We start from the raw sequence: 144,179 nt of genomic DNA on the forward strand, positions 1-144,179 counted from the left end.
ATGTTCAAATTCAAACAAAAAAATGTCCAGCAAATTTTTTTTTCAAGTATTTTTATTCAAAAGTTACACAATACAATATGATTAAACATTTTACATTTTTTTTTTAATACATTTATCCCCACCCCCCCACCCAACCCCAAACATTTCCTGCAGGGCCCTAAAGTTACATTGGCATAGTAATAACATTAAAAAAGGAAAAAGAAAATAGATTAAAATAAATGTTCACACTGGACAATAATAATGTTGTTGTATCACAGCTGCAACCAGGTAACTACCAAGACAGTACATATAGGATCTACAGAGACATAGACAGGTCATCGCAACATTACATGGACCAACACTAGAGAGGTGACATGTCAGAAGCCTGCATCCCTCAGGTTGGAACTTCAGGGAGAGTCTTAAGACCATCAAAATATGCCAACACAGAGCCCCATGTAGAATAAAATTTGCTTGTGGAACCTCTAATTGTGTATTTAATTTTTTCTAATTTAAGATATAGCATTAGGTCTCTCAGCCATGCTGAGACTGTGGGCGGTTTCGGTGATTTCCAATCAAGCAGTATTCTCCTCCGAGCCAATAGGGAAGCAAAAGACACGCTATTCTTTTGGATGTTAGTCAGTCTGTCGCTCTCTGAAACCCCGAAGATGGCAGTCAAGGCATTTGGTCGTACATCAATACCCAGTGCCTCGGACATAATTTTAAAGAAATTTGACCAATATCCAGTCAGTTGAGGACAGGTCCAAAACATATGGGTAAGGTCTGCTGGGGCATTGTGACACCGATCACAAATATCGTTAAGCTCAGGGAATATTTTGGATAGTCTGTGTTTACTGAAATGGACACGATGAAGAACTTTAAATTGTATAAGTCCAAGTCGGGCACAAGAGGTGCTCCTATTCACTCTGTCTAATGCATTGTTCCATGTTTCATCTGCTATTTGTTGACCAAGTTCTTCCTCCCAGCTTGTTCTAATCTTATGAATTGACTCTCCTTTAAGGGACATTATGATGTCGTAGAGTCTCGATATATGACCTTTTTGACTGGTGGGAGTATCGAGGATTGTGTCAAGTACAGATAATGGAGGCATGTTAGGGAAGGACGGGCATTGACTTTGGATGAAATGACGGATCTGGAAATAGCGAAAGAGGTTCGAGTTAGGTAGATGGAATTTATTTGAGAGGTCACGAAAGTTTGCAAATATGCCATCTATGTATAGGTCTCCAAATTTTACAAGGCCCACCTGTCGCCAAAGAGAAAAAGTTACATCTTGCTTTGCTGGAATAAAGAGGTGGTTGTGACATATTGGACTCTGGATTGAAAAGCTTTGAAGTTTGAAATGTGCTCTAAACTGGGACCATATTCGGAGAGTAGAGACAACAACTGCACTGTTGGTGTATTTAGAGGGAGATAATGGCATCTTAGATGTGACCAGGGCGTGAAGAGAGGACGAGGAACAAGACTTTGCCTCCATCAGGCACCAGCCTGCATTTGAAGAGTGAGTCCAGTGGACGACTTTCTGTATGTTAGCGGCCCAATAATAGAAAAGAAGGTTTGGAAGGGCTAGGCCCCCCACCTGTCTATGCCTTTGAAGTATTTCTCTGCGGACCCTCTGAGATTTACCACCTCAAATAAAAGATGATATAAGCCTGTCTATAGAATTAAAGAAGGATTTTGGAAGAAACACGGGTAGACATTGGAATAAATATAAGAATCTGGGTAGGGCATTCATTTTGACCGAATTTACTCTGCCTGCCAAGGACAAGTGGAGAGCATCCCATCTCTGAAGGTCAGATTTAAGTTTGTTTACGAGAGGTTCGAAATTATGTTTGTAGAGGCCTGTGAAGTCACGGGTAATATTAACTCCTAAGTATTTAAAACCAACTTTGGATGTTTGAAAGGGCAAGCTACTCTGGGGGATCTGAAGCGCCAAGGCGTTTAACAGGAAGCATTCGCTTTTAGAGAAGTTCAGCTTATATCCAGAGAAGAGGCCAAAACTGGAGAGTAGCTTCGTGATGTCAGGCATACATGACACAGGGTCGGATATATATAATAACAGGTCATCCGCATATAAAGATAGCTTGTGTTCCGAGCCCCATCTCTGTATCCCATGCATAAAGGCTGCAGATTTGAGTGCTATTGAGAGGGGTTCAAGTGCCAAGACAAACAACAAAGGGCTCAACGGACAACCTTGCCGTGTTCCCCTTGACAAGGGAAAGTACTGAGAGCGGGTCCCATTTGTGACCACCGATGCCCTAGGGGAGGAGTAAAGCAACTTAATCCAGGAGATATATTTGGGCCCAAAACCAAATCTTTGTAAAACTTCAAACAGATATGTCCACTCGACCCTGTCGAATGCCTTCTCAGCATCCAGTGAGACAACTACTTCTGGTATAGTATCAGACGCAGGGGAGTGTATCACGCCTAAGAGACGACGAATATTCGAATAGGAGTGGCGGCCTTTGATAAAACCAGATTGGTCTGTCGATATTATATCAGGTAGGATGGGGTCTAATCGGGTAGCCAGAGCCTTCGCTAGTATCTTGGCATCCACATTCAAAAGTGAGATAGGCCTGTAGGAACCACAGTTAGAAGCAACCTTTCCTGGTTTAAGCAGAAGTGTAATAGATGCCTCTGTAAGTGTTTGTGGTAAGGTTCCTCTGTCCATGGAGTCCTTAAACATGTCTAGAAGCAAAGGGGCCAATTTAGTGGTGAATTTTTTGTAGAATTCGATTGGATAGCCATCCGGGCCTGGAGCTTTCCCACTCTGCATTCCCCTAATTGATTCAATTATTTCCTGCATTTCCACGGGTCTATCTGAAATTTCTTTTTGAGAGCGATTCATTTGGGGAATATTTAATTTATCAAAAAACTTTAGCATAGGTGAACTGTCAGAAGGTGTTTCAGAGGTATATAACTTTGAGTAAAAAGTTTTGAAAGTGTCATTAATTGCAGTTGGATTAACTATGTGTTCGTTTGAAGTATTTATAATCTCTGATATATATTGAGTGGCAGACCTGCATTTGAGTTGATGGGCCAGAAGTCGTCCTGCCTTTTCTCCATGTTCGAATACTAAACCTCGTGAACGAAGTAATAGTCTCTCAGCCTGATCAGTAGAAGACAAATTATACTGTGTTTGAAGACCCAATCTTTCTTTGTATATCTCTGGTGAAGGGGATATAGAATATTGTCTGTCCAGTTCAGATATGGAGTTCAGGAGGTTAATCTGTTCATTTTGTTTTGCCTTCTTTAACTGGGCCGAGTATGCTATGATCTCACCTCTAATGACAGCTTTTAGTGTTTCCCATAATAAAGATGGGGATGTTGAATCATTTTTGTTTGTTTCAAGAAAATTGTCAATTGTCACAGACATTGTCGAACAGAAATATTTGTCTGCAAGTAAGGCTGTATTTAATCTCCATGGTGGGCGTTCTCTTCGGTTAAGAGAGAAGGAGAGATCCATCAAGACAGGAGAGTGATCGGATTCAACTATGGTTGAATATTTAATTTTCCTTATTGAGGGGAGAAGTGATTTGTCTATAAAAAAATAATCGATCCTGGAGTATGTGTGGTGTACATGAGAGAAAAATGAAAACTCTTTGCTTTGAGGAAAGCTGTATCGCCAGGGGTCCACACATCCTATCTGGGATATAAAAGTGTTCAAAGCTGCAGCCATTTTTGAAGGGGACCTAGATTTAGGGTGAGACCTGTCTAAGCTTGGGTTGATGGCACAGTCACCTCCCAGGATTAATGTTTGTGACTGCACAGGCATGGATGAAATAAGCCTTTTGATAAAATGTTCATCATCCCAATTTGGAGCATATACATTCGCAAGCAAAACTCGTGTGTGAAAGAGGGAGCCAGAAACCATAATAAATCGACTTTGTGGATCAGAAATGATATCTGTTGGAGTGAATTGTATTTTTTTGTTAATTAAGATTGCTACTCCTCTCGCCTTAGAACTAAAATTAGAATGGAATACTTGCCCCACCCAATATTTCCTAAGTCTATTGTGATCCTTGACTACCAGGTGTGTTTCTTGCAAAAAAGCTATATCAATTTTATGATGCTTAAGATGGTTGAAAATTCTAGTTCTTTTAACTGGTCCATTAAGGCCTTTTACGTTCCAGGAAGCAAAGCTCACTGGTGATCCAATATCTGTCTCTGTGCTATTTGGTATATTAGCCATTTAGAATACTTGGTACCGTATACAGGACTTGGAAGGATATAGGCTGTATACCGCATTGAAGGTAAAAGTGCAAAAAATTATGAGAAATAATAAACGTTAACCAATGATAACCCCATAGGACCCTGCACCCACTGAACTAAATCCCGATGACCCCCCTCCCACCCCCACCCCTCCCATCCCGAAAAACACCCATGTTCCTATGCTCGCCTTCTGAACACTGACGAGCTGCAGGACCTTAAACTCTTCTTGCCTCTCCCGGTAGGACATCCTACCTACAAAAACCTCCCTCTTCTAAGAGGTTCCCGACATAAGTATATCAATTAAAACATGTAGGCTAGTAACTTATATGAAGTGTAACAATACACAGCAATTAAACACACAGTTTAACCTAAACAAAGCATAAACATATTTGTATTATTAACATGACCAACTTGGCAAAGGGCATTGTTAACTATGGTAAACATAAGACCGTGGGCAATAAAACAAAAAACAAATCGAATCACATCACCGTACTCCTCCGTGTGTGCTTTGCTGCCCTCTGGTGTTGAGCAGCTGATCGTCAGTACACAGTCTGTAGTTCGCCTCCTCCGTGTCTGCTATGCTGCCCTCTGGTGTTGAGCAGCTGAACGTCAGTACAAAGTCTGTAATTCGACTCCTCCGTGTCTGCTATGCTGCCCTCTGGTGTTGAGCAGCTGAACGTCAGTACAAAGTCTGTAATTCGACTCCTCCGTGTATGCTATGCTGCCCTCTGGTGTTGAGCAGCAGCTTGTAACAACAGTTCTTGACATTAAACTTTAAACTAGTCTTCTCCAGCTGTTGCAGTGTTGATGCGACGATCATAGAACTCTTTAGCCTCTTCGGGTGTCTGGAACTCGAATGTCTTGTTCTGAAAGGTGACGCGGAGTCTGGCCGGGTGGAGCAGACTGAACTGGATCTTCTTGTGATAAAGAGCTGATTTGATGTCGTTAAATGCTGCTCGTTTCTTGGAAAGGGCCGCGCTCAAGTCAGGGTAACATCTGATGGTTCTGTCGTGGTAGCGCAATTCGTGCTGCCTGGCCCAACGCAGCGCGCGCTCCTTCTCCTGATAGCGAAGGAAACACACCACGAACGGCCGTGGCGGAGCACCCTCCCTGGGCTTGGGACGGAGGGAGCGGTGCGCCCTCTCCAGCTCCGGTGGTTTCTCAAATACTTCCTTTCCCATAACTTCCACCAACATCTCAGATATGAATTGGATCGGGTCCTGGCCGTGTTCGCTGCCCTCAGGTATGTTAACAATGCGTAGATTAACCCGGCGAGATCTATTCTCAAGGTCTTCAATTTTATCCATAAGGGACGCGTTGGCTGTTTGTAGTGTCTCCACTGTTTTCTCCGTGGCATTGACCCGTTCGAAGTTTTCACCTGTTATGGTTTCCATCGAGACCAAGCGGCTTTGGAATGAGTTAACAGTGGTTCGCAAGGAATCGACAGAGTCTTGTAATGGTTTCACAGAGTCTCTGATCAGAGTGGACATATCTTCATAAAGGCTGGCACGTTGTTTTGCCAATTCCGAAATTAACTTCGTCATAGAGAGCGTGTCTTCATTGTCCTCCTCCGCCTGGCTAGCATTGGTGGTAGATGCAGCGGCCATTGTTGCTGCTAGTTTGCTGCTCAGAGATCTAGTTTTTGTCGCTGTATCTGGTTGTTTTCCTTTATAAATCGGCATTTCTTGTTTGAAACTGAACTATATCTTTATGCCCACAATTTGGGAGTGCTTCGTAAGAGATTAGCTACATGTACAAGTTAGAATATAAGTGAATTGTCGGGAGCTCCTCTTTCAACCGTCTTCCTTCTACATATCCAAACCGGAAGCCCCAGTGACACTTTCTTTTGTAATTCGCACTCCTGATATTCTTGATATTCGTAATAATTAAGTATAATAATTAAGTAAATAAGATACAGGCTACGTTCATCACGACTCAAGACGGGTGAATCTGTGCAAATTTTTTAATTGATTTTTCTTCAGGGAATGGTACAAGGGAGTGGTAACATGTAAAAGAACAAAAGAGAAATAGAATAACAAAAATCCAGTAGAAACCTCCCCCCCCCCCCCTCTCCCAATCTCCCTTTACCCCAGCAGTCCCCTACCTCCCCCTCCTCCCACACGTCCCTCCCGCCACAAACCTCCAACCCACCCGCCCAATCACAGCAATTCTTGACGTTCTTCTTCGTCTTCAGTCAGTTTCAATTTAGCCTCTATTTCCTCTCTCTGTATTTTGTCCAATTGAAGAAAAGCAGGCTCCTGGACCTTCCCTTCCAGCCGGTGGGCGTTCTTCTTCATCCACTCCGCTCCGCTCCCAGGAGGGTGGACTTGCCACGGTCTACAAGACAAAAACAGTTTAAAGTCCTCTTACAGTGGTCCATAGAAACAGTTCTACAGCCAGTGGTGTAGTGGCACCGTTTTCATATAAGGTTATAGTAACATACAGTACTGGTGAAGAGAAACATACCCAAGTTGTCGTCTTCTGTCCTCTTTTTTTTGGCGTCTTCCTCTCGCATTGTTGCGGCATAGCTGTGGTCATTTCTTATGGCATTGCTGCCCACCACACTGTCAGACCGCTCACACTGAAGGAATAAAATGCATGGTGCAATCACAACTATTGAACTAACAAAAAACACTATTATTTACCATTCAGCATCATACTCACCTCCTGTTCCCTCTTCCGCTTGTTTGCCCATAGGACCTCATCCCCAACTTTGAAGTCAAAGGATTTGACCCCCTTTTTGTTCCGGGCCTGGTGGTAGGCTGACGTGATGCAGTGTTTGACACCCAGAGCCTCAAAAACACCACGGTTGACTTGCAGATGCACTAGTGCAGCGTTTCCCAAACTGTGGGTCGCGACCCCCTAGTGGGGCGCGGGGGTACTGCAGGGGGGGCGCAGAAATAATATGGGAGGGGAAAAAAATGCACACACAAGAGCTGTAAACAAACACTGCTTGCTTAAGGTTACCATCAGGGGTGTTGTGGGCGTTGGATGATAAAAATGAGAACCTGAATGGAGCGCAGGCCATAAACTGTAACAAAGAGGCAGCGAGGGGGCTCCATTCACGTCATTGACGCGCGCTCCATTCACGTCATTGACGCGCGCACTCCCTCCTCCAGCTATCTAGCAGCAACAACAACAATGGATAAGTTTATGAAAGAGCCAGAAGCTAAACGAAAAGCGAAGGAGCCCATGACAAACGTCCCAAAGCCAAAGTCAAGAAAGTATGACGATACATACCTCTCCCTGGGCTTCACGTCTAATGTGGTCGGTGCGGAGGAACGACCACTGTGTGTCCTCTGTCTCAAAACTTTAGCGGCAGAAAGCATGAAGCCTAGCAAGTTGAAACGTCACTTGGAGACCACACACCCGACTGATGTGAAGAAGCCCCTCGATTTCTTCAAGAGAAAACTCCAAGAATACCGTGGTCAGCAGAGCCGTTTCGTTAAAACAGCATCTGTTACGTCTAATGCTCAACTTGCCTCCTACAAAGTGGCATATCGTATCGCCCAGTCTAAAAAACCACACACCATCGCTGAGGAGTTAATACTCCCTGCTGCAATAGATATGGTTTCACATATGATAGACGAGGCAACAGCCCAAAAACTCAAAGCTATCCCCCTGTCAAACAACACTATTGCGAGACGCATCAATGACATCTCAGAAGACATGAAAGAGCAGCTTGTTGAGAAAATAAAAGACCAACGCTTTGCGCTCCAGGTAGACGAGGCCACAGATAGTAACAAGGACTGTCTGTTAATAGCGTATGTCAGATACATTGATGCGGAGGGTTTGAGCGAGGATTTGCTATTTTGCAACTATGTCCCAAACAGAGCAACAGCTGATGAACTGTTCAAAATCATAGACAAATACCTGAGTGAAGCCGATCTGAAATGGGAGGACTGTGTGGGGATATGCACCGACGGTGCCCAGGCCATGGCAGGAAAACGGGGAGGGCTCCAGACGCTCATCAAGCGCGTTGCACCGAAAGCAGTGTGGACTCACTGCATAATACACAGGGAGGCACTCGCGTCAAAGCAGCTGAGTCCAGAGTTGAATGACGTTTTGTCTCATGTTATCACCACCGTCAATTACATAAAAACAAGACCACTGAAAGCTCGCATTTTTCCCGCTTTGTGCGAGGAGATGGGCTCCGAGCACACAGCCGTGCTATTTCACAGCGAGTCGCGTTGGCTCTCTCGCGGAAAGGTGTTGTCCAGGGTGCTATCGCTGAAAGATGAGATCCGAATCTACTTGGAGGAGGAAGGGAACGAACTTGCCAGCAAGTTTAATGATGAAGACTTCCTCATGAAATTGGCCTACCTAAGCGACATGTTTGAGAAGCTCAATGAATTGAATCTACAGTTGCAGGGCAACAACACACACCTTCCACATCTGGCAGACAGGATACAATCTTTCACACGGAAACTGGACATGTGGGGCAGGAGACTTGAACAGGGGGACATCGACTCATTTGGGAATCTGAAGGCATTCATCGAGACCAATGAGCTGCAGAGCACAGTGGTTCCATGTATGAGAGTGCACATCTCAGCCCTGAAACAAAGCTTCCAGAAATACTTCTCTGTGGATGACAGTGCCAAATACGACTGGATTAGAGATCCATTTGTTGCACCACCACCTGCCATGTTCAGCACTGCGGAAGAGGAACAGTACATCGACATGACTTCAGAGTCAACCATGAGGCTGCAGTTCACATCCACGACTTTGGCTGGGTTTTGGATTGGAGTGGAGAAGGACTACCCTCTCATTGGACAGAAAGCTGTGGGAATACTGCTGCCTTTTGCAACATCGTACCTGTGTGAGATAGGCTTTTCTGCTGTTGCTGCTATCAAAAGCAAATACAGGTCGAAGTTGAACATTGAGAATGAACTGAGAGTGGCAGTCTCAAAACAACAACCCCGCTTTGAGAAGATTTGCAAGGCAAAGCAAGCACACACAAGTCATTGATCGTAATTGTGATAGAAATGTGAGGAGTAAGAATAGTGATGCAGTAGAAATTAGTTAATGTTGATATGTTGAATATTTCAGTGGCACAGGATCATTTGCCAAGCACTTATGTTCCTTTTCAAACCATAATAAAATATAAAACTATAGTTGGATATACTGTATGTGTCTTGTTATTATTAGAAGAGAAAATGTAATGTTTTTACAACTTTATACAATTAATTATATCAATCTAGGTGGGAACCGGGTTAGGGGGGGCTCGAAAATATTTCCAATTACCCAAGGGGGGCCTGATTGAAAAAGTTTGGGAACCACTGCACTAGTGTATGCAATTAAATTAGATTAAATTACAATTATCAAATGTCACACATCACATACACTGTGTCTTATATACATAACTGTACCTCATTCACAAATTCCCGTCCTTGGTCGTTAATGATCCTCTCTACCAGTCCAAAGTCAAGAAGAATGTTGACTATCTTCCTGGACACCTCATTGGCTGTTTTGGTGTAGAGGGTTTTTGCCACAACCCACTTGGTGAAGAGGTTGGTTGCAGTCAGAATGTATCTGCAATGAAAAATGCAGATTGTTCTCCATTAGCTACAGCATTGCAGCAGCTATTCCTCATGGGGTCCACCAAAAACTTGCTTCATAACTTTTATTGACTTATCCAATACATGATGTCAGCCTATCTCACTAGCTTTAACCAAAAGGGGTTACACATACTTCTGCCCAACATTCAGTAGCTACCTTTTGCCCTTTGCAGTGGTGGGAAGTGGACCAATGAGATCAATCCCCAGGACACTCCATGCCTCTTTCACTTGGATGGGATGGAGTACAGGTGCAACTGTCTTTATTTTCTCATGATGTTGACAGCGGGGGCACTCATCAACCTTTAAAACAGTGACATTTCAGAGGAAATTATCTAGAGTCAGAGAATTCTTGATGTGGTTGAGGCGTCATGTTGGTGGTGGTGGTCAGCTGCTGGGCTCAGTGCCTTAGGTGCAGAACCGCTGTGGTTGAGGGGCTGCGGCCTGTATGATGGTCTGGGTGTTCCAGTGCAGAATCAGATTGTGGTCAGTATGAGAATTACACAAGAGTTGGAGATCTTTGAGTAAAAGATCATTGCTAACGGGCAGTGTATAAATTACAATGTTCACACACACCATGCACTAATAACATCAAAAACTCACCCATTTTGTGACATCCTCCCGCAAAGTGGACCAGTGGTAGGACGCCATCACCTTCTCCAGCGTTTGGCGTCTCCCTGGATGACCCCCAGTCCCATGGTTGTCGTGGCACTCCTTCAGATCAAATCAAACTTCATTTGTATAGCCCATTTCTCACAAAAATGTGACACAATGTGCTTCACAGAGAGCAAAGAAGATAAAACAACAATAGAACAGATGAAACAACAATAAAGACAGACATTTAAAAGGCGAGATTGAATAAGTAGGTTTTGAGGTCTCCAACAATGATACTCTTGTCATAATTGGGAAAGATGATGGACAAGAACTCAAGTCAGATAAGAAAGTTACCATCAGGACATCACAAACTCCATCTTTGTTGCACACCACCAAGCGAAGTTTGTCCTTGCACTTATAGTACAACTCCTCACCTGATGCAGCAGAAAAATACAGCATTCATTTAGAAGTGCAAATATAAAGCCACTGGAAACAGGTTTTATGCACACAATAGTTAGCAGATGCTTAATGAGACACTCAATTTTGATATAGGCCTATGAATTTTCGCCATTTCAAGCAGTGGCTTCAAGAGTGGATATGACATAGTTATTCACACTGACTTACCTTTCATCAAGTAATTCTTGGACGCCTTTCGAATCCTGTCTCTCTCTGTCGCCCATGTATCTTAAGGTAGCTACAGAGATTTGATCTATAAACAGCCAAAATTACTGATGGGTAAAAATGGCGGTCATCATGTGATCGTAAGTCATCGTTGCACTGGGCCTGGTCTTCAAGATACGCTACACCACAAAGACACCCAAGTACCTGTCAACATACTTCCAAAAAGTGAACAACGTCCACACATACAACACCAGAGGAAGCTCCACGAACCACGTTCAACCGCGGTGCACCACAAACAAGGGGTTAAACTCGTTTGCAAACTATGCAGTAAAAATGTGGAACGCCCTTCCTATAATCTTAAAGGAGTGCAAAACACTGCCCACCTTCAAAACCACTCTCAAAAAACATTTACAGGAGGCTGCAATCCGTAACTGGACCCTCTAAAACAACAAAAACAAAAACAAAAATCAGATTAAAAGACCCGAACTACCCACTGTACATACTTTGTGTTTTGTCCCCCGCCCCCACCTGTGGTGTATGTCCCCACCTGTCCTACCCGATACCTTATGTTTTGTTGTATTGTTCTTCCCATGATGGATGTACGTTTATCTTGTAGATAGTAATAGTTATTTGTCTGTATTATCTTGTAGATAGTACTAGTTTTTTTCTTATGTCTGTCTTACATGTAACGATGAATTGAAAATCAAGGACCCCAATTGAAATAAGCCAGTGGCTTTCTTGGGTTTTTATCCTTTTAGTTGACCTTGTATGTAATATGTACTTTCATGTACCTACTTCTGCAAACATTCTAATAAAGTTTTCAATCAATCAATCAATCGTCAGCGAATCATAGCGCTACCGATGGCCGGAAAGGGCAGAACCTATGACCGGATCTGGTAGGGTCGGAAAAACCTCCAGGGTCGGAAAATCCGGTACTTACACCGCCACCTCCTCTGGGCTCTAGGCAAGGATTGAGCGGCCATTTTGGACCCTGCTAAATGCAGAGGGTGGGGGTGGTGGACTGTGCCATCTCCCGGGAGACTACAGGGGGAGGGATTGGTTTAGTTTAACTGTTTATATTATTTTGTCTAACATTGGCATTATGTATGCAAGTCATTCAAATGGCATAAATGTGTGTTGCATAACTTGATTGCTTGTGTTGAATTGTTTGAGTATAGTTGTTCATTTATGTATTAGTTTAATTAATTGATTCCCTGCATGATTTAAATGTACCTGACCAGGTCTATATATACCTTGAGGTCATCAGTGTCAGGAGGCTCGTGTTCTGTTCTTGTTCTGTTTAGTTATTAGTTAATTTGGGCCCGTCCATTACGTTATTCATTTTCCTTTGTAACCCACTGTTGGTTTTTGTTAACCCTGTATTATTTTTGGGTAAATAAAAACCCTTAATTTTCACATTTTCCCTGTGTCCTCGTGCCTATACTTGTAATGAACCTTTATTTTACCAGGGAATTCCTTTGAGACGAGTCTCATTTTCGAAGGTCTCTTCCCATAACTCAGGACCACTATAAGTTCGGAATGTGGAATGGACAAGACTGGCGGAGCAAATGATCAGCTCAGCCAGATAAATACAACAAACCATTAATACTTTACTGTTTGTTTGTTTGTTTGTTGGTACCTGTTGGTGTGCTTCCATATAACTATAGATATATATACTATATATGTGTGTATAGCACAAAATGTCCTTTTGTAGAAGACTTTTTGACTATTTGTCAATTGACTCAAATCAAAGTTCAATGTTCGTGTTGAAGTCACAGCCTCAGGCACAACCACACTCCTCCACAATCATATTGGGTACATCTCGTTTGACAATGTTGTATTCGTCATCAAAGTAGAGCATAGACATGGTGCTGAGCTTGGTGGGGATGCAGCAGGAGTTGACAGACCCAGGGCTCATGCCTCTCATACGGTACTGGTTCACCACGGCTGTGTGGAAGGACGAAGCCGAGCCTGGAACCCCCGCCATGTACGCTGGGCAGCTGCCCTCACAGTAGTTACCGTAGTAACCCGCGGGGGCGATGATCCAGTCGTTCCATCCAATGAGGCGGAAGTCTATGTAGAACTGCTGTCGGCAGCACAGGCCTCCGCTGCTGCCATCACACTCCAGCCCCCGCTTACGGATTCGGTGCTTCCCCTCCACCTGCCGCGCCCGCACCACCAGGAAGGGCCTGTGGGAGGGGTCCGCCGGGTCCACCAGGATGGGCACCACACCAGATGCCTCACAGCCATCACACCGTACCTCCAGATCCTGCCGCCGGCTGCCCTTACCGAACACTGCCCTCACCACCTCCGACATGGGGAAGGTGTGCCAGCCACTGCGTTTAAGGTCCACACGCTTCTCAATCAGGGACCAGCGACCTCCCCCCGCCCCGCCTGCAGACCCTGCCTCCTGGTAGTGCACCTTCACCGTCACTTTCCTCCGGGGGCCTTTCTCTGGGCCGCCTGGCAGCAGCCTGAAGTACAGCCACAGGTTGGCCTGAGACACATACAGGTTTTGGTTCCCTTCGTTGGAGATGAGGAAGTATAGTCTTGTCTTGGAGGTCGCCAGCTCATCTGTTAGGAACAAGGAAGAGAGGGAAAAGAAGGTTTAGTGATAAAGAAAATACTTTGAAGGTGAAAACTGAGATTTTTAAGGGCCTCTTCTAAAAGGATGAAAGGCAGGGTTTTCCAACAAGCTGTAGTTGTCACACATCTTGAGTGTTATTTATAAGAGTGAGAAAAGGATACACATCCTCCAATTCCAAATCCACACAAACACACACACACACACACACACACACACACAAACAGACACACACACATTCACACAAACAAACACACACACAGCAAACAAAGGGTGCCCCAAGCAGGGACAAGTTCTGTCTTAAAGAGCTGTGTGTCTCTGTCACATGGCCTACGAGGGCTGCCCTCTGATAGGCTGGCTGTGACAGGCCAGTTCTGGGATCAGGCCCAGTTGGCCTGAGGTCTGGTTGTGAAACGACAGGCCAGGGGAGGGGGGTGGACAAGGCCTGGGCCCCGGGGGGTTCATTGAGTTCGCTTTGAGGGCTGTGAAAACCCTGAGCTCCTGGAGCCTCTAAGACTGACAGCACAAAGCCTCCTGTGAGGTATTAGGAGACAGCCGTGGTGCAGCCTGGCATTGAGCGCGTGGCCTTGCACGAAAAGCGTGATGAGGCAAAAATAAAAGCCATTTACATGACACTGGCCACTTTATAAACAGCACAATAAAGAGATTCCGAATCTCTAAAGCGTGATAGTTTGAGGTCGGCTGTATCTTTTTTTTTGTATGTCTAATGAATGATGTCCTCCAAATTACTCTGAAAACTTAAAAGGGTTCTGTATGAGATTTAGTCCGATCTGCTTTGGCTTAGCGCACGTTAAAATGTCTAAATTACTTTGTTTGCAAACTGATTAGTCTGAGTCTGTGTCAACAGCTGGCCACCAAAGATGGGCCTTTATAAGCGACCCTACGCCTTCTCCTTCTGTAATAGTGGCTTTACATTCAAACAGACCTGTTCAGACTAGTTCTCCTCTCCCTACAGTATGTCAGCTGGGAGCCAAACTACCTCACACACACACACACACACACACACACACACACACACACACACACACACAGACACACACACACACACACACACACACACACACACACACACTCACACACACACACACACACACACACACACACACACACACTCACACACACACACACACACACACACACACACACACACACACACACACACACACATCCATGTGGCTACAAATGCACAGCATATAAGAAAAACTACTAGTCTATCCAAGCCCTCAGGAAACAATATCAAGTGTGTCAAAAGTATGGATTGGAGTGAAGATATAAAGGCAATGATCCAATAACAGTTTTTACCTGATTGAACTGCTGTCATGGCCCGAGGGCACGAGTATGTAACCTCGCCTCATTTAACATCATGCCTTCTTGCTTGCCTCAACAGCTCCCTGTGAACAGAGGGGGATCAGGAGCCAGCGTGCTCTTCTTTTCCTGATTTTTTTTTTTAAATAGCACCTGAAATAGCATATTTAATGTCAAATATATACACGTTTTGGATCACAAAATTGTCGGTCGCTGACCTAGTAAAGTGTAAATGTGTAAATAACAGTATATACACAGTTATATTTACAGTAGATTTATAGCATTTTGTAATTAAACTCTTCAAAATACTCAACATACACAGATGTGAACTTTCCTCGGCTTTCCCAAAACAAAAAGGATTAACATCAGGTAGAGAGTCTAGCCACCCCTCAACACAGTGTAAACATGACATTGTCAGAATAGTGAAATGTACAATGTGGGATAACAAAAGCACATACAACAAACACGAAAAAGTTGTACATTTTACTATAAGCCAAAATTCTACAAGAGCAGTGTGTGGTGAAATGCTAACAAATATTTGATCTCTCTAGTACAAAACCTGCATCTTAATGTGAAACAATTCCACCTAGGACTTGAATTGGATAGGTACACCAAATATCACGCTGTCTTGGCCAAGGCATAAAGAAGCACCGCCAACCTTATGTTACAACCTACCCCTTCCTCTTCTCAACACAACCAAAACACAGATCCAAAATGTTACACACACTCCTCTTATTTATTTTTTACAAATCTTTTTATTGTAAACAATCAATTGACAAAAAGAAGAAGGTAATAGCAGTGCACACTGTTTACATTTTTTTTCTTTTTTTTTTCTAACCCCCCCTCCCCCACCCACAGGTATGTTTGGGCCACAAATAATAATAATGGAAAAATAAATAAAAATACATAAATAAAGGGGACTAGTACTACTAATGAAGGCAATCTGTAAGAATATGGTATACATTAAGAAAATGAAAGTAAACATTGTCGTTATGATGAATAAGGGAAGGTTTCATTAAGAAGGAAAAAGGAAATGCAGTGGAGTAATCTAGGGCATCTCAGGGAGCTACCTGTGGCACAACACCAGTGTCCGAAGTGATTGTTCGTTTTTTGATAAGGTCTAATAGGGGGTCCCAGGTAGAGCGGAAGGATTTGAGAGATCCTTTTAAAGAGAATCTTAACTTCTCCATCTGAAGGCATTGAAGGACATCTCGTATCCATTGGTCGTGTGTTGGTGGGGAAGCCAAGACTGAATGTTGGTGCTTATCAACCAAACATTCTAACTCCAACATTCTAGAATCAATGCCAATTATTTTGAATCAAAACTAGGGGTGGGCATCAATGTTGTAGAATTTGACACTCACCTTTTGATGGTGGCAAAGGAAGATGCTGTCTTCTTTGGAAGATACACTTATTTAGGTGTATAAGACTGAACAGAGAGGAGGGGGGGGTGTATAAGACTGAACAGAGAGGGGGGGGTGTATAAGACTGAACAGAGAGGAGGGGGGGTGTATAAGACTGAACAGAGAGGGGGGGGTGTATAAGACTGAACAGAGAGGAGGGGGGGGTGTATAAGACTGAACAGAGAGGAGGGGGGGTGTATAAGACTGAACAGAGAGGAGGGGGGGGTGTATAAGACTGAACAGAGAGGAGGGGGGGGTATAAGACTGAACAGAGAGGAGGGGGGGTGTATAAGACTGAACAGAGAGGAGGGGGGGTGTATAAGACTGAACAGAGAGGAGGGGGGGGTGTATAAGACTGAACAGAGAGGAGGGGGGGTGTATAAGACTGAACAGAGAGGAGGGGGGGGTGTATAAGACTGAACAGAGAGGAGGGGGGGTGTATAAGACTGAACAGAGAGGAGGGGGGGGTGTATAAGACTGAACAGAGAGGAGGGGGGGGTGTATAAGACTGAACAGAGAGGAGGGGGGGGTGTATAAGACTGAACAGAGAGGGGGGGGGTGTATAAGACTGAACAGAGAGGAGGGGGGGTGTATAAGACTGAACAGAGAGGAGGGGGGGTGTATAAGACTGAACAGAGAGGGGGGGGGTGTATAAGACTGAACAGAGAGGAGGGGGGGGTGTATAAGACTGAACAGAGAGGAGGGGGGGGTGTATAAGACTGAACAGAGAGGAGGGGGGGGGGGTGTATAAGACTGAACAGAGAGGAGGGGGGGGTGTATAAGACTGAACAGAGAGGAGGGGGGGTGTATAAGACTGAACAGAGAGGAGGGGGGGGTGTATAAGACTGAACAGAGAGGAGGGGGGGGTGTATAAGACTGAACAGAGAGGAGGGGGGGTGTATAAGACTGAACAGAGAGGAGGGGGGGGTGTATAAGACTGAACAGAGAGGAGGGGGGGTGTATAAGACTGAACAGAGAGGAGGGGGGGGTGTATAAGACTGAACAGAGAGGAGGGGGGGTGTATAAGACTGAACAGAGAGGAGGGGGGGTGTATAAGACTGAACAGAGAGGAGGGGGGGGTGTATAAGACTGAACAGAGAGGAGGGGGGGTGTATAAGACTGAACAGAGAGGAGGGGGGGTGTATAAGACTGAACAGAGAGGAGGGGGGGGGTGTATAAGACTGAACAGAGAGGAGGGGGGGTGTATAAGACTGAACAGAGAGGAGGGGGGGTGTATAAGACTGAACAGAGAGGAGGGGGGTGTATAAGACTGAACAGAGAGGAGGGGGGGTGTATAAGACTGAACAGAGAGGAGGGGGGGTGTATAAGACTGAACAGAGAGGAGGGGGGTGTATAAGACTGAACAGAGAGGAGGGGGTGCAAGCTGATGATGTTGCTGGACGTAAAAGCTCATTTCTGAAGATTTATGGAATATAGATTGGAGCAATAAGTTTCAGGTCTAGTCTTAGGGTTGTTACCACCAAGACTGAATGTTGGATTAACCAGACGCGTCTATGCGACCCAGAATGACTTGTTGTTGTTACAGGGTGACTCAGAATGACTTGTTGTTGTTACAGGGTGACCCAGAATGACTTGTTGTTGTTACAGGGTGACTCAGAAGGACTTGTTGTTGTTACAGGGTGACTCAGAATGACTTGTTGTTACAGGGTGACCCAGAATGACTTGTTGTTGTTACAGGGTGACCCAGAATGACTTGTTGTTGTTACGGGGTGACCCAGAATGACTTGTCGTTGCTACAGGGTGACCCAGAATGACTTGTTGTTGTTACAGGGTGACTCAGAATGACTTGTTGTTGTTACAGGGTGACCCAGAATGACTTGTTGTTGTTACAGGGTGACCCAGAATGACTTGTTGTTGTTACAGGGTGACCCAGAATGACTTGTTGTTACGGGGTGACTCAGAATGACTTGTTGTTGTTACGGGGTGTTACCCCGTTGTTACGATGTTGCTGGACTCTTGGAGACTCTTGGAGAAAGAGGTCTATGTGCTGCACAAGACCAGGCACTAGAATACACATTCAATATTGGTTAACAAGTTACATTGACTTTACTCAAATTGATAAAACAATGTTGTTCTTTTTTTATTAAAATGTGAACAAATCAGTGAAATAAGACATGAAACTATTCCTACTTTCAAAATCAATGTTGTAGAATTTGACACTCACCATTTGATGGTGGCAAAGGAAGATGCTGTCTTCTTTGGAAGATACACTTATTTAGGTGTATAAGACTGAACAGAGAGGAGGGGGGGGTGTATAAGACTGAACAGAGAGGAGGGGGGGTGTATAAGACTGAACAGAGAGGAGGGGGGGTGTATAAGACTGAACAGAGAGGGGGGGGGTGTATAAGACTGAACAGAGAGGAGGGGGGGGTGTATAAGACTGAACAGAGAGGAGGGGGGGTGTATAAGACTGAACAGAGAGGAGGGGGGGGTGTATAAGACTGAACAGGGAGGAGGGGGGGGTGTATAAGACTGAACAGAGAGGAGGGGGGGTGTATAAGACTGAACAGAGAGGGGGGGGGTGTATAAGACTGAACAGAGAGGGGGGGGGTGTATAAGACTGAACAGAGAGGAGGGGGGGGTGTATAAGACTGAACAGAGAGGAGGGGGGGTGTATAAGACTGAACAGAGAGGAGGGGGGGTGTATAAGACTGAACAGAGAGGAGGGGGGGTGTATAAGACTGAACAGAGAGGAGGGGGGGTGTATAAGACTGAACAGAGAGGAGGGGGGGTGTATAAGACTGAACAGAGAGGAGGGGGGGTGTATAAGACTGAACAGAGAGGAGGGGGGGGTGTATAAGACTGAACAGAGAGGGGGGGGGTGTATAAGACTGAACAGAGAGGAGGGGGGGGTGTATAAGACTGAACAGAGAGGAGGAGGGGTGTATAAGACTGAACAGAGAGGAGGGGGGGGTGTATAAGACTGAACAGAGAGGAGGAGGGGTGTATAAGACTGAACAGAGAGGAGGGGGGGGTGTATAAGACTGAACAGAGAGGAGGGGGGGTGTATAAGACTGAACAGAGAGGAGGGGGGTGTATAAGACTGAACAGAGAGGAGGGGGGGTGTATAAGACTGAACAGAGAGGAGGGGGGTGTATAAGACTGAACAGAGAGGAGGGGGGGTGTATAAGACTGAACAGAGAGGAGGGGGGGTGTATAAGACTGAACAGAGAGGAGGGGGGGTGTATAAGACTGAACAGAGAGGAGGGGGGGTGTATAAGACTGAACAGAGAGGAGGGGGGGTGTATAAGACTGAACAGAGAGGAGGGGGGGGTGTATAAGACTGAACAGAGAGGAGGGGGGGTGTATAAGACTGAACAGAGAGGAGGGGGGGTGTATAAGACTGAACAGAGAGGAGGGGGGGTGTATAAGACTGAACAGGGAGGAGGGGGGGGTGTATAAGACTGAACAGAGAGGAGGGGGGGTGTATAAGACTGAACAGAGAGGAGGGGGGGTGTATAAGACTGAACAGAGAGGAGGGGGGGTGTATAAGACTGAACAGAGAGGAGGGGGGGTGTATAAGACTGAACAGAGAGGGGGGGGGGTGTATAAGACTGAACAGAGAGGAGGGGGGGGGTGTATAAGACTGAACAGAGAGGAGGGGGGGTGTATAAGACTGAACAGAGAGGAGGGGGGGTGTATAAGACTGAACAGAGAGGAGGGGGGGGTGTATAAGACTGAACAGAGAGGAGGGGGGGTGTATAAGACTGAACAGAGAGGAGGAGGGGGGGTGTATAAGACTGAACAGAGAGGAGGGGGGGTGTATAAGACTGAACAGAGAGGAGGGGGGGTGTATAAGACTGAACAGAGAGGAGGAGGGGGGGTGTATAAGACTGAACAGAGAGGAGGGGGGGGTGTATAAGACTGAACAGAGAGGAGGGGGGGTGTATAAGACTGAACAGAGAGGGGGGGGGTGTATAAGACTGAACAGAGAGGAGGGGGGGGTGTATAAGACTGAACAGAGAGGAGGGGGGGGTGTATAAGACTGAACAGAGAGGAGGGGGGGGTGTATAAGACTGAACAGAGAGGAGGGGGGGGTGTATAAGACTGAACAGAGAGGAGGGGGGGTGTATAAGACTGAACAGAGAGGAGGGGGGGGTGTATAAGACTGAACAGAGAGGGGGGGTGTATAAGACTGAACAGAGAGGAGGGGGGGTGTATAAGACTGAACAGAGAGGAGGGGGGTGTATAAGACTGAACAGAGAGGAGGGGGGTGTATAAGACTGAACAGAGAGGAGGGGGTGCAAGCTGATGATGTTGCTGGACGTCAAAGCTCATTTCTGAAGATTTATGGAATATAGATTGGAGCAATAAGTTTCAGGTCTAGTCTTAGGGTTGTTACCACCAAGACTGAATGTTGGTGCTTATCAACCAAACATTCTAACTCCAACATTCTAGAATTAATGCCAATTATTTTTAATCAAAACTAGGGGTGGGCATCAATGATCGACGATCGATAATTGATCGATAAGGATCTATCACAAAATATTTTGAATGATAATCATTAACTTTTTTTTAATTTAAGTGCTCTCGTAGTTCATTATTGTGGATGTTACAGCGTACATTTTTGGTTAGTGCCATTCTGAAGTTCACGCGAGAGAGAGAGAAAGAAAGTTTCAGCCTCAAATGGACACAGGTTTAACTAAAGAAAAACGCATCACAACTTGAATAAGTGAAATTATTCTTTATTTATGTTTTATTTGTATTTTATTTATAAACCTGATATAAATATATCTTATAACTAACATATTTTTACTAACTACTAAATTAATACATTTTAATTATTCAAAGACAGAACAAATTATTCATTCAGATAGGAAGCCCATCTCCAAAGCCAGGTCCAGAATCCCTGGAATGACCTCCAGTTTCTCCATCTCTTCCTCAGTGAAAAGCAGCTGCTGGTTTGAGCTCACACACTGTTTCTTCTGAGGAGGCACCATCCATTCCTCCTGGGCCTTTCTCTTCCTCAGCTGTGTTACTGTGCTCTTGTTGACCTCTCTCTCCATGGAGTGTAACCGCATAGCTCTGTCCCTCTGCTCTAAGAAGAAGCTGAACATACACCCCCTTGTCTCCTCAGGCAGGTAGTGGAGAACCATTGGGTCGTGCTGTAACAGCCAGAGGTAGTACTCTTGCTCAGAGATGTAGCGGTGGAACTGGTTCTGCTGGCACTGCTCGATGTAGTCCCACTCTTGGAGAAAGAGGTCTATGTGCTGCATAGGACCAGGCACTAGAATACACATTCAATATTGGTTAACAAGTTACATTGACTTTACTCAAATTGGTAAAACAATGTTTTTTTTTATTTATTAAAATGTGAACAAATCAGTGAAATAAGACATGAAACTATTCCTACTTTCAAAATCAATGTTGTAGAATTTGACACTCACCATTTGATGGTGGCAAAGGAAGATGCTGTCTTCTTTGTGCCATGCGTGGTGCAAGCTGATGATGTTGCTGGACTCTTGGAGAAAGAGGTCTATGTGCTGCACAGGACCAGGCACTAGAATACACATTCAATATTGGTTAACAAGTTACATTGACTTTACTCAAATTGGTAAAACAATGTTGTTGTTTTTTTATTAAAATGTGAACAAATCAGTGAAATAAGACATGAATACTTCCTCAGCAGCGTTTTCATTCTATATTATCAATGATTGATTAGATTCTCCTTATACAACCTATGCAGTTCGATACTCCCAGAGGTTGAATAAACGAAGCATCGCATTGCAGTGCTTCCAGTCACCAACATCGCTTCCAGTCACCTAACCCCTCCAAACCCCTGACTAAACCACCGAGCTCGCTGGAGAACAGTTTGCATGCAAAACAACACAACCTGTTTAGGCATGTCATCACTCACCCTTGAGGAAGCTGAGCTGTCCGGCCTGAGATCCGAACTTCACAACATTGAGGGTCTCCTCCATGATGCCATCCAGCGCCAGTTCCTGCTTTCCTCCCTGCTAGCAGAGATGCAGCTATCGCCCTCCCCCAACGACAAGCTTCCATCAACAAGTGACACAATCCTCCCTGGTCCATCCACTCACCTTCCTGATGATGACTGGGTGTCTGTTGTCAAGCGACAAGGGCGTTCTTCTCTCCCTGCCAAGGGAGGAAGGCGTCTTTCTCTCCCTCTAAAGTCCCCAGAAAGCTGGGAAGAGGACGAACTCCATCTCACAAACTTTTTCGGCCCACTGGAGACACTAGCTGAGCCGGTGACCAATTGTCCCCCTCAGACGGCCAAATGTCAGAATCGTTTGCTTTTTATCATTTGGTTAAGTGTTTTGAATTGATTTACCCATGGCTGCATCCGGTGTGTAGTGCCCCTAGTGGTGGTTGGACTGGCCGCATTTAATCTTATGACGAAGGCCACCGTAGATCAGCCCTTTTGTCTTTGTGTGCGGTTGAGATGGTAGGTTAAATGTTGTGCTCCTGTCCCGTTTTATATTTCCTTTGATAAAGAGGAATCGCCACTGATATAAACTGAATGTATTATTTGAGATGAATGTTTACCATTGGTTTTTATGCCATTACTTTTGAGTTATGTTTTGTTTATTTGTATTTTATGGATGGATAAAGTTGTGAGCTAACTAGCTAACAGCTAGCTAACAGCTGGCGGCAATGTAGCGTGTTCTGAATGTATTGTTTTGCTGACATGCAGGGGCGAGAGCTGTTTTGTGCTGGAGCCTACCATTAAATAACCACCATTTTGTTTGCACATTCAGGTATGTTGTATGTATGTTGTATCCATGGGTATGGTTTAGTCTTGTGTGTTATAATGATATGAATGGTATGATAACTAATAATTATTTGATGTTATGACAAAGGCAGAAGCCTTTTGTCTTTGTGTGCGGTTGAGATGGGGCGAGAGCTGTTTTGTGCTGGAGCCTACCATTAAATAACCACCATTTTGTTTGCACATTCAGATAAATAAACAGCTTGAAAGTGAACCTGTGTGCCTGCCTGGTCTGTCCGGATTGTGAGGGGTTACAACAGGCAAATAAACAGAAGTATCTGGAGTCGTGCGGTGTATGGGGCCCAGATATTATTTGTGAACTTGTTTCCTTGCCATCTTCAGTTGTCAAGCGAACTTGACTAGGTGACTATCTGCTACGGAGACTTACACCCAGGACGTCCGTCGGCACGGAAGGACACATCACTAGCTACTGCTGCTATTCTCTGACTACTGAGGTGGATAAATAAACAGCTTGAAAGTGAACCTGGCCCCGCGGTGGCGTAGCGGTCTAAGCACTAGCCACTAGTGCAAGCTGCCCACCGGGGACTGGGATCGAATCCCGGTCTCGCCAGACCCGGATATGGCCGAGGCACACAGGGAGCGGCATATTGAGCGGCCGCTCCAGAGGGCGGTATAGGACTATTTCCGGACAAGGATCCGTCGCGCAACAGCGCCCCCGGGGTGCCGGAATAACGGTGCTGGGCTCGAGGAGCCAGTCAGCTAGTCTGCCTGGCGATCTCCTCTGGGGCTGCCGGCGGATCCTACGCAATAGGCAGGGGATAATTGGATACTAGGTTGGGTGCAATTGGATACTAAATTGGGTGAAAAAAGGGATAAAATCGGAAAAACAAATGTAATTTAAAAAAAAGACTGCGAAGAGGGAGTCACGTGACCTGCAGAAGAGATGGCTGCGTAGCGCGCTCGCTCCTGCCCTATTTCCCTTATTTCTTTTGAAACTACTCATAGTAAACTTTTATTTAATAATTCTGATACAGTAAATATTATTTAACAACTCATAGCTCAAAATGCCGCACACAAGAAAGTCCAAGCCATCCTCTCCTGACCCAGAATCTTCTCAAGACGAAGTGGAGACAAACGAGCTAGCGAACATGCTGAGTAAGGCTATGGCGGACCAACGTCTTTTCATTGAAAACCAATTCTCTGGTATGAACGGCAAACTTGATGCAATCAAGACCGACCTAGCTAACTGTACAAAAGACGTGCAGAAACTCTGCGGTGAATGCACTGAACTTCGCAAAAAGATGGAGAAAGCTGAGGAAACTACATTTGATAACAAGGCTAACCTCGAAACTAAGCTAGCTGATTTAGATGACCGTAGCCGACGTGACAACATACGCATTATGGGAATACCTGAGGGAAACGAGGGTTCCAACGCGGTCCAATACATCTCCTCCAATCTTCCCAAATGGTTCCCCAACTTGAGCGGAGAGGCGTTAGAAGTCATGAGGGCACATCGTCTCCCTCTTCCCCGTAATGCCAATGCCAATGGCTCACGGACCCTCATTTGCAAGATGTTACGATTCACAGACCGCGACAGAATCCTCAAAGCTGCCCGGCTGACACCGCTCAACCTCGGCGAGAGGAGCATCCGCTTCTCCGCTGACTACAGCCAACACACCATCGCTCGGCGCCGACTCTTCTCTACTGCCATGGACATCGCGAAGAGGCGAGGGTTCCAATCTTTCCTCCTTTATCCGGCCAGGCTTAAAGTGATCCACGGTTCCCATCAGCGTGTCTTCGACTCGCATGCCGAAGCAGAGGACTTCCTCAACGCACAGAAGCCATTGGAGGCTGGGGACTGAACGCAATTTGGTGATCGTTCTCGCACACGCAGGAGTACAGGTTGGATGGTTGGTGTTAAACCACTGAGCGGACCGAAAATACAGCAATTATTAAGTCTATCATAGAAAATTATGCATCAGAATAATATCGTTTTTTCTTTTTATGGGATAGTTACCCAATACTGCCTATGTAGGCAACTGTTTTGGTTAAGGGAACGGGCTAGGTGACTGTGTTTATAGCCCCCGTTCTCAGCGTCAGGTGTCTAATGTTTTTTGGGGATATGGGGAATATGTTTGTTTATTTTTATTATTATTTTTCTTGTCACACGTTATTTGGTGGCATTTCTGGGTGTTTTGGCGATATGGGTGGGGGGTGTTATAGTTCTTCTTGTTCTCACTATATTGATGTTCATTACAATGTACTGTCTTTGTTTACCAGACCCACAGGTCTACTCCTGTTGTTCATTTCTAGGGAGTGGGTAATTCCTACTGTTGCCCCTCTTTCTACACAGCCCAACTCTCATCTAGTATGACAACTCTTCAAATAGCCAGCTGGAATGTGAATGGTTTAAATGGCCCGATCAAACGTGCGGCATGTCTAGATTACCTCTATAGGAAGAAGGTTGATATAGCATTTGTACAGGAGTCACATCTTAAAGCAGCTGATGTACGTCGTTTTGCTAACAGACACTACTGTATAGCAGCGTCGGCTTCATATAATTCCAAATCCCGTGGTTCTCTTATTGTAACAAAACGCTCCCTATCTATAAATGTTCTGGAGAAGTCTGGCAGTGCTGATGGGCGGGTCTCACTGATCAAAACCATTATTGCTGGGCGAAAGCTGGCGTTCTTGTCTGTTTATGCCCCCAACCCTTTTGACAAAGAGTTTTTCCAACAACTGTCAGTGATAATGTCAGAGTTACAGGACTATGCTTTGATCATGGGTGGGGACATGAATGCGACCCTGGACCCTGCCTTAGATCGCTCACATCCTCAGGACCAACATTCTCACTCCCAAAATTCAGCATCGGCCTTTCTGTCACGTTTTATATCAGACTTTAACCTCCTGGACACATTCAGAGTTATTAACCCCTCGGTTAAACAATACAGCTTCTTTTCCAACAGACATAAAACATACTCGCGTATAGATTACATTTTCATTTCTCCATCCATTTCTGAATTACATGATGCATTAATGTTTCCTTGTCCACTTTCTGATCACTGTGTCATTATGGTCAAATTGACTTTAGCTAATACACCAACTAAAGCATCACGCTGGCGCTTCAATACAACCCTTCTGAAAAATATTGATTATTGTACTTATTTTAGGAGCGAGCTTGATAAATTTGTATCTGAGAATGTTGGTAGTGTTGATGACCCTCGTATCTTTTGGTATGCGTTGAAAGGGTGTATCAGGAACGTTTCAATATCTTTTTCATCCCACCTTAACAAGACTCGGTTGGGCAGAATTGATGAGATGGAATCCGATCTTGCAACACTGGAAAACAGCAGCAGATATCTTTCTCTGAAACTAGGGACCGGAATATCCGTATTACCAAATTAGGACTTAACTCTCTTCTTAGACGACGAGCTGAATTCTTAATCCATAAGACTAGACGAAATTATTATTTTAACGGCCCCAGACCTAGCCACCTCCTAGCCCTTAGACTGAAACACGACGAAAAGTTCTCAACCATATCAACTATCAAGCCTAGTGATTCTCATGATACCATCTCCGACCCCAAAGCAATTAACTCTGAATTCCGTAACTTCTATTGTAAGCTATATTCTTCCGAGGTCATTCTAGACAGGGACAATTGTAAAACTTTTTTGCAGAGCCTAGATCTTCCCTCCCTGAATAAGGACGAATCTCACCAGCTGCAGACTCCAATATCCCTGGAGGAACTGATAAACGCTATTCAAAAGATGAAGAAGGGTAAATCGCCGGGTTGGGATGGCATCCTTCCTGAATTCTACCTTACCTTCTGGGATGTGTTAGGCCAATTCATGTTAGACATGATTACTACTTCTGTTGAGAAAGGGTGTTTCAATAGGGACACCAACTCTGCCATTCTATCTCTCCTTCTAAAACCTAACAAGGACCCCACCCTCTGTAGCAGCTACAGAGCATTATCAATATTGAATGCCGATGTAAAGATGTATGCCACGGTGCTGGCCTCTAGACTTGACGTGCATATGACCAAACTCGTTCATCATGACCAAACAGGCTTCATAAAAACTCGCCAAGCTGCGGACAATATTCGTAGATTGCTCCATGTACTCCACTTCTCTCAGGATATTAAGTCTCCATGTGCAGTCCTATCATTAGACGCTGAAAAAGCTTTTGACAGGCTGGAATGGGACTATCTGTGGCTGGTACTAGACACATTTGGCTTAGGTTCAGACTTCACTAAATTGATCAAAGTTTTGTATTCAAACCCCTCAGCTATGGTCTCTACAGGAAATATAATTTCACCTTCTTTTAAAATTTCAAGGGGCTCTAGGCAGGGATGTCCGCTCTCGCCAATCCTATTCTGTCTCTCACTCGAGCCATTAGCTCAAAAGATTCGGCAACACCCTCTTATCTCCTCTATCAAGTTTTGTAATACATCACACCACATTTCATTATTCGCCGACGATATTCTGTTATATATGGATAAGGCTCCAGCATCCATTCCCAGAGTGTTGGACACTTTTGAAGAGTTTGGCACTCTGTCAGGCTACAAGATCAATTGGTCCAAGTCTTCATTAATGCCTCTCAGTACTTCTCTTGATCCATCTACCCTACCATCTCACATTCCAGTCGTTAAGTCTTTTAAATACCTCGGGGTAGATATCTTTCCCTCTCTGTATTCAGTTGTAACCAAAAACGTCCAAGGCATCTTAAGCAGAGTGGAGGCAGACATGAATAGATGGTCACTTCATCCACACTCCCTACAAGCACGTGTCTCCATTGTCAAAATGGATGTGCTTCCCAGGGTAAATTTTTATTCCAATATGTTGCCAATCTCACCTCCCAAGGGTTACTGGGACAAGATCCATAGTCTTATATCAAAATTTATTTGGAAAGGCAAGCGCCCTCGCTAAAAACTATCCACTCTACAGCGCAGCAGACAGGATGGAGGTCTAGCTGTCCCCAATTTTAAAATGTATTTTTGGGCGTATGTGCTGTGCCCTTTATCAACCTGGTTAGATTGTAATGCATCGGTTTCATGGCGAGCGATAGAGGAAAATTTGGCTTCCCCTCACCGCTTACAGGACTTAGTGTACTACTAAACATAGTCTAGTCCCATAGTCTACTATGTTACTAGTATTATACTATGTTAGTAGTATACTATAACTATATACTTTAGACTATATAGTCTTTCTTTCTTTCTTCGTTTGTTTGTTTTGGAAACGGTCCAGCTACTTCTCTCTACGTCACTAAATACACCTTTAAAAAAAAAAACTGCAGATAAAGGATTCCTATTTTTCTGCGGCGGTTACCAACGACAGAACCACTGTAGATAATAACACTGTAGTAATAATAAAGGCCGCGTTCGTGAATGAGCTCTGAGAGTGCCCGGAGCGTCCACGTGACTGCCTCTAGAGTCTAGACCAATCAAATGACTTGGTTCCTTTATGACGTTGAACCCAGTGTGCGCTCCGGCGAATTTACGAACGCGGCCAATAACAATACTGAAAACCAGGAGAAATGGCGTGATTGAAGACACCGAAGCTGAGATGCTGGTGATAGATTATACTGTTGGTTCAGCTGCTGGGTAAACTGGTGGTGGTGGTGGTGGTAGGGGACAGTGCAGACCGTTAAAGCCGCAGCCAAAATACTCTCACTACGACAGCAAGCATCACAGAGGCCGTGGGCCGTAGTAGCTAACATAGTATACTACTAACATAGTATACATAGTATACTACTACTATAACATAGTATACTACTAACATAGTCTAGTCCATAGTCTAAATATAGTCTATCTACTAAACAATCCAAATCTAAGCTGGGCCCTATAATGTCCTCTCTTTTATCAGTATGGCTGGCTGTCGAGAAGGCAACTCACTCTCAGTTAAAGTGGCACACCCATACTCCTATCTTCCACAATTTCGCTCTTCTAACCGGAAAAGTTCCCTTTTCATATCCCCAATGGAGTGATAAAGGTATACATGTTCTTTCTGACATTTCTAATGATGAGGGTCTTAGAATGTTTAATGATCTGCGTACGACCTACAATTTACCAGGGTTCTCATTTTTTCTTTACCTGCAACTTAGATCTTCCATGCGTGCATATGGTGTTCCCTGGGGACAATCTCTATATACCCATGAGCTTCACACGATGTTAGATGTGGGAGTACAGACAAGGGGTTTAGTCTCTAAATTATACACTAATTTACTAGAAGCTTCCTGTAAACCTCTTGCTGTTCACCAGGTATGGGAGAGAGACCTTGATTTTTCTGATGGGGATATTGATTGGATGACTGTTTGGGACAATCTGGATATCACATCTAAAAATCCTAATCATAAGCTTATTCACTTTAACTTCTTACACAGGTTATACCTCACTCCGAGAAGACGCCACCTCATGAAAATCATACCCTCCTCAATTTGTGATCTGTGTTCACTCGGTCATGTGGGCTCCTTTTTACACATGTACTGGGAATGTCCTGGGGTGGCGGCATTTTGGAAACTAATATCTTCCACTTTATCTAATCTATTGGGGATCCATATACCTTGTTGTCCGAGATTATTGATCTTGAATGATACTTCATCGTTAGATCTGTCAGCTTCCATGTTTCGTGTTTTATTTGCTGGTCTTACCGCAGCCAAAAAGATGTTAGCATTACGATGGAATCCTCCACATACTCTTACGCGTAAACAATGGCTGCTGTCTTTCCTGGACATACTATACATGGAACAATCTATAGCCAGAATACATGGAGCTAAAGAAAGGACAATTCAAACATGGACCTCTGCAATACATAGGATAAAAGAGTTGATGGAGTGACTGTGTTGTAGGCTGTGTTGTATGTGAAGTTAACCTGTAATTGTTGTATTATTATGATTGTATGATATACCAAATATAGTGTAATGAAGAACTATGGGGGGGGGGGTGGAAGGGATGTTATCGCCATGGGGGGGGGGGGGGGGGTTACTCATGTGTTTATAGTGTGGGAGGGGGGGGGGGTTAAGATAAGGGGGGGGGAAATCAGGGCAGACACTTATTTTGTTTGGTGTATTAATGTGAGTTTTTCATGTGTACTGTTTTGCAATAAATAATTGATTACAAAAAAAAAGAAAAAAGACTGCGGTGCTAGACCACTGGATCTGGACCACCCCTGGCCACGCATTGAAAAGTTGTGTTGAATGCATTCTTAAACTGAAATACATTTTCATAAACATTTGTGTGCCTGATGAATTATGAATTGCTATAATTACATCTAAGGTATGTTCTGTCAGCCTCCAGTCTTGTCATGTTATAGCCATATTAAAATATATATAAACCTGAAAAAAAATAAAAAAATAAAATAAAAAGTGAACCTGTGTGCCTGCCTGGTCTGTCCGGATTGTGAGGGGTTACAACTTATAACCCTGTTACAGAAGCACCGGATTACCTCTGCCTACCATCCCCAGACCAACGGACTGGACGAGCAGACCAATCAAACACTCAAGAGGGCTATCGGGAAATCTCTGGATGGGCACCAGGAACGGTGGGAGGACAACCTTAAGTTAATCCTTTTCGCACATAACACCAGCGTCCAGGCCTCCACCAAGTACTCGCCCTACCGCCTGATGTACGGTCGGGAGCCACGGCTGTCCTCTGAGGTATGTCAACTCTTGATATTATTGTTCTTATAATATATAATTTGTTTTGCAAATTGATTCTCAATATAACCAAAAAAAAAAACACTAACTCTATGCAAATGTATGTATTGCGTATCTCTATTTGCCTCTCATTTCAGATCACAGGCGACCGTCCTTTTGTGGAGGTGGACGAGATTGATGAAGACACCGCTGCAGACTATCTCCACGCCAGGGCTGAGAAGGATGAGGAGGTCTTTGACAAGGTGAAAGATATTACACAACTATATACTGAACAACCACCTGAGTGATGCTAAGTAACTGCTAAAGCAATAACAATGCCTCAGCAATATACAGAGCTATACTGCACAACAGAGAATTACAATCTCTGCTGCTTCGCTTTTTCTTCAACGATCAAGGTACGACTCAACGTGGAGAAGGCCCAGGAGAAACAGCGGGAAAGCTACCGGAGGAGGATCAAGAAGGGAACCAAGCGGTTTGAGATCCTCCCGGGCATGGAGGTCCTGAAGAAGAATGAGAGGAAACGTGGGAGACCTGGTGGCACAATGGACCCAGACTGGCCAATATTCAGAATGAGAGGGTGATGTGTGATGTCCAATTTTGCCATTATTAATACATATTTTCTTCAGGGTGACTGAGGTTGGGGACAACAATTTGGTGCAGTTGGAGACCTTGGATGGCCAACGACTGGGAACCAAAAACCCCTATGCCTCAGTGAAGCCTCTGCGGAAAAGTAAGTGTAACATACAGTTCACATTTTAAAGTTAATGTAATGTGAAACTGTATTGATGTCATTCTAAAATGGTTTTGTTGATTGACTTAAGGATTCCGAGCCTGCCCGCCCACTCAGAAAGCTGTGTCCCATCCACCGGAGCCAGTGTGTTCTGATGACCCTGAACCGCTAAACTCTGAGCCGGAGTGGGACTCACTTCAGGTACACTTAAAAATCCTAGCTTCATTCATTTTAAATAATCAAAATTCCAATGGCTGAGTACTGTAACATGACAGTCCCTTTAACCCAACATCATTATGTTTTTTAGGCACCATCTCAGCTGCTAGATGTCATCATCACAGATGTTCAGCTGGGGCGGGCCTGTCCAGCTTTACCTAGCAGGTTGGAGGTGCTTAGGCCTTTCGTTCTGAATCCCAATTGTTGGCTGAATGATCTCTCCATTGACCATGCTCAGGCTCTTTTACAGGCTCAACATCCCCATGTAGGAGGCCTCTTTGATCAGTCTGCTATGCGTCAGCACCTCTTTTCCTGCTTTCAGGCTGGGCACCTGACACCATTCCCCAGCTCCATACGGTGTCCACGCACGGCCCAGTCAGTGTACACTATGGACGTTACTGCACTGCAGAGCAGCATTTTCATTCTATATGATCAAAGGTTGATTCCATTCTCCTTATGCAGGACAGCGTATGCAGCTCGATGCTCCCGGAGTGTGATTAAATAAAGCATTGCGTTGCAGGTAAGGACAACATGTCATCACTCACCCTTGAGGAAGCTGAGCTGTCCGGCCTGAGATCCGAACTTCACAACATTGAGGGTCTCCTCCTCCATGATGCCATCCATGCGGAACTAAACGTGGGAGACCTGGTGGCACAATGGACCCAGACTGGCCAATATTCAGAATGAGAGGGTGATGTGTGATGTCCAATTTTGCCATTATTAATACATATTTTCTTCAGGGTGACTGAGGTTGGGGACAACAATTTGGTGCAGTTGGAGACCTTGGATGGCCAACAACTGGGAACCAAAACCCCCTATGCCTCAGTGAAGCCTCTGCGGAAGAGTAAGTGTAACATACTTCCTCAGCAGCGTTTTCATTCTATATTATCAATGATTGATTAGATTCTCCTTATACAACCTATGCAGTTCGATACTCCCAGAGGTTGAATAAACGAAGCATCGCATTGCAGTGCTTCCAGTCACCAACACCGCTTCCAGTCACCTAACCCCTCCAAACCCCTGACTAAACCACAGAGCTCGCTGGAGAACAGTTTGCATGCAAAACAACACAACCTGTTTAGGCATGTCATCACTCACCCTTGAGGAAGCTGAGCTGTCCGGCCTGAGATCCGAACTTCACAACATTGAGGGTCTCCTCCATGATGCCATCCAGCGCCAGTTCCTGCTTTCCTCCCAGCTAGCAGAGATGCAGCTATCGCCCTCCCCCAACGACAAGCTTCCATCAACAAGTGACACAATCCTCCCTGGTCCATCCACTCACCATTCTGATGATGACTGGGTGTCTGTTGTCAAGCGACGAGGGCGTTCTTCTCTCCCTGCCAAGGGAGGAAGGCGTCTTTCTCTCCCTCTAAAGTCCCCAGAAAGCTGGGAAGAGGACGAACTCCATCTCACAAACTTTTTCGGCCCACTGGAGACACTAGCTGAGCCGGTGACCAATTGTCCCCCTCAGACGGCCAAATGTCAGAATCAACCATCCCTGTCTCAATCAAAACACTCCCAAAAGCGTCCAAAAACAAAGACTTCCACTAGTACCGACTCCCGTAGACATCACCAAAGCTGCATAGCGTTTAATTCCACCTCTGTGCCCCCTGTATGCCTTCCCCCATCCTTCCCATCTAAGCTTGCCATCTATAACGGAGGTCCTGAAAACTCCCATCCACAATTGCTTATCATTGGCGATTCTATAGTTAGATCCATTCAACTTCCCGGCGCAATTACCTACTGCCTCCCTGGTGCCAAGACCGCTGATTTGATCAACTTTGTACCTAGTTTCTCCAAACACCACCCCTCCGCCCATACACTAATAATTCATATTGGTACAAATGATCACCATTCTCTGCGACTCTATAATAGCCTAGAATCCCTAGCTCTCCAAATCCAGGCCCTTGGTAAAAATTGCATCTTTTCTGGCCCCATTCCAAGGCCATCTGCAAGCGCTGGAAACTTCAGCCGCTTATTTATTTATTATTCTCAAATAATGTTGTGTTCAACTACTGATCTTCTCATCCACACAAACTTTTCAACCTCTCAAGGTGCAAATGTGATGGCTGCCAACATGTATGCTGATGATGAGACGGCACTACATCACGCAGCTAGTGAAAAATGTTGACCTGATTGATCTGCTGGTGGAGTTTGGAGGGAATGTGTATGCCAAGGATGACCTCGGCAAAAAGCCTATCCACTACACCAGTCAAGGGTCCCCCTCAAATCTCTGCCTAGATTTCTATGAAAGTGAGTTTATTCATACAACATATTCATGGGTAGAAAAAATGGGATTAGCCCATCTATAGAAAAATGCAGTTGTTTACATACACAGACTATTTTTGATATCCAGCTCATCAGTCAGTTTTCTTTCTTTCTCAGGTACACCCCTCAGTCTACAACACATAAGCAGGCTGGCTCTGAGAAAGGCGTTAGGCAGAAGATCTCTGGAGGTTCTGTCCAAACTGGAGTTACCCAATCGCATCATCAGCTACCTCTCCTACTCCAGCGGTGGAGCTGTCTAAGAAGTAGCTACTTCTAACAAGCCCTCCACTTCACATTTGAGGATCACTTGAAGATAATAATGATACATTTGAGGAAGAGAGTGAAAAGCCACGGGGCTTTGCCAGGAACCTTGACCCAGAGAGGATCATCGGCGCAATAGACAGCAGTGGTGGACTGATGTGGTTCTTGATGAAATGGAAGGGCTCAGACGAGGCTGATCTGGTACCGGCCCGTGAGGCAAAGACTCGCTGTCCTCAGGTGGTCTTATCCTTCTATGAGGAGACCGGGCACTCCTATGAGGATGAGTCACAGTAAGTGGCTGGTGGGTGGCACGGTGGCAGAGTGGTTAAGATCACAGTCTCAAGGTACTGGGTTCGAATCCCGGTCTCGGAAGGTGCTGGGTTCGATTCCTGGTAATCACTGTGGGAGTTTGCATGTTCTCCCCGTGCCGTGTGGGTTTCCTCCCACATGAATGTGAAGGCAGTCACCCGTGAGCCCCAGCAGAATGGAACCAACCGTGGGAACAAGCCAGGGGGAGTAAGAGGGAAAGACGTCAACTCCAGCGAGGCATGGTTTGATGCTGAGGAGGACCTGGGACCTGCAGAAGCAGCTGTGAAGACTGAGAGTCTGGCCATGGTAGTGGAGAAGACAGAAGAAGGTGAGGAAGAGGAAGGCAAAGGGAGACCTGAAGTGGGCGCTGGTGTGCAGCCGTCTTGCTAATCAGACTAACGTGGTTGCTGTTACTGTGACATGCCTGCTGCTGGTCATTGGCTTCATAATTTTTCTTCTTGTGTTCGGATTTCACGATGAGACTCCATCCTTTGAGTTTGAGTTTCCTGATCTTCCTGAGTTTGAGTTTCCTGATTTTCCTGAGTCTGAAAAGAAGAAGAAATCTGAAAAGAAGCGCCCACCAGTTAACAAGTACCGACCACCAGTTAACATGTACCACCCACCAGTTAACATGTACCACCCTCCAGCTAATGTGTACCACCCTCCAGTTAACATGTACCACCCTCCAGTTAACATGTACCACCCTCCAGCTAATGTGTACCGCCCACCTAAGGTCCGTTTCAGAGGATTTCGTTTCGTTCCACATGAAGAAGAACGTCAAGAATTGCTGGACATTTTTTTGTTTGAATTTGAACATTCAATTGATTATGATTTATTTCTGTTAGAGGTCAAGGACAATCTTGGCATCCCTGTGTGCGCAAGTTTCAAGGCTCCCAGTTCGGAAGAGTGATTGATTAATTAGTGTGGTTGCAGTCGCAAATATAAAACTGAATCTGAACAGTAGTGTGAACTACATGTTGGTCACATTACCCCAAATGATAACGGTGGATGACCGATGGCCTTATTCACTTATTCCTTCCAGCTAGAGTCTGGATCTAGCTAGAGTTATAGTCATGTCAGAGGGAGGGGCTTTTGACACGTGCATGCTGTCTGAGTCAGTCCATCCTCTCCATGGGCGTGGGTTAGATGTGGCTACAGGCCCCAAACATTTCCCAAATAAGATATATATGTATATGTACACATGCTATATTTCGGTTAACCTACACAATGTTTTTACTTGATTCCAGCTAATTTGTGAATGAATACGTTTTTGTTTGTGTATGGTCAATCCATTTTTATGTAAATATGGTTTCATGCTGTATTGATTTACAATAAATTCATTGCATTTCATTAAATTGTGTTGCTTTACTACAAAAAACACATCTGATTGAGGAAGACTACAAAACATTGAGAAAGGATTTGGTAAACCAAGTATTTCATGCGTCATATGGTAAGAAGAGGCCAGGGGTGTGGCCATAGTAATTAATACATCTCTACCATTCTCTGAAGAGAAAGTGATAAAAGATAATAGGAGAAGATATGTAATGGTTGACTCTATTACATTAACCATAGCTAAAGGTAATGAATCTTTTTTTCATTTCATACCATTTTTCATTTCATACCATTTGTTAGTTCAATAGTTGTGATTGCACCATGCATTGTATTCCTTCAGTGTGAGCGGTCTGACAGTGTGGTGGGCAGCAATGCCATAAGAAATGTTGTTGCTGTTGCTGTTTGTTGCTGTGCCTGACGCCGCCCTGGCATATGTTTGATGCTTGGTCTCCAGTCCGGTTATCACCAAATCTTCCATTCGGGAATATTGTTCAATGTCGTCGATTCTTTTCTCCAGATCATCAATCTTTTTATCCTTTTCCTTGATAAGCGTTTTCAGTTGTTTCACCTCATCCATTAGTTCCATAAGTTTGGTTTGTTGTTTGGCAACTTTGCTTATCTCCTCTGACATAAAGTTCAGTGATTTTCTGATTTCCTCCTCCATCGCATTTTGTTTACTCAGCTTTGGTGGCATTTTTTCCTTTGTTTTAAGTACTTTTAAGAGTTCTATTTCAGAGAGCTCCAAACAATTCCACCATCTTGGAAAGGGGCGGGGTCAAAAAAGAGCAAAAATGACCACAGCTATGCCGCAACAATGCGAGAGGAAGACCCCAAGAAAAAGAGGACAGAAGACGCCAACTTGGGTATGTTTCTCTTCACCAGTACTGTATATTACTATAACCTTATATGAAAACGGTGCCACTACACCACTGGCTGTAGAACTGTTTCTATGGACCACTGTAAGAGGACTTTAATCTAGACGATGAAGATTTCCAAAAGCATAAGTGCCTAATTGTCAATATGTTGTATTTAAACCCAATGTTAATAAAGCTGCTGGAACCTCAATTTGCTGTCCCAATTCTGGGGTTTGTCATAACATTAATATTTAACACCTATGCTCTGTGCTGCAGTCCTGGAATTGGAATAGTTCAATCTAATCAGACTGGTGGAGAAGAGTTTATGGGGTGCCCTGGTGGCTATTATTATTTATAAGATAATACAATGAAATATATGCAGTGGGTGTATAAAGTTGTTTTAAATTATTAATACAAATACAATACAATATACAGAATTTTTACAACATCATTAGTCTTATGTTAGGCTTAAACATTATGTTAGGCTTAAAGTATGAGTAGTAGTGGAGATAAAAAAAATGGGCATAAAAAGCACAAAGTGTGTACAAATTCACCAGAATGCAGGAAATTAAGTGTTAAATCCTCTTTTTTTCTGGGGGAGGACCCCCAGACCCCCGCTTGGACTTTATTGTTTCCACATGCATCGTTGCTCTGTAGCATTGCCTATTCATGTAAAATTATAAACCTGTCATACCTGCATTGGCTCTGAAAACTAGCATTTTTTTTCTGTATGAGTATGTAACTGGCAATACTGTTTTTATAAAATAAAGATCTTTTCTCAGACCAGATTGTTGATGGTTGGCTCGTCAACCTGAACAGTTCTAAGAATTACTTTTAATACCACTTACAGTACACTGACACTAATGTTGAGAGGCACATGCCAGTTGTTACACTTGAGTATTCTTGCTTGAATGTGTATACATTGGTCAAAATAAGGTCAACATAAATGAAACAGCAATTGTCCCCGTTTCTGTATTTCATCATGATAAAATGTATACATTTTTCCTAAAAAGTTGGAAATGTCCCCAGATTGCATCTGAGAAATCTGGTCACCTTACCTTAGGTGAATACAAGATAATTAAATAACATGCATACAGGCCTACTTGGGGATGATAGTCAATTGTCTACAGTGGGCCTGTTCATGTTCTTCACTGTATGGATATTGCAATCATTGGACTTATCGGGAATGTTACCCTTATGAAGACGTACATTACTGTGAAGTCAATGCGGACGGTGGTCAACCTCACGCTATACGTGCAATGAATATGAATGTAAAAAGTAAATATATTTGCATGAATATCAATATGATATGAACAGTAAATATATATGTATATAGTGTGATGCGTACAGGACATGGACGAATACGATATGTGCAGTGTGCACGTATCCTTTGTGTGCACTCCTTCATAATAGCCTACGTGAGAGGCAATATTTCTTATGTCGGTGGAAATGGTATCCATTTCAAAGCGTTTCTCCTCTTTCACCCTTCTGCCAGCGGAGTCGCAGTTGATCATTTCTGTCTGATGATGCATCGGTAACGTTAGCTACCTTAGCTAGCTAACACCTGGTGGTAACATTAGCTACCTTAGCTAGCTAGCACCTGGTGGTAACGTTAGCTACCGTAGCTGGCTAGCACCTGGTGGTAACGTTAGCTACCGTAGCTAGCTAGCACCTGGTGGTAACGTTAGTTAGCTACCTTAGTTAGCTAGCACCTGGTGGTAACGTTAGCTACCGTAGCTAGCTAGCACCTGGTGGTAACATTAGCTACATTAGCTAGCTAGCACCTGGTGGTAACGTTAGCTACCGTAGCTAGCTGGCACCTGGTGGTAACATTAGCTACCGTAGCTGGCTAGCACCTGGTGGTAACGTTAGCTACCGTAGCTAGCTAGCACCTGGTGGTAATGTTAGCTACCGTAGCTAGCTAGCACCTGGTGGTAACGTTAGCTACCGTAGCTGGCTAGCACCTGGTGGTAACGTTAGCTACCGTAGCTGGCTAGCACCTGGTGGTAACGTTAGTGTAAGTCTCTAGGCACAGAGGGAGGTCGACACAAAGGAACGGCTGTACAAACGTGTTTGTTAACGTACAGCACGGCTCAGCACCGTCACTGACGGGCTAACACACACACACTGCTCCGTCACTGACGGGCTAACACACACACACACACACACACACACACACTGCACCGTCACTGACGGGCTGAGCGAGACGTTCAAAATAATCAAAATCAAAATAAAGTGCAGCGCGCGGCCGTCACTGCCGCTCAAACTTTCCATACAGTGTGGTGTGTGTGTTGTGGTCGCTCGTATCTGTGGACTGTTTAGCTCTAGCCACCCGCACAGTTGTTGTCAGTTCCAGTGAGAAGAGAGCAAAGGCTTTTGAATGACGACAGATGCCGTTATATAGGCGGAGGGTCCCGTCCCTCGTGACACAAGCGTCGCCTGGGCCAGCCAATGGGCTGGCGCAGTGTAATTCAGTTTCTGATGAGGTCACGCAGGGGGCGTTCCCATAGTTGCCCCATAACTTGAAACCAGTTGGTCACTGAGTAGTGAGTAACAGACTCAGTGAGTACTGTTTTTGTTGCTTGAATAAAGGCTGGCAGTCTTTAATAGCCAAATGTTGTGGACTATACTGGGGAAGTATTTGTTATTATTCAGGAGTAAAACAATAAATACAAATATCGGATTGATATCGGTATCACAGATACCTGAAGCCCAGGTATCGGTAGTGAAAAAATGGGATCGGGACATCCCTACCTAATTTCATCCAATACAGGCTTTTCAATATCTTATTGATAATCACAACCTAGAGAAACAAGATTTCTACAGGTATTTACAACTGAGGCATTACTACTTCTATAAGAATATAAAGAATAATGAGGTTTCTGAAATGAGTCTCGTCAACATTTGTATTGATGCGTATAAGGGCAACACCCACAAGAAACTGGTGTCAAGAATTATACAGAAGAGTATACAGTCCACCAAGAATCACTCCACCTTATATGTTAGGGATAAGTGGGAGAAGGAAGCAAACATAGTCCTAACTGAGGAAGAATGGTTGAACATATGTAAAATACAATCCACCACCTCTAGCTCTAGACAATGGAGAGAATTTTCATGGAAGAACATTATTAGGTTTTTTATTACCCCAAGAAGAAAATACTTACAGAATGGTACACCGGGAACTGGGAATTGCTGGAGAGAGTGCAACAATTCAATGGCTCATTTCTATCACATTTTTTGGGAATGCAGGGTGCTGGCCCAAAAAGGTGACAAAATTATTTTCACTGAAAACAACGAAATTATCATTGCGCGGCTCCCAGGCACCTTCCTATGATGCATGCTATAATTTTTCTATACAAGCTCTGTTCAAGGGACACATATAAAGCCTGTCAGTGTTATTCAGACCTATGAAGCAGCGGTAACAATAATGAAAACGCATCTATTAGAATTAGAAGAAAGATGTATTTATTTTGTAAATATATTTTGTTTGTTTTTGTTTTTGTTTTTTTGGTTTGTCACTTAAAACATTTATTCCCACATACATGAAACCACACATCAATCCCAAAAAAGAAAAGTCGCTTTGGATAAAGGCATCTGTTAAATGCCCAAACATTTAAATGTATCATGAGACTTGTTAACCAAGGGCAGTGTGGTGAGTGGGAATGTAACGATGGACATATGTGCTGAGAGAACATTCCACAACAAACAGTATCAAAACTAAACTTCAAAATGGGAATTTCTTAACAAGGTTCCCATACGTAGGGACGTCTACAGCTCCATGAGGGCTTTTATTTCATTAATGTGTGACGCCTTCTTGTCGGTGGGGTTCTTGGAGCCGAAAGCCTTGTCCACCAGATCCTGCTTCTGCCTCTGAATCTTCACCATGTTCTCCTCCACAGAGTCCTTCACGATGAACTTGGTGACGAAGACGTCTCTCTTCTGGCCCAGGCGGTGACAGCGATCCACACACTGGTCCTCTGCTGCAGGGTTCCACGCTGGATCCGTGAGGAAAACACGGGAGGCGGCTGTCAGGTTGAGTCCCGCCCTGCCAGCTTTGAGTGACAGCAGCATGATCGTGGGGCCGTCAGGAGCGGGGCTCTGGAACTCCTGGATGACCTGGGGCCGCCTCTTCTTTATTTTTTTTTCCAAAGATTCAAACATTTTTACAATATAATTGAACACATTTTTTCTTGTTTCCCCGCCCCCTTGTATCCACCCCCCCCCCCCCACCCACCATTGTGCGGCAACGCCCAACGACAACACAACAAAAATATTAGAATAATAAGACAAAACACACATGCCTACATACACACACACACACACACACACACACACACAATAATACATTCATTAGGGATGCGCTATGATATTAACAACAATTCACATCACCGTGCATCCCTACAAGAAACACTGTCCATCAAACAATAGTACCTGAAGCTGCCCTTCTTGCCATAAAATATATATGTGGTTGCCATATTTTTATAAAGTCCTGACTCTTATGTCTTATATTATAGTATATTTTATCTAATGGAATGTAGCTAGAGATTTCATTTAACCAATGTGATATTGTAGGAGAGTAATCGGATTTCCAAAACTTTATTAGAAGATTTGCAGAAGTAGGTACATGAAAGTACATATTACATACAAGGTCAACTAACAGGATAAAAACCCAAGAAAGCCACTGGCTTATTTCAATTGGGGTCCTTGATTCTCAATTCATCGTTACATGTAAGACAGACAAAAAAACTAGTACTATCTACAAGATAATACAGACAAATAACTCGTACTATCTACAAGATAAACATACATCCAACATGGGAAGAACAATACAACAAAACATAAGGTATGTACAGTGGGTAGGACAGGTGGGGACATACACCACAGGTGGGGGCGGGGGACAAAACACAAAGTATGTACAGTGGGTAGTTCGGGCGGGGGGACAAAACAACAAGTATGTAAAGTGTGTGGTCATGGTGGGGGGGGGGTACAAAAACACCAGTAGATTTAGGCGGGGGGGAGGGGGGGCGACATAATAACATTGCGACAATTGCATTGTCATTTCATTCTCATTTGTCACTTCCATTTTCCAATTCAAGATTTAAAGGGAACTGATGTTTATGATTGTATTTCAGTCTTCCTTTATATATCATTAGGCTATTGGTGTAATCATTCTAAAATGAGGCGTGATAAAGGCAGTCGGGTATATCCCAGCCCTCCTTCAGCCGCATCCTGCCTGATGTGATTGGGGGAATTCGGGGGCGTGCGTTTGCGACCGCGCGTCTATTTCTGATAAGACAGTCGATCTCCTCCTCAGTAAAGTTTCTCTTCTTTAGTTTGTCTACCATCGTGTGAACTTGTGGTAACCTAACTTAGAAATAATGGGAATGCCATCCAGGATTCAAGTTAACCTTGTGGAACGGGTAGTCACAACGTGGTACTCTGGGCACTTCCTAGCTTACTCTGGGACCCCGGCTATATAACAGATAACTCAAGCCCAACACCTCTTGGGTTCCCCTACTGGCGTGGGGTGGTACTACAGGTAGTCTAACCAGGATATCACATCCCTCCCCCCTTAAGCGGAACCTACCACGGGACCTGAGACGCAACATAAACAATAAACAATAAAATTATTCTTCACTAGCAAACTAGGAAGGTGGGTAGACTGTCACCTTCCCAGCAAGCTCCCAGAGCGCATTCTGGCTCTTTCTTGAGGGAGCTCACTATTATTATTCTACAAAGTCTTTCAGATGAGCAGGAGTCTGTTTTGTCCTCATGGAGCGACGTAGTGCCAATGGAGGCTCTGCTCTCCCGTCCAGCGTAGTGTCAGCAGGAGGCTGTTCAGGAACACCTGTAGGGGCTGTTACTCTCTCACTGACTGGAGTGGTAAGGACAGTATCCTCCGGCAAGGCCTCTGATGAATGTCCTGGATCTGGTAGGTTGATAGGCTCTGTAGTCTGCTCAGATGTAGTCGAGTCGCTGGTCGTTGTTGTGTAGCGCTTCCTGATTTGGTCGACATGTCTCCTTGTGGAATGTCCACTACCTGTCTGTACTGTATACGATACAGGTCCTGTGCTTTCCTCAATGATGGCTGGTATCCACCTTGGTCCATGGCTGTAGTTCCGGACATACACCTCATCCCCAGGAGAAAAGCTCCTCCACTTGCTGTGTGCGTCATGTTGTTTCTTCTGTTTCAACTGATTCTGCCAGACTTTTGTCTTCACATCTGGCTGCAGCAGATCCAGTGTGGAATGTAATCTTCTGGACATGAGCATTTCAGCTGGTGCCAAGCCAGTTGTTGTTTGTGGTGTGATTCAGTAGTTAAACAGAAATCTGGCTATTCTTGTCTCCAAGGTCTCTCCCTTCACCTTCTTTATCCCTTCTTTGAATGTCTGTACTGCTCTTTCTGCCAGGCCATTCGATGCAGGGTGGAATGGTGCGGATGTCACATGCTGTATGCCATTCTGCTTCATGAACGCCTCGAACTCAGCACTTGTGAAGCATGTTCCGTTATCTGATACCAGCATCTGTGGCAAGCCGTGTGTGCTGAAGCACTGTCTGAGCTTTTCGATGGTTGTTTGACTGGTCGCTGTGTTGGTTGGATACACATCTATCCATTTTGAGTGCGAGTCCACGATGACCAGGAACATCTTTCCTAGGAAGGGATCTGCATAGTCGATGTGGAGTCTGCTCCACGGCGTCTCAGGCCACTCCCATGGGTGTAGTGGGGCACAAGCTGGAGACTTCCTGCTTTCTTGACATGCCTGACAGGACCGCACTTCCTGTTCAATCTCCATGTCCATTCCTGGCCACCATACATATGAGCGTGCTAGGCCCTTCATCCTGGATATTCCCGGGTGTGTGTGGTGTAGCTGCTTTAATATGGCCGTCCTTCCTCTCTTGAATGACCACTCTCGCCCCCCAAAGCACACATCCATCCTTCACACTCAATTCCAGCCTCATCTGACTGTATGGGCTGACTGATGGGTCCACCTCTCTTGGCCATCCTTTCAGGCACCACTCATGCACCTGGGAGAGTGTTTTGTCCTTGGCCGTCCACTGCTTCACCTGAGCTGTTGTGATCGGTGGGTCATCCATGACCTCTATCATGAGCACTTTGTCTGCATCCTCCTCTTCTTCGGCCTGGGGTAGGGGCAACCTGCTCAACGCGTCTGCGTTCGCGTGATCTTTACCTGGCTTGTACACTATTTTGTACTCGTATGATCTCAGCAGGACTGCCCACCTTTGCACTCGGGGCGACCCCATCTGTGGCACTGGTTTCTTCTCATGAAACAATGATATCAATGGCTTGTGGTCAGTGCTGATTGTGAACGTCCTTCCATAGAGGTACTTATGGAACCGCTTAATCCCGAATATTATTGCTAACCCTTCTTTGTCGAGTTGTGAATAACCTTTCTCTGCAGGTGTCAGCGTGCGTGACATGAACCCCACTGGTCTCTCACTTCCGTCTTCCATCAGATGTGAGAGCACGGCGCCAACTCCGTAGGGTGAGGCGTCACACGCCAGCACCAACTCTTTGTCAGTTGTGTAGTGCACTAACACTTTGGCTGATTGGAGTAACTGTTTCGATTTCTGGAAAGCTTCTTCCTGTTCTCTGTTCCAGGCCCATGACACACCTTTTCTCAGCAGATGATGTAACGGGGCTAGGTGTGTGGCCAGGTTAGACATGAATTTATTATAATAATTTAACAAGCCCAAATATGCTTTCAGCTCGGTCACTGTGTTTGGGGGTGGGGCTTCCTCTATGGCTCTCACCTTGCTCTCCACCGGATGTAAGCCTTCAGCATCGACCTTGTGTCCTAAGTACTCGACTTCATCCTGCAGGAACGCACACTTCCGTCTGTGTAGTCGCAGACCAGCTTCTTTAAGCCGTTGGAGTACGTTGTCCAGCGTGCTCAGGTGCTCTTCCTCATCTCTCCCGGTGAGTATGATGTCATCCAAGTACACTGCTACTTGGGGCAGGCCCTGCAGTAGGCTCTCCATCATTCTCTGGAATATTGCTGGTGCTGATGATACTCCAAATGGTAGCCTATTGTAGGTGAACAGGCCTCTCTGTGTGTTCACTGTTAGGTACTTCTTTGATTCCTCCTCCATCTCAATTTGTTGGTAGGCGTGGCTTAAGTCAAGCTTGGAGAACTGTTTTCCTCCCGCCAGGGCATTGAAGAGGTCCTCGACACAGGGAATCGGGTATTGTTCTAGAGAGGATGCGTTGTTTACTGTGGGTTTGTAGTCCCCACATATCCGGACCGCACCATCTGGCTTCAACACAGGGACTATGGGTGCTGCCCACTCAGCATACTTAACTGGTGATATTATGCCCTCCTTCAACAGTCTGTCCAGCTCTTCTTCCACCTTGGACCTCATGGCATATGGAACAGAGCGAGGGCGATAGAATTTTGGACAGGCTTCGGCAGACACCCGAATTGTTGCTTTCATGCCTTTTAACATGCCTAGCTCTTTTTTGAAAACGTCCTCATTTTTAATGAGTACTTCCTGTAGTGTTTGTGCCTCTGTACTCACATTCTTTATTTCATCCCACTTCACAGCTTTATGGCTTCCAGCCACCCTCTTCCTAATAAGCTAGGTCCCGCACCTTTCACCACTACTAGAGGCAATGACTTCACCTGCTGTGCATGTCTCACCTCCACTTCTGCCACACCTACTACACTGATTTTGTTCACCAGTGTATGACTTCAGTTTGAGTTTGGTTTGTCTTATTTGTGGGCGTTGTTTTTCTCCCCACGTCTCATTGAACTTGCTCTCATTCATAATGCTCACACTGCATCCTGTATCAATTTCAACATTTACTGTCTTCTTGTTTACTCCAACATTTACAACAAAAGGTTTCACTTTCTGAATCGTTGTATCCGTTTTCAAGCAGTTTAACGTGAATGCCTCCTCTGAATCAGAACTCTCATCCCCGTCCTCTGCTCTCTCGCGTACATTGTGGGAGCGGTGTGGACGTGCGCCCCTGTGCTCTGCTCTGGGTGCGTTGTTTACACTGGCGCGTGCGTCATCTCTGCCTCTATTACAGCAAGCTTTAACTATATGGCCTAATTTCCCACAACCGTGACACTTGGCATCTTTAAACTTGCACTCACCGGCACTGTGCTTTGTCCCGTGACATCGGTAACATTCTCTCTGTCTCCGGTTACCATCTTCGTAACGTCTCTCGTCCTTCTTCCCTGGTGCGCCCTCGGTCCTCACCTGGTTACAAGCCGCTTTAGCCTGTAGGTCGTGAACGTTTCTGCTAGCGGTTTCTGCAGCTACAGCAAGTTTGTACGCTTTCTCAAATGTTAAGTCCGTTTCAGCTAGCAAACGTCGTTGAATCCAATCTTCATTTATCCCGCACACCAACCTGTCCCTCAGCATCTGTTCTAGGGTAGCACCGTAGTTACAATCCTGGGCCAACTCTCTTAGCTCGGCTACGAATGCACTGACGGTCTCATTAGGCTGGCGAGAGCGGGAGTCAAATTTATACCTCTGGACAATTTCACTGGGTTTCGGACTGTAGTGATTTTTCATTAACGTCGCTAGTTCCTGGTACGTTTTCGAGCTAGGCTTCTCTGGACTCAGTAGGTTCCTCATGAGTTTGTACGTGGCTGGCCCCACTACACTGATGAGAATCGCTCTCTGTTTATCCCCATCATCTATGTCATTTGCCTCAAAAAACTGGTCCAGTATCTCGCAGTATTCCTCCCATGTCTGGTCCTTAGCTTCGTAGGCTGACAGGGTCCCTAGCAACGCACTCATGTTCCCGGTACCTTAAATCCTCAGTCGAATCTTTCTTGGTCCACCGTAGCTCGTTATGGCTAGCTAGCAACTGTCCGATTCAGTCCTACCGCCACCTTGCACTTGATCTCCCGTCCAGCATACTCGTCCACTCGGGCCCTTGACTCCGTGTCCTTATGTCCCTCCAGTATCCTCGTCGCCAATATGTGGTAACCTAACTTATAAGGAATAATGGGAATGCCATCCAGGATTCAAGTTAACCATTTATTGTGGAACGGGTAGTCACAACGTGGTACTCTGGGCACTTCCTAGCTTACTCTGGGACCCCGGCTATATAACAGGTAACTCAAGTCCAACCCCTCTTGGGTTCCCCTACTGGCGTGGGGTGGTACTACAGGTAGTCTAACCAGGATATCACAGAACTCGTCAAAGGTGCTGCTCAACACCTCAATCAAGCCTATTTATAGCACTTGGCTTAATTCAGCCTCTATAATTGAGCCGCTATCACAGGGCGTAAATACAAAGCTCATTCACCTGCGTTCAATTTCAAGTATATTTGTTATTTATAGACGGAAGTACGTACGACAGACGTACGCAATTTTAAACAAGCACAGCCCGTTTTATAAATAATGCTTACGTCCATTTAGAAAAATGTGCTTACGTGCAAGTTAAAGATGACGTTCAAGTACATTTTTATAAATGAGCCCCCAGGCATTTCTGAACTTTACCCAGTCTTGGCAAGTCAGCTTCGAGACGCGAGAAGCATTCTGGTGGCCTAAATTACATACAAACTTAAGTTCAAGATATTACAGAAAAGGTCATTCCTAATCCTACTAACATGACAGTTTCAAATACACCAGAGAAAGATATAGCCTACTGCATGTTACCTATAGTATTTTACCTTTCTTTTTTCCTGGCAAGATAGTCGGCTCTTGCTGCAGGGTCTGCGTTGACCCGCTGCCTGTATCGAGCAGTCTTCTGTTTGCTTGTTTGTGGTGCCATCTAGAAAATAGGTTAAACTAGTTAAACATAACTAATACATCTACAATTACCTAAATGGAATGTCATGCTATACAATTTTTACATTTCTTTCATAAGATTGCACAATAATCAAAAAGAAACGTTTATTCCTAAATAGGAATGGAAAATGACTGAAATTTAGACAACTATGTGTTAAAGTATACAAAGAGTTATGCTAAAACAAAGAACTGTATGTATATAAATCATTAATAAAATATAAATATACAGAAACTACAAATACAGGACGTATATCTATCATGTAAGACACTCAGCAGTGGTCGCCCCACATGATACTAGGTCACCCCAGATGATGTTTTCAAGTTCAGTCAAATATTACAGGCTACAGAAACCAAACTAGCTACTTCTTACCACATGTCACTATCAAATTTATCATCAAAATATAGATTTGCAGATAAAACTTATTATTCACAGTTTTGGGGGGGGTCGTCCCACATGATATCCAAAAGTGGCAAGTACATGACAGCAGTTAAAAAAGAGATTTATTTGCAAATATGAGAGAGACTTACTAACCTGCCAGTTGTTTCTCTGGGTCCCTCACATGTGGCTGGCGGATGCAACATCTGTCCTTGAGGTGGTTTCAAAATAAAAGTCCCACAATTGTGTTTTCTTGATAGTCGCCCAAGATGATATTTCATAAAATGAACATATTCGGACAACATTCGTTTGTATATGATGATGGAAATATATGTGCAAATGCTTCATAGTTTTGTCAATAAATGTAAAACATGTTTGAAATTATGCCACATAGGGCGAGGAATTTTTTAAAATTGATTTTAAGTGATTTTAAACCGGTTGTCCAAATATAAGTCAAGGCTGGACGGTCGCCCCAGATGATGTTTTGACACTTCAAAATTACCAATAACTAAAATGTTTGGAGAAGTTAGAGTGGGTATGTATATGGGGAAGGTATTAGACATACATGTTATCTTTTCATGTATTTTGATGTTTTTTTTAAGGTAAAAAATTCAGTTGGACAGAAAAAGTAGGCGTCACGTCATTGACCCAATAATAGATAGCTCAGTAATAAAGTGTCTGTGCGCTTAAAATGTTCGTAGTCCCTATAGATGGGGTGTGCTTGGGGATGATAGTCAATTGTCTAGTGGGCTTGTTCATGTTCTTCAATGTATGGATATTGCGATCATTGGACTTATCGGGACGTTACCCACTGAGCACTCGGGAACAGTGAATCAGGAACGGTGCTCAACTTGTCCAGCCTTGCGCTATGTGCAATGAATATGAATATAAAAAGTTAATATATTTGCATGAATATCTATATACGAACAAAGATATATGTAGGTTACATTGTGATGGGTACAGGACAAGGGAGAATAAAATATGTGCAGTGTGCACGTATATTCTTTGTGTGCACTCACATAATATGTGAGGTAATATTTCGATTTATGTTGGTGGAAATTGTATCCATTTCAAAGTGTTTCTCCTGTTTCATCCTTCTGCCAGCGGAGTCGCAGTTGACATTTCTCCAGTTTCTATGCGTACGCATGGATCACAGTGTGCGTAGCCTAGAGGTGCGCACAGTTTTTATAAATCCCAAAATTGCGGGAAAATTTGCTTACGCACCTTAGGGTTAGTACGCAAGCTTTATAAATGAGGCCCCTGGTCTCTTCCAGAATAAATCTAAATTATTAATGAAGAGGATCCCTTTTGACATACATAGGCTAGCTCTCTCAGCCATTTGTTGAGAGAACAAAGACGACTCCACTTACCATCACCTCTCCCATAACATGGAAGAGGGCCGGATATGACAATGTTCTTCTGAGTCGCCTGGAGGTTCTTTAAGAGAATGTTATAATGGTTTTTCAGGACTTCAGACTGTTGCAGTGAGGTGTCATTTGTGCCAACATGTGTGATGATGGTACTCACGTTTGAAGAGTTTGACAGTACCGATGGCAGTTTCATGTCAATATCCAAGACACGGGCTCCGGGGAAACAGTGCACTGCAGTGTGTCCGAGTGAGGGGTGGGAGAATGATAAATCTTTCACTATAGAATCCCCAATCACTATAGTGGTGGTGGTTGTAACTGGAGATGGGGCAGGGGAGGGGCAAGACAGTGGATGTGGTCCCTGAGATGATGAGGGACTTAGGGCTGTGAAGCGGTTGGAAAGGCTGAGCTCTGGTGGTGAGGTGGGTGGTAGGTGGTCGCGTTTTCCTGCCCGTCTGCCACTGACCTGCTTCCACTGTGTCACAGGCATAGATGGTGGCTTTGGACAGGAAGCCTCATCGGTACCAGTCAGCCGCTGCTTCACTTGGGATGGTAGGGTGAACTTACCTGGAGTGGAACTCTGTCAGGCAGCTCTCTGGGCCTTGTATCAACACCGTGCCATTATGATAGATGTTGATGGAGAATTTCCTCTCATCATGCAAGTCAATATATCTAGTCAGATAATCAGATAGATAGATAGATAGATAGATAGATAGATTGTCCAGTGCCTGGGGTAGTTCAGTGGAGTGAGGAGAGTTGGTTGGTTAAGTGGTTGAGAATGTTGGAGAATGTTGGCCTACATGTTAATCAGATGAGAGTTTTTGGGGTTACAGATATCTTAAAAAATAGTTTACAAAGTTGAATAGGTATCAGAAAGCTTTCATCAGGGTTGATAACGTTGTAGGAGGAGTAGCACTGTAAATAATTGGAATAATAATAATAATAAGTATGTTGAATAACAATAGTTTGGATGTTGCTGAAGCAAACTCACTAATAATAAGGTAGTTGTGAGACAGGTTCACAGGAGCGCCATCTTTGATCTTCATCTTTGATGTTTATTATCTGTATGTTGGTCATGCTGCTCTGAACTTCAATTAAACATATCAAGTGAGAAACACTTTACCTTTCTCCAGTGTATAATAATGCAGACATGCATGAAAACTATTGCACACATGTTTTAGGGTCTATTTAGCGCATATGCACCTTTTATTAATGAGACCCCTGGAGATGATGAAGAAATACAGGAAACATTTACATAGGTCTACATTTGGTGATAGGTAACAATTTATCTTCAACAAGACAGCGACATTCCAGTGTTATAATCTGATTGGCTACTCCATCATATCAAAACTACTCATGAATGTTTTTAGGAAACACTGTAATGGGTAACATTTCCCACCAGGAGGTGCTGTTTCACTCTTTTCCACTGTAAGCCCCACCCCCACCCCCCTTCTCCCCTCTTCTAGTTTACTCAATAAATATACTGAGTTTGTGAGGACAGAACAGTTTATTTTGTATTCTTTACATTCTTTATTTAACTTCTCTATTAAAAAGAGTGACTAAAATAACCCTGGCTATACACATATAATGTTTCAAGACTCTGTGTACCTGTAGGCCTACAGTCTGGCATAAAGTATTGAAAGGAAAACACATTGTCCTCAGACCTGCAAAGGAAACTGAAGTAAACTATCAATGGTACACTTGTACATTGACACATCTGTGACTGTTGACATAAGCAAAAGTATCCTAAAGGAAGATGTAAAATGACTAAAGTGAGAGGTTCTAGTTCTGTTGATCCATTTTATCCATGGGATCGGTCTCCATCACAGTCAACAGACAATGGACCTATCGCTAAGCCACGCCCCCTTTGAAGACTCGGACAAACAAACAACGCTTCACTGACAGTGACTGACTGACCGACCGTGACTAAATGACATTCAATGACTTACAATGGCGGGAGTTGGCAAATTTCTGATTTCTGATTTACCACCAGTAGCATAGCCACGTTAGGGCCCAGGCCCGCCCACTTTACTCATGGGCCCACCCTGAGAAAGCTTCGGTGTAATGTATTTTCTTGTTAAAAAAAAAATATAAAAAATCACCCATTGAGAATATCCGAGCATTCAAACCAAAACATATTTAAGCAATATCACATGAGAGGGAGTGCTGTTATACTGAATATCAGCACGGCTGTGATTCAGTCGTAGGTACGAGGCCGCAGGCCTGGGGGGGGGGGGGGGGGGGGTGGGCGGGTATCACTCATGTGCTCCCCTACAGTGTCCACTAGGCTCCAGAGAATGTTTGAATAATATTTCTTAGTAATGGTAAGTTTTTATAAGATAATTGAAGGGTGAAGAAACTTACAGGTATAACAGCCGTTCATAAAATGATGAACTTTATTATTTGGTCACACCAGTCTTGCACATGACACAGATGCTGCAGACCCTGCAGAGAACAGATTAAACTGCATGTACAAAAGCCCGGCTTCAGTATAAAATACTACAAAAATATCAGAAGTCAATCCATCTGAAATATCAACCAGAGTGTTTTTACATTATAAGATGATACTACCAGGAGCCAAAAATAGAAGAAGACATTGTGTTATTTTCTGTTATATAAGAAAAACAAACATTGGTGCATTTCCAAATAAGTCAGTATTGCTGTTTTCCATATACTCTCTTATTACAATCTGTAATGATAATGAACAATTTACATAATAAATCAAAGGATTACAAGTACAGTTCCGGACGAGAGAAGTTAGTAAAATTGTATTTTCTGAAATGGAAGGCTGAATAATATGTAACTAGCTTGACTTATTTAGGTGTGTGTGTGCTTTAGCCAGCATCTATGACTATAATAGTCATGCCATACAGTCTAACCTCACCTCACTCTAAACCAGATCTGGGTTCAAATAGTATTTGAAATAATTTCAAATATTCAGCTGTGCTTGATTGTGTTTGCCTGGTTCAATTGAACCAATGAAATAGTCCTAAACGTGCAAACCCCACCCACCCGGCACACCTGACAGGCTTAAGCAAACGCTGAAAGTATTTGAAAGGATTTAAAATAAAACAATTTGGCACGCTCTGATTCAATAATTCCCAAAAGCTGTATTAATCTGGAGCCAGGCTAGAAGAAAAGGTTACCAGGTTAAAAACAACGCAGTTTGGCATAATCTATCACCAAAACGTTCATAACGTTTCATAACTCACTGTTGTCTGGTCCAATGTGATTGATAAAGTTGACTCTAATCTAATGACCTGAAAGCTTAAAGGTCAACACAGGCTCCTTTACTTTCAATCTCACTTCTGTTCACTTATGGAGCCTTCCTCCTCATCCTCTTCCTCCTTCTCTTTCTTCACCTCCTCCTCCTCCTCCTCTTCCTTCTCCTCCTCCTCTTCACGGAATGTTATCTCTCCCTGTGTCTTCAGAAGCCTTGCCCCTGGGAGTGGAGGACAGAGTACAGGGTCATGTGTGGAATGTGGCAGACTCTGTGTCTACAATCATGCTAAGGAGGGCAATATAAAACACCCGCAGTACACTGTGTTCTACTAGCACGCGCACATGCACACACACACACACACACACACACACACACACACACACACACACACACACACACACAATCTAACACAGTGCCCTGCATAAGTAATGGAGCAGTGAAGCATTAGTGCTCTCTACATACCAAAAGTTTGAGATTCTCAGCTTTTATTTGATGGTATTTGTGTACATATTAGTTTCAGCATTCAGAAATTACACTACTTTTTAGGCATAGACCCCCTGCTTCAGGGTAACCAAAAGTAATAGACAGATTTATCAAATGTCCAAAGTAAGCAGCCATGTTTATTATGTGGTGGACAATCCTGTGCATGCAATAATTGCCTGAAGTCTGCAACCCTTTGACCCCACCAGCAGCTAGGTTTCTACTCTGGCCATGCTCTGCCAGGCCTGTACTGCAGCCATCATCCGCTGTTGTTAGTTTCTCAGTATTGTTTTTTTTGAGTTAAGTCTTAATAAGACTATTTAAGTGACTGCTCCTGGTGTTTCTGGACACCTCTCGGAAATGAGAAAGACGTCAAATTCGTCTTTAAAGTTTTTTTTTTTTTTTTCAGATTTTCGTTTTTTTAGCTAACATTCAACTCGAAGATGTGAAGTACCCACTCGTTATTTTCCCGAACAGTTTTACGTTCATTAAATAAGTGTAATCTATAACACAATGACTTCGTTTCTTGTTGTTTGATGGGGATTCATTATCTTTGATGGGGATTTTCTGTGCTTAGTGATTTCCGGTATAGCAACTTTCAAATACTCATGTCGTCTTCAATTTGTTTCCGATTTCAATGTATGATGCATCATTTGAAAGCTTACAATCTGTAGTTTAAGCACATGTAAAAAACAGAAAAATGATTTCGCCTACAGGTAGCCCTTTTCATTGGGCTGTGTCACTAATATGATCAGGAAATAAAATGCATTTCCACCTGTGCTGTCTCCGGGTGAAAATTCTACCCTTAAGGGGTAGAGTGAATCCCCTTTGCTGTTGAAGCAAATGGTTGATGTTGTTGATTGTGATTGTTTTTTTAAGTAATTTTTTTCTGAGTGGGGCAGTCCCACTCATATTTGTTATATTGACAGATACAGTGAAGTTTAGACAGGAAGGATGGATGACATGCAGGATATGTCCCCGGCCGGAATCGAAACGGGGACCCTGCGGTTACGTGGTCAGCGCCTAATCCGCTACGCCACCTAAGCGCCCCTTTTGATTGTGATTGTGGATTGTGATTGTGATTGTGATATTCTGACAATCAATTCAGATTCAGATTTCGAGTTTGCCATGTTGGACGTATTCTTTGACACACCGTAGCTTTCTAGCTGTGTCTAGCCGTCTGGGAGCATGCGTCAACATTTTCAGCATTAAAATGTATGGTAGCGACTTGGCTACATTACATTTGAATGCAGCACAACACAGTTACCACACAAAAATATAATAATGTTTAGTAACAGACACAGGGTCTATAGAGCCAAAAGAAGAAAAAATGCTTCACTATCCCATTATTTACGCAGGGCACCGTATGCCAACATTCTCACTGCATCGGTCTTATTATAGGGGTCTATTGTGTGTACGCATGAGGCTGTTGTGTCAGCAGTAACACAGTCATCATACAAGTAACAACATAGTAGTAACATGTTGCATTGTGCTTTTCATTATGGCTTTATAAGTACATAGTAACAGTTTTTAGACTGCATTTTACACTTGTGTGATAACCTAAACTGCACACATTACAAAGATAACAAACAACACCCATTGCGATGTAATGGCAGTGTTATTACACAGGTACAGAGTTGAAGAGGGCCTACCTGGGGTGAAGGGAGGCTGGTGCTGGTAGGGGGTGTCTTTACGTCTGGGAAGGACACCTGATGACTCCTCTGAGGCTGTGTCTGAGTGGGAGAGCTGGGAGAGTCTGTCTTTGTCCTCACGTCCTCGACAGGAGTCTGCTGAGGGCTCCCTGCCTGTGGAGGGGACACAGTACACACTTAGTACATCATACACAGCAAAACAGACCTGTTCAACTTTGTAACATTTTAAAAACATTTTGGTTTCTGTCTGCTCTTGAGAAGTCTCCTCCTGCGAGAAGTGACCAGGAAGAGAATCTCTTCATCAGACAAACAACTGGTGTCAAAGAAGTACGTGGTGCTACCACACTACCACAGACCTGGGCTGAAAACTAGTTAAAATATTTTCAAACACTTTGGCTGGTTGCTTAAGCTTGCCTGAAGTTTCAGATGGGAGGGGTTTGCACTTTTGGTTCAATTCCATTAGTTCCACTGTTCCAGTCAAGCTTAATTTACCACTTCTATGCAGTATTTGAAATTATTTAAAATATTGTTTAAACCCAGGTCTCCATGACCTGCCACTCTGCAGTCAACACAAGAGACAAGTCAGTTGTTTTTATTTATTGAGTTATCGATCATTTCACAAAATTCAACTACAAACAAGCATCGCTTCTCATACAATAATGCGCACTAACGCACAGTATAATAGAGCAGACAATATTCGCATACTGTACTGTACATGCACTTCATATTGAAAATGAATTTCAATGTCATGAGAGATACAGATGAAGGTAGAAAACAACTTACAGTGCAAAGCTTAAAAGTACACAGTTGGTAAGAGCTCACGTGAAGGCTTGCAAGCAGGAGAATTGACAATACTAAATGTGTGGATAAAGCATATCATTCGTGTTTTTTTTGCAGTTGTCTTTTTATTTTCTACATTGTATTTATTTCCTCTGTCTGTTTTTACATTTGTATGCCAGTGTGCGGAAGAAAAATCAATACATTTGATGAACATTTCATGGGCAAGTTTTCTTGTCTTATCTTAGAACAGTGCTTGTGGAATACAATGGTGTTATCGTGATATAGACGATGGACTCGACAAGCTTTTCTGATCACACTCTGGTGTCTCAGGCGACTCTCCTGTATGATACATAACATAATATAACATAGGCACATAACAAAAGGGAACAAGGACACAAACAAAAGTGGGTTCAATACACAACTCATATATGATACAAGTACCATGGTCACATATATATGTATATGTTATATATCATATATATATTGTATCATATATCATCAAGCCTATGTTGATTTACCTGATGATTTTTCACATTCAAAACCAGCCTCTGTCTGTTGTGAACTGGGTAGAGTAATAGTGTGTATGGGGTGGTACGGCAGATCAACTTGAGATCTATGCCATTAGTAGCCTACTACTGCTACTTTTGTGTATTTGATCTATTTTATTGCCACTAGTGCAAGTGTTTTCTTTCATTGCCCCCTGAAGTTCATCTAGACTCAAACACCTTCAGCTACGTTTGGAGGACGTGTGTTTGTTTTGGAATTCGTTTGGAATTGTCTCTTGATACACAGAATGTTTTCTGTTTTATTTTCTGTTCCATAATTACTGATAATTAGAAGCATTGTGCTTTCCAGCATGAACGAGACCGGAGAGATAGTGTTACTGTAGGGATAGTCAACAAGCAGCTGAAGTACTGACCATTTAACCTGAGGCAACTGGCAATAATGAAAACTCCAATATTGGCATATTTACAAGCGACATCTGCAATGAAAACTGAACTGAATCTGCTCTTTTTCTGTACTAATTACTCTGGCATGAATCAGGCTATTCACACTACGGTGCACAGATTACTGTAAGTAGTTTGTTCTGAGTCCGAGGATGTTGATTCTTAAAGCCATCGCTTCAACTTTTGTGACCGATGGCTGTATAGTCTAATGATTGACAACATTAGATTGAGGACATGGTTCTTTGTTGAGCCCTGAGGGATAGCTGTGTGACTGGGATGATTTAGCTCTTGTGGTCGATCAATAGTTGAAGCTAATGTAGATTTAGAGTAGCCTTGTCTTTCCAGGAAATATTTCTATATCTATGAGTCAGCAATGGTCTTAAACTCCTAGTCATGCTCATCAGTCACAGTATGCTGTTTTCTAAATGAATCTTGAGCATAAAGCTCATAATTATTTGTGTAGCTAATTACTTTTTTACTGAACAGCAAATAACCATTAAACACATGACTGTATTGCACTTTCACCTCACGATGTAGTCGACAGTATGTATGAGTTTGTTTGTATCCTGTATGCTTTTATAAAGTAGCCTTGAGAACCGATGGTTCTCTCGAACCTAATGGCCCATAGGGCAGGTGCCTATCTCCTGTTTCCATAGCGTGAGGCGGCTTGATGTACAAGTACACGCCCTGGACATGGGGGCACACCCTGCTGGTATGTCGCAGGTTCTTACCTCCCAATCCAACTCTTTATGTATGCTGCTTTTATGGACAGCTGCTATTAGTTTTGTTTTTAGTTGTTGTTTTTGCATTTAACCTGTATCTGTTGCTCTATACCTAGGTAGTACCAACATTACTGGAGTGTTGTTGACCAGTGTTGTATTACTACACAGGTCTAAAGCAATTCAAAGTAGAGTGTGTACTGAGGAATCCTATGTACCTACATCACTGACATGTATGGAGGCAACCAATACCACCAAATGAGTCTATGCAGGATGCTTACATCTTTCATAGTTTGCATTCAACCACACACAAATATTCAAATGAAAACACATTGCGGAAAAAAAAAAAACATAATGTGTACTAAAAATAAATGCATTCTAAAATAACAACGGCTAACAGGAAGCCATGCACCAAAGGGACATGCTCTAATGATTTGCTTCTGAAATTCCCTTCTAAACTACAGACTGCAGACAGCTCAGATACATCACTGAAACATTCGTTAACAGCAAACACACAAGGGCAAAATAAGTTGAAGTGGTTGCAGAATGTGTATGTGTGTGTGCATGTGGGGGGGGGGGTACGCCTACCTTTCATGTTGGGCTGAGTGTAGACACTGTGCTTCCTCTGGGCGGGACAGGGCTCAGCATTATGGGCCTGGTGAGAGATGGGGTGGGATGGAAAACAACAGCATGAGAGTCACAGATCAGATTTCACTGACGCTATTTCAGGAGCCAGGTAATCAATGTTAACTGCATCAGACATGCCTCCAGAAAGCATGATAGAGGCCATAGCCTGCTAGGGAGGATCCTCAGGGATGTTAACACAGGCCTATCTGGCTGTCATACTACGCTTATCCACATTATTATCGACCTGTCAATCTATTCATCGCTCTCTCTTTCCCACCATTTCTCATACACACGCCAGTCAGACCTCGTCAATCATTTCCCTCTTGGCAGCTAGAGTGAACCTAAACAACCGGGCATAAAGATGTATGCATCAGGAAACTGCAACCAACGGGAAGCTACAATAAGAAAGAATGCTTTGCTAGGAGGTAGGTTTGGCGGTCGAGGAGAGCGTATAACTAAGACTTGCTTCCCGAAAGTCACAGGTCCGAGTTGGCTTTTGAGGGAAAAAAAAGGGCTTTTAGTTGTTTGCTGATGCTACTGTTTCTCCTGACAACTTACCCTTATTCTAACCACTCATAGTTAATTCCTAACCATAACCCTTACCTTAGCTAATGCCTAAAACTAAAGCTGTTGCCACCACTGTACTTCATGGAAACTTTAAGATTACACATGGAAGTCCCACATAAACATCTTTGCATTTTCTGCAATTATTTATTGCAACTGTACATAGTGTATGTCCTGTGTTTTTCATGAACATAATTATCTGTTGGTCCTACCTCTCCTTGATGACTCATCGTCTGCCTGTCATCTGTGGAGAGAAACATAAGCATTAGTCAGTTGACTGTGTGTGTGTGTGTGTGTGTGTGTGTGTGTGTGTGTGTGTGTGTGTGTGTATGTGTGTGCGTGCGTGCGTGCGTGCGTGCGTGTGTGTGTGTGTTGATTTTAGAATACAGGAGGAGGGGTCATCATGTGTTAATGGGTCAGGGTTCATGGTTCATGGTTCAGGTCACGGCTGACCCCAGGCTCTCATAGATAACTCACCATCTCTTCCCCATTGACCTTCTCTGAACTGACATTGATCTCTGACTAGCAGTTCTGATTCATTGGGATCATTGCATGGCTGGTGTGATGAGTTTTTACCCAATGAACTGTAGTAGACAACTGTAGTAATTAAGGCTGGCACTGGACCACATGAATGGCACTGGACCACAAACCAGCCTGAGGTATTTTTCAGAAAACATGCGCGGCACTAAGATAACATTTCGTCCACTGACTGTCTACAATGGGCTTAAATCCACGATCAGTGAAACATTTCTCAATGAAAACAAACTTGGGTCCCTTCTGGTTATTTTTTCTAAAGTGCAACACCATGTTTTCTGTATTGTAAGGTTAGTTCCAGCAAAAAGAAACCTGTGTCACCCAACTCCGTCGTCAAATTTAAGCATTTTAAAAATCAATGTCACAGACACAACTTTTTGCTTTAGGAGACAGTTGGAGATTTGGAACTTGAAGATTCAAAATGATACATTCACAAAAATTTGAACAAAAAATATTTAGAACTAAAATGGCATATGGATAAGGAAATAAAGGCATAGTTTTTTCAGCTTGAAGAGGGGACAATTCACTGAAGTGGGCTTTTTATGTGATCTTAGCGCTTAAGATGCTTTTGGGAAACTCACTCTTGTATGATGTTGGTACATGTATCAACATACATTTCCCAGGCACTAAAGGCAGCAAAACATATGGGGCACATTACCAGTCAGGAAATGTATAAACTGTTACCACACAACAATAGCTGAATGAAGTCAGTGTATCCAGAAGGAAAAAGCCTACAGCCATGGGAGTGCTATGATGTCACACACTCTGCAGTAGTGGGCAGGAGAGAGTGCATTAGCATTCCCAAGAGTCATCTAAGGCCTTTATAACACTCCTAAGCGCTGCCTCTGTTGTCGCACCAGTCATCCTCACTGGTCCAAAAGAAATGGCCAGCTGTGGTTTAATACATGTTTTTATGCCTGAACAGAGACCTGAAAACATTAAGGCACATCAACACTTACCTTTATAAAGCTTGTAGCTGGAAATACTTTTTTTTTTTTTTTACTAAGCCATGCCAACAGTTTCCACAAAATCACTGAGTCAGCATTGAAACTACAGTCAATTTAGCGCAACAATGTTCACAGTTTCCACATACTGTATTCTCTTCTACATAGTCAGCAGATTGTGGCCTCAAAGCTACAGTCACTGCAGCTCAACTCTGATAACACAACTGGTTCTCGAGGCTAGAACTGGATGCACGATACACAATCGTCATGCGACACCATAGGACATCATCGACCTTCGTAAGTGGCCTCTCATGGAGATAGAATTGAGATCAGAGGGGAATACCATTGAGACAAAGACCTGCTTGTACTGTAGCTGGAATAATGGGCCATGGCTGAACAGAGTCCTACGCCAACCACCTACAGGCAGAACAGCATACAGTACACAGACGGAAAAGCTGAGCAGCTGAGAAAGTGTCACTCTCTCTACACAAGCTTCAGTCTAAACTCTCCAATGACATCTAGCCAACAACTCTCGCTTGGGATTTCCCAGAAACTTTCATGGTAAAATGCCAGTAAACGTAAACCGAAAACAGAAGACTCCTGTTGGCATTGGTTATCTAAAGGCTGCTATAAAAACAAATGCTCTGGCATTGAAAAGCAAGTTCTACATGCAGCCTGCCAAGAGAAAAGAGTCAATGGACAACCAGACATCTTGGAACCATGGCTGCACATTAACGCCATCGAACTGGAAGCCAAGCTGTAAGCTGGTGGATGGACGCGGGCTCTGGCTACTGTCAGACTGGCTGCTAGATGGAAGGTCTGGCCTCCAGCAGACATTTTAATTGCCACCCAGCAGATTTGCATGTGTGATGGTCTGTCACGAAGACAAGTACATTCTCTGCCAGCCTTGAGAGGAGAAGGCCCGGCACGTACTGCATCAATTAACAATCAGTCACAAATAACTGCAAAGTCTAAGTAAGTGAATCAGCTATAGAACAGTGAATCAGATATAGTCATTGTAAGTAAAACCGCTGATGAGAACATGAACATAGCAAGGTCTGCTAATGTAGGGTGTTAGGGGGTGCAGAGGTCTGAGGAGGAAGACCCCAGTTGTAAAGAGATGATCTTTTTAGTCTTCGGTGGAAGGTAGGTAGTGATTCTGACTCCGCTTATTCCACCACTGGGGCACCAAGACACAGAAGAGCCTTGACTGAGCAGAGCGGCCACTACATCCTAAATGGACTGACTTATATAGCCTCTTATTCCAAAGCACTTTACAATGGCCTCTCATTCACCCATTCACACACACATGACCTTGCGATCATTAGACACCGGCTCTACCTCCTGCGCCATCCTCTTAGAGATGGTGGTGCCAAGTGGCCAGCAGAGGTGGAAGAACAGAGTTATAGGGCCGGGGTTCGGGGGGCTCTGTAGGCAAGCACCAGAGTCTTGAATCTGATGCCAGTTGCTATTAGGAAGAAGGGTGAAGGGTGCGGCGAAGGGGCGTGACATGGGAGAATTTGGGGGAGATTGAAGACAAGATTGGTTGCAGCTTTCTGGATGAGCTGCAGAGGTCTGATGGTGAAAGCAGGGAGCCCCGGCCAGCAGTGAGTTGCAGTAGTGTAGGCGGGAATGGGCCTATCCTTTGAATGTTCTTTGAATCCTTTGAATGCTGTCCAGGATCACAACTAAATTATTTGCTGTCTGGGAGGGGGACAGTGGACTTCTCCGCCGTGTTGGAAAAGTCATGGAGTGGCTTTCCCAGGAAGGAAGAGGAGCTCCGTGTTGTCAAGACTGAGGTTGAGGTGGTGAGCAGACATACAGGCACAGATGTCTGCGAGACACATAGATACACGTTTCACCACCTGTACTACATACTGATGATGATCCAAAACGTCAATGTACAAACTGATGACCAATCATAATCGTGACCTAATCAACACCAGGTTCTCCCATTTAATGTCTAATGTTCATGTTAATGACGTTTATAATAATAATAATAATAATAATAATAATACATTGGACTTATATAGCACTTTTCTAGACACTCAAAGACGCTTTACAAACTGAAAAGATTGAGTAGTAGGCTAATAATAAAAATAAACAAAAAATAAATAAAAGAAAGTATAGGGGTCTAATTCATTTTTAGATTACTAAATCTAAGTCTAAGTGTCTTTGGAGGACAATCTACTCTGTATACTGCAATTACACCTAGATTTCGGACAGAGAAGCGGCGAACAAGCAACGCCACCATCCTCTCTCAACCAGCATTTTTTGAAAAGGTGATTTGCTTAAGGATATGCATCCTTAACGACATGTAGAGGAGTCATCAGCTTAAGATATTGGCCTGAGCGTAAAATCCGATTTATTGAGGGCATGGTACTTGAAGGCATGGTAAAATAGCATTTACAGTATTCTTAATGATTCTAGGATCCAATATGATCGATTGTCTGTCACACAGGGATGAGAAAAGTATTGTCAATCATTATTAACCATGAAACATCTTTTGGAGTCAGATATAATCTAATGTTAACTTGTGTTGATTGGTCATGTGACCACTCATGTTGAATACGATGTATCATGTCCATAATCGTTTTGAAGTCATTATTGGGAATAAATGTAGGTCTTCTTCTTAACCCGTTCTCTATTCTTCAGCATTTTATTTCAAATTCTTCACTGATGACCAATCAAACATCTCTATGTACATACTGATAACCAATTAAAAGTCTACCAGCACACACAAATGACCTATCAAATGTTTATGCCGATGACGACTCAAAGATCTTCATATATACATGACGACCGATTAAACGTCTCTACAAGGCACACACTGATAACCAGTCAGTCATCTCTATCCTCCACTTGTAAGATATTTGGCCAGGCTGAACGCCAAATGATGAGGAACAGGTGCCAAAAACAGCAACAATGTCTAAAGAGGTAATATTGTACCCTTTTCTCTGTGACATTGTGTATTACTGTAGTGACAGGGGTGCTGCTGTCATGCTGTGTTCCTTGTTTGAACAGAAGGCCGTGCTGAGGTGCACAGCTGGAAGGATGTGTGTTTGGTCATTGTCACAGTCAGTCAGTCACATGGTCAGGGTCACTGTGTCTCTCCAGTTTGTCTAATGAACCCAGCTGTTCCTTGGGTTGAAATGGTAACCTAGCATCTCACTGCTTTCAACACATAAGGGATTATAAATGTGACCATCTTGAACCAGGGTAATCTGAAGCATGGGCATTAGCATAGGGAGCTAACACAAGTCTTCACATCTTAGGCAAGGTTGTTCGACATGTTACCATGGTTCACAGTGTGATGTCTCCATAACTGATGACAAGTTCCTATTATTTCTCAGACTTCTCCTTAGTTCAATTTATGCTGTTCTGTTGTCAAAGTCCCTGGTTGCAAGGAGTCTTTCCTCTATTCCTTGCCTCCTCTCTCCTCTCTCATCCTCCTTTAGTTCCCAAAAAAGCATTGAAGGATAAAGTCTTAGGGAAGGAACTTTAGCTCTTCTCCTCCAATGTATTTTGAGAAGGAAATTAGGAAGTAGGGCACGAGGAATAGAGGAAAGACTATGAGGACAAAACACCTGTGTCATCTGTAGTCCTGGGGTCCTTGGGTTGTTATTGGCACAGATCCTGTACAGTCTGTACTGGCCATTCCAAACAGCAGTGGGGGAGAGGACTCCCGACCGGCTTCAGCTGCACTGGAGTCTGTGCTATGCTACTAGCTCCATATGCTGACGCCACAGGGAGGCTTGTTTGTGCTGATCACAGATCAGGTCAGGGTGCCACAGGGGAGTTGTTTGTGCTGATAGCAGATTGTGAGCCATTGTCACACACAGCATGTTCTGTATGCATCTCCAACTCAAGGCTAGATGCCACTTTCACAGTTCCATGAATGAGCAACAGTGTCCATCATTACCAGTCATTCATCATTATCATCATTGTTTTCAATCAACTCATTTGTCTCTCTCTCTTCTCTATGACGGATACTGAAATGAAATAAGATCCAGCGTTGACATAACTGTCATTCCAAATAATCAAAAGGGTTCTCATCATGAGACATATGAAATATGAGAAATATTTGATCTCATATAAGTTGTTGCTATAGTAAGTAAGTAAGTAAGTAAAGCTTTATTTATAAAGCACCTTTCATACAAGAAATGCAGCTCAAAGTGCTTTACAACAGGAATAAGAACATAAAGTGAATATAAAAACATATATAAAAACATATACATGCATAGAATGAATATAAAAACAGGGGAAAACACTAAAAAGAAAAGGTAAAGATCTAACTTTCATATCCCTTTCATCTCCCTACCTTACACAGTCTTTCTGTACTTCCCACTGGCTTTCCACCAGCACCACTATGAAAATATTTACTACCACTTGCCTAATGGCAAGACTGGGCTTTATTTTATTGCCACACCAATGTAAGTCTTTCCTATGAAAATATTTACTACCACTTGCCTAATGGCAAGACTGGGCTTTATTTTATTTCCACACCAACTTAAATCCTTTGTCTATGAAAAATATTTACTACCACTTGCCTAATGGCAAGACTGGGCTTTATTTTATTTCCACACCAACTTAAATCTTTTGCACACCTCTTTCAACTAGTCAGTCTGTGTATATGAATATTAGAGCAGGGGAAAAACAGTAAAAAGAAAAGGTAAAGAAAATACAATGAAAATAAATTTTAAAAAGGGCATTTAAAGTGCAGTAGCTGGCAAATGAGTAGTAGGCAGGTGCAGATGAGCTAGTTGAAGGCTATATTGAAGAAGTGCGTTTTTAGCTTTCTTTTAAAAATATTTAGTGAGCTGGCTTCCCTGATCTCTAAAGGTAATGTGTTCCAAAGCTTTGGGGCATAGTTGGCAAAGGCTGCGCTCCCGATCTTCTTCTGACTATTGCTATTGGACTATTGGAACCTCTAATAAACCTGCGATAGATGATCTTAGTGTTCTTGAGGGCACATAATTGGCAAGGGAATTAGCTATGTACTTTGGGCCTCGCCCATTAAGGGCTTTGTATATAAGGAGGATGACCTTAAAATCAACCCTACATGTTACTGGCAGCCAGTGCAACCTAGTGTGGCACTCCTAGTGTGGCACTCCATTCTTGAAAACCCAAACCTACTTTTTTCTTCATCATAACTTCATCTTACCTGACACCGCCTATACAAGAAGAAGCACATTAAGGTCATGGAGTGGCCTAGTCAGTCTCCGGACCTTAATCCCATAGCAAATCTGTGGAGGGAGCTGAAGCTTCGAGTTGCCAAGAGACAACCTCCAAACCTTAAGGATTTGGAGAGGATCAGCAAAGAAGAGTGGGCCAAAATCCCTCCTGGGATCTGCGCAAACTTGGTGACCAACTACAAGAAACGTCTGACCACTGTGCTTGCCAACAAGGGTTTCTCCACCAAGTACTGAGTCATATTTTGGTAGGTGGTGAAATACTTTTTTTTACTAGTTTTTTTTTACTAAAACACAAATAATTTTTCAAAATTGATATAATGTGATTTTCTGGGATTACTTTATATTCTGTCTCTCACTGTTAAAATGAACCTACCATTAACATTATAGACTAGATTACACAACAGACAGCGCCAGAAAACATTTAAATTATCTAAACATGACAAGATAATGCCAAATAATTCCTATTTTCTGTAAAATAGTGGGGAGTAAAATGGACAAAAAGCCACAAAAAACAGTGCTGCAAAGAAATACATCGGAAAGACGAAGCATTTTTTCTTCTTTAAGTCTATACTCTTGACTTTTAGAAAACCAATTTAGAATCCATTTAGAAATTTCAACCCTTTTTAGTATTGCCCAATTGGCTTGACAGGTTTTCTGGTTAGTCAAGTGTCAACCTCAGGCTTGTCAACAACAGCAGTTTGGGACATCATTCAAAAGAACAAAAACACTCTTCAGCAATCAAAACAACCTGGTAGGCCAAGGAAGACTTCTACAGTGGATGACCGAAGAAAGTTCACCATAATTAAGAAAAAACCCTGTCCCACAGATCAGAACACTGACCAGGAGGTAGGCGTGAATGTATCACTGCAAGGTGTAAATCACTAGTTAGCAACAGAAACCAGACAGCTAAACCGTACCTAAAAGAGCCTGCCGAGTTCTGGAAAAAGGTACTGTCGACAGATGAGACAAAGATGAACAAGTACCAGAGTGATGGCAAGTGTGAAGTGTGGAGAAAAAAAACGACCTGAAATGGCCAAGTCAATCTCCAGATTTAAATCCTATTGATCAGCATTTAAGGGAGGGAATTTAAGGCAAAAAGACCTCAAAACAAAGAACAACTGGCAGAGCATAGCCAGAGAATATACCCAGCATTTGTTGGGGTCAATGGATCACAGACTTCAGGCAGTTATTGCACGCAAAGGATGTTGACCAAAGCACACTAAAATTTGCTTTTTGGACATTCCGATTTTTTCCAATACTTTTGGAGCCGGGAAATAGAGGCAGTATGTTTAAACAAAACAAAAAATCTAAATGTTGAAACCAATCTGAAAGAAAAAAACATTGAAACAAATAATCTCCATTGTGACCCCATAGTGATTGTTTAATTTCAAATCCAAACTGTTGGAGTCTAGAGCTAAAAATAAGTAAATAAATGCAATCCTCTTTCCATGAAGGGCACTGTACTTTATGAGGATGATTAATCATCAGGGCTGAAATCCTAATTCCAGATGCACGCCTTCAAATCTCTCATTGACCTCAATGTGTTACAAATCAAGTACGAGATACGCATGCGGCTCTAAAAGTTAGGATGTCGGCCCTTTTGAGCACAAAACAGTTCTCATATGGGTGATATGGTTTAACGTCCATGACAACAGAGTCTCCTGATTAAAGCATGTACACAATAGTATGCATTCTCAATGAGTATCAAGTTCATCAAGTCACTGCCCTGTCAATCTGGAGTACCTGATGACCAAAATGAGTAGGCTGTCTTACCTGCCTAGAGAGTTTACAGCTATTGTTTTTACTGCAGCCTATATCCTTCCGGAATCCGGATGCTAATCCAAACTGCACACCCAGATGGAGCCTTTATCGTTGGAGGGGATTTCAACCACTCCAACCTGAGAACTGTACTTCCACCAACATCCAACATAATCTCCTGCCACATTCCCCTCTCCCACCTGGGACAGTCTGATCACCTCTCATTGTCTCATACTCCCCAAGTACACACCACTCATATGAAACCAACAGTGAGAACAGCCAAAGTCTAGCCAGAGGGAGCAGACTCTACACTACAGCACTAGTTTCAACACACTGACTGGAGTATTCTTCACCACTCAGGCCACCCTGAACTCCCACACGGACATTGATTCATATGCTACTGTTCTGGATTAGCTCAACACATGTGTCAACAGTGTCACCACTCACAAACAGATTAGAACTTCCCCTAACCAGAAGCCTTGGAAGAGCAGTGAGGTCTGCTCACTGTTGAAGGCACTTGACGCCACTTTTAGGCCTACAGCTCATCCAGGGCTAACCTGAAGAGTGGCGTCAGGAAAGCCAAACACAACCACAAACTGCAGATTGAGAAGCACTTTCAACAACTGATCCCCGACGCATGTGACAGGACATCCAGGCCATCCAGGCCATCCAGGCCATCACGGACTACAAGCCCGAAAACACAGCCTCTCCAACCAGCACTACCTCCCTCCCCAACCAGCACTGCCTCCCTCCCCAACCTGCCCTGCCTCCCTCCCTCCCTCCCCAACCAGCCGTGCCTCCCTCCCCAACCAGCCCTGCCTCCCTCCCCGACAAGCTCAACCACTTCTACGCTCGCTACAACCGGGGCAACAAGGAAACTCAACCCCTTCTCAGATGACCCTGACTGCTGGCCCCGACTGCTGGCCCCAAACGTAAGTTTATTTACAAGCCATGTATCACTATCACTCACCCGAGTACAAATCAGGAAGGCAGACGATACAGTAAAGCAAAAACAAGCAAAATTCGCTGACAAATAAGTATTAATTATACAAATTATAAGTATATTGACTGGGATCTTCAACACTTAAACTTTCATATTATGAAAAAAAATAAAATAAATGTAACTGCTGACATTGCCTCTCCTCTGCCTACCTGCTATGAGAGGTTACGTAATGTTGCCGTAAAGTGGTATTGGGAGCGGATGTATCGGAGTAGTACGAGTACATGAGCACAGTATCGGGTATGAGTATGAGTATTAGTATCGGTGCATTGCTAACACCAACACAAGGATGCTGTTCATTGACTTCAGGTCAGCATTCAACACCATTGTCCCCTCCAAGCTGGTCATCAAACTCAGTGACCTTGCATCAGCACCTCCCTCTGCAACTGGACCCCGGACTTCCTGACCAACAGACCCCAGTTTGTTAGGTTAGACAACCACACCTCCTCCACTCTGACACTGAACACCGGTGTCCCACAGGGCTGAGTGCTGAGCCCTCTCCTCAACTCCCTCTTCACCCACGACTGCGTGTCTGTGCATGGCTCTAACACCATCACAAACGACACCACGGTGGTAGGCCTAACCCTAAAAACCTACATCAATGGGTTGGGGGTGGAGTGTGTCTCCAGCTTCAAGTTCCTGGATGTCCACATATCCGAGGACCTCTCTTAGACCCTCAACTCCTCCACCCTGGTCAAAAAGGTGCAGCAGCATCTATACTTCCTGAGCAGACTGAAGCCCATCTGTCTCCTAGGATCCTGGTCAACTTCTATTGGTGTACCATCAAGAGCATTCTGACAAAACTGCATCATAGTGTGGTATGGCAGCTGCTCTGTCTCCGCCCATAATGCAACGGGTGGTGAAAACCTGCCAATACATCACCGGTGCCCAACTCCCTGCCATTGAGGTCCTCCAGTGCAGGTGGCGTCTCCCCCTCCCCTCCACCCGCCAACAGGAGGAACATTGACTCCCAGTTTCACTGTACCCTCCCCCCCATACCTCTACTGGCTGCACACTTAGGACTACTCAGGACTACTGCTTGGTTACATATATCATATTCATTATATTAGTCTCTAATTATGTATCTTACATAACATATCTCAAGACCTATTGCCCTTGTTCAACTGTACATATTCCTATTCATCTCATGTATATTCACTTATTATATTCATTTATTTATACTCACTGTAATACTTATACTGTAATACCATGCACTGTCTACAATATCATGTCTTTTGCACTATGCCACTATTTGCACTGGTTAGATGCCAAACTACATTTTGTTGTCTCAGTACTTTGTGCAATGACAATAAAGTTGGATCTAATCTAATCTAATCATTATTAACCACAAATTGCATGCTGGTTAGGCAGTATTAGGCATTATCTTCGAGTGGTTAAGGAACGGGTAAGTTCTCAGTTGAATGCATTAGCATACATCAGCATTAGCAACAATTAGCAATAATAATATCATATATCAATATCATAGCACGATTTGAACCAGCGACCTTGGGTATTGTGTAAACATCCACCAGAGCAGTGACTTACCTATTGTTTCTGGGCCACGATAGATGACCAGGGTGGCTGGGGTTGGTCTTCTCTTGCGAATCTGGCACAGAGAGAGAGAGAGAGGGGGGGGGGGGGGTAAGATGGTGTAGGTGATGTCAAATTGTCAGCTACCTGTTTGTTTTGGAATATGACGTCAATGGGAAAAGAGTGGGCAACGCTATCGGAGATAAATGGAGCGAATTAAGAAACCAAAGGAGACGATCAACTCTGGCACACATGTGGTACCGACATCTAGCGAGTGCCTACCATTGTTCACATCCTTACTTACTAACTTATATCTTTGGTACAAGTTGCTGTGGCTTACTGGCATGATGTCATATCTCAGAGTCGAATTCATTCCTGCCTCTGCTATTTAATTTTCAGTACTCAATCCAAACCAATCAAAGAATCCTTTCTGGACATTTTTCATAGATAAGTCCTTGTTTCGTGGATTTTGTTTTTCGTTGTTGAGGACCCATTCCATTGTTCTTTGGTTTCTTTCTATCTTTAAACTGGACGCAGAGACATGCAAACAGTATAGATGAATTCATCTCACTCTGGTTGAGTAGTAAAAATTAACCAGTACTAAGGCCTCTATGAACAGATGAGAGGGTTCGAGAGACAGGAAGGAAGAGGTATTTCTATGCATTTGGGACGGACAGGGAGAGGACATATTCATATAATATGTGGAGGTGTTGATGAAAGAATGGGTACAGACAACATCCATCAGCCTCCAAGTATGGTAGTGCACAGACCTGCTGTGTGGACATGTTTTACAGAGTGGTCTACTAGAGTACCGTGTCAATACAATCAATGGCCTGGGTGGGGAAGTGGTTGTGTGTCTGTGGGTGGCGCTGGGGGTGGGTGTCAAAGCAAGCTGTGAAAGAAGCTGTGCTTCCAATGAGTGAGTAGTAGAGATGTGAACAGTATTCTTGCACCACCAGACACTGTTCCATCTCAATCAATAATCACTCTATGACTTTATAATAACATTTGGGCTGCTAAGAGCTACCCATGATCTCACCGGAATCATCGTCTTGTTCTTTCGATGATAAAGCAAAGAGAAATTCTAATGGCTGTACTTAACAGCATGTTACTGTTTGTCTCTACAAAAGTACGTCATCAGCATATACTGTTTTTGTACACCATGATTTGCTAAATATATATTGAGCATCCAAAAGGCTTTCAGGGTATGGATATGGCTGGAATTGAGCATCTGTCATGCACTCTACTTACTCCACATTTGCTTGAAGTAAAGTGCATGCAAAGCGGGAGCAGCTCTCAAAATGTAACCTGAGTATCAGATTTCAAAACCAGCACAGACTGCAACCGCCTACTCAGTTTTGACACAAACAAATGTGAAATCCCTTCTTCAAGGACTTGAACTGAGAGTTCGCTTCTTCTTATTGACTAATCATGCAGAGTCATACAAGTGTGTAATGAGCATTGCATAGCTGTAACGTTTGGGTTGAGATTCATGTCAACAGTCAGTAAACCATTAAGTCATCATTCACCCAACATCTCTACACAGTTCCCCACTCCAACCATACAACAGCATTGATACAGTCCACCACTCCAAACATACACAACCATTTAATAACATCAATACAGTTCACCACTACAACATATACAACAATTAGGGATCTATCCTTTCCACCACTCCCCATACACAACTACTTAGAAACATTGTTGGAACTGAATATGTTTTACTCACATGCTCAGCTGCCTGTGGGTCTAGCTGGCTCTGGAACATTGGCACAGCAAACTGGATCTTCTTTGGGCTGTTCGGCTCCATGTTTTGAATGGGCAAGAGAGACAGAGAGATAGAGAGAGGGAGAGAGTGATCAAAAGAGAGAGAAAGGAAGAGAGAGGAGACTGCACACAGGGAGCAGCTGCTAACAGCAGCAGCAGCAGCAGAAGCTTCTTGTCTTCCCTCTTCCTTCTGATGAGTGAGCCCTGGGACTGGACAGCTCTCTCTCTCTCCTCAGCCCGCCTCTCTGCCCTGCCCTGCCTCCGTCAAAGAGAGACGGGAGGGAAACAGGGGAGGAGAGTAGAGAGGGGGGAGGATAAAGAGAGATGGGGAGGGGGGGGGTAAAGAGTGAGAGAGACAGAGAGAGAGAGAGAGGTAACGGAAAGAGAAAGAGAGAGAAGAGAAAGAGAGAGAACAACCCCCCCCCCCCCCCCAGAGCTTATCAGACTGATATTCTGAGCGCCCTCAGTGGCCTCTGATGAGCCGGGTGCTCTCTGATGGCCACAGAACATTCAGTCTCTCCTCTCTGGGTAGCATTACCCCAACCCCGCCCCCCCCCCATCAGTGCAACATAAGCCCCCAGTGGGAGTGAGTTGCTGATGCAGCGTTAATTATTGATAAAGCCAGGTTCAGGAAGCTATCTGGCTCTTCAACCCTCTCATCCCTGTGTGAGGCTGTTAGACCTCTCTGTCATTTAGACATACAAGCAGTGTGAACCTCCAGGCCTGAGGCGAAGTGGACTGAAACACTCAGAACACTCCCGGACACGTGGTTTCTTTTTAATCATTCATACTTTCTGTCATGGTATATAATGTCAGTGTTATTATTATGGTTGACAGAAGAACTATCTTGAGGGGGGTAAGGGATATCATTGTGGATCTCATAGCCCTGGATAGCCCTATTGTGTCGTCGGTGATGTGTGCTTCAAAACAGCTTTGTGTTGACGTCATGTAGAACTCACAGGACGGACACCGAGTGCCTTTTTCGTACGTCTAGAATTGATGACGGTGCATTTCAGTGATTCTGTTTTTCACTCGGTTATTCCGTCACACACCTCAGCAAAGCGCGCGATCTAACAGAACGGCATGTTCGTCGGCGCCTTAACCCGAAGCACACCTCCACTCCGCCATAAACAACATTTGTCTCAGTGTGACTCAACTTTCCCTATTTCAGTGAGATCTCGTACATGAGCTGAGCTGAGTTGCAGATGACATCTCACAGACCCTCCTATCCAGTGGCAATACATGCATTCATCTAAAGTAAGTGGAAAAAAACAACTAGCCTACTATATCACAATCATCCCGAGTAAGGACCTTCTGTTTCGAATCGGACTGAGGAGGTCCTTACTTGGGATGATTGTGATATAGTAGGCTAGTGCTTATTTAATAAACTGTTGCTTTGTCCACCATCTTTGGAATACAGGTAATGGTGTCAGAATGCTGTCTGGAGGAGAAGGGTTACTGTCCAGCTGGATGTTGACCTGTTTTCATCAAACTTGATGCGAGTCAGAGGTGATTCGCATAAGGCAAAAACCACATCAAGCGAGCGTATCGAATTAGAGGTGATTTGCATCGAGTTTATGCGAATCAAGCCATTTCCATAAAATGTCTCATGCGAATCCTCTCAAAATGGGAATCAGAATGTTTTAAGGAAACGCACCTAGTGACGCCCTCAGTCAGTAACACTGTCAGTAGGCCTACCCCTGTCTGTAATCGTTCCCAGCCCTCCTCCAGAGAGAGAGAGAGAGAGAGAGAGAGAGAGAGACAACAAGAGACAACACAGGGTAGTGAGAGAGAACAAGACTGCTTTCTTGTCAAGGTGATTGTGAATAATAATGCAAAAACTCCATAGGACAGATCATCTGTCGGCTCATTTCGAAAGGATCGAGGCCACACACAGAATGGCCTAGTTTAGGAAACCTAGATAAAGCCAAGTCCTGAACTAAAAAGACCATGTTCAATGGATAATCCCCATCAATATTCCTGCGGGAAACTGCCCCAATATTGACACTTTCTGATGATGATGATGATAATGATAATAATAATAATAATAATAAGTGCAATATAAGTAAATACATTTTGATAATTGACCCATTACTCTGCATTAGTGGCAAAATCTAACGTTCAACATTTTAAACAGATTCTGTAGTATTCAAGGTGTAAGACGCACAGCACAGTGAGACCATAGTGTAAGAAAAATAATACTTACGCAATGACCGACTACACTAGTTATTCATCCTGGGCCAAGTCGGTCTGTGTGTGTGTGTGTGTGTGTGTGTATGCGTGAGACACTGGCCCACAGTTCCAGTACCTAGCTTACAGTGTTATTACCTCCCTGCCATCCATCAATGGTGCCTAGTTATGCTGAGGTCACCCTCTGTCCACACAGAACACCTAATACCTCTGGGGGGGGGGAATGCCAAGCCATTCCAGTGAGGGCCTACAGGGGGCAGTGTTGGGTAGAGTTGGGCGAGGGTGACGCACAGTTCAGCAGCACATGAAAAAGTGACGTTATCACTTGCATACTATGCTGAGCCTGAGCCGTACATCTCTACAGGACCATGTGTGACTTTGGTAAGTGTCGTTATGTCATCATGCTACGGTCGGTAACCTCTCTTGTCTCTGTCCAACAACCCCATGATTCAGTGTGTCTGCCTGGGCTGGACCAGGGCTGATAAACACAGCCGGGGCCAGGGCCGGATTGAAGCCAGACAGTGGCCCCTTGTGTTGGATTGGAGGTAGGAGTGGGCTGAGTGCAGGAAAATCACTTGTGGACTGAGCAGGGCACGGCGCTGGGCCTGGCAGGGTTCCCCAACATATACAGTACAGAAGGACAACGGTTCACTCTTTAGTTTGGGCTATGTGTCCTTAAAAGTCGGACTAAATTGAACATCAGTAATGATTGTACTGCCCCAAGTCGCTAGCGCGGTATTTGATTGACGGGTGTTTCATTGCTGGGGGGAGAGGAGTTTTTAGCATTGACGGCAGTGGCGTGCAGTCAGGTGAGGCAGGGTAGGCAGTGCCTCACCCAGGCATTTAAGAAAGAAAAAGAATATCAGTCTTTTTAAAATATTTTTTTATTATTTTTTTATCTCAAAAATATATATCTTTTTTATTTATTTTACTCATTATTCTTAACTTTAATGTGTTAAAATGTTGTTAAAATAAATGATGTAAAATGTGTTGTTTTAAAAATATAATGCATGCCCTGGCACCAGGAGAGTTTGCTCCCAAAGCTAGCTGATTGCTGGCGAGAGGCTGAGGCAGTGCCTCTGTGCTATGCGAAGTAATAGACCAACGGTTTCGTAGGTTTGCGCATGCGTAGTCTGTTCTCACATTGTCTTCATTGATGGACGTTGAAGCACCGTGCGACGCTGCCTCTGACAGCATGATTGACAGTTTGCGTTTGGCTTGCCGTAGCGGCATTCCTCTGCTGTTCGCGCCGCGGTTCTAAATTTCCCCAGCTAACTTGAGATCAGCATCATGGATATCCAACAGTTAAAAAGATTTTCAACCTTCAGTTTTGAGCAAAAAACGAAATGTGATTGAAAATGGGAGGGCAACACCTGACCTATCTCAATTAACCCAAAGGAAGGGACAGAAGATTGTACGAACATTTCAAACGGAATGGTACAAAAAAAAGGACTGGCTGTGTGGATGTAGCCAGGCTAACAAGCTTGAAGCTGTTCTGCTTCCCTTGCCTACTGTTCTGGTCTAGCGACAGCGTGTGGGTGAAAGGGGGCTACTGTGACCTGAACAATTTTCCAAGAGCTTTAGAGAAGCATAAAAAATCCACAGCCCACATCCACTCTCAGATGGCCTTGAAAACCTTTGGCAAAAGTCGCATAGACATGGCCCTGGATGAGCAGCACCGGCTGCATGTTACTGCACACAACGCAAAGGTAAAGGAGAACAGGGAAATCTTGAAAAGCCTAATTGATGCAACATGCTACCTTGCTAAACAAGAATGAGCATTTCGTGGGAATTGTGTCGAACTTTTACATTTGATGGCAGAAAAGGATGAGAAATTAGCCGCACATTTGCCTACGTGCCGGTTCAAATGCTGTAAATCCTGTGTTGTTGATGCAGGTGAATTTATATTGTCATTGAGCTGTTTTGCGTGCTGCTGTAAATCCTGTTGAGATGCAGGTGAAACATACAGGCTGTTGCGCTACGCTATGTGTAGTTATGAGATAACAATACATTTGACATTTTTGACCAGCTATTTGATAGTATAGTATATATGGGCTATGTGATTGACTTTATAGTATAGTATATTAGCCTACATTACATTACAGTCATTTAGCCAACGCTTTTATTCAAAGCTACTTACAATAATTGCATTTAACGTAGGAGTCAGTGGCGGCTGGCCGATAGAGGGCGCTGGGGCGCCGCCCCCACCTTCACTTCCTAGTTCCCCACCTTCACTTCCTAGTTGCGATTTGTAAAAGTTTTTTTTTTAAATAAACATTGTTTATTCACAAAATGCGGCTGATATTCTGTCGGCGCCTATCAGCATTCATTAAAAATCCTCCAATACAATAAACATTTTATCTGTGTGTGTGTAAAATTCACTGTTAAAATACATAGGGGGAGGCGTCGGGGCGCCGGTCAATGCAAGTCTATGGCAGGCCGAATACTTTTCGCTTACACGTGAGCTGTAGCAGCGCTCCAATTGGCTGTCTCCTATTTCTAGGCCGGGGCGCAAAAATGTGCGTCCTGAATATCCGGTTGTTAAGTCTGACGTTAAACGTGACGTTTTGCAATTTCCGGCTTTTACAAAAAAAGAAAACAATGTGGTGGTCTGTAAACTGTGCAGAAATGAAATGGCCTATCACAGGAGTACATCTGCAATGAACGAGCACCTCAAGCGAAAGCATCCTGGAGCTCTTTGTGAAGACAGCCGCAAGATACCACCGTAAGTCAGCGTTGTATTTCTGTTCACTTTTCCGGCCGTGTATGAGTGAAAAATTGATAGCTACTAGCTAATGTTACACAAGCAATGTAGCTCACCACAGTTTGTATGTCTTGTCTTCTGGTGTTAGTAATAATATATAAAAAAAATCTATTGCCTCTAAAATCACCACGAACAGAACGGCGGAGGTACGGGTAAACGTGCGCGTGCACGCGGAAAAAAAATCGTGCACGCGGAAAAAAACTTTTTTGCACCAGCCGCCACTGCCCATGGGGCTGTTAGATAAACTGTCGCTGTGGCTGTGACTGAAAAAGAAAGAAGTCAGCGTGCTGTGTTTAGGATTGGACAATAGCGGGAAAACGACCATCATCAACCAACTCAAACCGTCAAACGTAAGTCCGTTGGCTCAACGGAAACACTAGACTACACTATATTTGTTTAGTTTAATTCATTCGTGACTATAGACGACACCGTAGGTTATAGACAGTGTTCTGTGGCCCGAGTGCGAGTGAGTGCACGGCCTGCAGTGGGTGGAGAGATGGACTTTCAGAATACTATAGCTAAAGGTTGTGAGTCTATCATGTTAAGTCTATTCATTGCACTGCGATCATTCACTGATTGCTTATTTCAGCCAATTCGGCCCAATGTCAGAGGATTGGAAACATGTTAGGTAAAATTCCAATAATACTTAGGGTTAGTTATTACAATACTTGTGCTATTGCTTGTGGCTTTGTTGTGTGTGTGTGTGTGTGTGTGTGTGTGTGTGTGTGTGTGTGTGTGTGTGTGTGTGTGTTGGTTTTGGAGTTTGGTCTGATTGGCCAGACCTGAATGACCTCTGTGTCCGAGCCGGGGTGTCCCTGGAGTGGGTGCGGTCTGACTCTGAGACTGTTCGGGTCTCAGAGAACTGCATATCTGACCCTCTCACACAGGTCAGGGCAACAGCCTCCTTTGCTGGACAGAGCCACCAGCTAACATCTAGAGGGGCCAGACGGACTCTCATGGACCTTCATCAACATCAACAACAACAACACTGGATTGGTCTGAAACTCCAGGGAAAACTGGCATGTCTTCCCACAGCTGATCACTCTGTTTCTCATTATTTTCTAAAAAACACTGCACTCGATGAGGACATTGTCATATTCACAACCAAGGCCAGATTACAAGTCCTTCCTACCAGACTCAACCTCTCTATTTGGTTTCCTTCCACTCAGGTTCCTCATTGCTTGCACCACACCACAGAACAGGTTACAGAAACACTATCACACATCTTGAATGGCTGTTATGTTTACAAAGGAATGTATAGCACGTCATGACAGAATTGTGAGCCTTATAGTAAAGGACATATCACTCCACTTCCCAGTTACAGTGAAAATGTATACACATGCTTGTGTCAATGCATCTATGTTCAATTTCTGTAATGACCAATGTCACTTTTCACAGTTGTCTGCTAACACACCAGATGTTGTTGTTGTTAATGAAGAGTCCAGAGAGGTGTCTGTATTAGAGGTAGCATGCACCTTTGATATAAGCCTAGAGGAAGCCTTCATGACTAAGGTCATGAAATACCAGCAGCTTGTAGATACCATCTCAGAGCTAGGCTATAGGTGTACGCTATTAGTCTTTATATTTGGCAGTCTTGGACATGTGCACAGATTGGTTGTCAGAGGACTACGTCTACTGGGAATGTCCAAGGGAGAAGCAAAAAGGCTCAGCAAGTATTGCTCTGTCTCTGCGATTATTGGCAGCCGCCATATATGGCGGAGACGGTGTTACTTGTACCCGTGAGTCTTGTCCTGTTGTATGTGAAAGACATTGTCCATGTCTGTTTTCTGAATGCATCCCATCTGTGCCTTCAGTATTTGTGTCCCTGTATACTTGTTTCTATGTGGACATAAATAAATGATTAAAATGTGTGTGTGTGTGTGTGTGTGTGTGTGTGTGTGTGTGCGTGCGTGCGTGCGTGCGTGCGTGCGTGTGTGTGTGTGTGTGTGTGTGTGTGTGTGTGTGTGAGATAAAGGCGTGTGCTAAATGCAAAAAAATTATGTGTGTTGCAGACCCAGACTCAAGACATTGTTCCAACAATTGGCTTCAACATTGAAAAGTTCAAGAGTTCAAGGTAGTAATTTACTTGCTTGATTATTAAACTATCATTTTCATATTTGCACATATCAGCCTACTTCAAAATTATACCAGAGCATACAGTATACAAGATTGTATACAAGTATACAAGATTGCAGGATTGTTTCAAACACGTCTTCTGATTTGAATGTGTCTTTTCTACCTCTACAAAGTCTGTCCTTCACAGTGTTCGACATGTCAGGTCAGAGCAGATACAGGAATCTATGGGAACATTATTACAAGTAAGACTGCATCAAAATGTTTATGTATAGAACTGTAGTCGGGGCATACCAAAGGTGCTTTAACTAACTTATGCACTTAGATAAGTGCATAATATATCATAATTGTGTAATAATATGATTATTCTTATATAATGAAAAGTGTTCTATAATTGTAATTAATAATAATAACAATAATAATAATCATAATAATATTACCCATTATTGTAAAGTAGTTTTACCTAGCCTACATATGGCTGCCTACATATTTGTGATGCAGATAATCATACTGTGTTGTTTATCTTCATATCTCTGTCTTGTCCACAAAGAGAGTCACGCCATCATATGTGTCGTTGACAGTGGAGACAAGTTGAGAATGGTTGTTGTAAAGGAGGAGCTTGACACTCTTCTTAACCACCAAGGTGAGAGAGACCAGTCAAGATAATAACGGAAACCAGTTGATGAAGATACTGTACTGTTCATGATATTGTATTGAACCTGCTCTTGGTTAGCAGAAAGCATACCACAAAACTACAAAACCGCTACCTCCCTAATTTTGCAAACTGTGCCAATGTCCAAACCAAATCTAAATAATTTGGATTCATCCTGCTTTAACTATTGGCCAACACTGGCTGTAATTCTGTAAACCAACACGTTTCTTCATTGGTGTTGTCCTGTGTTCCTCCCTGGTCCAGACATCCGGAGCAGGAGGATGCCTGTGTTGTTCTTTGCTAATAAGATGGACCTGCGAGACGCTGTGTCCTCAGTCAAGGTCTCCCAGCAGCTCTGTCTGGAGAACATCAAAGACAAGCCCTGGCACATCTGGTAGGTGATCTATGCCCTGGCACATCTGGTAGGTCTATGCATTGCGTTTTTGGGCAGTGAGAACTAGATGGATTGATTGATTGATTTGATTTATTGAGATGTTTATTTCAAATGTGTGCAAAACAGCAACAATAATGAATATAACGGAAAACAAACAAACAAAACTAATAGAAAAAAACATAAAGCAAAATATAGTATAGCACATTTAACTTACGGTAGTTTCTTTCTCTTTTTTTCACATATTTGAAAAGGAGTGAGAAGAAGTACAAACTTATTAAATCCCACCCCTTCTCCATAAATCATAAAGATGCTTCCTGTTCAAATGCACAAATGAATACAATCTCATAATATATACAAATACTGCGTACCCAAATATCATATTTACATACTTAATTACATTATAAAAAAAGAAAATAAAGAATAAATATTTAGGAACCCAAATGATAAATGATAATAAATAAACAATAACCCCTGTAAACACCCTGTGATTATCAACCCCCCCCCCCATCATCCCTGTACATTATGAAGACCATGTTTTTATACCTTATTTTAAATTGGATTATGTTTGGACATTGCTTTAACTCCACATTCAAACTGTTCCATAGCTTTACTCCACAGATTGATATACAAAACCCTTTCCTGGTGGTACGAATACTGTGTGTTTTGAAATTAAAAATGCCCCTTAAATTGTTACCCCCCTCTCGATCACTGAACAATTTTTGAATAGTTCATGGTAGTAGATTATTTTTAGCTTTAAACATTAATTGTGCTGTTTGGTATGTAACAATATCTGTACATTTTAGTAATTTTGACTGTAAGAATAATGGGGTTAGTGTGTTCCAGATATCCGACATAGTGAATTATCCGTATTGTTCTTTTTTGGAGAATAGATAGTGAATATATTGAACTTTTGTAGTTATTGTCCCAGTTGTATACAGAGGTATGACTTAAGCTATTTTCATTTGATCTGGAAATAAACCGGTTTGGAATGATAAGTTACAGATGTATGTTAATGGTTTAGAAATTCCATCAATAACGTTTTTCACTACTGTAATATCAATGTCATTAAAGTCAGTAGACTTTTTGTTCTTACATAGTTTTACAATATCCATATTTCTTTCTCATCCACTGCTGTGAGAAACATTGAGTTGGGATTTCTCTCTACTAATTTATATAGATTTTCTCCAGCTGTCTCAGGATCAGGGATTTTTTCCTGCTAGGTCAAACATGGTACATGGTACAATCATGGTACATGATATACTGCACGTAAATACAATCAGCTATAGATCTGGGGTCAATTCCATTTCAAGGACAATGTTTACCATAACTGCAGTGTGCATCCATCTTTCTATCCTTCTATCTATCCATCTGTCTGTCCTTTGATAAACCCTGTCCCTCTGATTCAGTGCCAGTGATGCTGTGAAAGGAGAGGGACTACAGGAGGGGGTGGAGTGGCTACACTCAGTGTGTGTGTGTGTGTGTGTGTGTGTGTGTGTGTGTGTGTGTGTGTGTGTGTGTGTGTGTGTGTGTGTGTGTGTGTGTGTGTGTGAGTGTGTGCGTGTGTGTGTGTGTGTGTGTGTGTGTGTGTGTGTGTGTGTCTGTGTGTGTTTGTCTGTGTCTGTGTGTCTGTGTGTGTGTGTGTGTGTGTGTGTGTGTGTGTGTGTGTGTGTGTGTGTGTGTGTGTGTGTGAGGGTGAGTGGGTGGGTGGGTGAATGAGTGTGCGAAAGGTTAGTTACAATTGTATTTGTAAATTGTATTTGTTTTCGGATTAATTCTGCCACCACTATTGAAGCATTGGGTTTTTCACTTTACCCCTAGAACAAATTGCACAGTAAGTATTGAGATTGAGATTGATTGAGATTGAGAGATTGAGATTGAGATTGAGATAGATTGAGAGATTGAGATAACGTTTATTGCCACTATGCGTTACACATATAGGAATTTGCTTCGTCACCACAGCAAGTGCGTTTATACTTTTTTCACATATCAAAAAACAGAAAACAGGACAACACAACAACAACACAGGACAGACAACAGTGCATTGGATAGTGCGGTATAAAGTAAAGTGCAGTGCAGAGTTTTTTTTTACAGAGTCCAGTTCAGTCCTGGGCAGACTTGGGGGCGGGGGGGGGGGGGAAGCCAGAGTCATTTAACAGCCTGGCGGCTGAGGGGTAGAAGCTGAGCCTGTGGCGGGCCTTAAGTGCCTTAGGCAGCCGCAACCTTCTTCCAGAGGGAAGCAGGGTGAGGAGGCCGTGGCCGGGGTGGAAGGGGTCAGCCATGATCTTCCTTGCCCTCCTCAGAGCCCTGGTGTCGTGCAGGGAGTTGAGGGAGGGCAAGGGACAGCCGATCACCCTCTCTGCTGAACGTCGCACCCGCTGCAACTTGGCCTTGTCCTTGGTCGTTGCAGCAGGGAACCAGGTGATGATGGAGTGGGTGAGGATGGATTCTATGATGGCCGTGTAGAACTGGACCATCATGGACCTCGGCAGCCTGAGTTTCCTCAGCTGCCGGAGGAAGAACATCCTCTTCTGGGCCTTCTTTGTGAGGACCTCGGTGTTCTGCTCCCACTTTAGGTCCCGGGAGATGGTCATGCCTAGAAAGCGGCATGACTCCACGGAGGCCACCGGGGTACCTCCCAGCGTGATGGGAGGGGGCAGGGCTGCTTTCCTTCGGAAGTCCACCACCATCTCCACTGTTTTTAGAGCATTTAGCTCCAGATTGTTTAAGCTGCACCATCTCTGCAGCCCCTCGATCTCACCCCTGTAGGCAGATTCGTCCCCCCCGGAGATGAGGCCCACCAGTATCACAGTAAATAGAACTGTGTAGTGTTGTCCAGTAGTACTAACTAGAGAATGATGTTGTGGATGGGTTAAGAATAGGGGAGGGAAATATTACTTTACTCTAAAACCATGGATCGGATCTGTGTAATTGACATTGACACATGGGTAGTAAGGATTGTAGACAAAAACAACTCTCCTATTCTTAATCTATACCTGTCTTGATGTTTGGTTGAGTAGTTGCATGGTCAGATCCTACTATGATAGGTAAAACAAAGTGATGTAGAAGGTAGTGTGAGCTGCTAAACTAATTGAGTTCATGATGATCTTTCTTCTCTTCGCTTTAATCTCCCAGATCATTTCAAAACAATGAAGCTATGACATCTTAGGATGGAAGATAGTCATGGAGAAAGGGACCATGGCAATTGCAGTATCGCTCGCCTGACTGTGCTTGTTCTGGAGGAATGGCAGCCAGACTTCACATTACATAGGCCTTATACCAGTTACAGGTAGCCTCTTGAACATCCAATAACTACATACAGTATCTAGCAAGTATATACAATAAGGTAGTACATAGGGTACCACTCGTGTTCATTCTGTGTTTTTTGAGAGGGGAAGTGTTCATTGGTGTTGTATTTACAGTACATATCTGGTGCATGGTAGTTAAGTTGTTCCCTTCTACGCCAATTCCCCAGGTGTGATGTCAAGTTCTGCTGAGCAACTTACTGTGAACATGGACCATTGTGAACATGGTCACAGCATTGAATTCATTGGTAAAATCACTTAAGTGTGCTTTCCAATGTGGGCATGGCCTGTATATACTGTATGTATTCTGTTGAAAACAGTTGACCAGGGTTCCCTTTAACACATTCAATCACCAATCATTCTGATCGTATTTTCTCTCTTCCCCTCCTAGACCCAAACTCACAGTGGTGGTTGTGAAGAAGCGGATCAGTTCCAGGTTCTTTGCCCAAGTTGGCGGCAAGATGGCCAACCCACCCCCTGGAAAAGTCATCGACACTGAGGTCACCCGCCCGAATGGTATCGATTCAATACGCAATTCAGAAAATATGTTGTTTTTTCAGAGATGTGCTATGTCTGCTTTATCCAGTCTTAAAACGGTGGCTACAGTTGCAATTTCCCATTTTCAGGTACGACTTCTTCATTGTCAGCCAAGCTGTTAGACAGGGAAGCGTCTCCCCAACCCACTACAATGTGGTGTATGACAGCAGTGGACTGAAGCCTGACCACATGCAGAAACTGACCTACAAACTCTGCCACATGTACTTCAACTGGCAGGTATGCTGGGTTGTCTTTCCAGTAGTAGTTTTAAAGGGGAGGTTTACCCGAACTTTCATTATTTAGTGTGCAGCTGCATCATAGCTATCAAAACGTGTGAGGTCTGTTGTGACGGGGAGAGAGGGGGGGATCTTGGGAGTTTGGAACATCAGGGCATTCAAAGCGAGATATATTTACTCAGAGATTGTTTTATAACATGATTCTTTGTGTGTGGATATGTCTACTTTAGAGTAATGAAAACAACAAATGCACAAAATTACAGGGTAAAAGTCTGCTTAAACTATTCTCTTGGTCAGTAATTCAAATGCAGGCATGAACAGGGTGTAGTTCACATTGAAACACATCTTAAACCTACTGATACGTATCCATATTGGTTATGAAATCAAACATACTGTATTTACATATGGTTTTCCCATTTCAGGCATGCAAGTTGTTTTTTGATGCATAAATTGTCGTTGATTTTGTCTCCCCCAATTATTTCAGGGGATCATCCGAGTGCCTGCACCCTGCCAGTATGCCCACAAGCTTGCTTTCCTGGTGGGACAGAGCATCCACAGAGAGCCCAACATGAAGCTGGATGACTTCCTCTACTACCTGTGAGAGGGGAGCAGCTACTACATTGGGTAGAGCGGCCATTTGTTATTCATAGCAGAGTTCTAGATCCTAGAGTATGGAGATGAGGACTCGTCGTATGTGTGGCTGAGGTTTGGAGTGTTTGACTGGTTGTTGCTTTAGTTAACAATGTTATGACTCAAGAATCCAATGGGTTTTATTTGTTAGACTATGTTTCATGTTGATGTTGGTGGGTCCATGTTTAAAAACTATGTGGAATTTAGAACCATGTCTGTTCTTCCCTTTCAATTTCTATGTTCTTACGTGTGTGTGTGTGTGTGTGTGTGTGTGTGTGTGTGTGTGTGTGTGTGTGTGTGTACGTGCACGCAGCAGGGCTTACTGATGTGCATCTCTACTGCAGGCTGCTCTATACTTCACCAGAGAGACTGTTATTAACTATGAAGTGTTGATGCTTAAGCAGAATAATGCCAAGCCTGATTGGTTTCTCTGTCCCCCTGTCCCCCTCTGCATCTGTGCATTCAGGTGACCTAACACTAGCCTGTGATTGGCTCTCCCCCATTTGGCCATGCCCCATCCTGTACCTCCTAAATTCCTGATTGGTTTCTGGACAATTGAAAACACAAATTTGTTCCCAGAGGCCCTCTGCCCTCTCTCTTTTCGCCCAAATAAGGACATGCAATAGCTCCACACACGTTTTGACACATGGGACGGCATCGAAGATGGCAATCTAATTTAATTTCTTACAGTCTAATGTTTTTGTTCTTTTACAATTTTAAATATTATTATGGTTACCACCTTGTTGTTTTTATCGTTACAGTTTATTTGAGGACTACAATAAAAAGGGTAACAGTTTGTGAAGATTGTGTCCTTGTTTATTTTTCGTTTGTTGTTGAATGAGAGAGTGAAAAGACTCGGGAGGCAAATGAGGTTGGTTTGAAGGAGGTGGAGAGAAAAATAATGTAATACTTTACTTATTAGTGCCCTTACAGTCATTGTGGTGGTGACCTCATATATGCAGGGGGGCAAACTTGTCACATTTCTGCTAAATTAGCAGTTTTTACTTCAAAATAGGTCATCCACGTGAATCGTGTAGATTTGCAAAAAATATATTTGGTGGGGGGGGGGGGGGGTCTACGTCTCATCCAAGTCACATGATGACTATTCTTCTAACTAATCTTCCTGTCTGCTAAACTCCGCTGCTGTTGAAATAACTTTTAGCTTCATGCAGCTAGGTACAATTCTAGACAGTGTGGTGGACACAGTCACAGTAAACAACCTGTTTTCAACATAATTATGTGGGTGTTAAGGTTAGGACCACCGGTGAGACCACCATCAGTGCTAGCGCTATCCATCTACCACCGCTAGTGCTCAAAAAGTGTCACCTTTTTGGGCCATCACCAGTTTGCACCCCTGAGCTACCTGAAGAGCACTTTGGAGTGAACTTGCCTGCCCTCTCTGCCTGCACTGCCCTGCCCTGCCTGCCCTCTCTACCTGCCTGCCCTGCTTGCTGACCCTCCTGATCTGCCTGCTTCACTATAGAAGCTCTGCCCCTATTCCCCGGAATCAATAAATACACCCAGCTTTGGGTTTTACTCTCCATCTGCCTCTTGTGTTCTGCACTAGTCTATCTTGTTTTTTCCATCCACTCTTGTTCTTGTGCCCGTTCCTCGCTTCTGTCTTGTCTGGGACTTTAAGCTGTTGGCTTCATAATTAATTAATTAATTATAATTTTTAATTGTAATTTAATTTAATTGTTATTTAATTAATTAATGCTTCATAGCAGTCCCACACCACATCCACTCTGTCAACACTTTCCAAGTAAGGTGCAACAACTGAAATACCTACATTCATAGCCTAATAGACTGTTCTGGACTTAGAGAACTATAGTAAATTTATTATTATATGAAATATATTATGAAAATTGAATATGCATATTCTCAGATACTGCGATTTCATTTTAATCATTCTCAGTCACAACGTCACTGATTTCACCACTAACTATTCACCAGAACATTTTATGATGTTGTATATGGTATCATTGTAATCCTTGACCTTCAAAACATGGGGGTAGACATCACCTGTTCTGTGTTATCATGTTTGGTTGAGGAGATATGAAGCACAATGCGGCTATGGCGGAAAGGAAAATGCCCGCCATGGCCACTAAGAGGAGTTTTTGCGAGGGCTCCACGTCTGAAAATGTTCAGGACAACAAACTGTACAAGTGTACCAAGTTTGGTGCTTTTATGAAAAAGTGAACTATTTTTTCACATATTAACCGGACTATACCAACTAGTGGACATAGTTTAGATTGGAGCAAATCGCATGTGACTAGATACTATAGCCCACTATACAATGAGTATGTGTACAGTGTCTAGTAAGACATTTGTTTTACTTCCTTTGAGTCGAAAATAATGCCCGTCGTGTATTCAATAAATAACATATTTATAGAATTCAGTATTCTGTGAACCAATGAATGACAGGAGAATTGGATGACGTGCGCAGTGATACTCAGTGATTACTGCGCCATTACACTACCAGAAAATAGTCCCTCTCCTACCCATCTGTATAGACGTGCGCAGTGATACGCAGTGCGCAGTGATACTGAGTGAGAAGCCCTATAAATCACCTGACGCAGTTCGTTTAGCAGACAGTTGAGAGTTGAAAGAAGTCAAGTCACCATGTAAGTACATCTAATGTGTTCTGTGAGAAAATAGAGCTAGCTACACGATGTTTATGACCTTACATGCTGCCAGATAATCACTGTCAAAGTCATTAAAGAATATAAGCTTTTAATTGAGCCACACGAGATGGTTTCAAGTCCAGTTGCCTGTTGTGACGAGCTAGTTTAGACAGGCCGCCTGTTCTAACGCAATGTTTAAATGTTCAATACTATTAGCCAGTTAGTAATTAATACATCTAAAGCAATGAATTTTAACTGTAGACTACAGAAGCAACGATGACTCCATTGGCTAATGTATGAAGTACAAAGTGGTTGTTAGTTAGCTAGCTACGTCTGGTCTCTTGCCTCGTGCAGCAGCACTTTGCGCCAGTATGTGGTCACGCACGACATGTGCTCGTGACTGTCTTTAATTGTGTTCCAAATATACACGTGGTAGTCATGTCAAACTTTGCTATGTTAAAATTGTAGAATGAGAAGTTTAATTTGTATGTTTCTTCCAGTTCCACTCCAGTGTTAAGTTAACCAAAACCTAAAATGACGGGTCGAGCCAGAGCAAGGTCTAGGGGTCTTGCACGCGGTCAAGAGACTGGGCCACCAGGGGCGGTGTCGGTGAGTTCATTAATAATCCTTATACACATCAATTACCAACATATTGTAGGAATTAATTCTGCCCACAGGATTTCGCCGTTACGCATGGCTGTACCAACATGGCTGTATGAATTGAGGGAGGCTACTGTAGGGTCTTGATGGTCAAATCTTATGTAAATGTATACATTTAAATGTGTGATGTGAGAACCCCTGATCTTGGAGAGAGCAACAGCAAGACACAATAATTTGGGCAAGGGTGATCACAAAATGTCTGAGGTTTTCCGGTATGAAGATTTTATAAATTGTGTAGTGTATCCTCGATATAAATATAATAGGATGAGAATGGATCAGGCTAAATAATCCTATGAGGGCATCTCTGCCAGAAGACAACAAATGTAATGCTGAATTTATAAGGTCACTATTGTATTCTGTCACTGTAATAGTTTTTAGGCATATCATTAATTCAGTTCTGACTGTATTTGAATGCTCTTGCACTGCTAATTGAGTGGTTAAGATTACTTCACTTACCTTTATGAGTTTTCACAGTCATTTTGTGGAGTGTTGTTGATATGAAACATGAGTTATTATAGGAACTGGTAAGGGCTTTCAATAAAGTATTTTTGATTACATTTTAATGTTTTTTCTTAAAGGCTCCCCCTCAGGAGGAAGCACGGCCAGTTCACTCCACTTCTGAGGGTCAACTTGTGGGTCGTGGAAGACAGAAAATTGCCCCGGGACTTGTGTCCTCAGAAGGTGCTGTGTTCTATGGTCATTTAAAGTAGCTAATGCATATTAGGGGTGCAACGGTTCTCTGTTTATATTGAACTGTATGGTTCGCCATCCACAGTTCAATATGCACCAGTGAATTTTCAGTGTATGATGCGTTCCATTGAGTCGGAGGTCCAGTTTGTCTGGAACGCAGTTGCTTCTGTAACTTGTTCAAATGTTTGTTCATGGCGAGCGGATTTGAGAGTTGAGGGAACGAAAACAGTGAACAGAAACGTTACTGCAAGCATTGATTAATCATGTCTTTCTGCGCATATGGTCTACCTGTCGAGCCTTAAGTGCACTTTTACTTTTAATTCTTCCTCTCCTATACCAGTAGTCAAGCCTAACATTTTACATTTGAAATGTGTTCAATCAATGTGTTTAATGTGAAATGAGAGTGAGTGAAACTGCATTATTTCTCTGCCCTTTGTTTCCACAGATCTTCTTAAGATATCTGCAGGCTTTCAGCAGGTGAAGATCGGAGAGAGGGGTGGACGCCGTGGTGATTTCCATGATGTAGGAATCAACACCAGGCAGGCCATGGAACATGTCAAGGAATCCAAGACTGGTGTGTTAGCCAGCCATTACATGGTCACAATTATAGTGTAGTTTTAGAATAATGAACAACATGATACATCCATGTATGAAATCCTCATTAAACCCATTGCAGAAGAATGTCATTGTTCTGTTTTCTGTAATATAATGCTGTCATCTGTGATATTTCTTCAGGGTCCTCTGGCTCTCCTATTCAACTGAAAGCCAACTTCTTCCGCATCCTTTCCCGCCCTCAGTGGGTGCTTTACCAGTACCATGTGGACTACAAGCCCCCCATAGAGTCCCGCCGCATGCGTTCTGCCCTCTTGTATCATCATAACGAGACGCTAGGCTCAGCCCGCACCTTTGATGGAGCCCTCCTCTTCCTGCCTCACAGACTTGAGAACCGGGTACAGTACACGAGAGGGTTCGGTTCTTCTGATGGTTCTATCACTCGGATTTGTGATAGACTAAGATCATAATTTACCAAACGGCATGTAAGAACTTGTCAAAGTAGTTAACTGTTAATTGTTGGAGCAAGAGTGAAAAACATACTAACTACAGTATGATCTAAAGCTGATGGATCAGCTCCCACATGCTGTTTTGAGAAGCATGTTCTAATTGTAATTCATTGAGAAACCTTGACACTGAGCTTCCATTGTATTTTGTAGGAGACTGTACTTCAGTCTCGGACCAACCATGGAGAGGATGTCCAGATCACGATCACTCTGACCAATGAGCTGCCACCCACCTCTCCAGTGTGCCTGCAGTTCTACAACATCATCTTCAGAAGGTCAGAGCACCCAGTGAAAGGTTATGGTTGTGTTGACCTATAATAAGACACAAACTCACGTTTCTCTGTCGGTCTCTATTCCGTCATTGTCTGTAAAAATGTTTTTCTCTGTTTGTTCTAGGGTGCTGCGGATGCTAAACATGCAACAAATTGGACGCCATTACTACGACCCAAATGAACCACTCAATATCCCACAGCACAGGTCTGTGCCTTACCTGTCTCGGCAGTGGTTTTACCCATAAAGACAAAAGAGACAGAATAAAGATGTTGTTGTGTCCTTCATTGTGTGGCATGTTGTATGCATGTGCTCTTCAGACTGACCATCTGGCCTGGCTTCACCACCACCATCCTGCAGTATGAGTCGAGCATCATGCTGAGTATGGATGTGAGCCACAAGGTGCTGCGCAGTGAAACAGTGCTCGCTTTCATGGGCAATCTCAAGCAGCAGTGTGGGGACCAGCGCTTCATGGAGGCCTGCACCAAGGAGCTGGTGGGCCAAATTGTCCTCACCAAGTAAGACCCACCACTAGATGAACGCAGAGATACAACTGTTGTTTCTCTACGGTAACGCTTTACAGTAATGCAGAGTAGGTACTAAGCACTAAGCTCTACTTTGATTTGTGCATATTCATATTTATTTGTAAAAAAATAACGAAATGTTTATTCAACCTTATAATAACCACTTTTACATTGTTGCAAAGAAACATTCACATTTATAACAACCAACTGTCTATGGGAATTTTTTCTCAGGTACAATAACAAGACCTACAGGATTGATGATATCGCATGGGACCACACTCCTACTAACACATTCAAGAGAGGGGACTCTGACATCTCCTTCAAAGAATACTACAAAACTGTAGGTGTTGTCTCATAAACTATCAGACCATATCACTGACCATGTGTCACAGTAACCACTGAACTCATTATGATTTAACACTTTCATTCAGCAATATAGTCTGGACATCACCGACAACCGGCAGGCCCTTCTGGTAAGCCATGTGAAGAAGATGGGCCCTTCTGGGGGGCCGCCCCCTGGCCCAGCCATGCTCATCCCAGAGTTCTGCTACCTTACAGGTACCACTGACTTGACACTAGAGAAACCTCACAAACACTACTTATGGACAGTATTTATTTTAGTATTATATACACTGCAACTTTTTTTTTTTTAATAGGCCTGACGGACAAGATGCGCAGTGACTTCAACATCATGAAGGACCTGGCCACCCACACCAGACTGAACCCAGAGCAGAGGGAGCAGCGTCTCAATCGCTTTGTCAATAACATCCACAAGTATGTCACACTCTATATGGTTTGACTATGAGCAGCCTTGCACTGATGTAATGTTGACTCTACACCCCAGCTTTAAGTGGTTACAATATTGATATCACAACGTTGATTGCAAAACTGACCACCTTGCAGGAACCCTGAGGCTGAGGCTGAAATTAATACCTGGGGGCTCAACTTTGACAACAAACTCCTGAACCTCACAGGCAGAGTCCTCCCTACTGAGAAGATTATCCAAGGATCCAGATCGGTATTGAATACATCAGAAATGATGTCCCCAGTGTGGCTTATTACAGTACTTGTTACCTGCAGTTTGAAGCTCTTGCTAAACATTTCTGTTTTACTGCAACATGTACTGATCTAGCTCCAAACAAGAATGTTTGCTGGTCATGTATTTGCATGTATATGCCTGTCATAATCTGTGATTGCAACAAACTCAAAACCCTTTTTTTTTCTTTTTCTTTTGTCTCCCAGTACGACTACAACGCTTGGGCAGCAGACTGGTCCAAAGAAATGAGGGGGATCCCCCTGATCAGCAGCCGGCCACTGGACAACTGGATCATGTTCTTTACCCACCGCAACGCTGACGTAGCCCACGCCCTCCTGGACGGCTTAAATAAGGTGTCCCCACCCATGGGCATCCGCATGCAGAGGCCTGTTATGTGAGTTCTCACTCTGGGTTGGAGGAGACTGGAAGGAGGCACACACACACACACACACACACACACACAGTGCTATAGCACCACCTAGTGGCAGGGAGCAACATATGATACCTAAGTTAATTACAACGGTGAGTCCAGCTGTGAATGGGCACAGCTAGAATTAAGGTTCCAAGCTTGAGTTAATGAGCACTTTAAGCTGCAGTATTGTACCACAGGTGTTTTACAAAGCCTTGAGTATTCTTTGCCAATCATACTTGGGTGTTATCTGAAAATGAACATGGTATCATCAGTGGAAGTCCCATTGGTTAGATGTCCCAGTGCTTTGACAGTTTTGGTCTGTGTACAGGGTGGAGTACGAGGACCGCCAGGAGTCTCTGCTCAGGGCTCTGCAGCACAACGTTACAGAGACCACCCAGATGGTTAGTCTCTGAGCATAACATGTCTAGCAATCGTCTTAATCTGTGTCCAGGTAACCACCTCTAGGTGTTGAATGAGGACTAAAGCATGTGTGTTACCTCCTCAGGTGGTGGTGATCCTCCCCAGCAACAGGAAGGATAAGTATGACAGTGTGAAGAAGTACCTGTGTGTGGACTGTCCCACCCCCAGCCAGTGTGTGTTGGCTCGCACCCTTTCCCGCCAACAGGTCGTCATGACTGTGGCCACCAAGATTGCCCTGCAGATGAACTGCAAGATGGGAGGAGAGCTCTGGAGTGTGGAGATCCCAGTAAGTCGCACAGTGAATTGAAATAAACCCAAAGTCACAAATGTTGTTGGGGCCCAGTATATAAAAAAACGGCTGTGCACATACAGACCAATGCTCATGATAAGTTTAAAGTGGAATTTTATTATTTGTTGTCGAATCCCAGCTCGCCAGACCCGGATATGGCCGGGGCACACACAGGGAGCGGCATATTGAGCGGCCGCTCCCGAGGGCGGTATAGGAATATTTCCGGACAAGGATCCGTCGCGCAACAGCGCCCCCGGGGTGCCGGAATAACGGTGCTGGGCTCGAGGAGCCAGTCAGCTAGTCTGCCTGGCGATCTCCTCTGGGACTGCCGGCCACGGGGTCGTGCGGCGGATCCTACGCAATAGGCAGGGGATAATTGGATGCTAGGTTGGGTTCAATTGGATACCAAATTGGGTGAAAAAGGGGATAAAATCTGAAAAACAAATTTCAAAAAAAAAAAACGATGAAGATATACAGTATATATATAAACGGTCAAGATATCTCGCTTTGAATGCCGTCATCAGTCCTGATGTTCCAAATTGCTCAAGATTCCCGATTCCAGATTATATTAACTCTGGGGCTTTTTTAGGAAGTAAACATAGACTTTGAGTTTTGATAGCTATGATACGTTTTGAAATGATGATAGTTTGAGACGGTATGCATTATGGATTGACCAGAAATACACATGAACATGAATTTTGGATAAACTTTCCCTTTTTAATGTGGATAACATTTATCTGACTGACTACCTCTCATGGGTGCAGGTACAATTTCTACAGCGTGTTCTATTTCTACAACCACACATTTCACACCTATGTGATCTCCATCCACAATCTTATGTTCCACCCCATGTATCTCAATAGAAGCATGTGCTAAACCAAACTTTGTAAGGTGTAACTTCACCTGCCTCTGTTTCACAGCTCCAGCAGCTGATGATCGTGGGCATTGACTGCTACCACGACATAGCTGCAGGGAACAGGTCCATTGGAGCTCTGGTGGCCAGTCTCAACAAGGGCATGTCCAGGTATGTGGATGAGCATGGAGAAGCATGGCCTTGGGTTATGAATGTGCTCTTTACCACCAATGTTGGTAGCCAGTACCAACTGATTCCTCTTGATTTCCAGGTGGTTCTCCAAGTGTGTGGTTCAGAGCCGTGGTCAGGAGATCATGGATGGCTTGAAAGTGGCTCTGCAAGGCAAGTTCAATGAAACAACAAAGCATTTCAAATAAGATACCATATCAAAATTGACCACTGACTGCCACATTGTAACAATGTCTTCCAAGTCTTCTTTTCAACATAATCCCTCAGAGAAGCATGAGAATGATCCCTAGTATCCTAAGTGAAGGCTCTCTTTCCCAGGTGCACTGAAGGCCTGGCTGAAGCACAACCAGTGCCTGCCCTCACGCATCATTATCTACAGAGACGGAGTGGGGGACGGGATGCTGCAGAGTGTGGTCAACTACGAAGTGCCACAGATCCTGGACTCAATCAGCACCATGGGAAAGGACTACACGTAAGAGGACCTTAAGGACCTACACCTTAATTGAGGATTTGTAACATAATCAACATTTTTCATGTCTTTCTACCAACATATTTTAGTACGAGATGGCAATTAGAGCGTATTAAGGCCGACATATCTTCAGTGTTTCCTCTAGGATTTTTCACATTAGTGGCGGAGTGGTAAAAAAAAAAAATTTGCACGCACATGAAACGCGCACTGGCGCTCAAAACAAAGACGTAATTTCACCAAAAACTAAAGGGTGGCAACATAAAAATAACCGGTGATTTTTATATAGAAGGTGATCAAATACCAAGATATCCTACAGCTGCAGCAGAACATGCGTAACGCGCATACAGCACTGAACATATACATGTGACTGACAGATACGCCCAAGACACACACACACACACACACACACACAGAGAAAGATCATCAGCTCATCGAATATGAAGTACACAGGGAACCGGGAACGCGCATACAGCACTGAACAACATCCGTAGAATATAAACTTGCGACTTACAGTCACAATGAAAGATCAGCTCATCAATACAAAGTATTGCAAGCCTACTTGAGAGTACACGCACAAAACCGTCTAAAGTTACTCATTAACTGTTTACACAAGTAAAATCACAGTGTGACAGTCAGATGGAGCATTCGGTAAACAACCAACAGCAAGGTAATGCTATCAGCTGAGTTAAAGAAAACCAACTTTTACCTTTGATGACACCGACATGAGCCCTGCTTACCCGTACCTCTGCCGTTCTGTTCGTGGTGATTTTAGAGGCTATAGATAATTGTTGCCCCGCGCATATTGCGCTGTAATTAGACCATGCGACCACACCTTGTGTCTCTTATTGTCCAAATGTTCCCTGAATTTTAGATGCATGTTTTTCCAGCATCCGTTGTCAATAAAGATTCGACTCCCCTTCTTTTCCCCTGCCAATACTGTGTCGTTTATGACATTTACCAACGTTTATGCTATAGTTCGATGCTAGCGTTAGGTGCGAGGCTGCTCGGTTAACCCATTTGCAGGAACATTATTTGTTTCACAAAATAGCCTGATTTAGTTGACCATGAACATCAGAGACTACATTACGAATGTTTATTTAAAATACTTGTATACTGAGCACTGGTATAAGCACATGAACCAGAGAACAGCAGTAAATGCAATAACCCACAGTCGTCGCTGATGTTGCATTTTCGATTAGGATACGGGATTAAAGGGACCGGCGACGGGCGAAGGGAGAGGAGAGGGATTTCCTGAAATCCGCTAAATTCTGACCAATCACAAAATTGCTTTGCAAGCGCGTTGCCGACGAGGTTAATTGCAACATCGGAACGAAATCGGAACGAAATGTAGGTCTGAAAGCGGCCTAAATCTAGCTTAAATCTGCTTTTTCTTTTTCTATTCTCCGATCATAATTCCTCGCTGCCTTTCTCGTTGCGCAGCCTGAATCAATTAGTGGCGGAGAAAATGTATTTGTGGCGGCCCGCCACGAATCAATGCATATAGAGGAAACACTGTGTCTTAATAACCAGGGTTCCCTTTAACACATTCAATCACCAATCATTCTGATCGTATTTTCTCTCTTCCCCTCCTAGACCCAAACTCACAGTGGTGGTTGTGAAGAAGCGGATCAGTTCCAGGTTCTTTGCCCAAGTTGGCGGCAAGATGGCCAACCCACCCCCTGGAACAGTCATCGACACTGAGGTCACCCGCCCAGAATGGTATCGATTCAATACGCAATTCAGAAAATATGTTGTTTTTCCAGAGATGTGCTATGTCTGCTTTATCCAGTCTTAAAACGGTGGCTACAGTTGCAATTTCCCATTTTCAGGTACGACTTCTTCATTGTCAGCCAAGCTGTTAGACAGGGAAGCGTCTCCCCAACCCACTACAATGTGGTGTATGACAGCAGTGGACTGAAGCCTGACCACATGCAGAAACTGACCTACAAACTCTGCCACATGTACTTCAACTGGCAGGTATGCTGGGTTGTCTTTCCAGTAGTAGTTTTAAAGGGGAGGTTTACCCGAACTTTCATTATTTCGTGTGCAGCTGCATCATAGCTATCAAAACGTGTGAGGTCTGTTGTGACGGGGAGAGAGGGGGGGATCTTGGGAGTTTGGAACATCAGGGCATTCAAAGCGAGATATATTTACTCAGAGATTGTTTTATAACATGATTCTTTGTGTGTGGATATGTCTACTTTAGAGTAATGAAAACAACAAATGCACAAAATTACAGGGTAAAAGTCTGCTTAAACTATTCTCTTGGTCAGTAATTCAAATGCAGGCATGAACAGGGTGTAGTTCACATTGAAACACATCTTAAACCTACTGATACGTATCCATATTGGTTATGAAATCAAACATACTGTATTTACATATGGTTTTCCCATTTCAGGCATGCAAGTTGTTTTTTGATGCATAAATTGTCGTTGATTTTGTCTCCCCCAATTATTTCAGGGGATCATCCGAGTGCCTGCACCCTGCCAGTATGCCCACAAGCTTGCTTTCCTGGTGGGACAGAGCATCCACAGAGAGCCCAACATAAACCTCGATGACTTCCTCTACTACCTGTGAGAGAGCAGCAGCTACCTGAGCTCTTTCACTTTGGAGTGAACTTGTTTTCCTTTCGTTTGTTACGCTAATTCATTTACTGCAGCTGTCATTTTGTCTGTCTCCCTATTTTGCACTAGCAATTTAAAGTTTAAATAAAGTGCAGTTAGTTCTGAGGATTGTGTTTTGAAACATTAAATAAATTTATTTTCCATATTTTAAAATGTATTTTTATTTATGTTCAAATGCTATGTTCAGACTGTGTTCAGAGACTGGAAATAATAAAACAGTTGTATTGACACAGAAAACCTGTGTATGCCTGCTTTTTCCCCACACAGGAATCAATAAGGGAATCGATAAATAATCGAATTGATAAGCAGAATCAATAATGGAATTGGTATCAATAACATCTTATCAATTTGTATCCCTAGATAGGTAGATAGATAGATAGATAGATAGATAGATAGATAGATAGATAGATAGACAGATAAGTAGATAGATAGATAGATTTTGTCTCCCCCAATTATTTCAGGGGATCATCCGAGTGCCTGCACCCTGCCAGTATGCCCACAAGCTTGCTTTCCTGGTGGGACAGAGCATCCACAGAGAGCCCAACATGAAGCTGGATGACTTCCTCTACTACCTGTGAGAGGGGAGCAGCTACCTGAAGAGCACTTTGGAGTGAACTTGCCTGCCCTCTCTGCCTGCACTGCCCTGCCCTGCCTGCCCTGCTTGCTGACCCTCCTGATCTGCCTGCTTCACTATAGAAGCTCTGCCCCTATTCCCCGGAATCAATAAATACACCCAGCTTTGGGTTTTACTCTCCATCTGCCTCTTGTGTTCTGCACTAGTCTGGTTGTCACAAATAAAGAGAGTTGACTCAGTAGTAAGAGGGCATTGGTTGGCAACCATAGGTATATGTAGTTTTACTGTCTAAACTTCCTTCCATTATCCTTATCAGCCAACATAGTGAATTCAAATCATATCTTTCATACAAGCACAACATTGACTTCAGAACATCAATTTCTGGGGAAAAGTAACCACACATTTCACTTTCCCCTTTGAACATCCAGAGGAAATTAGATGCAGTATGTCCATCCAGAATCCATGTTCAGCTCTGTTATGTGCTTTTCCACAAAAACAGGCATTTCCCATTGATCTTGGCTACATCAAAACAAATGATGTTGATGAGACGGACCAGAGAGGGACTACGGAATGCAATCATAAGCAGCATCAAAACATGTCTTCTAGTTTAATGCTACTGTACATCTTAATACATATAACAAGATAAAAAAAATACATTCCACATAATTTGATTATTACTTTCATTTCTTAATTCGGGTAGCACAAGAAAACATTAAATTAAATATTGAGTGACAATTACTGTAATGAATACAGTATGTAATTCATCTTTAATGTGCTTTTGCATCTATTTTTGTGAATATCAACAAATGTCTTGTAGTGTTACAGTTTATCCTACTGACTTGAAGTCAGGTAGGCCTAGCTGGGGCAACATGGGTTTGTGGGAGCCACGCCTGTACTCTGCTACTAGTGGGGGTAATGTGTGCAAAATGTTAGGGTAATCGTTCACTTTTTCATAAAAGCACGAAACTTGGTACACTTGTACAGTTTGTTGTCCTGAACATTTTCAGACGTGGAGCCCTCGAAAAAACTCCTCCTAGTGGCCGTGGCGGCCATCTTCCTTTCCGAAGTGTGTATTTTGCTTCATATCTCCTGAACCAAACATGATAACACCGAACAGATGTTGTCTACCCCTATGTTTTGAAGGTCAAGGATTACAATGATACCATATATACAACATCATAAAGTGTTCAGGTGAATAGTTAAGTGGTGACCTCAGACCTCATAATGTGCCAGGGATCACCGAAGCAGATACATTGGGACAAGGGAACAAGTTTAAGGAAGTTTAATAAAAACAAAGGTGCCACCACACACTACCCTGACACCTATTCTTCACTGTCTCCACAGTCTCCTCCACACTGACACAGAGCAGTGCACTTTAAGGAGGCTTTTCTGCACTTGCAATGCCCCCGGCAGCCTTTCTTGCAGCCACAACTCAAAAGTTCAAGGATGGACTGGCTTGCCTGTGGAAGAGTTGACCACAAAGGTTTCCAGTCACTTGGATCCATCCAACCCCAGTCTGTTGGTGATGGCATCTTAGGTGCAACCACAAGAGCTTGTCCCCAACCATGTCGTCCTTGGTACACTACTCTTTTCCCCTTCCTTTCTTGGTGAATAACTCAAGACGGGCTTCATCGATGTTGAGTTGGCTGCTGGTGCGATTATAGAGTGAATGAAAGAATGAATTATCTTTATTGTCATTGTAACAGGTGCAACAACATTTAAATGCAAGCCCTAGGTTCTAACAATCAAACACAGTCCTAAGATAATAAAAAACAAGAATGAGACATAAATAGACATGAGGCATGATACTGAAGCGCCTGCCTGAGCGCAGCCGTATGAAGTGTTTGTAGCCAGGGTGGTGTGGGTCCTTGAGGATTTTGACTGCCTTGTTGAGACATCGGGAGTTGTACAGTTCTTCCAGGGAGGGGAGAGGGCATCCGATGATCTTCTGGGCCGAGTTGACGACCCTCTGGAGCGCTTTCCTCTCTGTGGCTGTGCAGCTGAGGAACCACACGCAGATGCAGTACGTGATGATGCTTTCCACGGAGCAGCGGTAGAAGGACACAAGCAGGTCTTGTCTGAGGTGGTAGTTTCTGAGTATTCTCAGGAAGTAGAGTCTCTGCTGTGCCTTCTTGATGATCGCCGTGGTGTTGGTTTCTCCAGGTCAGGTCATCCTCCAGGTGGACGCCCAGGAATCTGAAGACTGAGACCATCGATGTACAGGGGCTGTATGACGGTATTCTTCCTCCTGTAGTCCACAATCATCTCCTGGGTCTTTAGCTTGTTCAGCTGCAGGTTGTTGGTTTTACACAGGACTGACAGCTGCTCCACCTCGTCGCGGTACGCGGCCTCGTCACCTTCGGAGATGCAGCCCACCACGGTGGTGTCGTCAGCAAACTTGATGATGGCGTTGCTGGGGTGGACGGCGATGAAGTCGTGGGTGTAGATGGAATAGAATAGGGGACTCAGCACGCAGCCCTGGGGGGATCCGGTGCTGAGGCTGATGGCTGTGGAGGTGTGGGGGCCTATCCTGACACTCTGGGGGCGGTCAGACAGGAAGTCCTTGGACCACCGGCAGAGGAGGTGGTCTAGTCCGAGGTCTAGGAGTTTGGGCACCAATCTGTCGGGTAGGATGGTGTTAAATGCCGAGCTGAAGTCCAGGAAGAGCAGCCGTGCGTAGCCCCCCCCCACTCTCCAGGTGGGACAGGGTAGAGTGGAGAGTTGTGGCGATGGCATCCTCCGTGGACCTGTTAGCTCTGTAGGCAAATTGAGAAGAATTGTGAAGCGCTCCACAGTAGACATAACTTCCTCCGGTATGCTGTTTGGAGCCTGTGACAGAGCCATGAAGGCCTCTGTTGCCATGTCATAGGCATTCCAGGTTTCCCATGCTGCCTTCTTGCCCCTGGTTGCAAATGCACACACTGTCACAGCTAGTAAAAACATGGAACACAGGAAGAGCCTTTGATTTGATCTCATGGATGGGTATGTACCTGAAGTTCTTACTAGTCCCAAACGCCACCCACAGCTCCTCAATGTCCAGCTCAGACACGTGTGCAATGGCTAGGACCACAACACAACTGTGTCCACAGTGCGCAGGATGATCTTTCTATACCCCTTTCTTGTAGCATCCGCCACATGGAGTAGCATCCTTGTATCTGCCTCCTCATGTGTGCAAGGGGAAAGATGATGTGTGTCTAGTAGTGGGTGAGTTGACAGAGCATTGGGTCCGTACCTGGAAACAACTTGTTTGGTCGTTGACATTTCCACAAGGTTCCTGGCCAGGAAGTGAAACAGTTCTGTTTTGTTTTCGTCCACTCTCAGGAAGCCTTTCCAGTTGGTTGGTATCTTGTTTTTTCCATCCACTCTTGTTCTTGTGCCCGTTCCTCGCTTCTGTCTTGTCTGGGACTTTAAGCTGTTTGCTTCATAATTAATTAATTTATTATTAAATTCATTTTAATTTAATTTAATTTTTAATTAATTAATTAATGCTTTATAGCAGTCCCACACCACATCCACTCTGTCAACACTTTCCAAGTAAGGTGCAACAACTGAAATACCTACATTCATAGCCTAATAGACAATTCTGGACTTAGAGAACTATAGTAAATAAATTATTATATGAAATATATTATGAAAATTGAATATGCATATTCTCAGATACTGCGATTTCATTTTAATCATTCTCAGTCACAACGTCACTGATTTCACCACTAACTATTCACCAGAACATTTTATGATGTAGTATATGGTATCATTGTAATCCTTGACCTTCCAAACATGAGGGTAGACATCACCTGTTCTGTGTTATCATGTTTGGTTCAGGAGATATGAAGCAAAATACATTATTGGGCTACGGCGGAAAGGAAAATGCCCGCCACGGCCACTAGGAGGAGTTTTTGCGAGGAGGGCTCCACGTCTGAAAATGTTCAGGACCCCAAACTGTACAAGTGTACCAAGTTTGGTGCTTTTATGAAAAAGTGAACTATTTTTTCACATATTAACCGGAATATACCAACTAGTGGACATATTTTAGATTGGAGCAAATCGCATGTGACTAGATTATGTGATAATGACGTCAGTCTGCTGCGTGGCACCACGTGAACGTTTTTACATTCCAAGATTATGTTTTGTGAGATGGAACCTTTGTATTTTATTAATTACTAACTAAAAAACTTTATTTTTATTTTTTAAAGATAACACCACACAGGCATTAATAAACACCTAATGGATGCGGGTGGTAGCTTGCGCTAAATTGACGGCAAACGGGCGGCCCCCCTCTAGCGGTTGTGGCCCTAAGCGACCGCATAGCAACCGCATAGCCTGCTTATGCCAGCAGCCTCCCCACCCCTCCGACAACAACGTGCCCTCTCACAGTGACAGTGATTTATATCTTTCTGAACTGAACGTTGAATAGAGAACTTTACCGTTAAAAGAATGCTGTGAATTATTTGGGATTAGTGTTACTGAAATTGTAACCTTGTAACCAGTGAAATCTTTTGCTAGAAAGGGGTGGAAGGACGTTTTAAATGAGTGATACCACACCACGTGTCAAAGCAATAAAATACCTACTAGGTTGTACTACTTGTATCTACTAGGTGTTGTGTATACTGTAGAGGACACGTCTGGCAAAACAGAATTCAGCAATTTTTTCTTCTTCAATGTTGCAAGCTAACACCTAGCAATAACTCTGCAAAATAGTCTTACCTGATTGAAAAAGAGTCAAGACAACACATATAACAAGACAACACATAACAAGCAATCATCTACGGGCATGTGGGGGATGGTTGGAATGTAACATCCAATTATGAGCACATTCTACCGTCATCGCATTCTACCGACATCGCTCTGTCCAAGTTAAGTCCAAACCAGATCGACTAATCTAAAATACTCCAGACCTCCCAAGAGGGGTGAGAACAACACAATTTGGAGGTATGGCTATGTGAGACTACTGAAACTGTGACTAAATAATTGTGTCTAAATAATTGTGTATTTAGAAGCATCACATTTTGTGGAATCACTAATATAATCTTTGAAAAAAAAGCAACAGAGAAGAGCAACAAATGTAGCTACAAACTGAAATCACTCTAAATGTATTGAAAATAAATACATCTTTATTATTTGCTATAGAGATCGATCCCTCATACATCCCAGCAGACAAAGGTAAACAAAAACAAGAACAAACACCATTCAAAAGCTCTCCGTTAGCAGAAGTAGCTGACGTACACTCGTAGAAATCAGTTAGTATTACAAATCATTCAGGAATAAAATAATCAACACCTGTGGAAAATATAATGTACGTGTTTTTCTCATAATTACATATACAGCAGGGCAATACATTGTCATTCTAACACTTTGTAAAGTCGTAAAAGTCACATTTGAAATAAGACTCATAAATACATCGATATTTCTGTAAGTAAGAGAAAGACTAAGTACTGTAGTTGTATAGAGCTATATTGATTCTAACATTTCGATCCGCACCCCACCATTTGGGTACTTACAGGATATTTCTAGGCAATACAAGAACATATTTCAGGACAATACATTTAGTGGTTTTAAAGCCTGTTCTATGACGACATACGTAGAAAGTTAGGAATGTGAAGCGTTTGTTGTTGTTAGTTTTTTCACACACTGAATAAATGAACGAATGTTCAATGAATACAATGTGTACATTTAACAGTGGCGCATACAAAATAAACAGTAGTTGCTATCCATCTTTTTCAAGTTCAAAGTGAAATGTATTGCACAGTTCGTTCCTCATAGAGGCAGCATCAGAAGAGAGTGTGATTACAGCAGACGACACACACCCATACAGACCTTGAATCCCAAACTGACTAGCTCCTACCCACTAAGGCATTAGTGTCATCTCTCTCTAGAGCACACAACATGTATGGCCTTACTCTGTGCTACCCTGTAACACCTTGACAACGAGAGGCGTAGTCTGAGATTGTTGCAAAAAAAATGGTAGTAGCTCCATCCCTCTGATTGGCTGAGAGGATATGTAGCCCTAGTAGAGTACCGAGGGGTGTCATCACTTCTGGTCCACACAAACTTTCCACGTTAACTTTCTCTGAGTAATTACTTATCATTTCAGTGTTCTAAACAATGCTTACAATTTCCCAGATTGTTCATCTCGCCAGTATCTTCTGTGCTATCGGAAAACAAATTGAACCCATTTCGAACATGGTCGTAACATCTCGTAACATCACCATTTTAAATGTCACAATGGTTGCTCCTCAAGAATAGGAATACGTCATAACACATTGGTGATTATCTGGGAGGTTGGTGAACGGGTGGGTTCATGTTTCCATCGAAATTCATGAGGAATTTTAAGGTGGACCCAGGAAGTATGTACTCCCCACAGATCTAGTGGTTAGGGGTGAGTGGTTAGGGGCTCCCGGGGGGGGGGGGGGGGTTAGGATTCAACCAAACAACATGTTCACTAGCCTGGCTATAAGTCTCTCTAACGCTTGGTCACCTTCCACCATTCTGGACATGCACTTGGACCCACGTCACATGCTTAAACACAACCCCACATACATCAGGACCAGGCATCCTCCCAAAGGCACAAACAACAAAAAACAACAGTTTACAGTCTTACAGCATATAGACAACAACACACTCTCTTCAATCACATTCTGAGTGTCTGAAATAGGACGGCTAGGGTAGGAGAAGAGCGATATATTCGACAGCAGCATCAGTGTCTCCCAAGGCATGGTCATGGTGATGGCGTTCGGCATCATCTGCCACCATCACGCCACAGTGTTAAGGCAGTAGGGGAGCTGTTCTCAGTGCAAAGCATCACCAGTGTTAAGGATGGGTCGACTTTTGCCAGTGTTCAGAACGATTAGGCTTCATTAGGCCTAACGCACAGGGATCTCCCTCCTCTTCAGGTGCAAAAACCAATCTATAAGCAAGCAGACACCTAGGTATCATCTTATCCTATCTATCTGGCCTGAAATGGGTGATCGTTGACATTTACTCTACTGAGGATCAGACTCAACGTCTTGTCTGTTAAGACGGCTTATCTACTCTGAAGTGAAAAGCCATAAACACAGATGAGACGTAGGATCTGTCCGTGTGATCACAGTGGGTATTCTCTGGTAGACACTGGCGATCTCCGTGGCGAGGCTGAGGCGAGGAGCTCGTTGATAATTTCCTGGCGGATCTCCTCAGTAATGCTCTCTCTGATCTGTGACAGGGAACACGAGTACACGCAAAGACAAGGTTCAAACAACACAACTTAAGCATGAGGGAAAAGCCCATATCCCAGTTCTGTACAATAATGTTTTTTGGACCTGTTGCCTGGTTAAATAACTGAAAAACACGCCCTTTCTCATTCTAACGGTGGGTAACGGTAACTTATATTACTATATTACTATAATACAAATTAAAAAACAATGTACTGTACAGTTGTGCATGTTCCATCTTCATAAATCAATTTAAACATGACAACAACTGGTGAATGTCATTTTCTGATTTCTGAAAGATGTAAATAAATGTCAACATTGTTGAAAAATAAATGACACATTCGCTAGTCAAGCCAAAATAATGAATGAATGAATGAATGGACTTTATTGTCATTGCTACAGTACAGGTACCAAACAACGAAATTTAGGAGGGGTGGCTCCCCTGGTGTTAGGAAAGGAAAAAAAAAAAAAAAAACTTTAAAAAAAAAATCACAAGAAGGGAAGGAGCTGGTTTACATTGTACGGTAATGCAATGCAATGGTTTCGGTGAGTAATCCCCACTACTCTACACTAACTGCCAGTTAGTAACTGGGTAGTAGTGGGGATTACTCACCCAATCCATTGCATTTAATTAAATTATAATAATAAGTTATTATATATATATATATAATTTATAATAATATATAATAATAATATATGTCAATTATAATAATTGCAATTATTTTTGGCTTGACTAGTGAGTGTGCCATTGATTTTCAACAATGTTGAAAAAAAAAGTCTATCTATCTCTCTCTCTATATACAGTATGTATATATATATATATATATATATATATGTAATTTGGTCAGTTGCCCACTTATTCCCGCTTTCACCAGCTGCTGTCACATATGATATAATACATGGTATATGACATAATACATGGTATATGATATAATACATGGTGTTATTGAGTCTAGCATTGACGCTGCGCATTGAGACGACACAACAACTGAGCGAGAGGGAAGAACATCCACTTCATGAGGCCTGAGGAAGCAGCCAAACCCTGACATCAGCCCTCAGTCCTCTACTCTCATCTACGTGTTCCAACTTTCCCTCTTTGAGCTCGGAGGGTACCAAAACTCTGTCACCTAGCTCGCTGAATGACTTCTCTCAAGCAGAACTGTCAGAAACGATGTTGACCACAAAGTAACTACAGTATGACTGTTGACTTGGCATGACCAAGGACATAATTAAAAGGTCGACTCAGCAGAACGACATCATTAGGACCACCGCCGCCATGATGTTTTGCTCAAGAACATCAACAAAAGCAGAATGTACTGGGCCATAGTACAGGCGTTCTCTGTTAGAACCTGGAACGGTCAGACAGGTCCACATTGGGCAGACACAGTTCAGTGAGGACAATCACACAGTGCCATTTTTCCATTGACGAACATAGTGACGCATCCCACTGTTGGTGCATCTCAACAGCTACCCTTACCTCCTTAATGAGCTGCTGCAGCTGTGGGTTGTCTGTTCTCCCTCCTCCTCCTCCTCCTCCTCCTCCTCTCCCTCTCTCCTCCAGCAGATTGCGGTCTACACCTTCGCATCCCCCCTCCTGATGTTCTCCTCTCTGTGCCTGCTCAGGAACCTGTTGAATGGTCTCCGGGGGGGCGAGGGGGGGCTGGGTGTTGGGGCGTGGAGGAGGGGCAGGGGTGAGACAGACGGTGGCCCTGTACACCCCTGTGGTCGTCTGTGGCTGGCAGAGGTCGGGCGTGTGGGAGGGGCCTCGGTGGGGACGGCTGCTCCTCGTTGGGCTAGATGACCTGGAGGAGTGGCCGGAGACGGAGGTGGGGGCCGTACTGGCCCCGCCCTCGTACCCCAGCTCTGTCTGCAGGTACAGCTGCTCCCTCAGGAGGTCCGACATCTGGACACACACACACACACACACACACCCGGGGAGGAAAACAGGAGAGAGGAGGAGGAGGGTCAGGAGCGCTGTGACATGCTAGCCAGGTCAAGGTGGAGCAGGCCCCAGACACCCCTACACTCACCGGCTCCATGGCTCTCAGAGCAGAGCTATTGGACAGGCTGTCCACGCTGTGGCCTCGCTGGATACCCTGTGTGAGAATGTGTACAATACTTATCAATCAATCAATCACTCAATCAAATGCATTTTGTATAGCCCCTTACGTCACAAAGTGTTTAACAACAAATGCAATGAATAATAAAATAAAGCTGGAATCGAGGACCCCCAAAAACAAGCTAAAAAAACCTACACATATATGAATACCGTTATACAACCGTTTATGGTGATGACGTAATGCAAACTGAAAATCATAGAGCACACAGCACTAGTGCTAACAGGCAAAACCGTTGCCATGACAATTCGTTTATCAAAACCAATCAGCTGCTACGAGTGTGGATCAATGTGCCGCTTGCAGACACTGACCATGCGGTGGCGGTAGAGGCTGCTATGCTGGGCCGAGCGCAGCTGGTCGTTCAGAGAGAGCAGGCGGTCCTCCAGCTGCATCTCCAGCTCCTGCAGCTCCTGTCTGACTGCGGTGCGCAGACCTTGTAGCTGCTCTGCCTCTTGCCTGACAGAGAGAGTGGTAGACACATTTAGTGGAAGTGAAGTTACCAGTCACCAGCGTCTCCCATTAATGACCTAGAATGTGGCAGCCCCACCATAGTCTAATGTGTCCCGCCATAGTCTCATAACAAACCCAAATGTTTTTTTTACATGCGAGTGACGCGATTGTTACACGTGAGCAACACGCTATTTGGGATTCGCACTGCATCTACTGTAGGTCCATTTAGTGCTATCGATAATCCCTCTCCCTCCCCACCTACCCCCACCCCTGAGTTACCACTATCTATCCAATACAGCTTTCTTTCATTTGATTTTACAGTAACATCACCCATAGGAACAACAACAAGACATTTAAGAAGAGATACAACAAAGCGAAACACACATTTGCATCTATCCATCCGTTCATCCACCCATCAATCCACCTAAAAGCTAAACAAACAAAAAACCATCCCTCCCTCCCTCCCTCACTGTCCAGTGGTCCATTAAGTGTGCAGGCCTGAGCGAGGACTGAACCACAACTCCACAACTCAATAACATCTACAATACCCACTGTATAAAGAAAGCTCAAAACATTATTAAAGATACCAGTCACCCTGCCTATGCACAATTCTCACTCCTCCCATCCCGAAAAAGCTATAGAAGTATCAACTCACACACCACCACCTGCCTCAGAAATAGTTTCTTCCCACGGGCAGTCAGGTTGCTGAACAGCTGAACCATGCGCACTGCACTTGGCACTTTACACCCTGCACTAAGCACCTTGTACCGTATTGTTGTTTTGTGGACTATGTTTGTTGTGTGTGATACTACAGAGAGAGACGAGGCTGAAGAATTTCATTGTATTAATACATATGACAATAAACTTGAACTTGAACCTGAACTTGACCTACCTCTCATCTGGACTCATGTGCTGATAGACCAAGGCCTGCTGTCTCATCAGGGACAGCTCCAGGTCCATCATCTGGGTCCGGAACTGGTTCAGACTCCTCCGTTTAGCCTGCAGCTCCTGAAGAGAGGCCTGGGGGAGAAGGAGGGTGGGAGTGGTGTGAGGGATTGTACACTGGATGGACGATTTCTGGACACAAACCTACAATTCTACAAATTAGAGCTGGTTTCACCTACTCCCAGAGAGTTCTTATTTATTTATTTTTTAATTGAAAGACATGCTTTTGTGGACCTTTCTTTAGAGCAGTTTATACCTAGAGAGGTTTGACTATTACAATCAGAAAACCACTGGTCTAGATGTTCCAGGTCATCTGACTTGATTCCAGAACATCTAGATTGTACCAGATCTGGTTCGTATTTTTTTTTTTCTCCATTTGAACCCAACTACTGGTGTGGTAACAGTGTGTTGTCCTTGTAAGTCGGTACCTCGAACAGTGGCTGGACAGGTCTCTGAGTGCTGAAAATGTCTGAGGGAGAGTCTGCCCCGCCCACTGATGAACTCTGTCAAAGGGGAACATCAGAAACCAGACGCAACAACTTAGTGGTTAGTAAACTAACACCGTCCGTGCCAAGGTGCCAAAATTAGCTAACCTTCAGGATGGGGATCAGTCTGAGACAGCAGAATGGCCTTACTCAACATAACCATCAAGTAAGAAAGTCAACTGAGGGAGGTATGCTAGAATGTAGTACTTGGCAGTACATGGTACATCTCTGGAAGACATTTTTCCACAGGCGTTAGGCTTTGATTTTTTCAACTATACACCTAGCCTTACACGCACACTCGTAGTCATACACACATACACACTGATACGCAGCACCTTTGTTGTAATGAATGTCAAAACTGTATGGTGTGTGGTGCATTGTTTTATGTATGTTCTTGTCTTGGTTGTTTTTGTCTACCAACGAGGATCACGTTGGAAACAAGTGTTTCAGTATGCTTTTACGTGCTATCCTCTGGGATGTACTGTCTGTACTTTTTACCCAAATAAATCAATCAAATCAATCAGACATGCGAGTGAAAACTACAGGAGTCTTGGAGCAGTATACTGCACAACAGTTGACAGTGTCTTCCTCTCCTTGTCTCCTTCCTGTGATGCATGAGCAGATGGACAAGCGGGAGTCGAGTGGACAAGCGTCCTCTCTACGTGACAGCAGCTGGTGAAACAGGGAACAAGTCGCCGACCAATCAAAATGTTCAGACTCTTATTCTGAAAAATGCTGATAAATATCAACGTTGCCGAAAACCAACGACACACTCGCTAGTCAAGCCAAAGCGCTGCACTGCAACGGATTCGGTGAGCAATCCCCACCACTCTATACTGACTAGGTACCGTAGTAGGGGGGATTACTCACCGAATCAGTTGCACTACAATATCTTGGCTCGACCAGCGTGTGTGTCACTGATCCTCAACAACACTGAAATTCATCCACATTTATCAGAATAAAAGTCTGAACGGTCCGTCGGCTGCTGACTTGTTCCCGGTTTCACCGGCTGCCGTCACATAGGACTCCCACCCTGCCTGTATCTCCAGATCAGTGCAGATGAAGGACGAGGAGATGACTAGTAAGAACAGCTGAGGAGAAGGAATGCGCCCTTCCGCGGGGAGCGGCTGGGTGCTTCTCTTACCTGAGCCAGGTTCTGCACGGTTCCTCTGATGTCGTGAAGGACCCGTCTGAGCTGCATCTCAGTGGTGGATATGGAGGGAGGAGGAGGAGGAGGAGGAGGAGGGCCGGAGCCACCGCCAGGCATAGCCAGGGGCTCTGACGGGAAGGGGAACACAAAGTTCCCAGGGTACTGGCCGGTATACGAGAGAGGTGACGGCCAGCTGTACGGTGGGTTGGAAGGGTTAGCGCGGTTAGCGTGGTTAGCGTACGGGCCGTTGGTATTGTAGTGGTGGCTGTGTGGGTTACTGAAGGCCCCCCCGCTGTAGGGGTTAGCATGGTAGCTATGGTAGGGTGAACCGAAGGGGGCGCTTTGAGGTGGGGCGTTGTAGGGGGAATTGTATTGGCCAATGGGAAACTGGGAGCCGTACGGGGGACTGTGGTGGAAAGCGTTTCCCATGTTGTTGCTATAAGTGGCCGGATGGGGGGGCAGGTTCGGGGACATGTGATGGGGCAGGGAGGGGTTCATATGCTGAGGGGTGTTGGGGTCACTGTGGTGGGGATAGCTGGGGACACTTTGTTGGGGGTATTGGAACAAATTGGGGACACTGCCATGGGGCAGGTTGGGGTTGTGGTACTGGGCGAGGTTGGGGTTATTCTGGTACTGGGCTAGGCTGGGGTTAGCGTGCGGGTTGTGGCCATTGTTGTTGTTGTTGTGTTGGTACTGGATAAGGTTGGGCACGCTGCAGGTGCTCCAGGAGCGGGAGTGCTCGCCCAGGGGTCTCTCGAACCAGTCGGGAGAGGGGCAGGGGCTGCCGCGCAGCGAGGAGGAGGAGGTGTTGTTAAGCAGGTGGCGCGGGAGGGGCAGGGGGCAGGGCGGCCCCCTCGGCTCTCTCTGGAGCTCCAAACCGTGGGTGTAGTCTGTCTTGACGGGGGCGGAGTTGACGATCAGGGTGGAGCGACAGCTGGAGAGCTTGCCTCCCTCCTCCTCAGTCCCCTCCTCTTCCACAATAGAGAACGCCTTTCCCATCTCCATCTCCACCTCTTCTTCCTCCCCCTCTTCTTCTTCCTCCTCCTCAGGGGTGTAGCGATAAGAGAAGATGGGTTGCGTGCAGTGTCGGACAGCCCCGCGGCCGAACTGGATCCTGACGGAGGAGACCACACTGGTGGGCTGGAGGAGGGAGGTGGGCAGGGAGCGGGACCTCTGGAGGGGGGCTCTCGCTAGGCCTCGGCCCCGGCCTCTGAGCAGATCCCTGGGGCGTGACTCCACCCAAGGACCCTGCTGCGCCTCACACAGAGACACAGGCGCACTCTGCTGGGCGGTGTAGAGAGCTACACGCTCTCCGGCTGAGGGACTGGAGGGGCTGCAGCTGCGGTCGCTGTCTGGGGCAGCGGAAGAGCTGCGGTCTGGGGTTGATGGAGGACTCTGTGTTGGACCGAGCTCTTCAGAAAAGCCAGTCTCCTCCTCTATGCGTGGATCTGCAGTAGAGAGGGGTTCAGGTGCTGGTTGAGACTCAGGAACAGAGTCCGTCCCTTCCGCGGGTCTTGACTGTTGATCTGGGTCTTGGTCTTGGTCTTGGTCTTGGTCTTGAGCAACCCCAGTGCTTGCTGGTCTGGGGTTCTGGTGGACTGTATCCTGTTGGATCTCGGATTGGTCCTCGGCCCCTCTGTGACTCCCAGCCTCAGACTCCCATTGGCCGGTGGGTGTGACAGCTTCCGTCTCCTCCTCCTCCATCTCCCCCTGCAGCCTATCGAAGGCAAGGTGGTCCGAGGCCAAGGGCGTGGTCACCTCCCCTGCATGAGACGTTACCGTAGTTTCACTGTCACAGCTGTCAGAGCTATCCTGGACCTGCAGACCAACGACAACATAGGCCCTCATCATTCCAACTGACTGATTTCACTCATCCAAGTCCAATACATTTTGGATAAATGTACATATAAATGATATAAATGTTTACAACATAAAAACACAGACGCACAGTGAGACATGGAGCCAGTTACAGTGGGTCAAGTGGTTAATACGTGCACACCAACATGGCAGCACCTCAACGCCACCGCCGCAGCAGACACAAGGTGTGACATGCTGCTGAAAGCCACAAGGTGAACAGAGACGCTTTGCCTTATCAGCTTGCCTGTTCATTGTAGCAGCTCATGAATTGCAGAGATGAAGTGTGGAAATGGTTTAAAAATCATCTGGTTATTTGAACGAGAACCAAGCAATGGGACCAACTCCTATCTACTCTCAAACAGGGAAATGTTTTAGCACAGTCTGATATGAATAAGCGCGAGTCGGCTTTAATAATGCAATGTATTGATTACAGAATATTCAAGCCAAACAAGAGTAAGGATTTGGGGTTTTAGTGGGTTTGAGACCATCATTAAAACCGTCATAATAGAATGCCCACATTTACAGCTAGGGCAGCCTTCTCCCGTTCACACAATGTTATAATAATACCAATACGCAGCCCCCCCGCCCCCCCCCCCTCTCCCGCCACACACACACACACACACACACACACACACACACACATTTTAGAATTAGTTTGTATATACATATTAGGATTGCTCAATGATGCCTCCTGGTAGCTGTTTTGCTGAGGTTCATTCATTTAAATAAAACATGAAAGTGTCTAGCTGACTAGTGCTGTCACCTGAGGCCACATTTTAAACTCTGGCCTACTGTAGATACTGTAGACACAGATACATGGATACACAGGTACAAAGACATCTACCATCACATACACATCTATCATCACATATACACATATAGGCCAAATTACCTTTAAATAATTGGTGGATCCATCAGTGGAGGGGTCCTCAGCAAAGCCGCTGCTGTCAGACTGCTGACTGGCAGTCCTCAGTAGTTGTTCTAGAACAGATGCAGTTACATTTGAGTCATTTAAGTGAATCAACTCTACATTGCAGGTAAGATTGGACATTGTAGTGTAGAGAAGCATTGTAACGAGTCAAAAGTACCACAATAACAGTGTAACAAAAGCCCCACATAGCGTGCGCGAGCATTGTATAATTAATGATTACCATTCTAAAAGTACTGGGAGGCTATTATAATTACAGAAACAAGTTTCGATGACCTTGGAACAAAATATTTCCAAGAAGTAACAGATAAGTAAAAAAAAACTTTTAGTTAACTAGTTGGCAAGGTTTTAATATCCAGGTCGGTTTTATATTGTTTGGAAGTGTCATTTTACCATTATCGCTCGCCTGTCGCTTTTCTGGTTTAAACAAGATTGACGGTCTCTCGCTCATAATGTGGGGCGGGTGTAATAAAACAACTTGTATCTCGACCAAGGCACACATTAGTAAAAGCACACCAAGTTCCCCAGCAGAGGGCAGTCTTTGTTCATTTTCGTCAGTCTCAGATTGAGTTTGATGATTCCCTCAAAACCGTGTCCCTAAAGGGCTCTGCACACAGCGTGCGATTTCTGTTGCGCATCAACGTTCCATTTTGAAGTTTGAATGGAAGTCTATGAGAACATCGCATTTACCCACACACGGCCCCGATTTTAATCGCACGGCGAACATTCGATTCCATTAATTTTGAATGGGACAAAGCACACGGCGTGCGAGTTTTGTCGCACTGCTTTGTCCCATTCAAAATGAATGGAATCGAATGTTCGCCGTGCGATTAAAATCGGGGCCGTGTGTGGGTAAATGCGATGTTCTCATAGACTTCCATTCAAACTTCAAAATGGAACGTTGATGCGCAACAGAAATCGCACGCTGTGTGCAGAGCCCTTAAGGCTCTATGACCACTAACAGACATGGCCTGTGGAAAAATGACTTTCTATTGTGGATGAGTGGTTTGCACCTAACTGACTTGTCATGGGCTATGTCCTAAGTGTACATTTTCTTCAATACCAAAGTTTACCTTAATTCAATCACTGTCCTCAAGAGTCCCAAAATAGCATAATACCACTTATCTTTGGACAAAGCTAATCCAAGACTTGGTAAAAAAAAATGTTGAGTGTGGAAAATGCTGCCCGGGCCGAACCTGTTTTTATAAAGGCTTGTTGTTATTGTGACAGTTTCTGATGTCTCACACTCCCAATTAAAACAACGTATCTTGTTTTACCTCACATAAAAACACACAAAGCGTGGATATTTGGGGCACTGAGTCAACTGATTTAAGAGAGGAACTTTTAACGTAATCAAGTGGTTATCAGTCAGAGTGGATATCCAGTATGGATCAGAGCTGGGTTTAAGTAGTACAGTCAATTATGTTAAGGTGTTTGGTTTGGCAGTTTGGAGATTATCCCCATTGATTGTATTGCGCCGACGGGCACATTCAAGCACATCTAAAATATTTGGACATTCAATTCTATTTCAACATAGGTCTGGTCTGTATAGGTCCAGAAGCTCAGACTCACCACTGCCAGCTCTGGAGGTGCTCCGGGTCCCGGGTAGAGCCTCATCTTCATTACTCTGCACCTGAGGAGAGGCCATTTTACTACCTTAAAGCAGTCAAATAACAAGGCACAGTTTCCCGGACCCAGGCTAATACATCTAGCCTTGGGCTAGAAAGCACTTTCAAAGAGGTTCTACATTAAACATGGTCTTTATTCTGGGAGCAGGTTCAATCTGGGTCAGGTAAAACAAGCATAAAACAATTGAAAAATGCTTCAAGAAAAGTTGAGGTCACTTGTACACTAACACCACTTTGATAACAACACTTTGATATGTTTCTCCCTGAGTAAACAAAACAATGTGCGCAAACCACAACGAACATCCCTCTCGGGCCAGTGTTTTTACTGCCCTGGCGTATTTATAGACTCATGTCACAACCCCAGCATTTCTCACAATTCAGCTACTAAAGCTCGAGCCAGAATGATAGGAAACACGCCAGCGTGAGAACTAAGATGATGAAAGATAACAAAACAAAAAAAACGAGACAGGATGGAACTTGGACAGAAAGCAGTACTACTAAGCTCAACGCTGAGCGAGAACTGAGACCTGGGTCAACTACATCCATCCAGTCACAATACTTTCAAACATGAGCTGCACTTGATTTAGCTTCGCTGGAACAATGAAACCATTGGTATAATAGTACAATTTGGGACCCTAACCCTAACCTGCATAATCATTACCCATTTTCAAATTGGACTGTAAATTTGAATGTGCTGTATTTTACCCAGGTCTGGTACAATTAGCCCCCTCTTCCCCCCCCAACCTGCTGAGAGATATACATATATCCAGTCATACCTCCTCCATCTCAAAGGAGTCCTTGGTCTGCGTGCGGAGCTGGGCTATGTGTGGGTTTGGTAGCAGCAGGCTGGAATGGTGAGGCTCCTTGTCTGGGGTGGAGTTGACAGGCGCCTGCTGGCTCTCCTGCTCCTTCTCCAGGGTAACCTCTCTGGACAGGCTCAGGAAGCCCTCCTCTGGGGCTACGCTAACCACACCCACGGGTCCGGTGTGGTCCCCTGCGCTCGACGCCAAGCCATCTCCATTCAGTAAGGGAGCGTCTGTGTTCAGCGCGGCGGCGGCACCTCTGAGCTCCTGGCTGTCCACGCTGAGCGAAGGTTCTGAGCCGCTGACGTTGGTCTCTTCGGTCACCGTGGCCAGCGACGGCGAATCCTTCTTCCTGAAGGCTTTCTGCTGCTTGTGCTGCTCCCCCCGGTGGTCAGAGTCGGTAGTGTTTCCACTGTTGTCCCCCACAGCTAGACTAAGAGGATCTGTGGTTGAGGACTGTACCGCAGGGCTACCACCGGGGGAGCCCTCAGTCAAGCTCAGAAGGTTGTGTCTGGTGATGTTCTTCTTGAGGATTTTGACTGCGTTCAGAGTAGAGTTGTTCCTCTTCAGAGGAGCGGGCTCTGTGGACTCATCCAAGCTCCCGATCTTCTGAACCGGCTGGCCCGACACTTGGGAGTAGAGCTGGAAGAACTCATTGGCCACCGTGGTCAAGACCTCGATCTGACGGAAACGACCTTTGGGAGAAAGAGAGAGAGAGAAGACAGGGCAAAGAAAGTTGAGAGAGAGGAAACTGGACTAAAATAGAATCAACGCCCACCCCCGCCAAATGCTCTAGACTTAAAAACGACTGCTGTTTCCTCTTACAGCAGAAAAATCAGCTCTCACGGGTGTAGTTTGGAGAATGATGAAAGCAGAATCTGTATTTTGTACAGACAGTACAACCAGTATTTCATGTAATCCTTCTTCACAAGGAAAGACAATAATAAAAATACTAATAATGCAGGACTCCTATGTAACGACAAACCACATGCGTCACCGTTCTATCTCTCCGGCGCACATGTATCATGAGGGATGATCTAGTTTTGCAGGTCATAGCTAGCGATCCATACTGCCTTTGACCTCTATCTCTGAGACCCAGTCTCTTCCTGCCAATGTCTGACTCAGCAATAAGGCAGCGTAGAGGGAAGGGACAGAAATAGGAAGTGATGCCTTTATGAGAGAGTGACACATCCCCCTCGCTGCTCGAAGGCCCCCCCAGGGACAGTTCAGACTTTTCAGGGAGGGAAAAACACGACTTGCATAACAACCATCAACATGACATTGAGAGAGCTTGCTGCAGGCGGGCTTGGAGCTAGGACACATCCTACAATGTCCCTGAGTGGACAAGAGAGGATTCTAGATTTTTTTTTTAAAAACAACCCTGAAAACCATGGAAAAAAACAATCCTCTTGAGAGAGTTCAAAATAGAACGTCCCTGAGATGGCATCCCTGAATCAGTATGAGGAAAGAGGTTCTAGAATCTCCCCAGAAACCTTATGAGTGTTCTGGAACAAGCAAAAGAGAGTTCTAAACCATCCCTGAGACCGTATGAGACAAGGGTCCCTTTCAGTTCCGGAAAGAGCATGAGAGGATTTTAGAACAGCCGAGAGACCGCATTGGGAGTGTCCCAGATTAGAGCATCCCTGACAGTGCATGACAGTGTTCTGCGACAGCGTGCAGCTTTAGTGTGTTCTAGCTAGATAGAGCGTATAAAGCATTTGAGTCAGGCATGTCTCAAGGATGTTCTAGATTAGAACCTTTCGGAGACAACATGAGATGGTTCTAGAACAACTTGAGACAGTGTGACTTGAATGCTCAAGAACATTCCGGAGACAGAATGAAAGTGTTCTAGAACAAACCTGAGATAGCATTAAAGGCTGCATTCCATCTTGGATAAATGAGCCCTTGCCTTTAAGTCCTGTGTCCCTGCAAAGCTCAATAGACAGTCGGTACCCCCTGATACCACAAAAAAACGTTCCAAATATAAAGCCCACACACATTCACCCATAACCCCCGACTGAAAGAGGAGACACTTCAGTCGTGTGTGACATATATACTCATCTCCCTCTAAGTGAAACCAGAGCAGACAGAAGATTAAACCCACTCGAGAAGTGCTCCATCGCAGAACTGTTCACTGGGCTGCGATTGAACAGTTTACAAACAGGTCCCTGTTTAGTGGGCCTCTCCCTCACGTCTCTGTGGCTTCCTGTTCCGCTCCGGCCTGTGTGTGGCGGCCGCTTTGTTGCCCACTTCGCCTCGCCACTAAGAGTTATGCAAATGTGGGTCAGTAAAGAGGCGGGCAGAGCCCCTGGCTGGCAGACTGGCCACAGCCTGTCCCATGAGTGAGTGAGTGGGGAGGCAGAATCGGTCCCTCTGCGAAAAACTGCCCGTTCGCCACACTGTTTGCCCACACGGGACAAAGGCCTCCTTGTGCTGCGGCTCTTTCAGCCTCTCTCCATTCCAACCCCTCCCCACCACATATATCTACAGGAGCTTGGCAGAGACAGCTTAATCTGCCAAAAGGGGGGAAGACAACAAGGGTTCCGCCACAAATCAACCACAATGCAGTGCCCCCCCAGTGGGAACGAACCCACAATCATCCCTTACAATCATCCCAACATCCCCAGGGGGGTCATTTATAAAAACTTAAAGAACTGGCGTAAAAAGGTTGCGTACGTAGACAAGCAAGAACGTTTGCCCACACAAAGATTCGAATTTATAACACAGTGCCTTTTTCCCTATAAATCACAATCGACTAAACATTTTGCGCACGTGAGCGAGCGTCTTGTCCCACCCTTTTAACGCCTATAAATGGTCAGTGAAACGCCCCTAATTAATATTAATCCATATTGACTGCATGACAACAATAACTGCAAATCCCGACAGAAAATACATTTCACCCAGCGAAATTCTGCGCAACAGTTCTGCTCAACGAACACGTGATAACAATATATGAAACTGCACTTGTATCTGCCCGAAACGGAAAACGGCATCAGTTTAAACGTAATTTGTCCTACTGTCCTTATTATTGATGAGAATACATTTCATAACATGCAAGTATTGTTTAATAATTACAGATCTAATCAAATATGATTCCCGATTAAACTGTACAACATATGAGGTATTGTTTTGCAAAAACAGATATGTCCATTTGTATTTATTATCCTAAATGATGTTTTCTTATGTGTTCTCCAGGGAACTCTTCATTAGATTAGATTAGATTCAACTTTATTGTCATTGACAGAGTACAAGGACTGAGACAACGAAAGGCAGTTCGGCATCTAACCAGATGCAAATAGTGCAATAGCCATGAATGCATGGACAGTGCATGGCGTACAGTATTACAGTGAGTATAAGTAAATGAGTATAGTGTCAATACATGTGCAATTAATATGAATATAAAAAGTCAATATATGTGAATGAATGGCAACATGATATGTCGGCCTAGAGTAAAGATATATGTACAGGACAAGGGCAAAGATATGTACAACATGTACAAGAAATGTACAACGATGGATTATCAATACAATATATACAGTTAGGATATATGTTCATAATAATAATAATATTTCGATTTATTTTACACAATAGTGGCAATTCAAAGCGTTTCTACAGTTTCATCCTTCTCCCATTGGAGTCGCAGTCGCTAATTTCTTCAGTTTCTGTGCGTACGCATGGATCCCAGTGAGCGTGGAGGGCCGCCAAGTTGTTGTTTTTATAAATCCCAAAATGTGCGTCAGTTGCGTACGCATGCTTTTTGCCGTACCCAACGTTTAGAAATTAGGCCCCCTGGTGATTACACCACCAACAAACATCCACCCACGCCCACAGGCTGTACATTCTTGAGAAACAACCTGGATAAATAAAAAGCTAATTATATTATCACCGACCCACACCCACCCCCCCCACCAACCCTCCAGATCATACTCATCACCACTCAGTCTTTCCATCCCATATTCTTCCATTCATTCATCCCCTTAATGCCTGTGCATGCACATACTTGCCACAACATAGTTGTTGTCTGGGCTGGCCATTTCATGGCAGCAGTGGAGATACAATCAGAGCGAGGCCACGGAGTGTTTTCACCGCGGTTCGCGAGGCGAGTCAAAGCGCGCGGAGTGAGAGAAGAAGTGAGGGAAGTGAGAGAAGGGCAGAGTTGGGGGAGCGTACTTGTCAGGGCATAGTTGGGGTTCTCCAGCTCCATGCGCTGCAGCTGGGCGCCCAGGTAGACTTTGATGTCGATGCCCTTGGCGACGGAGGTGCTGTTGAAGAACCGGGAGGGGACCTTGGAGGCGATGTCTGGTTCCTCGCGGCCAAAGCCTAGGTTGTAGAGGATCTCCTCCGGGTCCTCTTCGTAGAGGTCCAAAAGCTCTGATACACTGGACGCATTCACACTGGACACATGGACACATAAACACAGCCCGTCGATTATTATAGGTATCCTGCATGGAAATGAATATATTGATGTACTATATAAATAATGCCATTGTTCGAAACATCATCTGATTTCAAACGGTAGTTTAGGCAAACTTCAAACCAATGGAAAAACCGACAATGACACACACATCCCAAAGTTGAATGGAGAAGGAAGGAAAGCCCGCTTAATACAACAAATGCTGTGCCCAAGTGTCCTTGCACCACTCTCCTCTCCTCCTCTCCTCCGTCCAGCAGTGCTTGGTAGCTGAGGGCTACAGGACGGTCAGGTAGGTCTGCTCACCTGGACACAGTAGCACTGCTCTTCCCTGAGCCCGTTGAGTTCATACTCCTGCCGTTCTGTTGGAACTGGCTCCTCTTGTCCCTCGCAGGCATTCCATAGCTTCAGTCCAGAGAGGGAGAGAGAGAGAGAGAGTGAGGGTGAGAGTGAAAGTGAGAGTGAGAGTGAGAGTGAGAGAGAGTGAGAGAGAGAGAGAGAGAGAGAGAGAGAGAGAGAGAGAGAGAGAGAGAGAGAGAGAGAGAGAGAGAGAGAGAGAGAGAAGCAGACTAGGCAGTCTGCCACACTGCTTAAGACTGGATGGGGTGGGGGGGTTGGGTAACCGTGGAGGGGCCAATAGCAGAAAGGGGGGTCTAGCTTACTTACCAGGGTGTCTCTGTTTTGGCACTGCTGGGCTGAAGGTGGTTGGCTGTGAGGGAGAGGGGGGGAGAAGGAGAGAGAGAAAGAAAGAAGAAAGAAAGAAAGAAAGAAAGAAAGAAAGAAAGAAAGAAAGAGAGAAAGAAAGAGAGAGGGAGAATAGAAAGTTGAATAAATAAACAATTATTAGGCAAATTGCTTTCCTCAGGATTAATTTTATTGTTGAACAAATATAATGCTCTCAGTCAATCAAATGTAATTAAACCTCAAACCTGAATGTTTAAACAAGTAAAAGTGAAATAAGTGCAACAAGTGTAACAAGTAACTAACACAAAATTACATTTTGGCCTTGTATTATTATTCAGTGACAAATATAGCCACCCTTCCTTTCAATAAGTCTTTGGCAGTTAATTTGCGCCTTGTCTTCTCCATGTATCTTTTGCAACTCTGTTGACTATTGCAACATGTATGATTGTCCGGTGGTCACGCCTCAACAGTTTAGCTATTTCAAGTGCGCATGCATGTGTCTGAAAAGCATTTTAAAAATTTTGACTTTTCAGTATCAGTTAAATACAGTGACAGTGGTGGCGCTAGAGGTTAGAGAGGCCGGCTAGCAATAGGAAGGTTGCTGGTTCGATCCCCGCCACGGGAGGGAGCTGCATGTTGCCCTTGAGCAAGGCACTTAACCCTTAATTGCTCCAGGGTCGCTGTCTATGGCTGACCCTGTGTCTAGAGCAAAAAATACCACATTCCACAATTGACTGACTGAAGTTCATTGCAATATTATTATTATTACACAAATAGGCCTACATATCACCTGAAATGATTAAATCCAATAAGCGTTCAAATCTATATGGTTTGGAGTTGGAAAATGTGCATAGAAATAATGATACGGTCAGAATACTCACTTGCCTAATAATTGTGTACACAGCAGTGTAGATTAGCCACTCTGGAGCTCTATGCATTGATAAACTGGCTCTTAATAATTAATTAATGTGCTTAATGTGGATTGACCATGTCCTCGTCTAATCTGCCTTTAGAAAAGCTATGCTATCCTCCTCTGAAAAGAGCAAGGCAACAAGCTTTTGTGATGAGATCTCACCAAGGACAACAGCGAAAAAGACAAGTAACATTGTTTGTTCTTGGCGCGTTTTCTACCACAGCAAACCCACTTCCTTATATGTGACATAATCAACCAAGGAAATAGGCCTAGATGTCAAAACACAACCAAAGCCCACAAAGCGAGACCATAATGACAGAATGATGGTTTATGTGCAGAGGAGTCCAGAGAGTCTGGACCGGTCCGGTCCGGTCTGTCAAGTAGAAACCCTGAAGCTCCCAGGCTCCGTCTGTTTCCATGCTGCCTCTCCCTACCACTCCAAGAATGCAAACGGTGGTGTGTGGACATTACCCAGAGGCAGGGGATGTGAGAGTACACGTTGTGACCCAGCTGGACCTTCATTCGAGGGTTTCATTCTTAAATGCTTATTTCTAGCGACTTTTGGAGAAAAGTATACAACAAATATAAAATGGGGGGGGGGGGGGGGGGGGCTTGCAGAAGGGAACTTAGTCCGGTACGATCCGGTCTTGGGGCCGTTCAGACTGATTGCATTATCTTACGACAGGTGTGGTCATTCTAGTGCGACCTGTGTCACCTGAACTACCTGTCTTGCGAGTTATCAGTCAGTCTGGACGTCCTGGAGTCCTGCTACCCATCACAAGACAATGGTGGAACTGTCAACAAATCGTTCCACTATTTCCATGCTACTGCACAACACGCTACTCTCTATCAGTTGTTCACTTTGCATTCACTCAGAACTACCCAACGTTATCTACCCAACTTAGCAAGTGCTAGAGATGCACTTCAGCTACAGTAATACTAGAATGGAGAAAGTTCCTTTTTCCAACATTGACATTAAACTCATATTTACTTTTCCTACAATGACTTTACCCGGTGCTAGTAGGTTACTATAGCTGCTGAAGCTGAAGCTGACAGCCGCAGTGCTGCAGAGGCCTTTCAAAATAACAAATCCTGCAACAGAATCAGCAACTAGTTTTTTTCGAAATAAATATATCCTGCAGCAAAATATTCCTATTATTAATCAGGGGAACAATATTGCCTGCTTCTAGCGTTGGCTAAGATAACGCTAACTCAATCAACCTAACTGATTCTTCAGCTGCCTGAGCAGAGAGAGGATCATTTTCCACTGAATTTGTCCATTCTTCTGTCGGGTGTGTGCTGCTCATTGACACAAGTATCGAAGTGATGAGGTTGGTAGCACATTAGTCTTGATGACATAGATGATGCACAGTATTTCCAGAAAAAGACAGCTAGAAGGCAGTTGCCAAATAGAAACATAGGGATTACTCACTCGCTTCTTGGAGAATCATTGGAGTAAATACTGTAAGTATTCACACCCTTTGCTATGACACGCAAGTGTCAAAATTTCTTCAACAATTTTACTCATTAAGTTTAATTGAGTCCATGAATGAATATCTATATTTTGCATAGGACTCAATTTCACACTGTGTGGATTAGGCACTCCCAACTCAACAAATATCATCATTTTCTCTTGATCCTGCAAAATCCCTTCCAGCAGACACATAACATGATGCAGCTACCACTATTCTTCATAAGGAACGGAGGGGGAAACTGCCTTGCATGCGCTGAAGTTTCACTGACGGAACTGTTTTGGAGGAAATCGAAATAAAACACATTTCCCGACACCTCTTTCCATGTATTCACTTCCTCAAGGATGGGTGCCAGGAGAGGTACCTGTACCTGTACATAGAGGACCTGTTGAGGCTTGTTCCTGACGTCCCTTGGCTCGCTCAGATTTACTTGTCATCTGTCATTATGACATCAACACAATGGAGGGCTGGTCTGAGGTATGAATAGGGCCTCTCTGCTATGCTCCTGACTCTAGGCAGATGTGTGTGTGTGCGGGCGTGTGTGCGTGCGTGCGTGCGTGCGAGCGTGCGTGCGTGCGTTCGCTCGAACATACTCCCAAGCACAGCAAGCGATCACTAACTCTGAACCAGCTGAACTGAAGAACAAGGAAATATGAAGCTCAGTCACGGCGTGGACAACGGCAGGCGTTACCAAGGAGCATCACAGACCAATACCAATACAGAGCTGATTGAATTGACATTTCAAAACAGAAATCGAAAACAAAAACATATCTCCTCTGAACTGAGACTGTGAGACACACAACAGATTCCTGCTCTGCATACCGTTAGACAATGGAGATAGTAAGACTTACGCCTAGTTTCACTGCACGTCTATTCTTTATTCTCTATTCTCCACATTGATTTGATCATGCCTATGCACTACGTATTCATTCAAATAACACATGTTTTATTTATTCTTCTACATGTTTTTGGAATGGGTAAGAAATAGACAGAGAGAGGGAGAGGGAGAGAGAGAGAGACAGAGACACTGTTGGGCCAGGGAGTTCTCATGGGTGACTGGGTCAAAGGTCATTAAAGCTTAAGTATGTTTTTATCTGGATGGTTTTACACAGTCTCTCCTCTCCTCAAATCTTTCCTCTCTCAACTCTCTCCCCCACCAACATGCACTTCAATGAGGGGAGGCCAGGGTGAAAGGGCGAGGATAAAGATATGTTATCAGGTCACACCGCAAATCTCCTTTTGAACCGTGCAACCTGGGTGTGTGTGGTATGCGAGTCATTGTGTGTGGCTGGCTGGGTGGTTTGGGCTGAGGTTCTGTGTGTGTGTGTGTGTGTGTGTGTGTGTGTGTGTGTGTGTGTGTGTGTGTGTGCCGCGTAAAGAGCGCTACAATTTGACCCTAGCTGCAGTTAAAACTAAATGATTAAGCCCTCCAACACTGGAGCTCCTACTTGTTTAGCCATAAGTATCTCTAGACGGCTCATTAACCTCAGTGAAGCAGGTGAAATGGTAGTAGGAGTGTGTTCCTGGGAAAGACAGTACTCTTCCAAGTTAATTACATGCAGGAAGCCACACATTGATTTTAACGCCTACACTCAACCATAACCCTTTCCTTCCCTCTCAACTCAACCTGAACTCTAAACCTCTAATGTCAAATTCCTTCTAGCCATTAGCCGACGTGTACACAGCTAGCCGACGTGTACACGGCTAGCCAACGTGTACACAGCTAGCCGACATGTACACAGCTAGCCGACCAAAACACAGAATTTGTGGTCACAGTAGTCTGGGCCAGTGTTCTCTCGTACTCACCCTCAGCCCCCAGCGACAAGTCATCTTCAAAGCTGCAACCGTTCCTTACCACTCCTGTAAAACACAGGTAATAGTCTCCATTAAGTGCACAGATCCTTTGAATGCCCACAATAGACTAAATAACCTTTCAAATAAAACCCCCCCGAATGAGCCCGTTAAAACCAGACAAGTGCGGTTGGACTGCATTTCAAAACAGAGGACTACAAACACAACGAGCCGTGACCAAATATTTACGGTTCGAGGCAAATATGTACTGTTAAAACCAAGTAGTTTTATTGCTGCTTGGTAAGTTTTACCTGTGCAGTCACGGATCAAAGGGCAGTCCATCTAGTCATGTTACCATTAAAGCAAATAGAGGAATCCGATAAATGACTGAGTACATTGTTGAGTTGTGTTCCTGTCTCCGTCTCCAGAGGATGTGAGGTCTTTGAGAGACCTCCGACCGACCTGTATGAGTGCATGAGACCTACCTGTATGAGTGTATGAGAGTGGGTGTGTGTGTGTGTGTGTGTATGCATGAGCTTATGCTACAAAGTTCACTAGGGCTGGAAGGTGTGGTTGCACTCAAACACTCAGAGCCCTTGACCGAAAAAAAGATTTGGAGCTTTTCTCACACACACACACACAGACACACAGACACACAGACACACAGACACACACACACACACACACACACACACACACACACACCTGCCGTTACTGTAGAAGAGAGTGACTCACCCTTGGACTGAGGAGCGTTGCCCTGTTCATCCAGAGAGGCCCCGAGAGGAGATCTGCTGACACCGTAAAAGAGACACCGTTACACCCAGTGGTTGAAGTGACGAGCACCAGTCATTTTCTTCTGCTTGAGTACCTCTTTAAAAAATACCTCACAGTGTTCTCTTGTCAGTATCAGCATCATTGTCATTCGCGATTCAAGACACACCCACAACACACACTCAACAACAGAGATCCATTAACACGTCCCTACATCTCAAAACAGTAGCTTTGTGAGCTTTACAAACCTACCACACAGACAGACAGACAGACACACAGACACACACACACACACACACACACACACACACACACACATACACTCCGTCACAACAAAGCTACAGCATGTAAATCTTGTTCTGCTCTTCCACTCACAGACCACAACCTCCAACTCCTCCTGCTAAGTTTCATTTAGGCACCAAGTCAAGTCTGTGAGAAAAAACAGCCAAGTCCACCATCAGCCTCAGAGGCTAAGAATAGCCATTCCACAACACCACGCAGCATGTTACACAGGGTCGCTCGCCCACGTCTCCGTCGGTTAGGTCAACAATCCATCCAACTTCCATATCGACATTCTCTCAGAACAGAGTCAGGTCTTGCTAGAGCTCAGATGTATTGCACTGGTAACAATGTCAAACAATGGAACAGTTGTCTGTTAGGCCTACACCAGACCCAGTTGTCTGTTAGGCCTACACCAGCCACAGTTGTCTGATATGGCGCTTTTCCACTACAGGGCCAGCCCGGGTCATTATCCTTTTTCCATTGCCAACCGAGCTGGCCTGAAGCGAGCTGAACCGGGCCGTTTTAGCTACCCTTCACGAGCAGGAACTACAGGGCCAAAAGGTACTTTTTTGCCAGGCTGCGTGTGACGTGTGACGCTGCACACCGTTGATTGGTCAATGGAAATCGTCATCCCATGTTCATAGATTTCATCGCTAACCGCCATTTTTAAATAACAGAAAAACAGATTTCGCTCTAGGAAAATGTCACTTACTGTTTCTGTAATAATTTATTCATAAAGATTTGAAAAAATATGATAACCATCGTATTATCTTAGTTTAATGTCATTTCAATGCATGATAGAACTTTTATTTACAACAAGCATAACCAAAAAATCGCTATTATGGCGATGTGCTGTGCCTATGCTGTTCCTCAGTCCAGCGCTTCATCATCCCCCTTCTAAAACTGCCATCTCCCCTTTCCATCCCTTATGTCATTTTATCAAAGAATATTGTATTACTGTTATTTCAACATTTAAGCCTCTTTCACACATAGTTCCCTGTAACTTCAATGGAATCCCAAGCTGTGCCGTCCAGCCATTTTCGCCGTTCACTCATGAGTCAAATGCCGGTAGATTCGCGTCTTGCTCCCTTTAAGTTAAGGCTTTAACACATGTCGGCGTTTCCCTGGTTGCGAGATCCAAACTACTAGAACTGAAAGCGGCAGGTAACAGGCACGTAACATCCATATGCTGTATATATAAATACATATATTTGACTACCAGCAAGACACCGGAGCACTCGTATCTATAACAAACGCGGAGATTGTATGAGCCCCGTGTCAGTCAGCCTTTCCGTAGAAATACATCGCTCCGTTATATATCTAACGTTACATGTTTTAAGGCTGATCTGTGCATGATAGTGCTGCATTATGTTGATCTATTTATATCGATCTATTCTTGCCAATTCCTTATTACCAGTGGAAAGGGGGAAGGCTAAAACACTTTGAATGGAATAGATAGGACTTTCCGTTCAATGGAGAAAGCATGATACTCGCTCAGAGTTCATCTCGCTTTCCCCCTCGTTGATGTATTAAACAATCTAAGCAATCTAATCAGAGCAGTTGTTATTATGTAATATTATTGATGGATGTGCCATTTTTGATGGAGAGCAGTGAGCGGATGACTGGATGTGAGCATGTATTTGACTAATGCCGCGTCTAGATTGCCACTAGATTCGCGTCTTGCTCCGAAACCGGAGCTGTCGGCGCAGACAGGATTCTACAGCGTTCCTTCAAACTATCGTAATTCATGAACTATAATGCCCAATCTAAAAAATTCAAACAGTTTCTGAAAGCAGAGAAGTTGCACTTTTTGAACAGTTGAACTTTTTTAGGCTTATTACGGTAGGTCACCAACAAAAAAAAGCACAGTGCTCAACGTGTCAGGAGAAATATAAATAGAATCAGGGCTTTAACACAATGTCGGCATTTCCCTGGTTGCGAGATCTAAACTAGTCTACTAGAACTGAAAGCGGCAAGTAACAGGCACTTAACGTTACATGTTGTAAGGCTGATCTGTGCACGATAGTGCTGCATTTTGACATAATTCTTATCGCATTTCCCCCCGCTGATCTGTATAGCGGGGGGAATCTTATGACACGTAACTCCTCCTACAGTCCCGGGTCGTTCCAGTATAGTGGAAAACGTCTCGTACCCGGAACTTTTCAAAAGCGCGCCGAGGCGAGCCGTGCCGAGCCGTGCCGAGCCGGTCAATGGAAAAGCGCCATTAGGCCTACACCAGCCACAGTTGTCTGTTAGGCCTACACCAGCCACAGCGAAGAGACGACAAGAGGATTTCATTAAAAAACCCAGTTATTGACATTGCACAAGGTTCTCATGACCAATGTCAGCAATGCTCTGTTTGCTCTCTCTCTCTCCTACTCACGTCACTTTGTGGGGATTTTCAACCCTCTAGGATATTTGACTGAGCAAACAGATTCATGTTTTTTCCGCGGCGGCGGTTCGTTTAATGAACTAAAGTAACTACAGTACAGTAAGACCGAACGCTGATAACATGGTTGCTTCTTAAACAAATGTATCTTTGAATGCAACCACGCTGTTAGTAAGAGTGAGCATTTATAATGGGGCTATTTAAACGGTCACACGTCTCAATGGACCTCATATATCAAACAAAACAGTCAAATACAAGCTTCCCCCTGTAAATACAGAACACTGGCTGCTCCAATAATACACTATTAGTCACTATTAGACAAATAATTACTTTCTCACATAGGCACTAGTCAGCCACCCACAAATGCCATTAAACAGGCATGGCTGTATTCAAACGTCAGTGAGAACACATGCTGTGTCAAGTGAATATGATGGCAGCTGCTGGATTGAAAAATCAGGTGTAGTGCTGAGGCACAAATGTGTACATTTCAAGCCTGCAAACTGCGACACTTTAAATGAATGTGCAATAACACTATGTGCAATATGACAACCCTAGTCGTTTTATCTGTACAGTATAGTATAGTGGATAGTGTACATAGCCTTTATTTATGTAAACCAGCTCCTTTCCCTTCTTGTTTTTTTAGTTTTTTTTTTCTTTCCTAGCACCAGGGGAGCCACCCCTCCCAAATGTCGTTGTTTGGTACCTGTACTATAGCAATGACAATAAAGACCATTCATATGCCAGAAGGTGACAACAACAACAAAGTGTTGCAGTCAATCTGAATTACTAGTCGCTGGATTTTCAGTGTATACATGAATAAACTCTACCATACCTGCATTCCTTGAGCCAGCTTGCAATCTTGTTAGGTATGGGCCCTAAAGGAAGAGACAGAGGAATTTAAACCAACACTCAAGTTTTTCACAATCTATCAACTGTGTATATCCACAGCCGTTGAGAGATGGAGTCAACGAACAAAAAGAAAAATGTGCTTGTCATTATCGAATTATGCTCCTTTTGTGGCAAAATAACCCTGCAATACAAGGCTTTATTACGCCTTAATTGCTTTATCATGACTTGTTTGAAACGGCATCAGGCTGCCTGTCAGTAAGCCAAAGTAGACCAATCCTCTCTGCTCCTAGCTCAAACCAGATTGAGCAACCAGAATGTTTCTATCTAGGCTGAAGTAAAGTCTCATCAACGCCTCAGTTAAACGAACAGTCTTAACCTTCGCCTCAGCAACTATCAATATTTTCGGATAGGCTGGAATAGAATGACACTTAACAGTCTCATCACTACCCAACTCCCCTCTCTAAGGTGAGGTAGTAGCTTCCATCTCTAAGGTGAGGTAGTAGCTTCTCTCTCTAAGGTGAGGTAGTAACTTCCCTCTCTAAGGTGAGGTAGTAACTTCTCTCTCTAAGGTGAGGTAGTAGCTTCCTTCTCTAAGGTGAGGTAGTAACTTCTCTCTCTAAGGTGATGTAGTAACTTCTCTCTCTAAGGTGAGGTAGTAACTTCTCTCTCTAAGGTGAGGTAGTAGCTTCCCTCTCTAAGGTGAGGTAGTAACTTCTCTCTCTAAGGTGAGGTAGTAGCTTCCCTCTCTAAGGTGAGGTAGTAGCTTCCCTCTCTAAGGTGAGGTAGTAACTTCTCTCTCTAAGGTGAGGTAGTAACTTCTCTCTCTAAGGTGAGGTAGTAACTTCTCTCTCTAAGGTGAGGTAGTAGCTTCCCTCTCTAAGGTGAGGTAGTAGCTTCCCTCTCTAAGGTGGGGTAGTAGCTTCCCTCTCTAAGGTGAGGTAGTAGCTTCCCTCTCTAAGGTGAGGTAGTAGCTTCCCTCTCTAAGGTGAGGTAGTAGCTTCCCTCTCTAAGGTGAGGTAGTAGCTTCCCTCTCTAAGGTGAGGTAGTAGCTTCCCTCTCTAAGGTGAGGTAGTAACTTCTCTCTCTAAGGTAAGGTAGTAACTTCTCTCTCTAAGGTGAGGTAGTAGCTTCCCTCTCTAAGGTGAGGTAGTAGCTTCCCTCTCTAAGGTGAGGTAGTAGCTTCTCTCTCTAAGGTGAGGTAGTAACTTCTCTCTCTAAGGTAAGGTAGTAACTTCTCTCTCTAAGGTGAGGTAGTAGCTTCCCTCTCTAAGGTGAGGTAGTAGCTTCCCTCTCTAAGGTGAGGTAGTAGCTTCTCTCTAAGGTGAGGTAGTAACTTCTCTCTCTAAGGTGAGGTAGTAGCTTCCCTCTCTAAGGTGAGGTAGTAGCTTCCCTCTCTAAGGTGAGGTAGTAGCTTCCCTCTCTAAGGTGAGGTAGTAACTTCTCTCTCTAAGGTAAGGTAGTAACTTCTCTCTCTAAGGTGAGGTAGTAGCTTCCCTCTCTAAGGTGAGGTAGTAGCTTCCCTCTCTAAGGTGAGGTAGTAGCTTCTCTCTAAGGTGAGGTAGTAACTTCTCTCTCTAAGGTGAGGTAGTAGCTTCCCTCTCTAAGGTGAGGTAGTAACTTCTCTCTCTAAGGTGAGGTAGTAGCTTCCCTCTCTAAGGTGAGGTAGTAGCTTCTCGCTCTAAGGTGAGGTAGTAGCTTCCCTCTCTAAGGTGAGGTAGTAGCTTCCCTCTCTAAGGTGAGGTAGTAACTTCTCTCTCTAAGGTGAGGTATTAGCTTCCCTCTCTAAGGTGAGGTAGTAACTTCTCTCTCTAAGGTGAGGTAGTAGCTTCCCTCTCTAAGGTGAGGTCCTGGGCCTACCCCTCTCATGATTGAGGTACTGTAGGTGAGCAGAGGGGGGTAGTAGACTAGACCAGACCAGACATACCGGTCGGCTCTGTGGGGGGCGGTTTCTCCCCCTCGGGGGCCGGTGGAGGAAGAGCCTCCGTCGGACACCCGTCCTCGCAATCAGACCCCTGCCAGGAGTCTCTGCTCTGCGCCCAGGCCCGCCTCTTCAAGGTGGCCTCCTTCCACGGGTGCTCGCGGCGGCCGGGGCTGCAGCCCGCGCTCTCGTACTGCTCCATGGCCCTCCGCTCCCCGGTTGAGGGCCGCTACAGTGTCGGGGGGCAAGTCACCTACAGGGGCGGGAGGGAGGGAGGGAGGGAGTTAGATGAGTCACGAGAGCGAAGCCAAGTGGCCCCCCCGTATCCCTCTTTAGCGATTCATGACCCGGTTACACCAAAGGACAATCGTGACAATCGTTAATAATGTGCTGACGGATGGACGGACGGACGGGCAGACAGACAGACGTTGCATAGAGACAGACGTCCACCTTGCACAAACAAAAGTTTCATTGACATCGACGAGCGGACGTTCTGCAAACACAGGCTGCACTGTCATATACCATATGCCTGCACCATAAGAACATATGCACACAGCTCAGAAATGGAACACCAACAGTACACGGAGCAATAAATGAACGATGGCCCTATACAGACTCTGAAAACAAACCAAGCAGCCGCGACGTGCAAAACAATCATCACACTGAAAACAAGATACCGGTAACCCAAAATAAAATCAATATCTTGACCTTAAAAAAACGTACAACGTTACGATATGGATGCCTTTGAACAACATTTTATATTTTCATCAACAATTATCACAAGACATTATGATATAATATAATATTAGTACCTCAGGATCCCTCCTGTCCTGACCAGAATAAAAACGTGAAAGCGAGCGCCCACCAAGCAGAAAAGCAGGACCGAGGCCGGCCGCAACACAGCTGTAAGTCGAACAGGAAACGTCTGTTTAGTTGAAAGATTACGCACTGGTGCCAAGTCATTTCCTGTATGGGATCTGCACTGTTCTGAAGAAGAAGAGCTGCTGGAGGAGTGGGATGGAGTGAATGTTTTTTGGTGTAAGTGTGCAGTCCCCTAGGGGAAGAGATAGGGGAGCTATTATTAGGTACCCCCCATTTCCAGAGTAATTGTCACAAATAAGCAGGAATGCAACCCCAGAAATACAAACAACGGCCACTTACCCTTTAAAAACACAACACTGACTGCAGCCTGCAACAGGCTAAGTAAATATGTGACTTTACACACAAACATAAACAAATAGCCTATATTTGGACATAATATGGGAAAGCGTGCGGAGATATTCTGTTTGGAATATTTCTGCAAACCAGATCTTAACGTGGCCTTGTGAATCAATAGCAAGGCCATTCTTAATTTTCTGCTTCACAATTCTATGTTGACTTTCCTGATGTCTCCAAGACTGAAGAGGACCTTTTGCCTAATTGCCTAGGCTTTTTCCCTCTGCGGGCGAACACCATTTTGTTGTCTATACAATCTCTGCAGGTCTGTCTATATATGGTCCCAAAGGGGAATCAAATCCACAACCTAAGCATTCCTAGTGCCATGCTCGACCACCTGATCCACACTGGACCTGTACAGTACGCCTTAGCCTTCATCTCTGGCAGCAAAGCCATGTATGTCCAGCCATTTATGATATGCAGAGCCATCACCACACGCCAGGCAGCGGTTATCCTCTGCAGTAAACACAGACCATCCCCAGCTCCTCTTCTTCTCTTCCTACCCATTTTAGACCTGTGGTAACGACACACTCTTGTAAACAGTCAGGTCTGAGGAAAATACTCGGCTCTAAATGGATATAGGCCAGGGAGATGGATGGTGGAAGTTCTGCTTTAATCTAAATAACTGGCTTCCCGCTAAGGGGCACTCTACCTTCACTGTCCACGGGAGACAGAGAGTCAACACAGATCTGGAGAAATCTCTTCATCTCTTCTCTCCCTCTGTCCTTTCATCCTCCCCTTGTCTCTCCTCTCATTTGCTTTTTCTCCCCTTACCCTAGCTCCCCCTCCTTTAATCCATCCCTCGCTCTTCTCATCCCTCTCTTTCTTAGGGTTTCCCGAAAGGCAGGAAGAAGAGCAGACGTGACGGTGTCTGAAGCCTGAATCCAGACCCTCTGGATGTGCCCTGTGTACCATGGCTGGGCTGTGACTTAACAGGAACTGTGCAGCCAGCTGGAGATACCATCGAGCTACCCTTCGCTCCATACTGTACAAAACATCCACACATGGACAATCAGTTACAATGAGTGACACAGCACTGGGGATTACTGTATGAAGACAGATCCGGTACAGGGAGACAGAGAGGAAGTAATATAACTGTTTAAATCATCTCTAAGCCCACAGGTACCACAGATGTAAGGGGATATGCAGATGGGTGGTTGGATAGGGAGAAGAGATGAATTCCTGTGAATAGTGGCTTAATCATAACAGGTGTGCTGATACAGTACATTACACTCCGGACATAGGCCTATCCTCACCATCAGAAACCTTGGTACTTACTGTACTGAACGACACCTTGCCTCAGGCTAAGAGGCCATTACGTATCAAGTCTTTTGAAGCTGCCTTCTTACCTCAGAGCCCAGATTGTAAATATTTATGAAAGCGCTGATACAGTGAAACAACAGTGAATTAGCCCCGTCCTTTCCTGTTCTGAACGGCCGCCAAACTAAAGCACAAGAGGAAACGTTAGCAACCTCGGCAAACACCTGGGCATCTTGGCTGTAGAGCACAGCATGTCTGTGTGGAACTCTTGGATCCTATAAAAGCAAAATCTCTGTTGTTAAGCTAGTCAAATCAAACTTTATTCAAAGGTCATGTAAAATGATCCAAATATAAAACTATTAACCTAAAAGAGCGATAAATCATTGATATAGGCCAGGCTTTAAACATGATGAATAGCCTACTACTTGGAAGGAATAAACACTACTCTGCTATTATCATGCCCATCTTCAACATCTCTTGAGACCAAACAGAAGATGGTTTAGAGAGGATATCTATTTTTAGGTACTAGTCTGCACCCCCTACACACACCAGTGCCCTGACCCTTGTCAGCAAAGATGAGGATGTCCCAGTTCCCACATCACTGGCCAAATCTGACTTATGAACCATTGTGACAGTCCCCACGTCTCAAACTTCAAGACTCAAAACAAAGCCCCTCTAGCACCACTCAACCAAGTAGCTCAACATAAGTTATTTTTGGGAGTGTGGTAGTCCCACTCTCGTAAGTTTCAGTTTTTATTAGATAGAAGAGAAGGACTAGAAAGTAAGGAAAGGAGAGGGAATGTCAGCAGGGCATGGGCGGGATTCGAACCCATGCCGACATGGGCATGTGAACTGAACAAAGTCAGTACAGTAATTGTTACTATTCCTGGACTAAGCACTTTCAATTGAGGTTCTCCATTGAAAATGGTGTCTAGTCCAGGAATAAGCCAGAAATGGCTGTGGTTTTAATGGGCCTTGTCTGGTTGGTCCCAAAGGAACATTAAGTGAAAGGGCACAGGAAGGTTTCTCCATCCACCACTGAAGTGGGACACCGCCCCGCTCCGTTCTATGAAACAATATCACAATGGAGGTATGTGCGTCAGTGTGGTACGGGAGCTGACTGGCCACGTTGATAGCTGCGTATGATGTCAATAGAAAAGGTCAGCGGGTCGGTGATGTTGTGCAGCTGAGAGGCAACCAGAGGTGTTCTGTTTCTGCCACACTAAGCAGGTGTGGCTCATATCGCCCAGAAATCCAGAGTTGACTCCTGGCACAGACTCTTCAAGACTCTATAAATGACTGTTTGGATTTACTGAACTTTGAACAGATTTTTCTTTTAAGTATATTTGGCATAAAGATAGGCTATTGTTGATTGACCGATATGTTTTCCCAGAAGAGGTTGCCAATACCGGTCAGATGTGGGGCAAAACATTATTTACTCCAAAAGGTTTTGGGCCTGATAAACCAGGAGAAGCGAGTTAAATGGTTGTTCTGCAGGTTGGCAGGTTGGGGATGGTGGCAAAACCCTAAGCCTTAACTCAACCTTTCAGGCTTCTTACCTAAACATAGTTGTCTTACCTGAGAAGTTTCCAAAGACCATCGCAAGAAAATATTTCAGAATATTAAAAATATACAAAAATAAAATAATAATAATACAAATGTGTGAGATTGTATTGACGACCATTTTCACCATGGTCTCGGCCAAATGTTATACCGCTGTTGACCCATTGTCAACAAGACCTGGAGGCCAAGAGCCTAGAGAAGCAGTTCCATCACTTCTAGCACATTAAAGAGTGCTCACTTATTAAGGGTCTTCATTGGACTTAACTTAAGGGTGTTCTTGAAAGTTGATAACTTTGTACAATTCACACTGTACCCTGTAAAGATTGACCGTTTATGCCCCCCTGAAGACCAACATTTCAGCAAATAAAGCTGAGGCTGAATCCTACATACCTGCTCTATCCAAACTCTCAGCCTTGAACAAAATGCAGTCTCAGACTTCTCCTAAGATTGTATAACCTGCAATGTGAAGAACTGGGACCAAATCCATATATATCAAGCACGTAATTAAGACAGCACTTTATTTTAAGAAAGGTGACACATTGCTTATCAGAGCATCAGCACTCTTGGATAATGCTCCCATTCTGCCACGGTGGAGACTTTCCGCTTCAGTTTAAACAGACGGCAGTCACGGCAATGTGAAGCTAGGACAAATCCTGAGGTAGATCAAACTCTGCTTGACCTCACGGACGGGGCCATGCTCGCCAAGGCGGAAGCACTCTCTCTCTCCTCGCCACGTCTGAGGGATCCAGCCTGCCGTTTCACACCTCTGTTCCCCTGGCCTGGGTGTGGATAGTGTCAAACGCAGAGGATGAATCTGTCTCTCTGCTCTAATAGAGAGGGACCGGAGGTGAGGACAAGGTACAAATCACACTGCTCTGGTTCAGAGAGTGACAGAGCTGATAATGATAGTGCTAAGCTAAACGTGCAGGGTTGGGGTCAGTTCAGTACAACCAGGGAATCGTAATCATGGACAATGGGCCATTTTCATTCAATGAACTGAGTTTCAATACATCCCCTGGATTTATTGATTTGAAATTGAACTGACTGCATCCCTCTAAGCTAGATATGTCTGATCATGACACCATATCATACACATTTTAAAGGGCAGGAGCTACCCTCTAGTGTCAGCCTATATTCCTATACCAGCTGAGGAACAGAGAATATTTGTATAATTCGTCACAGTTCAGCGTGAGTTCAACACCATGAGAACATTGATTGTTGTTAAGCTGCACACACATTACTTGGCTAAGCCCTTAAGGTATTGTCAGTTTTTTTACTGTCCTGTCATAACTGCAGTGTTCTGCTATGGCTAAGGACATTGCCAGACCTTCTCTGCGCTAAACTGACATCTTTTTCTATAGGAGAGACATTGTCTGTCCCTTTCAAGGTATTTGCTTTCCTCTTGGTGTTCCTGTTCCCTGTGACACTTGGTATGCTGAACAGAGCATTACAGAAAAAACAACCATGGTAGGGGCCAACTGTATGCCAGGGTAACAACCAAGGACAAACAATCCATGACAGCAGCTATCCTTAGTCTTTAGAACACGCTAGTCTCTAGGAGAAAGTAGGGGGTCAGGGGCATACGCCTCTGTACCTGAAACCTTGATCCACACAGATAGGTTTGCTTTGATGTAATTATTTTTTATTTTTTAATTAATTAATTGGTTTGCTTATTTCATAATTGTGAGAAGAAGAAAAAAACACAGGTTTAAACTACCGGTCAAACGTTTTAGAACTAATAACATTTAGAACATAACTTGTACATTCTACACTATTAGGCAGACATTCTACACTGTGTTCAGAGACTCAAGCTACAATGAAACAGCTGCCTTGACGCTGAAAACCTGTGTAGGCCTACTTTTTTTCCACACAGAAAATTGATCAGGAATCGATAAATAATCAGACCGAAAAGCAGAATCGAAAATGACATCGGTATCAATAAAATCATATCAATTCCCATCCCTAGACATAAGTGGTTCTTTGTTGTTGAACAGCCAAGTGTTGGTGCTTAGATTATGTCCGCCTGCCAAATAGTGTCCACCTGATGTAAATATATACATAAAAGCTAGATTTGATAAGTAAGTAAGCTAGCTAGGTAAGTAAGCTAGCTAGCTATGACTGGAAAAAAGTAGTATCCAGTTATGGAATTATATTTATCACTACTTTGGCTGATGTGATGTGGGTTAACGAGCCAACTCCGTAACATTAGCAGAGCGAATTATGTGTGAAGTTAGCATGCTAGCAGGTGTTTAATATAAAATGCCCATGCCAACATAAAAGCTATAGCTGAGGAGTGAGCTACCTTGATGCTATTTAAATGCAAGAAGATTAGATAAGTGCATAGCAACAGCGTTCGAAAGACATTGATTACATCAGGCGGTGACTATTTGCCCAGGCGGACTTAATCTGGCATGACAGTGCCACTCTGGGAGCAGTTTTCCTGGCCGAGAGCCGGTTCTTTTGCTGTCGAAACGCGAGATTAGGCACCGGCTCCGATCCGGCCCACAAACTGCCTTGGTGGAAAAGGGGCATCACTCAGGAACCATCCTTTCACCTACTCGACAGCGTACAAAAACCCTACGTGATGAACCGAAGATTTCACACTTTTATTCCTAAGACCTACTTCCAGTCTTCAGTAGTCCCCTGCTGGTGCTTCATGGCCCCGGCAAGCCTCTTTTTATTATTTTGCCATTTCAGCAATTGCTTTCTTACTGCCACTCGACCTGTCAAACCTGCAGCTGGAAGTCTTCTCTTCACAGTTGAAACAGAGACTTGCTTACTTCCATCACTGTTAAGCTGTGCTTGAAATTGTTGTCCTGTGGGCTGCCTATCACACAAGCTGTTGACTCCAGTGAGTTCACCAGTAATTATATGCATCTCTAGTGAGACGATTCTGTTGTGACTTTGGGTGTGCTGGACCTCTTCCTGTCAAGAGTTTCCTCCTGTTTCTAAGTGCCTTTTGATGGTGTAGGAAACTGTACTCACTGACACCTTGGCTTTCTTCGCAATTTCTCTAAAGTAAAGACCTACACTTTTAAAAGTTATAATGGTCTGTCTGTCTTCTTTTGTTAATTGCATTTTTCTCTCGATTATGATAGCAATATACTACTTACTGCAGAGCAATATTGTCCTAATAATACTTCAGACGATGTAGTAACACAGTCTGTTCCAACATGCTTTTATACAGACAGAGGGTTTGTAAGTAATCAACAAAAGTTGGGACACCTGTAGGAATTGTTTGCATCAACTTTGAAGGCGTAATATACTTCCATTGCTGCAGAAAAGCTAGTTAGTTGCTAAACCATTACTTGTTCCCTGAAAGGCCTTTTTTATAACTCTGAAATGTAAGCCTACATTATTTGTCAGTTTTCTTTCAGTTTACCGTTTAGGAAAATGGAGGTGTTCTAAAATGTTTGACCGGTAGTGTATAACCCAATGTATCTACAGGTAACCCATCTGTGAGACACAGAGCACTGGCAAAGCAAGCAGCATTACTATTTAACTAGATTTCTCTAATTTAATAGCTTCGCTGAAATGATTTGGAGTTCACCACCAGTAATTCTATGCATCTCTAGTGAGTCGAGTGCTCAGGAAGCCAGCTCTCTCTGAAACCACAGCATGTACCACAAAGCCTGACCAATCAGCAGGCTACATTGTCATATGAGACTGTTTGGTTTGGAAACCATTTTGGAGACAGCTTTCCAATCTGCAGCACAACAATGTTGCGCCTGCCCCCCCTATTAAAGACCCCTGGGCTGTTCCACAATGAGGCGCGTAGCAGCATAGGACCCACTAAGAATTCACACGCTAATTAATAATAATTGTAATGGATTCTCTTAGGAGCGTGTGCTGCTGTGTACTGTACTGATCTCATACAACCTCAGCACCTGCCCAACTGGAGCAGGTGGATTATGTGTACAGTACCATTGAATGGCAAAGTGTGTCCAAACTTTTGACTGGTAGTGTACAGTATGTACTCTTCTCTTCCAGTACAGGACTCACTGACCCCCCCCCCCACCCCCCCTGCCAAAAATAGTCTGGGAACATTGTCCTTCTAGTTCACCTCCTCAGGCTGGTACATGTACCACTAGGAACACGGACACGCCATGTACCGTACCTTCATTATCATAACACTGGTTAATCATTTGCATAACCAGGCTCGGCGTTGCCCCGGGTTCCCATCTGACGGGTGTGAAACAAACATATGGAGAGTGACTGAGCTGCCAGAGACGGAGACTGAGACTACAACAGTGAGCCAGGGGGTGGGCTGTTCAACTTCCAGTCTCAAAACAAAGCGCGCGCACACACACACACACACACACACACACACACACACACACACACACACTATTCTTATGATTAGGCCTATATTCATGACTTCCTTGCCAGACCTTCCTCGCTAGGTTCTCTTATGCTCAGAAGTCTACTGGTCAGAGAACGCTTAATATGATGACAGACTGCTAGAAAGAATTGCTAGTTATGTGACAGTGATTACATCAGCTATTTATTTATTTTTCTGGCGGTATATGCTGCTATGTTGTCCCTTTGGAGCAAGCTGGCTGTATTTGACGTCCGGCTGATACGGGCTGTGCAAGGCATGGTTGTGAAACAGAAATGATATGGCAACAAGAACAAGGAACTATAACGCTTCGTCACTTAGCCTAGCTTAGTTTGACAACTCAAAACAGAGGCAATTATGTCCAATCACAACAGCACCTTTAAACCCCACAATGACATGATTCAGGACCCTCCCTTTATGAGTGAAGGATGGCACAACAATGCACAGTAAGCTTTACTACAGAGCAAAAGACCTCAACAGAATAGAAAGGTCTGGAAACATATTATGACAAAACTTGGCTCCACACAATACCCCACAGATGTTACGTTGGTGTTGTACAGTATCTCTCTCTCCCTCTCCCTCCCTCCCTCTCTCCCTCTCTCTCTCTCTCCCCCCCCTCCCTCTCTCTCCCCCTCTCCCTAATTTCCTGTGTCCAGGGCCCCTAAAATCCTTCACATTTCATGGAGTCCACTCAACCACAGACAGATGGACATGACACACACACACAAACAAACACGCACACACACACAGACACGCACACACCCCTTATCAGCGATGTTGTGCTACGTGACAGAAAGAATCTGAACCTGGCAGACAAACCAAGAAGAACGGCATGTGACGGTATTAACTAGTGTCTAGTACATTGGTTCATAGGGGTGGGCCTGTTTGTACCCAGGGATGTTCCTAACAGAGCAACAATGTGAGAAAGAGCACAAGCTCAGGATCGTCAAAGCTCTGCTCGTAGAAATCAGAACCTCTTGTGTCGCCAACCGAGTACAGAGTGACTCTTAGACGCTGGTCTTTGGGTCCGTTTTGTATGCGTGTGTCCCTAATAGTCAGCGTGAGGATTTGGGGAGGGGGAAGCTCATCCTAGACCAGCGGTTCTCAAACCTCTCCTCGGGCCCCCCAATCCTTCCACATATTTGATCTGTTCCACCACCAGCACACCTGATTCAACTAATCAAGTACAAATGGTACTTGATTAGTTGAATCAGGTGTGCTGCTGGTGGAACAGATCAAATATGTGGAAGGATTGGGGGGCCCGAGGAGAGGTTTGAGAACCGCTGTCCTAGACCCATGCCTCGGAGGAACTCGTCCCCAGAGCTGCTCTGACAGGCCAGATTTTAATCGGAATCACTCAGGAACACGTTCAACAACAAGGACAACACAGACGCCTCATGCCAAAATAAGTCACGCAGGTATGCGGCACAAGCGGATCGTTTGCGACAATGCCACCGAGCTTCAAGAATCAACCAGTCAAAAAGGTGCCTTGTAAAGTGGACGTCTTAAGAATCAATTTTTTTTAAAAGCCGTTTCACACGATTGTCCCTAATTCTGACGCCGTGTGTCACCCCAGTGGGGCCTTCTCCTACAACAATAACACAGAGCAGGACGCCTGCCATGCACACCAGTTATTTTCAGACCTCTCCCTAGTATGAGAGGAACGCGACTGGCAAAACACTTTCACAATTTTGGGAGGAATGCCGCAGACATGGTTTGTAGGTCCACCTGTGTTAGCTCTGCAAACACTTAGGCCTTCCAGCAAAGGTGTGGCTCTAACACACCTAGACGACGTCACGAAGACAGACACACAAGCCGGTGGTACCAGCTTGGCCGTTGACTCAAGGAACGTCTGGCCTACTTTCTAACGTGTCAAAGGTCAACACAGGAGAGAGTAAGGGACCCTAGTTGGCTATGGCTGCTGATGGGTGGGTAGCAAATCAAATCAAATCCAAAACATTCCCACAAACATTTCCTCCTACATACCTTCACTGGAGATAATAACACACAACAAAAATAGGCTACACAATGGTGGGATGAGATTGGAAAGAGACGTTGGTGTATTCGGCCTTAATGCAAGCATGGAACATGAGCTTAACATAGAGATTAACATAATTTCCATTCAGTACAAACAAGGGGTGGGTTAGTGAGGCATTAAATGGGAGACAAACTTTTGGTACTCTTTCCACAGCATTACGGTACATAGTAATCCATCTGTCCATCGATCTTCCTATGATCAACTATTTCAAATTAGGCTACACTTCTCATGCTTATTTGAATCGCACATCTATATGCGTTCATTGACACATTGTCCAGCCTAATGCGTTTTGGGTAGCATGGGTCTGTATGACAAAGGACAGTTAGATGACCCAAAATACAGTAGCCTACATCAAAAGATGTTCCTTCACACTTAGAGAATGTATGATGTAAATACGTAGCACTGTATGCCGACTTCTCTTGACAGCAGCTGTCAAAACATCAGACAGATTTACTATCAAGCCGCACATGGGGGAAATTGGAAAGACCATATTTATTCGCACTAGTTTTCGTGTCACATTGAACACAAACCAAGCAACAGATGAGTAGTTTTGCAACCAAAAAGTCACGGCAAAGAAAAAAAAAAACTAACTTTCAGTGTGAATTGTTGACAACACAAATGTATAGGAATTTGTCATATCATTTACAAATGCTAAACAGCCTGACATTGTTAAATGATATATGTTTTTATTATATTTTCTTTTCCGAGTTAACTGTCCCGACACCTGACATAAGAGCTGTCAAACACACTTGAAAACGATGAGAATCGAAATCAATGGCAAACACACCAAAAGTGCATCAGGCAAAGTGCGACATTGTTAAAAGTTTGCCATCAAATTCAACAACATCGCCGTGCGTCCCGTCCCATGCATCAAACACATAAGCACTCACCATGATAAGGCCGTTTGGAACGCAGTGGTTAGGATCGGGCGGCAGCTCCGTGGAATTAGATTAACTTCAGAAAATAAAGTCATTTAACAACTAGTGGTCTTCCGCTTCCGGATGGAGTGTGGTAACATAACAAGGGGCGAGTCTTCAAACATGGGACGAGGTGACGTCTTCCAGAAGGATATTCTGTAACCTGCTGGAGATATGAGAGCATTGCAAATATTGATGAGACAGAAACATGTATCTCTCTGGAAGATACTTGGTCGGCATCAGATGTCATGTCATGTAGTTGTACTTTCTTTGATCAACCTGGCTGTGGTGCTCCAGTAAGAGCATCTGAAGACATGCTACAAGGTGACATGATAAGAGGGGTCTGACACTGTTGCAGACAGTGATCGATTTTGCGAGCATATAATTGAGATAATTAACACACTGCATCCGTTTAAATCAATACATAAATATATCTATATAGTCCAAATGAATAGCCTACTATCACATCTATTTGCATGTCACATATGGCATTATGATAAATAAATACATATTAGGTTCTCTCATGTTGACAGTAAAAAAAAGAAAAATTATATAAAATAATATTTTAAAAAATGAGGGTCCTCTGGTGCCACCGACGTAGTGTTTAAAGCTCACCACAAGACGACGCCATTGGATCTCCAATGCAACCACTACTTATCTCTCTCATGCAATAAACTTTGGGAAACAATTCCTAAGTAGTAGCCTAGGTCTATGGCCATTAGCTCTAAGCGAGGAATATAGCCGTCTGGCCTGAAATAAATAATAAATGCATAGCGAAGGATAATGAGAATAAATACACAGGGAAAGAATAATAATGGTATTTTATAATCTGCTTAATTAAACCTGCTTTTTGATTACTTTATTTGACATTACTTGAACACACAGCACCCTTTCCCTTTTTTAAGAACACATAATCACATAACTGCGCTGTAAAAACAAAAGGTGAAGGATATAATGTTGTTGATATGTTGTTCTTGTATTATTGTAAAACTATGAATTCAAATCAAGTCTCCGAAATTGTGCTAATGAACAACTGCTTCGACCTTATTTACACAAAATATATGAAATATACTAATTGGCTATTTGATTATTTGTTTAGTTTGTTGCCTATATTCGAAATAAATCACGATAAATAATGTGTTGCTTATGGCTGAAGAACGAAAGTAAAAGACGTTACCCGGTTAGGTAAAACAGACCCGGATAATTCTTGCTATCATTATTGGTGGACTATTAGCAATTGTAGAGCTAATAGTAGTAAGTCTATCATAATTGTCTTGTAAATATAAGTTACAGTGGTAATAATAAATAAAAAATCCTAAATAATAATAATTATAGCCTACTAGCCAAATAATAATAATAATAACAATAACAATAACAATAACAATAACAATAACAATAACAATAACAATAACAATAGTAATTGTAATAATTATATAAAACGCACCATAATCGTTATTAATATTATTATTACTTATTATGGCTATTATATACAACTTTTTTATATAATGATCATAATTATGTTCACCGTGGAAAATAATACTTGCAAGAAATGTAGGTCATATGTGCATAAGGGATCAGACAGGAGCGCGTGCAGCAGGTGGCTGTAGCCGCACGAGCCCGCCGGAAAGGTTCCTTATTAGTGGAGCCGCATCCCGCACTGGGCCACAGCTGGGTCGCCAGCCAGAACGGTACGGCCGTACCTTCCAGCATGATTTATTACACGCAAATACCAAAGAACTAATCAGTGGAGTAACTAATTAATACAAATCTGCATTTTTGCATAAGCAATTAGTGCGATGAAGGTGCCACGAAATAGTTCAATCTAAGCGACTATTCAGGCGGAAGGGCATTGCTTGAGAGTGCGGATTCTAGCTCTGGGAGCGAGCCTTTTGATTAGGGATAGGGAATAGAAGGTCAGATCATCATATTCATGTCGTTCTGGAATTGGCTTATGTATGTTAGCAACCAAACACCGATGGGTTGCACCCAAATACACGTTGGCCCTGCACAGAATATACATTTGCATTAAGTGCGGTTATTGTGAAAAAAAATATTGGCTCATACTGATATATTCAGACACCAATATCACAGTTTATATTTTCCCATTTTTTTCTGTGGGAGATTTACTTCAATAATGAATTCAATGGGAACTTATCATTACAAGTGCACAATATCAGATATCAGCATGTTTTTACAAAATGGCAACATCTCCATACGTTCTCTGCATGCATGGGTTCTGATAACACAAAGGTCCTCTAATCAGAAACTATCGAATTAGACTCGATTCTATAGGCTGTAGCCTATTTTGTTTTGTAGCCCTACATAAAGATAATTGGCTTCGAATGATGATGAATAAATTGTTCAAACTCTGTCACGTGTGTCTGCGATTTGAAGATCTTTGAAGCTGAAAACAATGTCTATAATCCTGTAGCAAATATAGCAGTGTAAACCCACATGTGTCCTGTTTACGAGAGTAGCTGTCGGTGGTGCTGAACTCTCTCTGTCAAGTTGCTACTCCAGTTTCGCCTACATGCGAACAGAATACTGCAGATAGCTGTGAAACCGCCTGCACCTTGTTTCTGCAGGTCTTTCGAGCAGCTTAACTTCTCGGTTTATGAGATAGATAAGCAGTGCCCTCCCACGCAGCACTTTGACGCGGTGCATTCGGTGATGGACACTTGATGGTTACCTAGTTATCACACGGCGCACCTGCCTTTGCGCGTCTTTGCCGGGTCATTAGCAGATGTTAAATATAGTCCGATGAATCAGAGCAAAGCAAACGGTGTGAATGAGAATGGCAGACTATGTTCAAACACCAAAGAATGGTTGAAATGGTGAAAACTTCAGGCGTTTTATTTAAATACGCAAAATGTGTCAGCCTATACATTAAAGAAGCGAGTTTCTTTGATGTCTATTTTCAAGTTTGTAAATATAGGCCTAAGCTGGGCCTAAATCACTTCAGTGATTGAATCAAATCACCTCAGTTTACACATGAACATCGCAAATAGGTCTGGAGAGCCACTGACGGGTCAACTATATTCGCATCTTGATCTTGCTGATTTAAATGCCCGATCATAGAGTGCAAACTTGGGTTAACTTGGGTTAACTGGGGTTAACTTGGGTTACACTTAATGAATGTTCAGTCGATTATAGATGATCATACAGTAGCAGATCCCTTCGTCATTGATATGGACTCATTTTATAGGCCTACTAACTACTCAAGGGTAATTTTAATGTGCTAAATGTGTGTGTCTGATTCGATTGTGTTTCCCTTCCACGAGTATACGCTGTCTGTTCAACGGTCAAGACGTGGAGTTTTTTTTCCTGCACGATATTGACTATAGAAGAAGACAGCAGGTTGTGGACGTTGGATCAGTCCGGTCAGCCGTGAAACAGGCTTTTGTTAGTGCGCGTGCGACTCGCGTGCCGACCAGCAGTTTGCAAAGAGGGGGGACTCATTACCTCTGACTGGACCAGCACTGTTTAGACGA

General features: G+C 44.0%; 4 protein-coding genes and 1 pseudogene across 5 annotated transcripts; 2 read left to right on the forward strand and 3 right to left on the reverse strand.

The window, feature by feature from the left end:
• Positions 1 to 12,756: 12,756 nt before the first annotated feature.
• On the reverse strand, positions 12,757 to 14,902 carry LOC308162623 (inhibin beta B chain-like; the record flags this gene model as incomplete). Its single annotated transcript, XM_080536768.1, has 2 exons — positions 12,757 to 13,550; positions 14,884 to 14,902. The coding sequence occupies 2 exons, from the start codon at positions 14,900 to 14,902 to the stop codon at positions 12,757 to 12,759; spliced, it is 813 nt and encodes a 270-aa protein (XP_080392894.1).
• Positions 14,903 to 52,438: 37,536 nt separating this feature from the next.
• ppp1r1c (protein phosphatase 1, regulatory (inhibitor) subunit 1C) lies at positions 52,439 to 70,899 on the reverse strand (the record flags this gene model as incomplete). Its single annotated transcript, XM_080536769.1, has 4 exons — positions 52,439 to 52,578; positions 54,492 to 54,644; positions 69,105 to 69,165; positions 70,819 to 70,899. The coding sequence occupies 4 exons, from the start codon at positions 70,897 to 70,899 to the stop codon at positions 52,439 to 52,441; spliced, it is 435 nt and encodes a 144-aa protein (XP_080392895.1).
• A 5,138-nt stretch (positions 70,900 to 76,037) lies between these two features.
• On the forward strand, positions 76,038 to 83,605 carry LOC308162625 (ADP-ribosylation factor-like protein 6; annotated as a pseudogene). Its single transcript has 8 exons — positions 76,038 to 76,160; positions 77,823 to 77,884; positions 78,060 to 78,128; positions 78,438 to 78,526; positions 78,800 to 78,929; positions 80,336 to 80,395; positions 82,858 to 83,005; positions 83,519 to 83,605. The product of its transcript is annotated as an ADP-ribosylation factor-like protein 6 (transcript).
• Positions 83,606 to 86,792: 3,187 nt separating this feature from the next.
• LOC308163104 (piwi-like protein 1) lies at positions 86,793 to 95,705 on the forward strand (the record flags this gene model as incomplete). The annotated part of the gene is made up of 20 exons (XM_080537290.1): positions 86,793 to 86,861; positions 87,497 to 87,599; positions 88,054 to 88,182; positions 88,344 to 88,558; positions 88,820 to 88,941; positions 89,063 to 89,143; positions 89,257 to 89,454; positions 89,692 to 89,800; positions 89,892 to 90,018; positions 90,117 to 90,234; positions 90,364 to 90,478; positions 90,703 to 90,890; positions 91,237 to 91,309; positions 91,414 to 91,614; positions 92,538 to 92,641; positions 92,742 to 92,812; positions 92,978 to 93,131; positions 94,722 to 94,847; positions 94,958 to 95,105; positions 95,589 to 95,705. The coding sequence occupies 20 exons, from the start codon at positions 86,793 to 86,795 to the stop codon at positions 95,703 to 95,705; spliced, it is 2,568 nt and encodes an 855-aa protein (XP_080393416.1).
• A 5,762-nt stretch (positions 95,706 to 101,467) lies between these two features.
• Positions 101,468 to 129,420, reverse strand: itprid2 (ITPR interacting domain containing 2). The gene is made up of 18 exons (XM_080536770.1): positions 129,363 to 129,420; positions 127,422 to 127,464; positions 123,883 to 123,935; positions 123,163 to 123,216; positions 118,954 to 118,996; positions 118,594 to 118,692; positions 118,047 to 118,255; positions 113,850 to 114,571; positions 113,018 to 113,078; positions 111,410 to 111,498; positions 109,689 to 110,478; positions 108,655 to 109,631; positions 107,454 to 107,528; positions 106,973 to 107,100; positions 105,942 to 106,086; positions 105,544 to 105,609; positions 104,991 to 105,416; positions 101,468 to 103,515 (listed from the first exon to the last, which is right to left on the reverse strand). The coding sequence occupies exons 6-18, from the start codon at positions 118,683 to 118,685 to the stop codon at positions 103,408 to 103,410; spliced, it is 3,888 nt and encodes a 1,295-aa protein (XP_080392896.1). The 5' UTR covers positions 118,686 to 118,692; positions 118,954 to 118,996; positions 123,163 to 123,216; positions 123,883 to 123,935; positions 127,422 to 127,464; positions 129,363 to 129,420; the 3' UTR covers positions 101,468 to 103,407.
• Between the last annotated feature and the right edge of the window lie 14,759 nt (positions 129,421 to 144,179).

The sequence above is a fragment of the Nansenia antarctica genome (assembly GCF_963989245.1).
Source record: "Nansenia antarctica genome assembly, chromosome: 7".
Taxonomy (NCBI): domain Eukaryota; kingdom Metazoa; phylum Chordata; class Actinopteri; order Argentiniformes; family Microstomatidae; genus Nansenia; species Nansenia antarctica.

Excerpts from the sequence above, each read along its gene's own strand:
- itprid2 (XM_080536770.1), bottom strand. The coding sequence starts at position 118,685 with ATGCCTGCGAGGGACAAGAGGAGCCAGTTCCAACAGAACGGCAGGAGT. Across the intron at positions 111,499-113,017 it reads CACCTCCAGAGCTGGCAGTG|AACAACTACTGAGGACTGCC; the intron begins GTGAGTCTGAGC and ends CATCTGTTCTAG. Across the intron at positions 106,087-106,972 it reads CACATGAGTCCAGATGAGAG|GCAAGAGGCAGAGCAGCTAC; the intron begins GTAGGTCAAGTT and ends TCTCTCTGTCAG.